The 116346-nt window shown below is 49.6% G+C and overlaps 44 protein-coding genes across 44 annotated transcripts; 27 read left to right on the plus strand and 17 right to left on the minus strand.

The window, feature by feature from the left end:
- Nucleotides 1–274: 274 nt before the first annotated feature.
- On the plus strand, nucleotides 275–718 carry CTRU02_214000 (uncharacterized protein; the record flags this gene model as incomplete). The annotated part of the gene is made up of 2 exons (XM_070206163.1): nucleotides 275–277; nucleotides 332–718. The coding sequence occupies 2 exons, from the start codon at nucleotides 275–277 to the stop codon at nucleotides 716–718; spliced, it is 390 nt and encodes a 129-aa protein (XP_070060195.1).
- A 4478-nt stretch (nucleotides 719–5196) lies between these two features.
- CTRU02_214001 (uncharacterized protein) lies at nucleotides 5197–6421 on the minus strand (the record flags this gene model as incomplete). The annotated part of the gene is made up of 5 exons (XM_036724557.2): nucleotides 5197–5346; nucleotides 5401–5500; nucleotides 5574–5650; nucleotides 5705–5999; nucleotides 6051–6421. The coding sequence occupies 5 exons, from the start codon at nucleotides 6419–6421 to the stop codon at nucleotides 5197–5199; spliced, it is 993 nt and encodes a 330-aa protein (XP_036583676.2).
- An 866-nt stretch (nucleotides 6422–7287) lies between these two features.
- On the plus strand, nucleotides 7288–7777 carry CTRU02_214002 (uncharacterized protein; the record flags this gene model as incomplete). Its single annotated transcript, XM_036724558.1, has 2 exons — nucleotides 7288–7538; nucleotides 7597–7777. The coding sequence occupies 2 exons, from the start codon at nucleotides 7288–7290 to the stop codon at nucleotides 7775–7777; spliced, it is 432 nt and encodes a 143-aa protein (XP_036583677.1).
- A 1154-nt stretch (nucleotides 7778–8931) lies between these two features.
- Nucleotides 8932–13990, plus strand: CTRU02_214003 (uncharacterized protein; the record flags this gene model as incomplete). Its single annotated transcript, XM_036724559.1, has 4 exons — nucleotides 8932–9326; nucleotides 9403–9620; nucleotides 9671–11968; nucleotides 12045–13990. The coding sequence occupies 4 exons, from the start codon at nucleotides 8932–8934 to the stop codon at nucleotides 13988–13990; spliced, it is 4857 nt and encodes a 1618-aa protein (XP_036583678.1).
- Nucleotides 13991–14213: 223 nt separating this feature from the next.
- On the minus strand, nucleotides 14214–16187 carry CTRU02_214004 (HET domain-containing protein; the record flags this gene model as incomplete). The annotated part of the gene is made up of 1 exon (XM_036724560.1): nucleotides 14214–16187. The coding sequence occupies one exon, from the start codon at nucleotides 16185–16187 to the stop codon at nucleotides 14214–14216; it is 1974 nt and encodes a 657-aa protein (XP_036583679.1).
- A 1099-nt stretch (nucleotides 16188–17286) lies between these two features.
- On the plus strand, nucleotides 17287–19358 carry CTRU02_214005 (GMC oxidoreductase; the record flags this gene model as incomplete). Its single annotated transcript, XM_036724561.1, has 4 exons — nucleotides 17287–18379; nucleotides 18443–19167; nucleotides 19217–19258; nucleotides 19320–19358. The coding sequence occupies 4 exons, from the start codon at nucleotides 17287–17289 to the stop codon at nucleotides 19356–19358; spliced, it is 1899 nt and encodes a 632-aa protein (XP_036583680.1).
- A 1196-nt stretch (nucleotides 19359–20554) lies between these two features.
- CTRU02_214006 (Dicarboxylic amino acid permease 3) lies at nucleotides 20555–22373 on the plus strand (the record flags this gene model as incomplete). The annotated part of the gene is made up of 3 exons (XM_036724562.1): nucleotides 20555–21968; nucleotides 22022–22133; nucleotides 22196–22373. The coding sequence occupies 3 exons, from the start codon at nucleotides 20555–20557 to the stop codon at nucleotides 22371–22373; spliced, it is 1704 nt and encodes a 567-aa protein (XP_036583681.1).
- Nucleotides 22374–23736: 1363 nt separating this feature from the next.
- On the plus strand, nucleotides 23737–25773 carry CTRU02_214007 (quinate permease; the record flags this gene model as incomplete). The annotated part of the gene is made up of 9 exons (XM_070206164.1): nucleotides 23737–23837; nucleotides 23892–24049; nucleotides 24098–24202; nucleotides 24261–24620; nucleotides 24678–24887; nucleotides 24944–25232; nucleotides 25285–25386; nucleotides 25444–25608; nucleotides 25668–25773. The coding sequence occupies 9 exons, from the start codon at nucleotides 23737–23739 to the stop codon at nucleotides 25771–25773; spliced, it is 1596 nt and encodes a 531-aa protein (XP_070060196.1).
- Nucleotides 25774–26755: 982 nt separating this feature from the next.
- On the plus strand, nucleotides 26756–28539 carry CTRU02_214008 (Catalase 2; the record flags this gene model as incomplete). Its single annotated transcript, XM_036724564.1, has 5 exons — nucleotides 26756–26764; nucleotides 26850–27019; nucleotides 27081–28078; nucleotides 28131–28355; nucleotides 28418–28539. 5 exons carry the CDS (start codon nucleotides 26756–26758, stop codon nucleotides 28537–28539), a joined length of 1524 nt encoding a protein of 507 aa, XP_036583683.1.
- Nucleotides 28540–28726: 187 nt separating this feature from the next.
- Nucleotides 28727–29794, minus strand: CTRU02_214009 (4-hydroxy-2-oxoglutarate aldolase, mitochondrial 5; the record flags this gene model as incomplete). Its single annotated transcript, XM_036724565.1, has 3 exons — nucleotides 28727–29278; nucleotides 29335–29600; nucleotides 29656–29794. 3 exons carry the CDS (start codon nucleotides 29792–29794, stop codon nucleotides 28727–28729), a joined length of 957 nt encoding a protein of 318 aa, XP_036583684.1.
- A 695-nt stretch (nucleotides 29795–30489) lies between these two features.
- Nucleotides 30490–32560, minus strand: CTRU02_214010 (C6 finger domain protein; the record flags this gene model as incomplete). Its single annotated transcript, XM_036724566.1, has 3 exons — nucleotides 30490–31917; nucleotides 31991–32315; nucleotides 32466–32560. 3 exons carry the CDS (start codon nucleotides 32558–32560, stop codon nucleotides 30490–30492), a joined length of 1848 nt encoding a protein of 615 aa, XP_036583685.1.
- Nucleotides 32561–36618: 4058 nt separating this feature from the next.
- CTRU02_214011 (uncharacterized protein) lies at nucleotides 36619–38637 on the plus strand (the record flags this gene model as incomplete). Its single annotated transcript, XM_036724568.1, has 5 exons — nucleotides 36619–36724; nucleotides 36964–37091; nucleotides 37143–38112; nucleotides 38165–38407; nucleotides 38459–38637. The coding sequence occupies 5 exons, from the start codon at nucleotides 36619–36621 to the stop codon at nucleotides 38635–38637; spliced, it is 1626 nt and encodes a 541-aa protein (XP_036583687.1).
- A 959-nt stretch (nucleotides 38638–39596) lies between these two features.
- On the minus strand, nucleotides 39597–40846 carry CTRU02_214012 (oxidoreductase C513.06c-like protein 1; the record flags this gene model as incomplete). The annotated part of the gene is made up of 2 exons (XM_036724569.1): nucleotides 39597–40720; nucleotides 40786–40846. The coding sequence occupies 2 exons, from the start codon at nucleotides 40844–40846 to the stop codon at nucleotides 39597–39599; spliced, it is 1185 nt and encodes a 394-aa protein (XP_036583688.1).
- A 408-nt stretch (nucleotides 40847–41254) lies between these two features.
- On the minus strand, nucleotides 41255–43033 carry CTRU02_214013 (sterol esterase precursor; the record flags this gene model as incomplete). Its single annotated transcript, XM_036724570.1, has 2 exons — nucleotides 41255–42505; nucleotides 42566–43033. 2 exons carry the CDS (start codon nucleotides 43031–43033, stop codon nucleotides 41255–41257), a joined length of 1719 nt encoding a protein of 572 aa, XP_036583689.1.
- A 3820-nt stretch (nucleotides 43034–46853) lies between these two features.
- CTRU02_214014 (uncharacterized protein) lies at nucleotides 46854–47684 on the plus strand (the record flags this gene model as incomplete). Its single annotated transcript, XM_036724571.1, has 1 exon — nucleotides 46854–47684. One exon carries the CDS (start codon nucleotides 46854–46856, stop codon nucleotides 47682–47684), a length of 831 nt encoding a protein of 276 aa, XP_036583690.1.
- A 597-nt stretch (nucleotides 47685–48281) lies between these two features.
- CTRU02_214015 (TAP domain-containing protein) lies at nucleotides 48282–50249 on the minus strand (the record flags this gene model as incomplete). The annotated part of the gene is made up of 5 exons (XM_070206165.1): nucleotides 48282–49161; nucleotides 49226–49337; nucleotides 49390–49661; nucleotides 49777–49818; nucleotides 49891–50249. The coding sequence occupies 5 exons, from the start codon at nucleotides 50247–50249 to the stop codon at nucleotides 48282–48284; spliced, it is 1665 nt and encodes a 554-aa protein (XP_070060197.1).
- A 2997-nt stretch (nucleotides 50250–53246) lies between these two features.
- CTRU02_214016 (uncharacterized protein) lies at nucleotides 53247–54395 on the minus strand (the record flags this gene model as incomplete). The annotated part of the gene is made up of 1 exon (XM_036724573.1): nucleotides 53247–54395. One exon carries the CDS (start codon nucleotides 54393–54395, stop codon nucleotides 53247–53249), a length of 1149 nt encoding a protein of 382 aa, XP_036583692.1.
- Nucleotides 54396–55321: 926 nt separating this feature from the next.
- Nucleotides 55322–55961, minus strand: CTRU02_214017 (cyanate hydratase; the record flags this gene model as incomplete). Its single annotated transcript, XM_036724574.1, has 3 exons — nucleotides 55322–55373; nucleotides 55446–55855; nucleotides 55929–55961. 3 exons carry the CDS (start codon nucleotides 55959–55961, stop codon nucleotides 55322–55324), a joined length of 495 nt encoding a protein of 164 aa, XP_036583693.1.
- Nucleotides 55962–57338: 1377 nt separating this feature from the next.
- CTRU02_214018 (Carbonic anhydrase 1) lies at nucleotides 57339–58004 on the minus strand (the record flags this gene model as incomplete). Its single annotated transcript, XM_036724575.1, has 1 exon — nucleotides 57339–58004. The coding sequence occupies one exon, from the start codon at nucleotides 58002–58004 to the stop codon at nucleotides 57339–57341; it is 666 nt and encodes a 221-aa protein (XP_036583694.1).
- A 973-nt stretch (nucleotides 58005–58977) lies between these two features.
- Nucleotides 58978–59567, plus strand: CTRU02_214019 (uncharacterized protein; the record flags this gene model as incomplete). Its single annotated transcript, XM_036724576.1, has 2 exons — nucleotides 58978–59081; nucleotides 59195–59567. The coding sequence occupies 2 exons, from the start codon at nucleotides 58978–58980 to the stop codon at nucleotides 59565–59567; spliced, it is 477 nt and encodes a 158-aa protein (XP_036583695.1).
- A 458-nt stretch (nucleotides 59568–60025) lies between these two features.
- CTRU02_214020 (Ferric/cupric reductase transmembrane component 2-like protein 3) lies at nucleotides 60026–61990 on the minus strand (the record flags this gene model as incomplete). The annotated part of the gene is made up of 4 exons (XM_036724577.1): nucleotides 60026–60450; nucleotides 60514–61388; nucleotides 61492–61653; nucleotides 61704–61990. 4 exons carry the CDS (start codon nucleotides 61988–61990, stop codon nucleotides 60026–60028), a joined length of 1749 nt encoding a protein of 582 aa, XP_036583696.1.
- Nucleotides 61991–63119: 1129 nt separating this feature from the next.
- CTRU02_214021 (transporter C1039.04-like protein 1) lies at nucleotides 63120–65075 on the minus strand (the record flags this gene model as incomplete). The annotated part of the gene is made up of 6 exons (XM_036724578.1): nucleotides 63120–63380; nucleotides 63447–63616; nucleotides 63685–64460; nucleotides 64584–64668; nucleotides 64730–64857; nucleotides 64936–65075. The coding sequence occupies 6 exons, from the start codon at nucleotides 65073–65075 to the stop codon at nucleotides 63120–63122; spliced, it is 1560 nt and encodes a 519-aa protein (XP_036583697.1).
- A 1324-nt stretch (nucleotides 65076–66399) lies between these two features.
- Nucleotides 66400–66900, minus strand: CTRU02_214022 (uncharacterized protein; the record flags this gene model as incomplete). The annotated part of the gene is made up of 1 exon (XM_036724579.1): nucleotides 66400–66900. One exon carries the CDS (start codon nucleotides 66898–66900, stop codon nucleotides 66400–66402), a length of 501 nt encoding a protein of 166 aa, XP_036583698.1.
- Nucleotides 66901–68527: 1627 nt separating this feature from the next.
- CTRU02_214023 (amidohydrolase 3) lies at nucleotides 68528–70607 on the plus strand (the record flags this gene model as incomplete). The annotated part of the gene is made up of 3 exons (XM_036724580.1): nucleotides 68528–69319; nucleotides 69365–70036; nucleotides 70098–70607. 3 exons carry the CDS (start codon nucleotides 68528–68530, stop codon nucleotides 70605–70607), a joined length of 1974 nt encoding a protein of 657 aa, XP_036583699.1.
- Nucleotides 70608–71726: 1119 nt separating this feature from the next.
- CTRU02_214024 (uncharacterized protein) lies at nucleotides 71727–71858 on the minus strand (the record flags this gene model as incomplete). Its single annotated transcript, XM_036724581.1, has 1 exon — nucleotides 71727–71858. The coding sequence occupies one exon, from the start codon at nucleotides 71856–71858 to the stop codon at nucleotides 71727–71729; it is 132 nt and encodes a 43-aa protein (XP_036583700.1).
- Nucleotides 71859–76356: 4498 nt separating this feature from the next.
- Nucleotides 76357–76725, plus strand: CTRU02_214025 (uncharacterized protein; the record flags this gene model as incomplete). The annotated part of the gene is made up of 1 exon (XM_036724582.1): nucleotides 76357–76725. The coding sequence occupies one exon, from the start codon at nucleotides 76357–76359 to the stop codon at nucleotides 76723–76725; it is 369 nt and encodes a 122-aa protein (XP_036583701.1).
- Nucleotides 76726–76788: 63 nt separating this feature from the next.
- CTRU02_214026 (uncharacterized protein) lies at nucleotides 76789–77408 on the plus strand (the record flags this gene model as incomplete). Its single annotated transcript, XM_036724583.1, has 2 exons — nucleotides 76789–77028; nucleotides 77346–77408. 2 exons carry the CDS (start codon nucleotides 76789–76791, stop codon nucleotides 77406–77408), a joined length of 303 nt encoding a protein of 100 aa, XP_036583702.1.
- A 1073-nt stretch (nucleotides 77409–78481) lies between these two features.
- Nucleotides 78482–79420, plus strand: CTRU02_214027 (nad dependent epimerase dehydratase; the record flags this gene model as incomplete). The annotated part of the gene is made up of 3 exons (XM_036724584.1): nucleotides 78482–78644; nucleotides 78736–79098; nucleotides 79152–79420. The coding sequence occupies 3 exons, from the start codon at nucleotides 78482–78484 to the stop codon at nucleotides 79418–79420; spliced, it is 795 nt and encodes a 264-aa protein (XP_036583703.1).
- Nucleotides 79421–80359: 939 nt separating this feature from the next.
- CTRU02_214028 (transposon I) lies at nucleotides 80360–80485 on the plus strand (the record flags this gene model as incomplete). Its single annotated transcript, XM_070206166.1, has 1 exon — nucleotides 80360–80485. One exon carries the CDS (start codon nucleotides 80360–80362, stop codon nucleotides 80483–80485), a length of 126 nt encoding a protein of 41 aa, XP_070060198.1.
- Nucleotides 80486–81375: 890 nt separating this feature from the next.
- On the plus strand, nucleotides 81376–81717 carry CTRU02_214029 (uncharacterized protein; the record flags this gene model as incomplete). The annotated part of the gene is made up of 1 exon (XM_036724585.1): nucleotides 81376–81717. The coding sequence occupies one exon, from the start codon at nucleotides 81376–81378 to the stop codon at nucleotides 81715–81717; it is 342 nt and encodes a 113-aa protein (XP_036583704.1).
- A 1765-nt stretch (nucleotides 81718–83482) lies between these two features.
- CTRU02_214030 (uncharacterized protein) lies at nucleotides 83483–83817 on the plus strand (the record flags this gene model as incomplete). The annotated part of the gene is made up of 2 exons (XM_036724586.1): nucleotides 83483–83543; nucleotides 83612–83817. The coding sequence occupies 2 exons, from the start codon at nucleotides 83483–83485 to the stop codon at nucleotides 83815–83817; spliced, it is 267 nt and encodes an 88-aa protein (XP_036583705.1).
- A 720-nt stretch (nucleotides 83818–84537) lies between these two features.
- Nucleotides 84538–86267, plus strand: CTRU02_214031 (C6 zinc finger protein; the record flags this gene model as incomplete). The annotated part of the gene is made up of 2 exons (XM_036724587.1): nucleotides 84538–84641; nucleotides 84725–86267. The coding sequence occupies 2 exons, from the start codon at nucleotides 84538–84540 to the stop codon at nucleotides 86265–86267; spliced, it is 1647 nt and encodes a 548-aa protein (XP_036583706.1).
- A 2063-nt stretch (nucleotides 86268–88330) lies between these two features.
- Nucleotides 88331–89195, plus strand: CTRU02_214032 (copper iron-regulated glutamine amidotransferase; the record flags this gene model as incomplete). Its single annotated transcript, XM_036724588.1, has 3 exons — nucleotides 88331–88720; nucleotides 88780–88842; nucleotides 88905–89195. The coding sequence occupies 3 exons, from the start codon at nucleotides 88331–88333 to the stop codon at nucleotides 89193–89195; spliced, it is 744 nt and encodes a 247-aa protein (XP_036583707.1).
- Nucleotides 89196–90893: 1698 nt separating this feature from the next.
- CTRU02_214033 (C6 zinc finger domain protein) lies at nucleotides 90894–92655 on the plus strand (the record flags this gene model as incomplete). The annotated part of the gene is made up of 2 exons (XM_070206167.1): nucleotides 90894–91015; nucleotides 91215–92655. The coding sequence occupies 2 exons, from the start codon at nucleotides 90894–90896 to the stop codon at nucleotides 92653–92655; spliced, it is 1563 nt and encodes a 520-aa protein (XP_070060199.1).
- Nucleotides 92656–93205: 550 nt separating this feature from the next.
- Nucleotides 93206–94665, plus strand: CTRU02_214034 (Mitochondrial distribution and morphology protein 10; the record flags this gene model as incomplete). The annotated part of the gene is made up of 2 exons (XM_036724589.2): nucleotides 93206–93302; nucleotides 93362–94665. 2 exons carry the CDS (start codon nucleotides 93206–93208, stop codon nucleotides 94663–94665), a joined length of 1401 nt encoding a protein of 466 aa, XP_036583708.2.
- A 2682-nt stretch (nucleotides 94666–97347) lies between these two features.
- CTRU02_214035 (ZIP zinc/iron transporter) lies at nucleotides 97348–98514 on the plus strand (the record flags this gene model as incomplete). Its single annotated transcript, XM_036724590.1, has 1 exon — nucleotides 97348–98514. One exon carries the CDS (start codon nucleotides 97348–97350, stop codon nucleotides 98512–98514), a length of 1167 nt encoding a protein of 388 aa, XP_036583709.1.
- A 1274-nt stretch (nucleotides 98515–99788) lies between these two features.
- On the plus strand, nucleotides 99789–100601 carry CTRU02_214036 (mutator-like element; the record flags this gene model as incomplete). The annotated part of the gene is made up of 1 exon (XM_070206168.1): nucleotides 99789–100601. The coding sequence occupies one exon, from the start codon at nucleotides 99789–99791 to the stop codon at nucleotides 100599–100601; it is 813 nt and encodes a 270-aa protein (XP_070060200.1).
- Nucleotides 100602–101507: 906 nt separating this feature from the next.
- CTRU02_214037 (mule transposase domain protein) lies at nucleotides 101508–101654 on the plus strand (the record flags this gene model as incomplete). The annotated part of the gene is made up of 1 exon (XM_070206169.1): nucleotides 101508–101654. One exon carries the CDS (start codon nucleotides 101508–101510, stop codon nucleotides 101652–101654), a length of 147 nt encoding a protein of 48 aa, XP_070060201.1.
- A 480-nt stretch (nucleotides 101655–102134) lies between these two features.
- On the plus strand, nucleotides 102135–103103 carry CTRU02_214038 (40S ribosomal protein eS19; the record flags this gene model as incomplete). Its single annotated transcript, XM_036724591.1, has 4 exons — nucleotides 102135–102167; nucleotides 102566–102629; nucleotides 102691–102996; nucleotides 103054–103103. The coding sequence occupies 4 exons, from the start codon at nucleotides 102135–102137 to the stop codon at nucleotides 103101–103103; spliced, it is 453 nt and encodes a 150-aa protein (XP_036583710.1).
- Nucleotides 103104–104172: 1069 nt separating this feature from the next.
- CTRU02_214039 (uncharacterized protein) lies at nucleotides 104173–105573 on the plus strand (the record flags this gene model as incomplete). The annotated part of the gene is made up of 1 exon (XM_036724592.1): nucleotides 104173–105573. The coding sequence occupies one exon, from the start codon at nucleotides 104173–104175 to the stop codon at nucleotides 105571–105573; it is 1401 nt and encodes a 466-aa protein (XP_036583711.1).
- A 616-nt stretch (nucleotides 105574–106189) lies between these two features.
- On the minus strand, nucleotides 106190–109285 carry CTRU02_214040 (beta-galactosidase/beta-glucuronidase; the record flags this gene model as incomplete). The annotated part of the gene is made up of 2 exons (XM_036724593.1): nucleotides 106190–107678; nucleotides 107736–109285. 2 exons carry the CDS (start codon nucleotides 109283–109285, stop codon nucleotides 106190–106192), a joined length of 3039 nt encoding a protein of 1012 aa, XP_036583712.1.
- Nucleotides 109286–110488: 1203 nt separating this feature from the next.
- Nucleotides 110489–111309, minus strand: CTRU02_214041 (uncharacterized protein; the record flags this gene model as incomplete). Its single annotated transcript, XM_036724594.1, has 4 exons — nucleotides 110489–110647; nucleotides 110700–110861; nucleotides 110910–111215; nucleotides 111268–111309. 4 exons carry the CDS (start codon nucleotides 111307–111309, stop codon nucleotides 110489–110491), a joined length of 669 nt encoding a protein of 222 aa, XP_036583713.1.
- Nucleotides 111310–112893: 1584 nt separating this feature from the next.
- CTRU02_214042 (uncharacterized protein) lies at nucleotides 112894–113679 on the minus strand (the record flags this gene model as incomplete). Its single annotated transcript, XM_036724595.1, has 3 exons — nucleotides 112894–113442; nucleotides 113505–113543; nucleotides 113623–113679. 3 exons carry the CDS (start codon nucleotides 113677–113679, stop codon nucleotides 112894–112896), a joined length of 645 nt encoding a protein of 214 aa, XP_036583714.1.
- A 949-nt stretch (nucleotides 113680–114628) lies between these two features.
- CTRU02_214043 (NPP1 domain-containing protein) lies at nucleotides 114629–115714 on the plus strand (the record flags this gene model as incomplete). The annotated part of the gene is made up of 2 exons (XM_036724596.1): nucleotides 114629–114879; nucleotides 114943–115714. 2 exons carry the CDS (start codon nucleotides 114629–114631, stop codon nucleotides 115712–115714), a joined length of 1023 nt encoding a protein of 340 aa, XP_036583715.1.
- Between the last annotated feature and the right edge of the window lie 632 nt (nucleotides 115715–116346).

The raw sequence follows: 116346 nt of genomic DNA on the forward strand, positions 1-116346 counted from the left end.
TTTGATTTTGCTGGCAAGCAACCAATCTGACGAGCCAGAGGTTGCAGATGCTGTGCGGAACTCCGCCGCTAGATAGGCTTGGTGGCAGAAGTACCTAGTTGTGGAGGAGGTATTAGCCAATAAATCTTTCGCAATACACACAAGCAATACCTGAGAACTAATCCTATATATTTCAGTATGAAATTTTGCGCTTCGAGCTTTTCCACTTCTAAATGTCACCATCCTACTAAAAGCCAGAACCTTACGCACCTTCCGCGCATACAAGCCTTTCACAATGGTAAGATCAACCATCAGAGTAAGAGTAGAAAAGAAAATACTGAAAACCCCACAGGTTCAAATCACTCAGACAATTCTTACCCTGGCGCTGGCTTTGTCCGCTCAAGCAGCAGCCACACCCGCTGCTGCAACGCTTCAGAAGCGCGATACCATTTCCCTCGGTGTCTTCCACGACGGCTCATGCAGAGGAGCATTCACAAACAACTTTGAAGTGTCCTCTGGTCGCTGCCAGAACTTCTCAGGCAATGTCTATGGTGCAGTTTTCAAGAACCAAGGCGGCAACGTTTGCAAGCTCAAGTTCTGGGCCAACGCTGGGTGCAGCGGCAAGGCGACAGTGGCTACTGTGAACCCTTACGAAGACCATGTCTGCGTGCCTGTCGCCAACAAAGACGGACAGTTTTATCTGGTTGATGGAGCTAGGTCTGTGTACATCACTTGCTAGTGTTTCAATACGTAACATATGGCAGTCGCCAACTTAAGCGCAGGCTTTAGTGTTTGATTATTTCCACACTTATTAGTTCGTGACCTTCATGAAGTCTCAATACAGTATTATCATAACCTTCCGATGTCTTATGGTTAGCAAATGCTCGCCAGTCACAGCTCCTGAGTAACGGAATGTAAGGCGATGTCATAATATCTGTAAATTTATCTAAGCGCCTCTAACTTTTATTTTAGCAGGCAGTGGAGGAGTAGTGCGCTAGAGAGTGCCGACTGTTGTGAATCTTCTTACATGGTCAAAAATGGCGCTTCGCATTTGCTGTTATGTAACACCCAGGAAAGCGTTTAGAGTTTCCATCAAGTCTTTCTCCTAAAGTTGTTGAAGTTGTCATCTTTTCCTCACTTGGCAATACTAACAATAAATGGGTGGTGGCAAACAGCGAACGAAAAGGATTCGTTACCACTAACGGAGTCATGATTTTACTTTTTTTTTTGAGAGACATTAACGTCCCGCACCCACATTTGGACACCCTAAAAGTATCAAGACTATTACAACCTTACTAGTCTATCTAATTAAAAATATTTAACTATAATCGTAGCATATATATAGGCAACCTTTAGAAAGATATTTCGTTGTGTCGCGACTTGCTATCGGTAGCTCTTGTCCACGAGAAACAATCGCAGCCTTACCTTGAAGCTCTCCTTCGATCCGTGCCAGAATCTGCCGTAGCTCGGGAGACAACTCATTGCTTGAGAAAGCCCCTTGGCTCGGTTACATGAGAAGTCTCGACGAAACATAGATCATACCTGTGCCATTCATGTGCGTGTCTGTCGCTCTTATTTCTGGTTGGTGTATCCGTCGTATATCTTGCAGGGCCTGTGGCGGCACGAGGTTATGCAATTCCTGGACTAGCTTCTCGAACAAATTGGCCTGCTCTGTGGGTTCTCCCTTACACCAGAAAACCCATGCCAATTTGCGTCTTCTTGGCTCGGATGACGGGCCGTGACGGGCCCACGAGTGGTAGGATCCCGGCAAGTTGTTGCCCAGCCCCGCAGTTTGGTTCGAGCGTCGTGGGGAAGCATAGCTATTGTCACAGATGAATTGACAATGAATTGTAGAAGTTCGCCCACAGCTGTAGATATGCCTTTGACGTCCAGCGTGGGATGATCATCGTCCAGCAGTCACCCTTGCACGATCCCCAAGCCATGTTGTTCAATTGCGAAAAATGTTCTTGTTCTATAGTGTTTTCCCAAGCTCATCACCCTGGAATGAGCCCGCATTCCAGTCAAACCGAACTAATTAACTACCTGCTTAGCCGGGCTGGGAACCCCCTTATTTTTATCTTGTCACTTTGGAAAGCCACAGCCAATATTTTGAGACATGAGACGAATGCTTCAACAACTCTACATTCCTCCATGCACATAACAATCACAGGAGTGAAGTCTACAGCCCTGGCATATTTACATAATCTTTACGGAAATCCTCTGCCTGGAAGGTTTGCCTGCTGTCTCTATGTCCGACCTTTTTTTCCCCCTTCACCTAGGCAGCTCTAAGTTTCTAATTGCTACAATGAGGCAAATCCCCTTTATATTGGCTTTCCTCAGCGACGTTACGTTAGGTGGCGGTGGTGGAGCTATCCCACGCGTAAACCCCGAAGAGGTGGTTCATTGTGTTACATACCTGTCGACTTATCTGGAGCAGTTGCCTATTGCGAAGACGACGAACCCGGGACTGGAGCCCTTGGCTTCCACTTCCGCCGTTCTTACGGTGCCTGGCGCAGTTCCCACTGGTCTTGGTGGACCACTGCTATCATCAACACTATCTGGGACATCAGCCCCAGGCAGTTTACTAGCAGGAAGTACTCTTTTCGGAGGCAGTCTTCCGGGCAGCACACTTTCAAGTGCTACGTCTTCCTCAAGATCATTCGCCTCGAGCCCGACGCCCTCGCCTAATGCGATAACTGGCCAAGCGGTAATTTTTCTCGTAACCCCCGCCACAGGCAACTCCAAGAGACAGGTGGAAAAGAGGGATTTGGGGGGTTTCATAAATGCTGAAGCAAGTGCAAACCCGCCAACTTGCGACCTCAGCACCGTTTTTACCCTCTCAGAGGGGCAACTGTTTGTTGGGAACCAGCCTCTCTACTACTCACCCGGGGAACCCTTCAGGCAGTTCCGCGCAGGGGGGTCTCCGCCGGCCGGTGCTATTCTCACGACCTTCACCGCCGTGGGGGGGAACTTGCAGTTTACAAATCCTTCGCTGCCTAATGGGCAGTCGGGATTTTGCCAGATTAGCGCTACGGGTCAAGTGTTTCTCACTTTCACATCAAGCCCTCCAGGCTGTGTCCCGGTCGCCATTGTAACCTACCGAGGTAAGTCGTATTATAACATGTCCAGTTGTTAAATGGTGAATTACCAGCTAACCTCTGCTAATAGCCGAGCAATGCCAAAACGGAAGAATCGTGTTAACCGGGACGTCTGAATCCAGTACCAGCTCGCCAACACAGCCCTCATTCAGCTCTGTTCTCTCCCAAACAAGCAGGCCATCTACTAGTCCTAGTAGCAATCGAGCCAGCCAACTATCTGCCGAAACATCAATCTCCACCAGTTCTACCATCGGCACAACTACAACTACAGCCACGGGGACTTCCCCTAAGCCAATTACCTCCACTTCTTCAGAGCCTCTAAGAACTAGTAGTTCCTCGGAGAGCACTAGCCAGTCATCATTACCTACATCATCCACATCATTAGATACCACCGTACCATCAACATCTTCATCCGTACCATCGGCATCCTTATCAAGTACTAGCGAGTCATTCTCATCTACATCTGCAACATCGCCGGGCTCTTCCACGAGCACTAGCGAGTCGTCAACAGAGTCCAGTTCAACCTCAATTACCACATCCACGTCTACCACACCCATGTCCACATCAACCACAACAAGTCCAACACCCTCGCCTGTTCCTAACTGTGTAGACAAGGCAGATCCCTTCACTACATTAAACGGACGCCAATTCAACAAGTACTGTAGCACGGTATATCGCGGATCACAATTGATGGGAAATAGTGGTGTTCCTAACAATTATGGAGCATGTGCCGAGGCATGCTCAGTAAATAGCCAATGCACCTCATTTCAATTTTATCAACCCTACGGAATATGTTATCAATACTCTGGGGCTCTTATTACTTCTTATTATAGTCAGTATGAGGATTCTGGTATTCTTGTCGGCGGTTAATGGAGAGAATCCTACCAATTGCATTGAGGTTTAACAAGAAGCAATGGGTAAAGCATTGCTACAATACTTACATTAGTACTAGCCTCATGAGACCCTTTTTGATAAGTTGGAGACATTCAAATTATGCGCTGAGATATGCTTGTAAGTGCTAGTCTGCACTTTAGTTGTGGCCGCCGGTACCTCGTAACGCTCATTGCATTCTTGGCCAGCCTCAGACATCGGATACAGCTGTCAACTTTACTCTGGCGCTCTCACTATAGGTTTCTTTGAGCAGCTTAAGGTTCGATGGTGTCTATTTCGGTTCTTGGTAGTAATTGAAAGTTTTGGTTTTGTCTGTTATTGACCTCAAAACGCATATGATCTGATACTAACTGCATCTGATTTCGGCACTGACTGCGAACAACTAACCAACTCGCTGCGCGACGGTCCATCTCAGAGAAAGCATTGCGGTAAACCGACGGGTATGAATATAGTCAACAACGACGAGGAGGACCAAAACATGTGGTTGTGCATGGTCTGGAACACAGTAATAAGTGTTTGAAGATATCATCCTGTGAGATTTTCACCGCTTGGAACTGGTAACACTTAGGGAAACATTTAGAGTTTCTGTTACGCTTTTCTCCTAACGGTTGGTCAAGGCACTGTCTTTTCTGATAAAATTGGCATTTGCAGATGAGGGTTAACAATAAACAGAGGGTCAAAATGGTAAGTTATCAGTAACGAAAGTTTTGTGCTATTTTTGCAGAGGCGTTGATAGCAATTTGTTTTATGAATCATAGTAGTAATTTGCTGGGATCACAAGGGTACCCGTAAACTGAGGCATCTCTTCTGAGAAAAAGTGGTGTCTGTTCTTGTATCTGATGCCTAAGGAGATGTTCCAGTAGAAGTACTGCCTGAAGTGATCGTGGAACTTATGGACGACTGTCTGGCTGCTCTGTTGGCGACGGAACCACTTCAACCCATGTTCCACTAATGCAAAATATTTACTAGTATTTACTAGCAGTATCTGCTTAATAGAGAAACAGCCTATAGTACGTTTTTTAATGACGTGCTAAAGACTAGAGCTACATTCAGTTGCTGTGGTGTAGAGCACAATTGCTGGCCGGCAATTGTGGATCCCTGTGACAGTTGCGAACTACTTTTAGTAGTTATTAGGACAACGGAGAAGAGTAGACGACGCGTCTACTCGGCGGCCACATCCGTGATTTCCCATTGAGTAGCAAATGCCATGAGCACCTGGGCAATTGAATTAGCTTGTTGTATTCAGGAAAGAAGTCCATGGCAAAATCGACGTACTGGCACCACCTGGGTCGCTGTTGTCATGCATGATATGAGCCTCGTAAGGAGTGACGGTAGGCGGGGAACAGGTTCTTCCTGAGTTGATGTCGATGTGCTCCGTCTACATAATTATCATTAGTGGTTGTCTGAGGTTAATCCCCCCTCTATTACTTACAACGATAACACCCTTGTCGACACGGAAATGGGGCCGCTCCCAAAGGAAACAGACGTTGAAAGGACCACAAGTGCCAGAGTAGGTAATGCCAGTAGTAACGCTAACATGTATTATTAGCCTTCGGAAAAAAAGAAAAAAAGTACTCCTCAGGGACGTTTAGTGATGCCACTTACGAGTTTGGAGAGTGTGAGACCGAAAGACTAAACGTGCTGAGGAATGTAGATATCGCTTTGGTCCATCCCTTGCCAAACTAGCGGATGAATTAGCAAAGATCTTGTCTGACGGAGAAGGAAAATGAGATTACCCCAGGAATATTCCCGGAACCACCGATCGTAACACCAGAAGTATGTGTCACTGACACTGTTTTACTAATGGAGCCGGATCCACATTGCGCATCCGATACATAATGGTAATATCCGTATACATTGTTGTTGCGTGTCTGTAGGACGCCGCGCGAAATGAGGTTGGTGCAATAGCTCGCGCATCGTGCGCTGTTGTCGTAGAAGCACGCATCGGGGAAATCCCGCTTAGCAACATGGGCGGGAGCTTGTATAATAGCATCGGGATTTCCTTCATGCGCAATAAGAGAAGCGCTATGCTCAGAAATTAGCAAACGTCTTATGACAGAAGCGTCTATAAAGTAACCATACCGGTATGCTTTAACCTCTTCGTCTGAAGGAACGAATTTGCCATCCGCATCAACGAACTGCGGAAGGCCCATGAAGTGCTCTTTGAATTGCTCTAGACTGAGGGCAGAGATGTTGAAATCTTGATAAGTCACTTGCTGGCCGTCCACTGTCATTTGCTTCTCCAGCATTGGGACATCTGCGTAAAGAGAACCATCGGGTGCCCATTGTTGATAATCAAAAGGATTGTAAGGCTCGAAACTTTCGTTACTGCCGTTAATGACTTTGAGAAACAGTGGAGTGCTGGCTTCTTGGGTAGCCTCTGAAGTTGCTGTCGGGAAGCCGTGCACTTGGCAAAGGGCCAAGGCCAAAGCCACAATGGAGAAGTAAACCATATCAAACAGATGATAGAGATGTGAAATTGAATTGCTTTCTTATTAAAAATCTCTATGAGAAAGATGTTCTGTATTTAACTAGATCTTTTACTACTATTCATTCAGTGGTATCTGTACTCGGCACGTCGTTGCCGTTGCGACTAAGGATTCGTCGGAACTTGGTTGCCGTTTATATTATCAACCGACCCGCTTGTAAGACTAATACAATCCTTAAAGGTGCCTTGACCAGCCTAACGCCCCTAACCAAAGTTTATCTCCTGTAACAGACTAGCCTTTACATTGCACCATAGTGAGAATACGACTAGGAGTACTCTTAATCTCAAAACCCCTCACATGAAAACTACGAGATAACGGACGGGGTCAAAAACTTGAATGACTCGAATCGTAGTCCAGCTGACCATAGCTCCTCACCCACCTAGGCATTATAAACATAACATTTACAAGCTTATTGGTAGATTCGTGGAGATAAAGAGAGCTATGATTAATTAAAGTGCATCATAAGCTGACTCGTCTCTATGTTGAGCAACATTAATAGCTCAATTTCTGGGATAACCAGTGGTGCCTGTCTACCAGGTCGGTGAATCTTCCACTGATTCATGTTATCCAGAGTTCGATAATTCGGAAATGAATGATTTCAGCAGGCAAATTACCTCGAGTTAGACATGATCCATCAGCTGACTCCCAACATCATTGTGTCAGTAAATTGTGTAAGATGACAGGCAACGGGGCTTACCTAGGTAGTTTGGGCGGCTATGTAAACTACAAATCTCCCACGAGGCTTTAAGTGCCAGAAACTAGACATAGCCATCAGACCCAAATCTATGCAAGACACTTCCAGACACAATCTTTCAAAATCTTCTCTCAGTATGGTTTCTCTCTCCTTTCTGGTGCCTAACTTCAAGGCTGCCTCCCGTTCAATCACCTTGGCCATCTTGCTTGGATTGGTTGATAGTGCTATTGCAGCTGTGCAATGTGATACGATCAACTGGGATACCTGTGGTGAGGCTGCACACCGCCACAAACTACCGACTAGTGTAGGGTCGACATATTACGTGGACGGCTTTCATGGTGGTGTTATGCATGCCAAATTTCAATCCATGACACAGTCTGTTTCCGGGTAGGTCTCTGGTTCTGCTGTTCTTTTAAGAATGATTTGTTGACCATCCATTTGCTAGCAACTCCGAATACCACGACATAACGTACAACTTTAATCTCGGCGATTATGATGGCACCTACTGGGTTATCCTCCCATCGCCTTTCGGAGACGCCAACACATGCTATGCGGTCTATAAAAATTGCGACGTCACCATCAAGTTCTGGAATCTGCCAGTTCCAACTTGGTACCAACTGGCATGATTGAATTACGTGTAAGTGAGTGTAGCTTGGTCGAAAGCAATCGTATATTGACTTTGCTCCTTTGCTCAGGTTCATTTTTACAACATGCATGTAACTTAAATACTCCCTTCTTCTTGTAGAGGGAATTCTAAGTTTGTAGCCTCTGCTAGATTACATACATCATTTGAGTTTCCATTAGTCATGGCAGTTAATAAAGAGACTTTCGAACGGTGTCTAGGTGCCCTGTATGCTTATGCAACCTTATTAAGAAGGTTAATAACTTAAGTGAAACTTATCTGGGCAAAACTGTAAATTCGAAAACCCTCAATCGCAAGTAGGAAAACACATTGGCGAAACGAACAAATGGTGAATGGCTGATTGCTTGGCGCTCATTATTCAATCAGACAGGCCCCACTGTTTTGGTGGTGCTGCTCTAATTTGACTTTGAAACCGACCATTGTTAGCTTATCATTAGGAGAGCTAAAATGATCTCGCGGTTTTTGAGGGGTGTCATCGCATGTCAGCGGTAGGAGAGGTGGAGGTGGCATTGATTTCGAAAATAACCAGGAATACTACCAACTCTCTCCCCGTTGAGGATCTGCAAGCGGTTGGAAACTTGTACTATATCAAAGTTTTTAGAACTCGCCATCTTCAAAATCGATGCAACAGATTCGACTCACACAACTAGCCTAGCGACGTTCCATGATAAAAACCAGTTCGTACTTGCGCTGGGAAATGGGAGAGTGTACGTGAAATTCAAAGGACTCAAATTGAAACCTGCTTCAGAGAAGGCACGGTTTTCTAGTTTAAAAGTTGCCATGTCTTCGCTGGTTCTGGACCAGGCTGAGGGGTCGTTTGTTGTTGGCGCTACCTTCGTAAATAACGTTTTAAGTTGTTCCGTGCCGAGGACCATACATCCCGCTGTGCTGACAGAGAGACATGGGTGCCTCCTCAGCTAGCGTGCCTTCAATGCAGGAGACTTTTGTTCGTGGCTTTGATTGGCCTAGGAACAACAAGCGGTGGCCTTTTGCTTGGGTGATGTCGGTGTCTCAGGTTACGCAGCATCTTGGCAGAGAGAGCCTTGTCTGCCTGGCACTCTATATAAGTATGGCTAGGTTCGCATCTCTCTCCGTCGGCGAGAAAATGTTAAAACTTCGCTGGATTCTCTCGATCACATGGCTAGATCTGTTGAAATGCAGCCGCTTCTTAGTGAACCCTCTGCCGGCTTCCGCCAGAACCAAGGCTTCATGGATGCGCCACGAGCAGACCGACGGCTGCAAGGCTGGGCTGGTCCGAACTTTCGAGATTTCACATCTGACGACATCGGTGCCTCAGTTGATTTTGGCAGGCAGAGGAGTGGCGTTCGACTCCCTTCCCAGAACTATCAACCCATAACCGAAATACCACACGCTGTGTCTGATGTCCCTGCAGCCACTCAACTCAGACGTCCAGAGACAGAACAGGACTGGGAGGACCAGCGAGCTCGGATCACCGAGCTCTATTGGGAACAAGACAAGGACTTGAACGATGTAATCGAAATAATGCAACAGCAGTATCGATTTCTTGCTACGTAGGCTCCCTTTGCTGCTCTCTTTCCAAGTGTTTTGAGATACTTGTGTGGACGTCGCGGCCTAACAGCTTGGCAGCCAGAAGCAGTACAAACTGAGGATCAAACGCTGGAAAATCGAAAAGAACATAAAGACATCAGAGTCGCAAGCCATGATACGAATCCAAAAGCAACGACAGGAACACGAGGGAAGATCCACAACCTTTATCCTGAGAAAGCGGAAAGTCCCACCAGAGAAAATTGACCGATTTGCCAAGAGACAAAAGCGATGTGAAGATGGAGCTTCGCCAGTTTCGGGTAAGAAATGCAGCTTTTAATATTGCCGCTCTGATCACTGACCCACCCAGTGCCAACTCCTGCCGACCTCACGTATCATACACCCCCCCAACTCGATGTCATGAAGAGCCCTTCGATAGGACTTTCACCTCACCCATTGGACGTCCCTGTGGCGCTTGATTCGTTCCCGCCGGTATCAAATGTTCCTACACCAGTCGCAAGCCCAGGTCGAGGATGGTACGACGCGACGGAATTCAATTTCCAAATTCCGAATGTCCACCCTGAGATTGTGTGGAAGCAGAGTATGAACTTATCTGTCAGAGCTTCTTCCCCTCCGCCGCACCTTGTACAACCTTGGATTTTACTCCCTGAACATATCAACGACACCAGCCACTTCGTTCAAAGCCCCACGTCTCACACCTTCGATCCGACAACGACTGGGGGTCTGCAATTGGTCCACCGGTCCCCACGGGTTGACCCGGAGTACATCAACGTTGAGCTTTCCGGTAAATTGAGCCATTCAAATCTATCAGAATCTTTCGAAACGGCTCCATACCACATCCCAATCTCGCAGTCATGGGTCGGATCCTCTCATGTCAATGCGGCCTTTACAGTGTCACGCCAAGAGTTTAGACCAAACAAGACTATAGCGAAGGGCACAGTAGGGGAGCTTCCGACAATTTATGAATCTCGACCAACTGACGTTATGAAGGCTTCTGGCCGCGGCTTACCAGAACCAATGTCTGCGGCAAAGCTAAGACAACACGCCAGTAATGACGACCACGACGAGCCTTCCCCAGCGGCAAAACCACACCTGGACAACGGCTCACTCACCATGTCCTTCAAACCATGTCACAAAATAGATGGCGGAGCTTCACTTCTTGAAATTCTAAGTCACGAGTCTCAGGCGAAATCCAGCATGGACATGGTAAAGGAATTATCAAACACCGTGGCGCAACCTGTAATTGCAACGTCACAACCCATCGTTTCCGAAGGGTCGGCACCGGAATCTGAGGCCACTGACCTCGTCGACATGCCAAAGGCTGTTTACAAGGACTCTGAGATGGATCCAGGGACGCCAACAGGACACGCGACGCCGCTACGCCAGGGGTTACATCCTGGGTCAAATAATTACGGGAGTAGTCATGACGACATCAATGAAATGGACGCGAGCAGAGCCATCGCAAACGACTCTCCCGCGTCTTCAAGAACAGGCTCCGACGTCTATGCCACACCCATGAGTTTCGCAGTCGAAGATTCCGCCACTGATTCGGAGCCAGAATCTGACGACTACGAAACCCCAATGAATATTATCATGGAAGACTCTTCCAACAGTTCCGAGCCAGACGTTGACAACTATAACACACCAATGGATTCTACTATCGTCGACAAAATCATCACTTCAGAGCCAGAGCTATACTCTGACGACCAACCTACACCAAAGAATATTGCCGTCGAGCATTCGTCTCCCTTTTCAGAGTCTGCATATGCGACACCAATGGAGATTGCAATTATCGACTCAGTTACTGTTTCAGATAAATTCTTCGATGATGAGATCCTCCCAATCGACGTCATAGAGTACCAACATTCAGTGAGACTTACCGCAACTGCTCGCATTCCGGGTGAGCCCATCGAAGCCATAGAAAGGCGGTTACGATTCGCGGCGAAGGTTGGCGACCTCAAGTCTGTGGAAGAGCTTCTGCATCGAGGGGCAAATATTGATGCACGGTCCAATACCGGAATGTCAGCTCTCCACCTAGCAGCGTACAACGGTCATCACGACGTGTTGGCATTTCTCTTGGATGAGGGAGCAAAGTTGAACACAGTAGACGCGGAAATGGAAATTCGCCTGACTGGCCGAAATGTGATGATTCCAAATCCTCATCCCATTCATCTCGCTGCTCTGAGAGGACACCGGCAATGCACCAACATTGTCTTGGAGAAAACGGTTTCTTGGGCGGTCCCTGATCTCGAGGGCCGTGATGATAATTTTGTGGACCTGTTGGAAATAGCTGTTGAAAGCAACCATGTACAACTTGCAGCATTCGTCATTCAATTACGAGGAGACAAGTGGTGGGAGGAGTTTGATCTTGACCCTGTCCGCACGGCTGCACACAACGGTTCATTGCCGTTGGTCTCACTTTTTCTGGATCGTGGAATGCCACCAAACATGGTTTTTGAAGAGGACATCAGTTCTCTCTGGATCGCATTAGCTAGGGGACATCGACCTATTGTCGATCATCTTCTTAAACATGATGCTGAAGTCAACCGTCGTGATCGTAATGGCGTGAGTCCGTTGGACGCCGCGATTGCGCAAGGTCATGGAGAAATTGCCAAAAGTCTACTCGACAAGGGTGCTTGGGTCAATGGTGAATTCCTGTTTTTGTTCCAGTCTCGATATCTCCGTGGAGAAGGGCGACTCCAGTATGGTTCAATTGCTACTAGCACACGGATCGAACCCCAATGTTAACGCGGAGGCTAACGGGGTGGACCGTCTCGAAGATTATACAGAATCTATCTTTGAATTACTCGACGCCCTACAAATCAAGATGGACGATAATTACCGGACCCCTTTACACTTGGCAGTTGGTAAAGGACGCGAGGATATTGTAAGCATCTTGCTCCAAAACGGCGCAAGTCCAGCTTTCGCCCGGGAGAAGGGTCTCATTTCGCCGATACAAATGGCTGCCAAACGAGGGCATGCGGGCATACTACAAACTTTTCTCAACTTTACTGCGGACGCATCTTGGACGCCATTGGAAGTTGCCACGTTCAAAGGTTGCGCTGCCACAGTAAAAGTCTTGCTTAGAAATGGGTCGGATCCAAATCTCTACGGAAATAGTCGCCAACCTCCTTTGCACACAGCCATCGACCATGATTTCTTGGACATCGCAGGGCTGCTTCTCGAAAACGGTGCTGATGTGAATGATCTCAGCTCATCTCATCAGACACCCTTAGAAATTGCCGTTTCTAATAAATCCTACAACACGGTCAAACTTTTGCTTCAAAAAGGGGCGGATCCAAGCGCTTTTGGAAACAATCGCCAAACCCCCTTGCACATAGCCATCGGCCACGATTCCTGGAACATCGCAGAACTGCTTCTCGAACACGGTGCTGATCCCAATCGTCTCGACTCGTCTGGTCATTCTCCGTTTCATAACGCTATCATGTTAGGCAACAGTATGATGGTAAACTTGCTGCTTGATGACAACGCCGACGTGAATGTACATACCGGAAAAGGGCTTTCAGTCCTCGACCTTGCCCTTGCTAAAGAATCATATTGCTCCTCGAAGATTATCCTCCCTATTCTACTCGACTATGATGCTGACCCTGCATTTTTATTGCCATGCACCGCTGCCATGGGTGTCAAAACGGCTGTCTTGGATAACCTGGTTGAATCTTTTGCGCTATGGGACTTGGGGCTATTGGAGTTGCAAAGTTGGCATCTTATGCATTTAGCATCTGGCGTAGGGAACGAACGCGTTCTGAAGTCATTGCTTCAATCTGCCAAGAGTAATCAATATCTGATACGCATCAAATCAACCACTCAAAGGAAAGAGACGCCACTTCACGTCGCCGCACGTGCCGGCCATTTAGGGGCCGTGAGGCTACTTGCCAACGCTGACAGACCGGTCACTCGCATTGTGGACGCGAATTTAGACACCGCTCTTCACGTTGCTGTAAAAAGCTCCCACCTAGACATCACAGAGGAGCTGTTTCGACTTGGAGGAATTGCCTACCAGTTCACGTATAAGAACCAGGAGTTGAAACTGCCAAATCATGTTTCCGCTATTATTCAATCATCTCCTCTAGCGAAAAATCTACTAGAACTTCTGTTCTCTAGTGCATTATACCTGAGGGATCATGGCCCAAGAAAAGACCAGACGGGAATCGGAATTCATGTCAAGAACCGCTCCGCTGCCATCTGGATTCTGTGTAAAAAGCATGATGACGGGGCTTTGGAGAATGAATGGCTGAGGCTACTGGAGATCTCGTTGAATGAAGGCGACGAAGCTTTGTTCAAAATGCTGGTAGAGATCTTGCCAGACATGGAAGCTGTTAAACACGGCCTAGATAAGCGGATGCTGTCTTGGTTTATGCCCATCTACGACGTTTCCGAGAATTCATGGCGCATGTGCAGAGCAGTCGAGGCTTTTGCGGAGAAGAAAGTTGATTTGTTCTGTCATACGGCGCGAAGTGGATGGAACATGTTGACGAGGGCGGCGTTTTGGGGAGACAAGGCAATGGTTGAATTGGGATTTAAGTTTGGAGCTCTCGTCGATAAGACTGACGGTGGTGGGCGGACAGCATACGATGTAGCAGTTGAGAGGAAGCACATGGGGGTGCAAGAGCTTCTTATTAAGGCCAGGGTAATGCCGCTCCGTGAATAAGCTGGAGTCTCTGAGTTGATCCACGGTGTTGGAAGCAACGTAAGCTCGGAGCTTGAATCGGATATGCATGTTCTTTGGCGTTTTTTTGAGATACCCATCACTCATGTTCTGATAGCAAAACATTGGTAACACTTTCTGACGATGAGTGTTACTAATTTACGAATGATGACCATGCCGACAAGATAAACTTCCTACATGGGTCTACTCTAGAACACCTTCCTCTCTACTCTAGAACGCCTTCCTCCCTACTCTTTGTACTCTTTGTATATACCGTAATTTTAACCTTCAGACGATTTCCATCTGCGCTTGCGACCGCACCAACAATCCTGGACCCCGACTGAATAATTGCAACCGGCCCTGATAAGTTAGACGACAAGCTCTGCAGAAATCCTTCCTGGCAGCCGAGCTGTGCATGCATTGTATCAATGGTCTCGGTTTTTGGTACTGGAACCAGGTCGCAGTGCCATCCCCTTAACTTTGTCCAATCTTCCATGGAAATTAGATGTGATCCATCGGGAGTCTGATATAGTCTGCCTGGCATCGTTTCCAACTCGATGCCAACTAGTAAAACAATACTTGGCAACGCGCCCAGTCCTTTTCTCTCACCAAATTCTATAATGAAAGCCCAAACGCAATCAAAACCGAGTGGCTGCAATAAATTGGAACCATTACCGGTAAAAGAAAAAGCGTAAGGTAGTTTTGCTCGCCATGATCCTTTAAAGGCTGAGCTGGGGTAGGCGCGTATGATTTTCTCAGGAACGTTTGTGCCAATATAGTCGAATTCTACCTCTCCCCTTCCATACCAAATATTCGATGCTGTTGGTATTGATTGACTACTATTGTTTTCGACGGTGGAGGGAGTCGCCCGAAGATATATAGAACTTGGTTCAAATTGTTGCAGCATGTTTTCTGGAACCAAGTAAAGCCATTGGGGCCGCATTCTAGCAGCTTTTGTGCCCTTTTCCAGAGCCTTGCCTTCCTTTTTCAGCCCTATGCAAATTCCGTAACTCAAATCGCCAAACCTAATATTTAAAGATGTCCAAGCAAGCCATTCGTGTTCATCAGATACCACGCTAGGAAGCATGTTAAGCAGCATTGTGATTAAGATGCCGCGAGCAGACATTATCGGAGAGTCAAAGGCGAAGATGTGAGTTCGTCCCTCGATGTCAGAATAGGTTGGGTTGTCGTCTTGGTAAATGTTGTCTTCTATCAGCTTTCGATTTGGTATCAGGATATTTTCCGGTTTGTCGAATAGCTTGAATGTATGCTGAAAAATGAGGCCTTTCGGAATATTTTCCACCTCCAATGTAGGGCAAAACCGGCGACTAAATCTCAAGTCCGTGAAATCCTTTGGCTCCGCAGCAAAAACTGATGTATCCCTTGCTCCTATGTTTGGAAAGAGGAATGAAGACCATAGCAACAAGCTGTAATCCTCCGTCTGGTTAAAGATTTCTTCCTGTAGGCGTTGAAAAGCACGGTTTCCTTCTCCGTAAAGCAACGGCATATTTATATCAAATATGCCAAGCAAACAGTAAGCCATGTCTTCGGTGCGAGTTGTAGTTCTTCCAGCCGCCCATTGCATCCTTGTCCGAACAGAAAAACCTTTCAACGAATTGCCCTCCAGGGCCAGTTGACTGATCTGGGTGACATCTTCCAGTAAGCTCGCAAGGTCATGTTTCGTACCTATCAGGGACCAGTCGGAGGCGTGAAATGATACTAGACGAGGGGCTAACAACTCCTGGAGTGTCCATCCTCGGGAGAACCAGCGACTGGACGTGAAAGAGCCCCATCCGTTCTTCAGGGCCGAAAACTCGTCCCCAGCAAACATTTTCGAAGTCATCATCTTTAAAAACGGTGCCTCGACAAAATATGGAACGTCCGCCAAGTATGCGAAGCAGATGCTAGCTTGCTGATACCATTGAAACATGGAGTTGATAGCCTCGGAAAGCTCTGCGCTTGAGGACTTGTCAATGCAACAGGTGTCAACCCACACCCAATCGAATCCATGGCTGAGAGCTAACTTGCAGCACCCTGCAATTTTCCTGTAACCCTCTTTGAGCTGAGTCTGAGGACTGTCGTGGACCATTTCTTGATACACTACCTCTTCCGAGCCCCATGTATGTGATAGAATAGCATAGGCAGGTGCATGAGAGGCAAACTCTTGTAGCTTCAGAGTTCTTGTGTTTAACAGACGCATCTTGAAGAATGGGGGCGTAGTCAGAGTTTAGCTGAGAGTTTGACATATCGCAACTCTCAGCGGTGTCTGAAATGGTTAGACTTGTTGAGCAGCGGGCCGTGGAAGATGTCGTGAGGGAATTCCAATCAGGCTGAGGCTCTTGCGGGCCACCACGTGATAAATCCGGGTTCTTTTCTGGGGTGGGTGGCTTGTCTTGTTATCTTTTCGCTTAAGCACTTGGCTGCCACATCATTCGCGAATGTGATTTGCTTGCATCGGCCGTTCGGCTTGTCACATTTCTGCCCAACTTGTTGGTTTATATCCGTCCACCTTTCAGCTCTCAAGGATGAAGGTAACACTGCATCTTAAAATGAGAGTGAGTAAGCGGCAGACTCTTGAATGAACGGTAAAGCACTTTTCAATACATGGATAATGGGGTTTAGGTCGCTCTTCGTGGCCATGAAATATTCGCCTCTCCACCCCACGAAGAGCAAGTGGTATGGGCATGATCTGATTATTCGCAGTCGAATTTAAAGTGTAGACTCCCCACTCGGGGATGAATTGAACGGAACCATTTGTTTAGAGGATTCTAGTACGGATAGGCCACTTCGGATTTTCACTGGCCGAGCTTTCTTCCGGTCCAATTCTCCAACCTGTTCCTGAGCTAATACTACCATCTTTGGCCCGGCCATTTCGTTAAAAACAGTTAGGCGAGGTGGCCAGAGTTGCATTTCCCCTCACTTATACTGCACCCCCAAGCAGTTTGTAAGCCCAGGTTGCATCGACCAGCCCGCAATCCAGACCGACATAGGTTTGACTCCCATGCACGATGCTCTCTTGGCCACACCAAAGTCATCTTCTTACTGGTCGCATTTATCGAAATATGGATTCAATCGTTGCTGGAAGTGAACCATGGTATGCACTTTGCAGGAGGAATGAAGTCTGGCGAATAGGCGCTGTGGCATGGTGAAATGGACCGGGATCCGATCAGAGCCTGCTTCGCGGAAACGGGAGGTCAATCGACTGACTATATATTGCAGGAGGAGAATGTCAATCTCCCGACCCTCCTAGGAAGGACGCAGCGGCATTGGCACCCATTGTCACTGACATTGCTTTCACCATGAGATCCCTGACTGTGACCGGTTGGCTCCAAGCTGGCCTTGCCGCATTGTCGATTGTGCCCACCTCTTTGGCCCATCCTGTTTCTTCAGGCGACATTCTTCGTCGCTCAGAGATTAGCAAGGACGAACTTCTTGACAGTTATGATTTTATCGTTGTCGGCGGCGGCCAGGCTGGCACCGTCATTGCCACCCGTCTCACCGAGAACCCGGACATTAGCGTCCTAGTCGTCGAGTTCGGCTACTTCAACAATGATCCTTCACATCTCGGTCCCAACGGTTTCGACTTTTCTAATATGGAGTTCCGTTATAATATCTCGTCGGCGCCACAGAAGGGCCTGAACGGCCGCTCCATTGGCATTTTCGCCGCCTGCTGCGTCGGCGGCGGCTCCACCATCAACGGCATGATGCTGAATCGCGGCTCTGCAGCCGACTACGACGCCTGGGAAGAGCTCGGCAACGATGGATGGGGCTGGGACGACTTGTACCCGTACTTTGTCAAGCACAGTCACTTTGACGCGCCGTCCGAGGCCGCCGTGAAGGAGTACGGCATGACATGGGGCGAGGAATCCTACGGCGACGGGCCCATTCACCAGAGCTTCTCTTCCTGGCAATGGCCCGGCACACTCATTCAGAGGAAAGGAATGATCGCAGCAGGTGCCGAACCTAACATTGACGGCTCCGGAGGTGATGCCCACGGCTTGATCTGGTATCCCACGGCATTGGACAATGCGACGGCGGCGCGATCGTACGCCGTAAACGGATATTATAAGCCAGCGGCTGGACGGTCTAACCTGCACGTTTTGACCGGCTGGCGCGTGGATGAGATCCAGATCGACGAGTACAAGAGGGCCACTGGCGTGAAGTTGACCAAGAGAGACAACCTCGATCAGTCCAAGCCCGAGACGGCAAAGGCGAGCTCCAAGAGAGAGATCATCGTCACCGCCGGCGCTGTTCACACCCCTCAAGTCCTCCAGCGCAGTGGAATCGGGCCAAAGTGGCTGCTGGATGAGGCCGGCATCGAGGTCTTGGTCGACCTCCCTGGCGTTGGTTCCAACCTTCAAGATCACGCGAACGTCCAATCAAACTTTGACTGTAAGTGAAGTAGATGCAGACCTCATTTTACAATGTGTGCCGGATAATAACCTTGCCGTACAGACAAAACCAATGTCCTTCCCAACCCGGCCGTGTCCCTTACGGATCCCGAGTTCGCCGAGTGGGCTAGAAAGGAGTTCGAGGAGCATCGCTCCGGCCCTCTCCGCATCGGCACCGGTAACACGGGCGGTCTGGTTCCGTTTCCAGTGGTTGACCCTGAGAACTTCGCGGCCATCACAGAGGAATACCTGGCACAGAACGCGGCCGAGTTTCTCCCAGAAACGTATTCTGCAGAGCAGTTGGCGGGGTATGAGGCGATGCGCAAGGTGCAGGCCAAGCAGCTGACGACACCCGACAACGCCTGGCTTGAGGTGCCCCTGACGGCCTCCACGTCGTTGTCGACGGTGCTGATGAAGTGCGTCAGCCGCGGGACCGTGTTGCTCAACACTACAGACATCTACGCTGCGCCCATCCTCAACTACAATACCCTTGTCAACCCCATCGACGTCAAGATCCTGACTAGCCATGTACGTTTTGTGCGCCGCATGCATGAGACGGAGGAGATGAAGCAGCTTGGTCCTGTGCCGGTTTCGCCTGGCCCCGACGTCAAGACCGACGAGCAGATTGAGACTTTCCTCCGCGCGTCAACTGGAAGCAGCATTGCGCATAATGTAGGCTCGGCGGTCATGATGCCTCGCGAGCTGGGCGGTGTCGTTGATGCGCAGCTCAAGGTCTACGGTGTCAGGGGTCTCAGCGTCGCTGATGCGTCCATCATGCCACTTGTGCCGGTAGGTGTCCCGAACAACACAAACATGTTGCTTGCTAATTTTTAAATAGGCTACACACACTTGCAGCACTGTCTACGCTATTGCTGAGAAGGTAAGCATCATCGTCAATGTGAACTGGCGGGATAAGAGAATGCTAATTCCGCGTGACACAGGCCGCAGATATCATCAAGAAGAGGCACTGCATAAGCTAGAGGAAATGTAATGCATGGGAGGTGGCATATTCTATAAGTTGTGCCTGCTTTCCAATGATGGTTGGAATAAACCAATCCGTAAACGTGAATAGCGACTACCTTACTTATATGAAGACACTGATGCCAACCTGAGTTCCATAGCCGTGTTGAGTCCATTTCATTATTTCCAAGAATTGGCCTGTTGCGACAGACACTGAACAGCATGGACTGTGAAGATATGTATTTGAGAGTCAGATTAAAGGTGAACTTGCATATAATTTCGGACATTTCTTGGATGGCATTGTGACTTTGTACCGCAAAAAGTAGCCTGTACATCTCGCCGTAGATAAGAACCGAATAGTTGGTTAAGGACTTGTTTTTGTTGCATGTGAATACAATATGTCTTACTGAGCTGTTTGAGTTCACTTATGCTGAGGCTGATTCTCGTCACTCCGAAAACGGTGATTAAGATTCAGCTCGGCTTCTCTCACCGAAGTTGCCATTCCGTTTAGCTTGTGTTACAAACAACGGTTTGTTTCTTATTCATTATGAAAGCTATACTGATAAATACCATTTTTGCAACATGAATTATAGAATTCCTTACAGATGAAATCATTATAGTTGATTCATCTAATTTCTCTCACATTTTACTGATGAGAACTGATAAGCCAAAGCCTATGGACCTGAGTCAGACACTGGTTTCAACGCCGATAACGTACGGTTTGTAACACGTACCACTGGACGATTGCGGTAACGGCCTGGACCGTAAGTGGACCAGAGCCCCGCTTAGCGCGATGGCATCATCAAATGAGAAATCTCACCTTCCAAAACGGAGTCTCGATAAGACAGCGAAATTTCTTTCTCTCCCACACTTCCGTTCGACGACTTCTTTTTTTGTGTGATTTCTTTACCAGCCAGCCATGGCCCAGAGCCGCATGAACCTGTGATCGACGTAGCATAATTACAGTCCTGCTTTGATGAAGTGAAATTCTAGTTGGATCTTCTCGTCGCTGCTCTTCTGTTTATCTACGCCCGCGATCTCATTACATAATCTGGTTCTGCTTGTCGCCGAAAAAAAAACAAAACCCTTGCATAAAGGCACAAGAACGGTTTATCGAGTCTTCTTATCTCGGTCAGCTTTGCTTCACCTCGCGTCTCGCTATTGATAAACACCGTGGTGGAGGCCACAGCAAAGTTCAAAGCCAAAGAAGAACACAATGAGTCCCAGCTCCGAGACCATTCCATTTCCCGGCGCCAAGTCGCCCGGCATCACCGATGTCACCCGGCACGCCTGGGTTACTTCGGACGACCTCGAGGCCGTCTCGAGTCCCCGTGGAGGTCCGTTTGAACCCCATGACGATCACAATGGCGACTTCGTTACCACCACCGAGAACCGCGACTTGAAGCGCGGCCTCGAGCAGCGCCATTTGTCCATGCTGGGTATCGCTGGTGCTATCGGAACCGGTCTCTTCCTCGGTCTCGGCGGGGCTATCCAGACTGGCGGTCCGCTCGGTGCCCTCCTTGGCTACGCCACCATCGGCCTGATCGTCTGCGCCGTGCAGTTCGCTCTCGGTGAGGTCTCCGCCTTGCTGCCCGTCACCGGTTCCTTCGTCAGACACTCCGAGTTCCTTGTCGATCCCGCCCTCGGCTTCGCCATTGGTTGGAACCTGGTCTACGGTAACATCCTGTCGATCCCCTCCGAGATCACCGCCATCTGCGTCCTCTTCCAGTTCTGGACCGACCTCAACCCGTCCGTCTTCATCGTCATCTTCATTGTTCTCACCTTCGTCGTCGGCATCGCCTTCGTCCGTGTTTTCGGTGAGGTCGAGTTCGTCTTCGCCCTCCTCAAGATTCTCCTCGTCATTTTCCTCATCATCCTGGGTCTCGTCATCGACCTCGGCGGTGTCCCCGGCACCCCGCGCATCGGCTTCAGGTACTGGCAGGACCCGGGCCCGTTCGTGGAGCACATCGCCACGGGTAACTGGGGCAAGTTCCTCGGCTACTGGGGTGTCATGACGAGCGCCGTCTTCTCCTTTGCCGGTGTCGAGTCGTTGGCCATGGCCGCCGCTGAGACGCAGAACCCTCGCCGCGCCATCCCCCGCGCTTGCAAGCGTGTCTTTGCGCGTATCGTCCTTTTCTACATGCTCGCTGTCCTGGTTGTCGGTATGCTCGTCGCCAGCAACGACCCCCGCCTCGACGACGCCTACGGCACCGCCGCGCAGAGCCCCTTCGTCATCGCCGCTTCCGCTGCCGGTATTCCCGCCATCCCCAGCGTCGTCAATGCTGTCGTCATCACCTCGGCATGGTCCGCGTCCAACCAGAGTCTGCTTGCCGGTACTCGTGTCCTGTTCGGTCTCGCTTTGAAGGGCCAGGCTCCCAAGATCTTCCTCCGCACGACAAGCTGGGGTACCCCGTACGTCTGCGTGCTTCTGTTCACGGCGTTCATGTTCCTCAGCTTTATGAGCTTGTCCAACGGTGCTCTGACCGTTTTCTGGTGGCTGGTGGACCTGACTGCGGCCGGCGTTCTGGTTTCTTGGTCGGCCATCCTGTTGAACCATATCCGCCTCAAGACGGCTATGAAGAAGCAGAACATTCCGACGAGCAGGTTGCCCTGGAACAACTCTTGGACTAGTAAGTGATGCCTTCAATCTTGAGCTCCTCAGTTTTACTAACACCCATTATAGTCTACAGCTCCAGCTTTGCACTTTTCATGTGCATCATCATCCTCCTCACCAGTGGCTTTGAGGTTTTTACCAAGGGTAACTGGAGCGCCAGTGGCTTCGTCTCTTCCTACCTGTAAGTTTCAACAGCCCTCGCCATAACTTGGCCCTTAGTGTGCATACTAACATGCCTCTCAGTGATATCCCCTTGGTTCTGGGTGCCTACCTCATTTACAAGTTCGTCAAGAAGACCAAGGTCGTCTCCCTGGATAGCATCCCGCTCCATGACGCCTTTGAGCAAGCCGATGCGTTCCCCGAGGAGCCCGAGGAGAAAAAGACCGGTCCCATTCGCTTTGTGAGCTGGATCTGGGAGTAACTCCAGCTGCTCAACCTGTGCTATTTTGATACCCGGCCAATTTAAGGCTTTTTAATTACTGTATACATACTTAACAATCCTGTACAATATACCATAGACACTCAACGTCACGGACATATAATATTAAACGTTCAACACGATCATACGTATCAGAATACCTGCTTATGGGATTGGCTGATAACAGCATAGTATTAGGACATTCAGTTTAACTTGTGGCAAGGTGACAGGTGCCAAAGCATCCTGGAGTTTAATACAGCTTGACTGCAATATTATAGTTGTGCCTACTCTTCTCCCAGCGAGTGTGTGTGGGTTGCCTCTATACAAGATTTACATACGTACGTCATTATGGATACTAAATCATCTATGACTACATTTACGTATACCAATACAGCCGTCGTGGAGAATCAGATTACCTTCGAAAGCCTCTTTAGAGCCTTGGAGACTTGGTTGTTGACCGACCCATCCCATTTCATCACATTGTACCTTAAGTCGCACGAGACCCTACTGATCAATAGTCGTGCCTCGGTTATTCAATTGCAATCCATGTGCCCTTTGACTGCCAGATTTGGTTCATCTGATTATCTAGACCAGCCCTAGCAATTCATTATACTACATATGGGCTGCATGCACCTCCGCACCCGGAAGCCCGGTTCAAGAACCACGGTCCATGTCTTTTCCACGTGTGAAGTGGATCAATCCTTGGACAGTTCACACGTCGGGTCGCATCTCGGCTCGCATGTCGGAAGCACTTAGAACATGATCAGTCCAAGGCAGTGGGCCCGGGCATAAACTGATTAATGTCGGGAAGATCGTCTGATAGGGTCCAGTAGGCATGTCGCATAGTACTGCCAGATGAAAGTTTCGTAGACTTACTGAGCCGTCGCTAACAGACGCTACTGGAGAATTTCAAGTTTTTTGTGTGTCAGTAGTGCCAAAAAGAAGATCCACTCGACCGGGTAAAACCTCTTGTGACAAACGCCAACGGACGACTTCCGAAGAGCAAATCCCCCCAAGCTTTTTGGTCCTCGCACTTGGTCAGGGCAGTGCGGACGCGAGTCAACCGGACAAGCATCCACCCCCTAATCCCGCCGACGACGCGACTGAGAAGAACTCCAAAACCCTCCATGTTTTCTCCACCACGTACCCCGTGGGGATAGAACCCGACTGGTTAGAAAATGTAGCAACAGGATAAATACTCTTTGACAGCCGACTCCCGGTGGGAAATATCATCTGTCGGTGTGTATGTGTGTGTGTGTTTTGTAGCTAAATAGCAGTTGGCCTCCACTCCAGCACCAGTCAACTTGGCTCTCGCCCTTGACATAAAACGCCTACCGCCCGGGATCGAAACGAAAGCGCCGCAACCATGGGAGGTTTCAAAGCCGTGGAGGATCGGCCGACGCCAAAGGAAGTCTACAACTGGCGTCTGTACATTGAGGCTTCCATCATCGCAACTGGATCTCTACTGTTCGTTTATACCTCACCACAACGGTCTTGGTAATTGGATGCTAACTGGTTTAGTTTCGGTTACGATTCCGCCTTCATTGGAACCACCATCGCCCGAAGTGGTTTCAAGAGAGATTTTGGCATCACCTCGGAGAACTCCAACAACATTTCAAGTAACATTACTTCGGCTTTCCAAGCTGGTGCTCTCGGCGGCGCACTTCTTTGCTTTTTCAGTAGGTTTCATGTTTGCAGTGCAGAGAAGGATTGGCTGACGTTTGTAGTTACCGAGCACATTGGCCGAAAATGGACTCTGCAAGCGAACGTGGTAATTTTCCTCGTTGGCGCCATTCTCATGGTCGCCACAACTAACGAATTATCTTACATCTGTATGCTCATCTTCACAACCTCTGGCTTTGACAACAGCAGCTGACAATTCTTCGACAGACGCGGGTCGCGCGTTGACCGGCATCGGGTGTGGCGGAATTACAGCCACAGTCCCCTCTTACATCGGAGAGCTATCGATTCCTTCAATCCGCGGTATCCTTACCGGTCTCTTTGAAGTCGCCTACCAAATTGGGTCTGTAATTGGCTTTTGGATCAACTATGGCATCACTCAGAACATCAATCCGAACTCGGCAATCAGCTGGAGAATACCGATGGCCTTCCAGCTTGTCCCGTCTGGCATTCTCTTCATCGGGTGCTTCTTCATTCATGAAAGTCCTCTTTGGTTGATGCGCAAGGGCAAGACAGAACAGGCACACAAGGTCCTCGAGTCGATCAGGCACCTCCCTATCGACCATAAATGTGGGTGCCTCAGATTATACATGCTAGAGACGTTGAAGGCTAATACCCGTATTATAGACATGCAAGAGGAGATCGACATGCTTCAGAAGAAGATGGACGAGGAAGCAGTCGTCGCCAGCGGATACGGAAACGGACAATGGGCGTACTTCCGTGGCGTCGTCAACATGCTTTGCCGCAAGGGCATGTGGAACCGATTGGTCCTCGTTTTCTGTGCTTTCGCTCTGAATAACCTCTCTGGTGCAGCTGCACTGAATTACTACTCACCAAGTTCGTCTACAAACCGAAAGTCTCGCTTTTCTTATGCTAACCGTCTTTTTCTCCAGCACTCTTCGCCTCAATCGGAATCACGGATGTTGCGCTCTACACCGGTATTTACGGCTTGATCAAAGCCATCGCATCGATTATTTACTTCGTTTTCCTCATCGATCTGCTCGGAAGACGTTGGCCTGCTATTACATCATCTTTCATCTGCTCACTCTGCCTCTGGGTGGTCGGCACATATGTCAAGATTGGGCATCCTGCCGACATCATTGCAGCTGGAAAAGAACTCTCACCATCTACTGCTGCAGGTGGTAAGGCCGCCACGGGCATGATTATGATCTATTCTATCTGGTGCGAGATATTCTTTTTTTCTTCGAATGCCGCGATCTAACATCAAATCCAGCTGGTCTTTTGGACTCAACGGTATCCCGTGGATTGTGTCTGCAGAGATATTCCCTGGTGCTCTCCGTAACTTTACCGGAACCTATGCTGCCCTCGTTGTCTGGTCAGTTCTCCTGAATCTGTTTCGCCAAGTTTCAAGCAGCGACTAATATCTCTACAGGGCTACCCAGTTCGCTATTACCAAGGCTCTTCCGTACATCTTTTCCGCCTTTGGCTACGGAACTTGGTACTTCTTCGCGGCTTGGATGATAGTTGCAACGTTATGGGCATACTTCTTTTTGCCCGAAACAAAAGGTCTCACAATGGACCAGATGGACGTTATCTTGTATGTCTCTCATCGCAAACAGTGCGCAGACCCTTTACAGATACTAACCTTACTTATAGCGGCTACGCCCATGACGCTCTTCCTGAGTCGTCCACGAAAGTCATCAATAACACGTTCGATGACATTGATAAGGCTAAGCGAAGCGAGCACACGGAGGATGTCTAAGTATGGCTGGGGAAGCTTTTACCCTCACTCTGCTCTCAGTACAGCATGGTAAAGCTGTAAAGAATCACTTAAATAATAATGCATTCGTTGAAAGAATATTTGATTACTTGGCCGCCGGCTCATTAAGCTTTTGCCATCTTGGCATGATCTGCATCCCAATGGACCTATTAATACACGTTCGGCAGTAAGCTAGTTAGTATTTTCCGAACACCTTGACCCAGACATAGTCGTTGGCCCTCGCCGCTGCATAAAGACCGTCAAGCCACGTGTTTCTGTAAGTACCGGCATATCGATAGCAGATTTGAGCTATTTACTCAATCGCCATGCCCTGGAATTACACAATCATTGGCGTCATTACTGTCATTTCGCCTTTTAAAAACGGGGTTTCCTTAATAATTATGTAGAAGCAGTACGTGGTCTGTGTCCCATCAGGGTTGTAGTGTACAGCATGTGGGGAGATGGCCAGGTAATAGTAGTGTAGGCAGATCGAGTCGGCACCAAGAAAAACGTTGTTAACTTTGGAGGTTTTGGTACATAATGATCCGATCCATTTTGTGGTTCTGCATATACATAGTAGCCCAATAGTACGGGATGATTTGACATCAGATTTGCCCCCCCACCTTTTTGTTGATTTCTTACATGCTCTAGAACGTCTCGATGTTCCCCGTCTTTTCTCAGCGCACATTCTTTATCGGCATTGAAGATGGCAAATGGGGCTTCACGTCATAGATATCCTTGCCGACTATCCCGTTTTGACCCACAGTTGACCATGATGAGTTACCAAAATTGCTGCTGCGGCGTCACCGTGCCATCAACACTCAACCCAATTGTGGCGGGTCATGGTGACCTCATCATGAATTTGGTGATGGTCGAGGCTGAATATAAAAGTGATAGCCTCTTGGCTGTTCCATTCGGGCGAATAAAAACCTAGTATTACAATTCCAGCTTGTGAACCAGGTTAGAATTATCAGTTAGCTAGAAAATGTCGGATGTAAGTGTCTGCCCCCATTTTGGGCTAGCCCATTGCCTTGTAAGGTTATTTCGACATGCTCAAAATGTTCTGACAACATCGCCAGTCTACACAACCACCTGTCTACACCCTTGCTGAGGGCAACCCTGTGCAAGACCCGACGTCGTCGGTCGTGCTGAGGGGATCAAAAGTTGCAGGAGGCGGTCTTGCGTTGCTCCAGGACACACAGCTGATTGAAACGCTTGCCCATTTTCCGAGAGAAAGAATCCCTGAGAGGTAAGTGACAAGATGCTCTGCCTCGATTGAAAGCTTGAAAACTGTGTACTGACAAAAACAGAGTTGTTCATGCAAAGGCAGCTGGCGCATGGGGTGAGTTCGAGTGCACGCACGATATCACCGATTGGTGTTCTGCGGCGCCTTTCAAGAAGGTCGGCAAGAAGACAGAAGTCTTGGCCCGTCTCTCAACGGTAGCGGGAGAAAGGGGTTCCTCTGACACTCTGCGCGACATCCGTGGCTTCGCACTGAAGTTCAAGACTGAGGAGGGTAACTGGGACTTTGTCGGCAATGACCTCCCCGTCTTTTTCATCCGCGACCCTACCAAATTTCCCTCCCTCAACAGATCTCACAAGCGCCACCCACAGACTGGAGTCGCGGACTCGAGTATGTTCTGGGACTTCCACAACAACAACCAGGAAGGCGCACACTGCTTGATGCAACTCTTCGGACCTCGCGGTGTTCCAGCATCTCTCCGCAACGTTAACGGCTTTGGAAACCACACGTTCAAGTTTGGAACGCCGGAGGACGGAACCTTCAAGTATGTGAAGATCCACTTCAAGCCGGACGATGGTATCAAGACGCTCTCACAGGAAGATGCTGTTCGTCTTGCTGGAGAGGAGCCCGATCATCACATCAAAGATATGTACAACGCAATTGAGAAGGGTGACTATCCTACCTGGACCATGATGCTCCAGGTTATGGACCCGAAGGAGGCGGAAACATACAAATGGAACATTTTCGACATCACCAAAATCTGGCCGCACAAGGATTACCCCTTGATCCCTGTCGGAAAGCTCAAGTTGAACAGAAACCCAGAGAACCATTTCCAGGACATTGAGCAGGCCGCCTTTTCGCCCTCAACTTTGATCCCTGGTATTGCACCGTCAGCGGATATCATGTTGCACGCTCGCATGTTCAGTTACCCCGACGCTGCCAGGTATCGCGTCGGACCAAACTACCAGCAACTGCCCCCTAACCGAGCGCTGCATGTCTACTCGCCTTATCAACGAGACGGTCCTATGCGTCTAGATGGCAACTACGGGTCCGACCCTGACTATGGTAGGTCACTGCAATTCATGAGTGTGAACCACTGAAGCTAACACGTTTGCAGTCCGATCATCTTTCCGCCAGGTCAGAAAGGGTCCCGCTGATTTGGAACATGAGGAATGGGTCGGAAAGGTTCAGTCTTACTCCTCTGATGTCACTGAAGAGGATTGGGAGCAACCCCGGATGCTCTGGAAACTTTTCAAAGAGAACGGTGATGACAAGGCCTTAATCCACAACTTGGCGGGACATGTTGGCAAAGCTATTCCAGAGGTCCAGAAGGAGACAATCAGTAAGTCAAGCCGATTTTGTACGCTTCCTTCTTTGATCCAGTTTACTGACGTATGTGAACAGAGAGTTGGGCCAATGTTGACAAGGAGATTGCCGAGAGGCTCGAGGAGGCATTGGGTAAGATGGAGAGTAACATCGATCACCTGCCACCCTCGCAAACAGTACTGGCAAGAAACAGAAAGTGAGCTGGTTTGACAAGTAGCATTCATAGATCATAGAAGTATTATAAGTTAGCCTGGATTTCAATCAATACGTACATTAATGCATATTTATTGTCTTTTAGCTACAAGAAAACATGAGAGTAACTTCATAATACCCACAACGCCAGTTTTATGCTTTATCCCCCCAAATCATTACTGCTTTTCAGCAAACTCAAGCACGGCTGTTCAGCTTGGCCTCTTCCTCGGCCAATGGCGCAACCAGACCTGAAATCCACGCCTGCTTCTTCTCGTCGGTGTACTGAGGGTAAGGTCGTCTGCAGTGGCAGCTGGTCAAGGGGTAGCCGTGCGACTTGGCCACTACCCACTTGGTACCGTTGATGCCACCCTTGCCGAAAGCCCACTCCATCTGCGCAAGCTTCAGCTGAGCTGCGGAAGCTTCCTGCAACTTGCCGCTGTTGTAGAGATCAAAGATTTCGATGCAGTACTTGGGGTACAAGTTGGCAACACCAGTGATGGTGCCGGTGCTTCCAACAGACATGGCAGGCACAAGCCAATCGCTCTGGCCAGCAAGGGCGAAGAACTCGGAGGGCTCGAATTCGGCGCGGACACGGGCGACCTTGGCAATGCCACCGCAGGTAAGCTTGACGCCGATAATGTTGGGGTGCTTGCCGAGGCGAGAGAGCATGTCCGAGTTGACGTCTAGTCCGGCGACGACACCAGGGAAGTTGTAAATGATGACTGGGATGGGACTGGCGTTGGCGAGCTATTAAACATTTAGCAACGTGAAAGAAAAGTTGTCATTAATCTTGGCCGACATACCTCCTCGAAGAAGCCGACAATAGCCTCCTCGTTCATAGCAAAGTGGAAGTAGCTGGGAACGAGGACGAGAGCGTAGTCGGCACCGGCCTCCTTGGCGAGCTTAGTCTCAGCGATTACATCGCGAGTGGACTGACCACCGCAGCCCATGGTGATGGCGATGTCAGGACGGCCAGCGGCGACTGCGACTTCACGTGTCGTCTTGACAAGCTTGGCCTTCTCATCGTTTGTCAGGGTAACGGCCTCACCGTTGGTTCCAGCGAGCACAACTGAGTAACCACATCGTCAGAATCTATATCTTTCTCTAATTTCGAAATCACTCACTTCCGTGCAGGCCAGATCTGACCAAGAAGTCGAGGTGCTTGGTTTGAACGTCCCAGTCAATCTCCTGGTTGGAGTCGTTGCCAAACCATGTCAAGCTGGGCACATGGATGCCAGGGGGGAATGACTTGGTAGAGACCATGGTGACGGACTTGGCAATGGAGATCTGAAAAGATGGGGAAGAGTCGGAAATAGGATGTTTGCAGAAAAAACAACCCGTGTTTGCAGTATGGGTAAGTCAAAGTCCAAGGTAGGAGGTTTAGGCCGGAAATGCTCGATTCAAGTACCTCTCAAGAGTTGTCACTCGGCCCCTCAAACCCCTCCAACCCCGCGAATGGATGCAACAATCGCGGGGCTTTTCCATACAATAACATGCATCCGACCAGAGTAAGCGAGTTGTGGGGCATGGGGACAATCAGGGACCAGAGACATTGCATGATGACTGTTTTGCCACCTTGTATGTCTACGTCTTCGCGGTTATTCCGTTGCCCAGCTTTGGAATGGTCCAATACATGGCATCGGATATGTTACCGACACGATGGACCCTGCACGAAGCCATTGTGGGCCACCCGATCGGCATCGGGTCGGGAAACGCCACTAGTGGATATGGCGTAGTCATGAACCACGTGGAGGGCATATTGGCTTCATGCTTGAGAAGAGCAACGGTGATTAACTTTTATGCTTTCATGTCATCCGGGAACCCAACAATGAGATGAAGTCAAATTTGTTTATAGGGTATCTAACGTAACTATTGAAGACCTAAACATTGCCTTCGGACAAGTGCTATTACTCCAAGGAATTCATGCGTGATGCAACGCTATAGATTCAGCTTGATTTTTAGACAATGGCAAAACACGAGTCAAATATGGCGTGCATGACGGATCGAATGTCTACCCGAGCCTTCTCAGCATCTTGCCGAGCCTGAACCTCCTCTAGTACCTGAGCTGTAATCTTGGCGTTTCCCGCTACTCTCTCCATTCGAAGAATTTGAGTCTTGATCCATAGCCTTTCTTGGGGGTCTTGTTCTTCCGAACCCAGCATAAGCAACGGCCACAGCATGTTGACTGGCAGTGAGTTATCGGCGTCGAGAGAGTCTACAAGTAGTCTCGCCAAGCGCCGTATCTGACTGAGTGCATCGGCCGCCTCCTTGGTCAGGGGAAAGGTCTTGTATGCCACCCTGTGCAGATGAACCTTACTGGCGTGGTAGTTGGCCAGGTATGTCCGGAATGCGCGAGTTATAACAAAAGCCAAGTGAGCTGAGACGTGAGGCTCAGTCAACTTGCCAGCCACGGCGTAGTCCATAAGTGGAGGCCGCTGCTCATACAACGTCCGCAGGTCTGCGGCAATGGCTGCGCCGATATTCATTACCTCTGTCTCGTCTTCAACAGTACCGCGAGAACGATGCCAGGGATCGATCTTCGAGATGCGGCCCATGAAGCTTTGGACCTTTTGAAAGAACACAATGCCGGGTTGATAGAGCACTTGAAACAAGACGTCTTCAATGTCCCCTTCAGCCAAGTCTTCCCTCGATGAATCGGCGACACCTCCGTCAAAGCTCGCCGGTGACGCCTCGACGAGAAGCAACTCATCGTCTTTCGATAGAAGCAGGCCTTGACCACCTGCAGAGACAGCACGCGCATCAAGAAGCCGCATCCACTGCAAGAACTGCTTCTCGGTAGCAGCGAAGCTGCCTTTGTCTCCCTGTTGGAAGACGCTATAGGCACGCTTCAAAAATGAATCTGCAGCTTTGATCTGTCCCCTCAAGATGTCGACGTAACTGAGAAAGAAGAGAGTCGCAAGTAGATGCTCTCTTCGAGAGCTGCGACTGTCTTCTCGAGGAGAAGAGTCTTCACCGTAAGCCGTCACCCCAGCAACAGCTCTCTGGTAATAGTCTTCTGAGCTAGCTAGCCAAGCTCCTTCACGACGAGATAGCATCAAGTTTGAGAAGGCGAGGACTGCCCACTTGACCATCTGAGATGCACGTGTCATGTCGACGACTACTTGTCGGATCGCCAGCCACTTCTTCTGAGTTTCTACTTCAGCAAGAATTGGCGGCACAACAACGCGACTGAAATAGTCCATCAACCTATCGTCCTCGGTCTGAACCTGCAGAGCCATGGCTTGTTCTGACTGACTGCTGGCGTCAGTCATACCTGATGGATTAGGTAGATCCTCTGCAACAGCCCGGCCAGGAAAGTTGAGGTTAGAGGGGCTCATGAAAGCTGTTGACTGACCCCCTATGGGCAAACTAGTATATTGAGGCCGCTGCGGCAAGTTAGAAACGCTGTCAAAATGGGGTTTAATGAGTCTTCATCTGAGACTATGGAAGTGATCTCACCAGTACCTGCCCGTCAAGGCTCATCTGCTGGCCTGAATCGGGACTAACCTGCTGCCAGGCATCACCAGCATCCCACATGAAGCTGGCATAGTCGAATATTTCATCGACTGCCTGCATGGGCTGGAACAAGGACGCTGCCGGAGACACGGAGGCATCGGTAGAGTGGGACCGCATGGCCGGGCTGCGATCAGCGCCGGCAGGAATCGCGGAGGCCAGCGTTGCGTGGGGAACCGTATTAGGTTGCGGTCGCCACTTGCATTCGAGGTTCAAACGCTCGCAGTGACTGCACCTAGGTCTTGACTCATCACATTTGACTTTGCGGCGTCTGGAGAAGTGGGTTCAAAGTTAGCCAGCTGCTATCAACATGCATGCTTATTTTCTACAAGTAACAGTAGTAGCGCCAGCTTGTCGCCTCAAGGGTTGCTCGATAACCAGATAGCGGACGGCACCCAACACTGGGAAGGTTTGTACTCACTTGCAAGTCAGGCATCCTTCCCTGGACCTAACTGATCTCCTCGACGGTCGGGAGTAACTTGGCAGAGCCGATGACGGCCCACTAGTCTCCTGCATGCTTAAGGTTGCGGTCGTCGCGTGCGGGCTCGTAAGGAGTGGCGGACATCCTCTTCTCTGTCCCCGTCGCCCGTTTGATCACTCTGATGTGCGAATCTCGGTCTGGATCGGTCTAAACTGGTACTCATTAACTGGGTGTGATTATGGGTGAGCAGCGAGCGCGTGTGTTTGCCAAAGCTGGGGGTGAGGAGTACCGACGAGCGGGCCACTCAATATCCCTTCCACCTTTCCCCCTCTCTATTCAACCCCACGATGTGGGGATTATTGCGGAGGGTGAAAATTTTCAGGGGAAAATGTTGCAGTGGTGGGCACTGACTCGTGTGTGGATTCGTTCTGCTGGAATGGGAGCCATTTCCCGGGCGCGTTTAGTAATGCCAATTTGGCTTGCTGTGGAGTGACAACCGCACTGAGTGGGCTTCACAGAATGCAGAATAGATCCTTTTGAGAACCTAGAAAGGCCATGGCCTTGCCTTGCATGGACGCAAGCCACAACAGGGAGAGAAGGCGTCGGATGGGTCGAGGTACAAACCCAGATAATATGATTCCATTACAGCGGATCTGACAGCGGCAACTTGTGGCGAAAGACAAGCGCAAGTTGTGCTAGCCCCCTGAGATGTGTCCTACTGGCCCGATGGCTTGTCACCTTGTCCATATAGCCATGTTTGAGCAGTCCAGCGCCGAGCTCTAATACAGTCGAGATCACATTGACTACTACTTTTGAGTACATTGATACCCATTTAAATCTTCATATCATGGCTAAAAACGGAAACAAATGTTTGGTCGTGAGTACCGATGTCACCCACATGGATGTATTTCTTGTATTTCCTATTTCCATTGTTACGGGAAGCGTGCTGAACAATGGGCAACCCAGTTTACGTCAACCATTAAATGTAATTCATCTTTAAAAACACATTACAGCATGGAATTTCAAAGTCGATACACCTTTTGGCTGATTCGTGACTAGACCAACAGGCGATAATGATAAAAGTTCATAATTCTTAGCGGCCGAGGTTGATGCGGGCATGGATTTGACCCAAGTCGTGAACCAGTCTCACGGTCTATGACCTCGGCGCGGAACATCTACCAAAGGCCAACCCCGCCCAATAGTCAATTCCTTGCGTCAAGCGTGCATAAATCCCATGCTGATTCTATCATCCATTTGAGAGTGTCTATTTTGAAGTTGACGCGGGTTAAGAAAGACGTGCCCGAGATGTATGCACTTCAAACATATGACCTGTTCGTTTGGTGCGGAGTAGAACCTTGGCGCCGAACCGAGACGCTAAATCGCGTTCTTTGGCTCTAGTGCTTGTAAGTTCTCACGGAAGTTGACCGACGGCCGTTGACCTTCGGCAAACATTCATGCATTCCTCCCGCAGATCAGCGTAGAATTAGAGACCTCGGCCATCTCATTTACGACAAGACAGTGGCCAACTATTGCCATTTGGAAAAGGGCCTTCACTGCCAGCATCGAATTAAACAGAGAATCCTCAATACTAAGGCCCCATTTCTCTGTTTCTCCAGGCGTAGTTGTATTACTTCCGGTTTGAGTTCAAGACCATACCTGCAGTAACAAAGTCACTGCAATCTGGACGCATCTTTCCCTTTCCGCCGGTCACGCGGCGGAGCGGCGGACATGTCCGGGGTGTGGCCCCACATTCCGGCGTAAATCTGGCTTCCGAAGAATTTCTGACCTCCGAAGCGGTCTCACAAGTAGGCCGGGATGGAAACCAAATTCGCGAAACGGGCACTCGAGTGGCACACAGAACCATGCATGTTCACACCATCACGGATACCTCGCTACGATGAATTTTCGATATCATGTCGTACAAGCTTACAGTCGTTCGATAGTCCGGATGATATCGGTTCAATAGGCATAATGCACTTCTTCTTGCGCTGCATGTTTTGCAAATCATGATGGCAATAGGCTGAAAATGTGTTCCGTAAATATGGTCTGGATCCGCGGAAAAGTGCCCCCACGCACCGCAACAAATCCGTGCCAAGCCCACCAATTCAAGCTTGAACAAGAAAGGGGACTGAACCCTAGGCCGGGGGTGGCTGAGCACACCTAAAACTGTGGAAAACAGTGGGAATATAGTGGTATCCGGCGGTTTGGCAGGAATAACCGATGCGACATAAGAACACCGGATGTCACGAATGACAACGTGAACGGTCAAATGATATATGTGATTGGGGTCCCACGCTAGAAGTGACCGGAGGAAGAGGAGGAAGTAATGGGGCAACGAGGAGGTTTGCACCCATGGCCCCCCGTGTCATGCTGGTTGTTGGCGGTTGGCAAATCAACAACGGAGATGATTCCTATCATGTTTGCTATTGGGCAGAACTTTGACATCTTCCCCCCCAGTTCATTGCGGCAACAACCAAGACTAGGAATCTGCATAGCTAGGCGAGCCAGATCTGAGGCGACATTGCAAGATACATACGAGATGGCAAGCAGCCAAGACAACACCAAGAGACACCATCACTAGTTTGGGCGCCGAGCCCGAACCCTTCGGAAGTTGTGATAGGTTACGGAGAGCCGCTTTCTTGTCAACGTAGGGGCTCGCGTGGTCTCGGAACTCAAACTTGACTACCGAGGAGGTTGGAGCAGATCTAGGCCGGGGCCGGTGTACAGATGAAATGCCAGACGAGGGTGCACCCCCGTCTCCCCCCCTTCCCATGCGGCTACGGCCAAGCCCATGCACCTTGATCCAACCTCAGCGCAGAACTGTCCAATTTCGCAACTCCAATCTGTATTCCGGCTCCTTGGGACCGTTTCAACGTCAATGAATTCACTTTCGGAACTCAGACTTCAGTTTTCAGCCGTGAGCTTGTTATATGAGCCCGAACGTACGTGATCCGGTCTTAAATCCGATTCTCTCCGGTGTTTTTTCGTCTGGGCAACTTGTCACTGTTAGCGCTGTCATCGTCCTGCATGCCACGGCCTCTCTTTTCGCTTCTCAGTCGTTGGATTTATATCGGCATCCGCCCCAAGAGTAAGCCACGTCCAAGTCTTGTTCTGTTTCCGTGATCAATTCCGTTGCACCGATATGTGAGAAGTGCAGCCGCGCCGGGTCATCGATGTCGTTCTCGTTGCTGACGTAGCCGGCATTGGAGGAGACGCAAGCGATGATGCTCCGAGGATATATAAATTTTTTTCACTGCGGCTTCAAATACAATTATCGACATATCCCCTTACCCATAGCGGCAAGGAAAAACTGATGTGTTGTTACCCCTCATTATGTGAGGCTCGTTGAAGTAGGCTGTGCAACCAGGTGTAACGGAAAAGAGACTTGGCGCTTCAAGTTCTGGTGTCAACGTACATGTAGTGTAGTCCACGGAGCAAAGTGACCAGCGACAGACAGTTCAGACGGTCCAAGCAAACCGCGCTTGGAACGAGAAAACAACCTTGTGTGCCTGGAGCTTAATGATTGCTTGCCCATTTGTTGTCTGCAGCGAACGTAAAAGTCTGCGTTCCCCCTCAGTAGTATCTTTCTTGGCTGATCCACACATCTGCTGACGCCAAGTCTGCGCAATGTGTCTGCTGCCCAATTGCGCAGGGGCAACAAATACTATCATGATCAACGTTTTTTGACTGGTTGGAGAAACGTTTCCTTGTTCGTTACTCGTTTTTTTTTTTTTTTGGTATTTTCCTTTTTGCCCCAGTCCGTGTGGTACATGATCCGGATAGGGTGAAAATTCGTTGCCCTACCAGAGGCAAGTTTTAACGATGACCACCCTTCTTTTTCCCCATGGGGGTCATCGCGGGGTAGACGTCGCCGATCCTCGACCGTTCCACGGCAATGTCCCAAAACAATGGCCTTCCATTCGGCGAAAAATACATCAAGCTTATTATGGGTGGGACGTCATGGGGTGGCCTAGATAAAGCTTGCCTCCTCCCCGCCGACCTTGTTCTTGGGTCTCTTCTGTCAAGTTGCGCGACCTCTAAGGCTTGCCGACTCTTCAATCTCCCCTTTTCAAGCGTTCTTCTATGTTCAAGCTCCCTCCAAGTCGCCCGCATACCGCTCAGAAGTTTTCCCTTTGCTTCTTGATTGCCTAGTATGGGTTTCTTCAGTACCCACGCGTCGGGGACGCTTGACCCCCCCGAGGTGCGAAACTGGCGCATCCACTTGATTGCGCTTGTCGCCAGCATGTCTGCCCTGGCTAGTACGTTGGATTTCTTTGAACTTTGAACTCAATAATATCATGTGTGGCGTTTTGTCTTGTGTGCATGATCAAACTTTGGCTTCCGCTCCTAGCTCTGGCCAAGGTTTGGGGCTTGCAGGCGGGTCGCACCGCCTCGTATTTGACAGCCACTCGGAGAAAAAATGGATAGCCGGGCCCGGAAGCCCGACTCGGCACGGCCCTGTTCGGTGCTCAAATTGATGGCTAACTCGACGTTTCAGTGGGTTATGACACGGCAGTTATCGGAGGAACCATGGCGTTGGACTCGTTCCGACGTGATTTCCACCTCGACGAAGTCAGCACGAATGTCAGGGATACAATCCAGGGCAATATTGTCTCTACCTTCCAAGTAAGCACTCTTATCAAAACACGACGAGCGAAACTTGACTGACCAGCATAGGCCGGTTGCTTCTTTGGTGCTTTGTTTACATTCCCTATCGCTGAGAAATTTGGTCGAAGGAAAACCGTCATGCTCGCTGGAACTGTCTTCCTTCTCGGTGGAACACTCATGACTGCTGCTCGCGGAAGCTTGAATATGATTTACGCCGGCCGTGCCATCGCTGGTCTAGGAATCGGAGCCTCTTCACTAACGGTACCCGTCTATATTGCCGAGACTGCGCCCCCTTCGATTCGTGGCCGTCTGGTTGGTATTTTCGAGATTGCTTCCCAGGGAGGCGGCATGTTGGGTTTCTGGATCAACTACGCCACTGACAGGACAATCGACGTGAAATCCGAGGCACAATGGATCATTCCGCTCGGTCTCCAACTCGTCCCCGGTTTGGGTCTTGCCATTGGCATGTTCTGGTGCCCCGAGTCTCCTCGTTGGCTTGCTCGCGGCGACCACTTCGAGGCTGCTGAAAAGATTCTCACTAAGATTCGTGGCTTGCCATCCGACCACGAGTACATCCGCCGTGAAATGAACGACATCCGCACCCAGGTCGAGCAGCGCACCAACAACCGCCTCACCAAGAAGCAGATGTTCCAGAAGCTTTTCCAGAAGGGCATCCGCAACCGCATGGGTCTCGGCATGGCTCTCATGTTCCTCCAGTCCTTCACCGGCGTCAACATCATCACCTACTACGCCCCGAGAATCTTTGAAACTCTTGGTATTTCTGGAACCTCCACCAAGCTTTTCTCCACGGGTTTCTACGGTATCGCAAAGACTTTCGGTATGGTTCTCTTTACCTTCTGGGTCGCCGAGCGTGTCGGTCGCCGTAAGGGTCTTATCTGGGGTTCTGCGCTCGGCTGCATCCCGATGTGGTACATCGGAGGTTACGTCATGAAGGCAGACCCCGCTGCTGCTGCTGCTGCAGGAACTGTCACCCGTGACGGCTGGGGCTATCTCGCCATGGCTTGTGTTTACATCAATGGTAAGTCATCTCGATTTTGAAATGTGAGCCCTTGAAACTAATTCATTATTAGGTGTCATTATCTGTGCTACATGGCAAGGTATTACTTGGCTCTATGCTTCGGAAGTCCAGACTCTTGAAATCAGAATGCTGGCTGTCTCCATCACCACCGCCACCACCTGGCTCGGTTCCTTCATCATCGCACGTTCCACCCCGTACATGATCTCGGATCTTGGATACGGCGCCTACTTCTTCTTCAGCAGCATCCTCATGCTTATGGGGATCTGGGCATTCTTCTTCGTTCCGGAGACAAAGGGTAGGTTTCTTTACAGGACTTTTGCTCCGAAACATGACTAATCTGCCGTAGGATTGACACTCGAGGACATGGACGCCCTGTTTATGAACCCCACGCACAAGACCGTGTGGGCTCAGATGAGAGGCAAGGACGTAATCTCTGCCGGACGTGCCAGGTCGCCATCCATCACCGACGAGAAGTTCGAGGCCAACATCGAAGCCGCTCAGGTCGAGGGACGCTACAAGTCATGAGACTTGTGAAGGCCTTGCTGCGGCCCGACAGTCGAAGCCAAGGCATACGTGACGCTTTAATTTTCTGTCAAACCCCAATTGTCCTGAAGGTTTCATACAGGTTTGCTGAGCAGGGTCTATCATACGTCGCTTGAGCCTTGCCTGGATGAGCAGAAACGAGATCGGTGTGGCCGGCTGGGAAGCGAGGGCGTATTTCTTTTACCCGCTGAAAAATATCACTGTGTATAGAGCATAAAGAGATTACTATGCGCTCTTAGACGGCCATAAGTCCTCGATGATGCTTGCCATCTTTTATTCTCCTTATCACATCGTGAGGATGGGCCCGCTAACGCAACATTGTGGGTCAAGTTTGCCTCTGCTCCAACAGCAGTGTATCCAATATCAAGTCATGAGGCTGCATATTATCTCTGCCAGAACGAGTGGCTGTAGTTTATGCATGTGCCCTTTAATAAACACTTGTCCAGTAATGTGAAGTATATCTGAAATATTAGTGAAATGAATTAGTCCGTTGACAAGTCCCAACTTGAAGGAAGGTAGCTCTTTCTGCAGAAGCACTAGGGCGAACTTAGATGGGCTTTTGGCCGGACTGTTGCCGTCAATCCAATAGAACTCTTGCATCCAGTGTGCGTTTTCATGAAGACTGTAGTACCCTCGTTTGTAACTCAGTTCTCCATATGGCCTGCCTTACTTGTGCAAGTGAAATAAGAGTAACATGAAGCGTTATCTTTTGCATGCTTTTAAATCCTTGGTTTCTTCATTAAAGGCCGCTAACTAAATCTATTTTCTTTTAGGGTGCGTACAATATCTAAGTCTCAGTTAACCTATCCAGGCAATTAAAAACTGCTCTAGTTCTTTACATATCCCTAAATACTTCACGTTCGTGCAACTGATAGTATGCATCTAAATACGGAGCCTTTTTTACTTCATTCTTTTTGAAAGGCACTTTAGGGCCATCAGACTCAGTTACCCGTATTCAAAGGACTAGACGGATCAAACTCGGCAGTAGCAATAAGATCCGGATAAACAATCCCCGCCTCTCTAAGCACCCGATCCATAGTTTCCATGACAAGTATACTCTCCTCCCAAGGCATCACGCTACTTTCCAGCTTTCCGCCCCTGATACACCTTGCGCTTTCATCAGCCTCCCAGAAGGTGCCGTTACCCCACTTTCGTTGTTCATCTTGAGGTTGAGGGCACTCGATAACCTCTTCGACAGGACCGTCGGCGCCATTCTTAATGATCTTGAAAGAAAGTGGTTTATACGCCGGGTGCTCTACCTGAATCTCCCCTGCCGAACCTTGGATCCGAATCGCCGGGTTTCCGCCATTCGGATCGGTTGCGACGCGCAGAGATGAAGTAGCGATTCCAGTCGTTCCGTGCCCAGGAAAATTCAATATGACGGCGGCCGACTCGTCGATACCTGTATGATATTTCTGCACGGCTGACAAGATCTCCGGCTTTTCCTTTTCTGCCTCGGGCTGCAGATGGTACAGGATCTGGAAAATCCACGTTAGGGAGTATATGCCCAGTCCAAGCAAGACGCCCCCAGCAAGGTCCGGATTGACCATGCGGTGAGAGTCCTCGTAGTTCAATCTCGTGCTGCCGGGCTCTTCGCTGTTATTCGCACGTGAGAGGTCCGCGGTTACCCTGTACACACGCCCGATAGCACCGCCGCTGACCAATTTACGAATTTTTACGCTCAGGGGGAAGAACCTCGTCCAGACGCCTTCCATGAAGAACAACTTCTTTCTCCGGGCTGTCTCTACAAGCTTGCGGGTTTGCTCCGCGGTAACTGTCAAGGCCTTCTCGCACAGAACGTGCTTCCCCGCGTCAAGAGCCAGCATTGCGTTCTGGAAGTGGTGACTGTGAGGCGTAGCGATGTAAATGATGACCACGTTAGCATCCTTCACTAGTGAGGCGTAGGACCCGTAGGTGTTGACGGTGGAGGGTGTAGGATGGTTGATGCGGGTTAAGAAGTGCTCTGCTATCTTGGGGTCCTTGGATGAAGAGACTGCGGTGATACTGTGACTGACGTCGCTGACCCCACGAGTTGATGGGTTCGTCAACAGGTCTTGGCAAAAGTCTTTTGGAATTAGTTTGGGCGTTTGAAGAGACAATATGCTAGGTGAAAATGCATGGACGACGTACATTCAGACATTGCACCCGTCGCCATTATTCCCCATCGGAGCAAGAACGGTTCCGCAGCCATTTTAGAGTCTCAGTCGCAGTTCACGAGCCAATTTTGCAGGTTGTCTGAGAAATTCGAGTTCTTCACGGTAAGACAAAGAGTCATCTGAGGTGCCTCACAGAGACTCGGTACTCGGGGTCCGGCCGATGGAGATCGGCACCGACTGCAAATTAAAGTTTCGGGGTTCCGGGCTAATACATACCGGGCTGCCCGATGCAGTCATCTTTTTTACTACGTACTTTGGGTTCCAAGAGTATGATGTCACCGAAAATTCACCAAATTACAGTGGCACATTCATAAAACAATTCATTTTAGGAAAATTATTTTTGGTTTCATTGCCCAAAATATTGGGGTATCACGTAAATCATTACCATGCCTCATACAACTATTCCCCTCCACTGCCATCCCAACTCAGCTTGAATATAGCAATCAGAAATACAAGCTGCCAGCATTGTTCAAAATCCAATCCGAGCTCGTTTTCCTGAAATCATCCTTGAGCAAGCTTGCCTTGTTCGCAAAGAACTGCATCAGGTTCTGTCCCTGGTCCCACCTCGGCCAGTTGGGGTACTGTCCGTTGGAGCCGACGTTGGGGTCGAGCGCGTACACAAAGTTGGTGTAGTACGTGCGGATGCTGCGCGCGGCGTAGTTGTCCTTGATGCCGTAGAACACCTGCAACAGGTCCGAGCCGTGGAAGGTTCCTAGAATAGGCGTGCCGTAGTTGTACGAGGCGAGGTACGACCAGGAGGGGACGCTGGGGTTGACTGCCGTGGCAAGGTTGAGAAAGACGCGGCGGGTGAGTGTGAAGACCAGGTCGCCGAGAACAGCACAGCGGCGCTTGAAGCCGGGGAAGATCTCGTTCAGGATTCCGGTACGGTGGGGGCTGCCGTTGATCAAAGCGTTGAGGCCGTCATCGTAGGTGTCGACGTAAGCCTTGATCTGGGCTTCAGTAGCAGTGGCAAAGTAGTAATCCTTGAGGTATCGAACCAGCTTTTCCGTGCTGGTGAGGTTGGGCTGGAAGATGCCGAAGATGGTGCCTTCGTCCTCCTGGTCTCCGATGATCATGGGCACGGCGGCATACTTGCCTTCCTTGGCGAGGACGTCAGGGCTCAAAGGCAAGGTCTTGCCATCGGGACGGGGTAGGTAAGACAGCGCGACTGAGCTGTACGACAGAATGCCGGGAACAGAGGTGACGGCGTTGAGGAAGGTGGTGTAGTCGACCTCACGGAGGCAGTTCAGTGTGTCTGCCTTGCCGGCGCAACCAGCCTTCTCGACAACCTTGTCGTAGACTGCTTGGCCCTTGGGGCAGTCGACGGGGTCCGTGGGGGTGATGCTGCCGGAGTTCATGATGGCGCCGCGGAAGAGCGGCTTGCCCTTGTACTTGTTGTCACCGCCGTAGAGGGCCATCTGGTCAAAAACGGAGATGGCACCAGCGGACTCGCCCCAGATAGTGACCTTGTCTGGGTCGCCGCCAAAGGCAGCGATGTTGTCGGCAACCCACTCGAGACCCATGCGCTGGTCGAGAAGGCCAAGGTTGGCAGATCCGTCGGCGAGAATCTCCTTGCCGGGCATGAATCCGAAGCCAGCGACGCGGTAGTTCACGGCGACGAAAATGAAAGGCTTGCTAATGTCGACACCGTGCTGGACGAGGCCGGTGCCGTCATACATGGAGGACCATCCGAGCTTTCGAATGTGTTAGTATGATGTTTTTTTTTTCTCTCCATGTAGGTGACAGCGACATACCTGGAAGCCACCTCCAAAGACCCAATAGAGCACAGGCAGCTTCGCATCCGCCTTGGTGCCCTCAGGGCGAGCTACTGTGATAGAAAGGCAGTCCTCGCTTTGTCCCGAAGCCTTCTGGACGAATGGCAAATTGGCAATATCTCCGAGGAGGTCGAAGAGGATGTTCTGGCTGTCTGAAGAGGAAATCATCTGCGGACAAGCACCGGCCGGGCCAGTGGCGTCGAACGTGCCGATGTTGTCCGTCAGCCGCACGGGGGGCTTCAGTCGCAAGGGACCGGTGGGCGGCTTCGCATAGGGGATACCACCAAAGGACTCGACCTTGTTCATAACGTTACCGACAACGGTAGCGGTGTCAAGGACGACAGTGGCAGTCTTCGCAGCCCTATCTTCCAAGGGCTGGGTGTGCTCTGAAACCGCCAAGGCGGCCCCTAGAAGGGACAGAGACGAGATGAAGGCGGGAAGCTGCATGTTGAGGCGGTTTGACAGCTGTCTTTTTAGGATCTGCAGTTATGAATCTGGAGGAGGGTGATGAGCTTGGGATGCACCCAGTTGATCTGGCTTGGCTGAAGACGATCCCGAAGAACTACCTCGAACACCTCAAGACAGAGGAGCTCTCCATCGTGGAGAACAGCCGCTCATGGGCTATTTAAGTCCACTTGGTCACTCTGCCAATGCCTCGACTCCCTTGTTCCCAGGCGCCCGTAAAAAAAAAAAAAATCAATCATTTTAGGGCCAGGCAGGGCGGATGGATCGGTGGGAACCAAGAACAACCCGCACCCACCACCCGTTCGAAGCGCCCCGGTAATGTGTGTGCGCACATGGTGGGCGTGATACGAGTGGACTGTCCACGGTGCTAATGAGAATCGGGGCACCTTTGAGTCGAGAGGAGCTCAGTCCCCGCCGAACCTGAGTCGTGATCTTCGCTCGTGAAGCAAGGGAGGGGTACTTTTTGTTCGTGCTAGACTTGGTCTAGCAGGGAGGCAGAAAAAGGCATTGAATGAGCTGGTAATGTAACCTTCCCCGTGGGGTACCAGGGCTTACTGCCGGGGGGGGTTGAGAGAAATGCATCTGGTGCTGCGTTCCCGGAAGAGGGCAGCCGAATGACCACGGCAGTTGAAAGGTTCAGCGAATTCTCGGGAGCATCGAGAATCCCGGGGCGGGACAGCCTTGTGACGTGCAACTTCACATGGGAATAAATGTAACAGTTCAACAGTGCATGGTTTCTTGTCCGCCTCGGTATGTCAAGCGACAGATGTGCTGCATTGTAAGCAGAAATGCAACAGTAAAAGTTGGGCAGGTCGGCACAAGACAAGGGACAAGGGAGAGAAATACGGTCAGAGACGGCGTAGAATCTTGGTTTCGTAGCGCATGTGACAGCGATACTATCCACCGGACGGACACCAGGAACCAGGAACTCCGTCCTGATCAGGAAGTGATGACCCTCGGATCCCTCTCAAGATACTAGTATTTGGTGTGAACGTGTGTCTTCTTTTGGGGGCAACGTCTGCCAATGTTGTCGTGGTGGTTGCAGACGGGCATAAGCGCCGGTGGCTTCTTAGCTGGCCGAACGAACAAACAAACATGCGCGCCATGCAGCCAACGGTTAGGCCAAGCTGTACATTCCCAATAGTGTCCGCATTACATAGTAGTAGACGCAAGGTTGCCGTAATGGGTGTGGAATGCGGGGTGACGGTTCAACCGGGCTGGAGGAGAAGCCCCCCCCCCCCATCTGAAAGCAGGTCGGCTGACGTCGATCGCCAACCCGGATCCCTGTCCCTACGTACCGGCACTAGGCTAGCCATCCACGATGCGCAATTCAATCGGATTTGGTATCCAACCACGGTAATGGGCTCCGAGTTAGTGGGGTTCTGGATCGAAATGACTACGAAACAATCGATCCTCTCCATTGCCAGTTTTTTACGAGTACGTGGACCGTCACCGCCCACATGTCTGGCTAACCCGGCCCGCTGAGGAATGAATTGGTCCCAAAAACCGTTGGGTTGCGGAATATTCCACCAGTATTTTAGTTCCAAACGAGCGTCCCTCGCAGAAAATACGAACAGGGGAATCCAAAAGTGGTCCTATACTAGCATCTCGGCGAGGGGCATTAGTGCCTAGTCGACACCCTTCGCGATTCGAGCTCACTGATTGGCAAATCAGAGGGATGGTGCCGAAAGCGAGGGACGAGCTCAAGATCTGCGAGGCACACATCTGTTCTACACTAGTGTATTAGTACAATGGTGATGAGTGACGACGGGGTTTTCCGTTCACTGCGGGCCACATTTGACCTACACCTCGCGATGGGTGTCAGTATTACCCGTCTATGTGTGTCCTCTGAATCGGGTTCTCAGCTCGTGCGGGAAGTTCAGCTGCCTGGACACCTCGGTCGAAAGGAAAGATTCGAATCATCTTGAAGTGAAGCATATGAAAATTCCGTACATGGTAAATGTCTTGATTAAAGCATGTGATTGTTTTATCTGAATCTCGAGGTCTAGCTCTCCACAGCTGTCAAAAGTCGACAGGAAAAAAAAAGTAAATATTTTGTGCATTTCTCTGCTTCATGCAAGCTTGTAAAGTGGGAATAGGAAACCATGTCATTTAGCCCACCCATTGTTTCTACATACTAGTAGTACGATGTATTCATTCCCACTTTCTCACACCGCTTCAAGTTGTTAATATAATTTTGCGGGGGTTTAGAAATATCGTTGTTTCTCAACACATGTGGAGGTAATCGCCTAGCTCGACCCATACTACGGCCCCCATCGGGCATTTCGCATCTCTTGCATCGAGCCACCCAGGCACTAACATGGGATTTGTAGGTCTCTTATCGGTGCGGGTATCCGTATTTCAAGCCATCTCGCCTCCTGAGTGGTTTCTACTGCCCTGGGTTCAAGGTCATGGGGGAGATTTGTATCCGCAATTGTTGAGAGGCTAAGGCCCTTGAATCCGGCTCCTGGAATTTAGGTGGGCTAACTGAAAAAACCGGGCAAATTTCCAGAACTTCTCGAAGGAAAATTTGCAGCTAGAATTGTATAGTGAACAACGACGACATTCACAATCTTTCTGCTGCAGTTGTGGAATCAAATCGGACCAATGCCACGTGCGCTTGCAGAAACGTTGGCCCTAGCTCCCGCCCGCTAGTTTAGAGTTCAGGATGGTGTTCAGGCTGATACTATGTACCGTGTCTGAGCATTGCGTCTTTGTCAAGATGGAAGCCACTTATTTTGGACGACGCGTCTGCGGGCCCTATGGAGAATTGACGGCGTCTGCCAAGATTAGATATGGAGTCTTTAATTAACCCCATTGAGGAATTATCGCGAGGCAAGTGTTCTGAGGGATGTTCTACTATGTACAGAGAGGTCAAATAACAGGGCCGAAAGAGTGAGTCAGGTAAATATCCTCATAAAATATACGAGGCCTAATAAAGCTAAGAAGCTGGGACGGTATTTTCTCTATATTATGACTTCCACCGAAGTCTATCATGGCTTATTGCCTACACCTGTGTGCCCTGACTCTTCGGTAACAGTTTTATTCCCATGGCATGTCGGGACAGCCAATAATACCAGATGCGACAGCGTTAGGACAACTATTAACCTATGTTTTATTGACCAACAAATGCAATGGTTCAATCGCAACCTCACACTTGTCGTATTCAAGATGGCCAGGTAGCCAGCGCATTGTTCTGTTCCCCAACTATTCAAGGGAACAAGAAGAAACGATATTGGGCAATAAAAAGGAAAAGGCAAACGGTTAGTTTCATGGAAAATGAATGCAATTAAACAGCAAGGCTTATCGGCCGAGTCGGAAATCGATCGGTCTTATCAATCCTTATCTCGCTTGACCGAAGCCCTCACCTTGTTTACCTTGCTTACCTCATCCACCACCAAAACAACACGCACGGACCCCCAGAGGACCCTTGGGGCCCCTTTTTAAGGTTTTTAATCTGATCACGAGCACGTGGCGGGTCTGATCCGACGAACCAGCGAATCCAAAGCCTCAATTAACCGAAATTAGATACTAGCGCCTGTAAATTCTGGGGGGTAAGGTGAGTCGCGCCTGAAATCGCGATCCAATTTTTTCCCCTTCTCTCTCTTTTACAACCCACACACCACACCACACCAGCAACAAGCTGCAGATCATCCATGACCTCATTCCTTTGACTTGCTTTATCGGCCGCAACGGCGGCTGGCCCATTCCTTGTCTCATATCATCAAAAACAAAAGTCACTCTTTAGAAATCCTTACTAAGGGGCTCTGGTTGAACCCAGTCCCTTGTCACTCTTTGAATAATGCGCAGCGCCTCTCTCTCATCGCTGTCGCGTCTTCTGCTACCACTGCTGCTGTTGACCTCGTCTCCGTCATCATGCGTCCTCGCCGATGGGACCGTGTGGGCAACACCTCATGATAGTTACTCATCCTCTGTCGGCGTGCTCGGCTGCAAGATCAACACTGACCGTGTTGCCTATTGGCCCGGCTCTGTCGATTGCAACAACATTTGCATATCGCTAAGCTACGAGGACCGCACCGTCAAACTGCTCCGCATCGACCAGTCGCAGGGCGCGTACGATGTTAGCTATGATGCCTGGAACTATCTTTACACCGGAAAATCCGCCAAAAAGGCCCCCGTTGCTGGTGGCCCGCTCGCTATGGAGTATAAGGAACTCCCCGCAGACGACTGCAAGGAGCTCATCAAGACCAAGAACAAGAAACTGCCGCTTAGCGCCTCAAACAGTATGAACTTCCTCGCGAGCTGCCTCGGCGAAAAGGGTAGCTGGGTGGGCAGCAACTTTGCCCTCTACAACATGCTCGATTCCATTTGTTCCTGGGGCTACGACGAGGAATGTGAAATCGACTGGCCCGCGGCGAACCAGCCTACCTGCAAGCATTCTCTGGGTATGCCCGTAGCGCTGAAGGATGCGCCAGTATACAACGTTCAGTACCCATCGGGAGAGGTGGTTGAGGCGTCCTCGGGACAGAAAGTTTCCAACCCTGACACCACGAGCGCGGCGGTGCCATCTCCGACAGGTCTCAAACAAAACGGCGCTCCAAGCCGCGGCGTGTTGACGATGTTGATGGCCAGTTCATTCTTGTGGACGTTTTTTATGCTAGGGTCGTGTTGATGGGTTAGGATGGGATGGGACGATGAGTTGATACCAAAGATACCACATATATTGATGTCACGAGTACGATAATGTCAAATACTATTACCACATCATTAAAAAAAGAGAAAAAAAGCCAATTCTCACGTGCAAGTATTGAGGTTGTGTTTATTTGAAAATATTCTAGTCTCAAATGTGATAAGATTTGACACGGACACAAGCATCTGTGTTTATCTGGCTGATTTGTCGGTATCATAGCTAGCAGCGTAACTAGGGCTTGGCTGTAAAGCATCATCTGTAGGTTGCTTACCGAGGGCCTGGGATATACTGCCTTCTGCGAATGGAAATCAAGGCACTAAACCTGGTTCGACACCGGCGGAAAGCGTCACTCGACTCAAAACTGCAAGAGAATGAACGGCAGTAGATATGACAAGACTATCAAGTTCGTTTGACAGTCTGTCGCGAAAATACATTTACTCAAAAGTAGCTCAAGAGATATTGATCTAGTTGTTAGACATGAATTTGCATACTACCGTACATAGCTAGCTGTAGCAAAGATAGTGACAAAAGAAACTAAAACTACAACTTGCAAATCACATCCGAGAAATGACCTTAACCCTAAGCAGCGGTGCTGTTTGAACCAGTGCCATTGGAAGGCCGAACGTAATCGAGCTCCTTGAACAAGGGGTCCCACTTGGTGTTCTCCCAAGGGTGCGCAGCCGGCTCGCAGACAGTACCGTCCTCCGGCAATTTCCCATTCTCAAAGTACTCGCGGACAATGTTTGCAGTGCACAACGACGGCTGGCTTTGGATGCCGTGCCCAAAGGTGTTGAACTTGACCACGGAGCTGCCGGGGAACGAGGCGCTCGCGTTGACGGCAGACACGTGGGGCGTGACAACGTCGTACTCGTTTCCGATGAGCAGCGGCGGCGTCTGGAGCTCGACGGGCTCGTGGAACCCGCGGGTGAAGCGCTCCTTGAGGGGCAGCTTCCATTGGGAGCAGAGGGCGACGCCGGTGTGCATCATGTCACCGATGAAGCGGCTGATCTCGATGTTCTTCTCGATGCGGGGGAGCGCGTCCTCGACGGTCTCGGCGCGGAACGTCGTGTCGGAGCAGGTGATGCCCATGGAAGAGTCGCCGTATTCGGTGACCGGGTTGGCCTCGTTATAGATGGGGATGAACTTTTCGAGGTCGCGGATCATCAGGAGGTGGACAAGAGCTGCGAGCGTGGGGTAGCCGGCGGCGTTGTAGAGGGGCCCGCGCATCATGCTCTTGACGAAGCCGTCGTCAATCATGTGCACGCCGGGAATCGAGTCGTCGAGGATGGGGATCGGGTTGAACTTGAGTTCCTCCATCATCTCGTAAATCTTCTCCGTCATATGCTCGGCAGTCGAGTTCGGGTTGGCGGCGGCCAGGGGGCACAGCTCGGGCTTCTCGAAGCAGGTCCTCACGAATCCGGCGAGGACCTTGTCGGAGTCTGTCTGCATCTCCCAGAATCTAGATCCCAATGTCAGTTGAGCTGTTCATCGAAGCCCACCTGCGAGGCTTGGGGGTAACTTACTCGCCCGCCCACCACTGGTGAATGTTTGAGACACCGTCAAGAACAAGCCGCTCAATTCTATCGGGGAACATGGCACCAAGAGTCGCACCGACAATAGTGCCGTAAGAGATTCCTACTGAAATGTGAGCCAGGATTCATGCGCCTTCTTTCAGCAGGTCACGTACCGTAAAATCTTACTCGACGGTCACCTCCGAGTGCGTCCACAATGGACATGACATCTCGAACCGTGTCGACGGTGCCGATCACGTCCATGCGTTTGCCTTCGTTGTTGTCGGCGCAGATTTGTGCATGTTTCTCGGCGAGAACCCAGCTTCTACCAAAGGCCAGTTTGTCTTCGGTGGTCAAGGCAGTAATACCACCCGTGTTCGCATTCCACAATTCTCTTTCTCTCGTGGTGTTGAAGCATGAGAGTTCCAGAGCTGTACCTTGGGTACCCCTTCAGTTTTGTCAGTATGAAAGCCTTTGGTCAGATTGTGTCTTTACATCGAGTCGTTCTGGTCCTCGACGAAGCCTCCAGCGACTCAAAGTAGAGATGATTGCGAGCTGCTCACCTTTGGTCCCAACTGACAAGGTCATATCCTTGGCCAGTAAGCCTAATAGAAAGTCAATAAAAACGATTCGTAGTTTCAACCTTCGTGTGAAACCACAAGGGTGGTTATGCTTACAAAAGCATCTGTTCGCCGAGCGTAACCAGCGTCGTAGTCTGAAGCGGCGCTGGGCCACCAAAGTGAACTATGATGCTACCTTTGGAAGGCTGCTTTAGAGCAGGCATTCGGATAAGTGGGAGTTCGAATGTGCCGTTATCGGGTTCAGAGTAGTCGATGGGAACAGTGAGGTTGCTGCATTCCACCGGAATCGGCGGGAACAGGCCGGTAGCAACCACTCTGCCGATGACTCCCTCGCACTTTTTCCATTGGATCTCGCTCTCAGCAGACTGCGTCGTCGCAGAGGCAAGTCCCGCCAGGGCACCACCTAGAAGTAGAGGCGACAGGCGCAAAACCTGTGGCAGGCCTTGGAAGTGCATCTTGGGACGAAAGTGCCGTGTAATCGATCGACCGGTGGCGTGGAAGTAGAACTCGAACTGTTGAGAATAGTCTGTGGAAAAGTAGTGTAGTGTTGTGATGTGGTTGTGAGAAGCTGAATATCGAAGCGTGCTTCGCTCCCAGTTTTTATATCTGGTCAACCATACCGTGATCTATTCTTGTGGCTATACATACTTGAGATTGCGGGTGCCTGTTGAGATGACATCTGCCAATTCAACCACAACACACCATACCTATTCACGGGCGGAGCCGCAGTTGAGGCGGAAAACCTCTAGTGCTCACCTTAGCATCTTGTAACCGAATTCAGCTATACGTTTAAACAACCAGTAAAAAGACGCAATCTCGACCAACGCGTGTCAGGGTCAGGGCCAAGAAGCGTGCAGGCCGGAGGATAAACAGGCTTGTGCTGAAGGCAGGGCGCAGCGGAAGCGAATTATGTGAGCAGATCGGAGGGTAAAGAACATAGTTAATTACACTGTAGACAACAATGCTGCGGCTATGAATGGCCGGTAGGGACAGCATGCAAGACAGCTGTGTAAGTAGTTTTTACTCTGCATTTCCTATTTAGGAAGTCAACAGGCCGCCAAGAGCCAACTAAGCATCCGCTGCGCCACCCCGGCATTGAGCGAATTGGGAAACGTTTATCTTGGTGCATGTCATAGAACTTGGCAGTAAGCAGATAATGTCTTAAATATATATCATTCCCATCTGTGCTTTGCGTAATGATTCCGTTTCTGTTGGTGGTTAAGAACTTCACGTAGGTAGCCCGACTTCTTATACTGATGCCTAGAAGTAGGGCGATGGCAGAGTTTTGATTCAGCTGTCTTTTTGTAATGAAAGGTACACATGCAATTGAATTCGCCTGCCCATTATTTGCGGTTCAGTCAGCAGTTACGCAAGTATTTAGGCAGCTGAAAAGTTATTAGTGGCTTTTGAAATGAAAGGAATCCGACTATACACGCTCAGCGCGTTATTGGCTGAATTGAATACGAAGCAAAACACTAAATGCGCGTAGGCGAGGTTCAGGTCCGCGGGTCGAAATAGGATCAAGCCGCAAGGAGGGTACCGAATAGTCTCTGGAGAGGCCAGTGTTTAGATTAAAGTACCTCACATAATTCATTTTTTCATGGCTTGGCTAATTCCAGTCACACTAGGTCTTGGTCGCTTTTAGTCCATAGCTATGCTGAGGTAATTGTGCAGGGAAACTGGAGAATAGAAGCGTTGCTGCATAACGTAGTACTTGCTTCGGCGAGCAAAGGCGTTAACTAACCAATCACCATTTGTCTATTTGCCCCCAATGTCACGTTCACTGCCAGTGTGTGTCTTTGGGATAGCGGGGGCCTGCGTGTCGCATCAGGATGTGACAGCACTTGTTATCAGGGCCGATGTAAACTGCATCAGTCCGTAACATCAAATACTCTTTAGCTGAAGAATTCTGCTCTCCGACCTTCTTAGTGCTCACCTGCACAAGAATGAGACTTCAACAATGATACTTTATGATTATTTAACTCAAGGTAGGGCAGAAATGATGTCCTTGAGTAAGAAGTCTAGCAGTGAGCAATTTGATATCTGCTAGTAATCCACCTCTCTGAAGCTTACTGTAAGAGGTGTGAACTATATTTGACAACTCCCAGCTATACCTTATTGTTTGACATTTAACCGCAATTGTAATGAAGAAAGTTAGAATGCAGCTACGTTCGAACGCGCAATGTAGGCGTCTCGCTCTTTGTCTTCAAGTTAAATTGTATACATTCAGAGAAGCCTGAAGTATGGCTACAACGTCGAAAGCGTTCGAATAATAAATGCCATGATTTGGTGCATTGCTATTTTTGAGTCCCTTCGGGCAGCTATACTTAGTATTTTGCTTAGAGAAACATGAAACCACATGTGCTTTGTCTCATAATTGTAGCCCAGTCGAACCTGAGGGGAAATAAGGCATAGTGTTGACCTGTCTGTCTACCTATTCATGACTGTGCTCGTGCTAATTCACACTACATTTGTCAGGTATACTCAAAGAAAAAGTAAACAAAAAAGCGGAAAGCAGAAGGAGAAGTTTGCAGGCCCGTATGTCTAGTACTCAGAAAACCTCTGACAATACCGTACGAAATTGGCAAGGAAAACTGGGCGAATTTTCCAAACAGGAGGCCTCAATTGTGGGTTATTAATACTTATTCTTTGTTTCCAGGGACTAATACCTGGTAAAAAGATAATTACGTTCTATTGAGGTACTTAGCTATCATATCTGGCGAAATCCACGGCATCCCAAAAGTGCTTACTCGTCTTACAAGACCAATGATTTCATGCTTGCCAGACTCGGCCAGCTTGTGGGTGACCTCAAGTCCAAGCTCTGTAGAAGATATTAATTACTGATGAGAAGACAAGTACTTAAGAAGTGACCCATGAGGATAATTAGGAAGTTCTGTCATTTAGTCCACCACTTACTTCCAGATGCGCCCGCTATGGCAATTTTGACCATGGTTGTTCGATGGTGGGTTAGTAGGTTCGCTGAGGTCAAGAACGAGGGGACGGAGTTGAACGCTGGTTGACAGTGTTTGAAATGCTGGATATGAGTAACGATTAGAGTGGCACTCTTCGAGGCAATGGCGTTTATTTGTACCAAAGAGTTCCCCAAGAGAAAGTTGACTTCTTCCGTCAATCTTCCGCTACATCTGCACCCCAGTCTTAACTTTGTCTGATCTAGACTTTTATTGAAAGCCCACCCACGCATGAGGTTATTTTGATGTGGGAATCTCGGTGTACAAGGTAACTATTCCGTTCCGCATCTTAAACCGAAGCTCTTGGTCGGGGCCGGCTTAAGACGTCGGAAAGTAGACCAATGGGCTTCGAAGCTCGCACTAAACATTGCCCCGAACCATAGATGCATGCAGCCAATTCTTTGCCTTGCCCAGGATTCGTGTTAAGTTTAGATCCGCCATATCGCAATCGCGATCAGAATATCAAAGTCAAGCATGACCGATTTACACATTCTCGATGTCAAGCGAGTATGAAAGCGATGCTAGCGTCCATTCAATAGGATAAAAATTGATCGTCAGCTCTGATGGATCAGCAATTATTGGACCAACAAACTGGATGTTTGGTTTGGTTCCGTTATTGTACGTCGGGATAATGGTATATGTCACGGACTGGAAATCATAACCCTGGATGTTGTTTGAAGACTCTGTCCACCATCGTTGCATGCCAATAGGCGAGCCCTGCCAGCTGATGGTCACCGGGTATCCTGATTGTCGATTGATGATGTTCGCTGGGCCAACAGTCGGATCGGAAGCAAATCTCCATTGGTAGTTGAAATCGTTGGGATCGGGTGGCGGATTGCACGCCAGAGCTGTGCCAGTGTTGCATATGTACCATCCAGTGACTGAGTGCGGGTCAGTGGAGAAGGTTCTAAGACGAAACCATTTGTTTGGATCCAAGGTGAATGCAGGCGCGGTGTATGAAGGCTGCCAAAGCTTAACTGCAGGTGGAAAGGCGCAGTATGCTGCGTTCTGGATGTTGGTGAGATTTTGGCTCCATTCCTGAGCCATGTTTTGAGCTTCCACTGGGTCGGTGGTCGTGGTACATAAAAGCACGATTGCATTCTGAAGGATTGTGAAGATGGCGAGCAGCTTTGTGTCAACAGCTTCTTCAAAGGCCGCAGTCGTGAAGCTACTACCAGCGGTGACCTGTGCCTGATAAGTATTGCTCACCCAGATCTGGACCGTCCCTCCCCCAAAGTCTGCAAATTCTGCATCTCCCAGCAATGCATCGTACAGCGTCGACATTTGATAGCCGATACCATCATTTGCATTGCTCAGATCTTTTAAGAAGCTTTCTAGGTCCGCAGTGTCGCCGTCACTTGCGCTTTGCAGACACTGCTTCATCCGTTTGGTATAATATTGGAGATGAGTGATTGGACCCCACATCTTGTCCATTTGGTCTTGTTTCTGGAGTGTTGAGAGCGCATTGGCGACTTCCTGGTTCAAGGCGGTGAGTTGGGCTGAGACAGCGTGGACCTGGTTTTCAAGAATCGTGATTTGATCTACAGCCTTGCCAAAAATATGATCTTTAACGTATGAGAGGATATATGGAGCTGCTTGCTTGGCTACCCAGCCTATGACCTGAGTCGTCATTGTGTTATCCGTTAAGCTCGTCAATAACTGAATTTTCTGGACTGAAGTCGATTAGGAATCGAAAGACTATGGGAGGCTCTCTTGTCATGGATCGATTGTGGTGGACAGGCAGGCGCACTGCTGCACAGCGAATTAAGTAATTTTTGCCATCAAGAAAATGCAATGAGTTAATTAATGCCGAAAACGTAACAAGTTAGCTAGCACTGGAAATGTAACGAGTTACTTGGCACCGAAAACATATTGACTTCAGCAGAACTGAAAACATAACAAGTTAGTTAGCACCTAAAACATGATGAGTTAAGCTAGAACTGCAGACTAATCGGCTACTGTTTGGCTCACAGCCGTCTGCACTAAATCAGGGCATATAAGGTTTGGCAGTAGAGAACTCAGAGGGCGACAGAGGGCTTACTAATGCGGAGGTCAGCGCTGGCAGTTCCGCGTGGTTTGTTCGCTGTCGGGGGGGGCCCAGCCCACGCTAACTTTCGGGCATAGCCCGTTACAGGGGCATGGACATCACTTGTCGGGCTTTGGCCCTGGCACACCAGACCCACTTATGAGCTCTAGTTACCTTGGACATGTATAATACAGCGATATTTTGGTTTCACATGTTTGAAAACAGGGACGCGTTGTGATGAACAGAGAATGAAATCCGTCCAGTGTAGCCAGAACACAGGATTAGAGTCCCCAGTTACTAGTGAGTGAGCACGCATCGCTTTCGTAGGTTTCAGCCGAATCTTTGTTGGCCTTGAAGCGATTCCATCCCAGGTTCCATATCTACCTAGGCACAAAATACTAGACACACGACGACGACGAGAAGTTTTGTAATCTGAGTAAACTTTATTTTAGGTAGATTATCACATAGCCTACTCATAGCTATGTTCCCCCGAGACTTCTAAATCTTTTGAATCCAGAAACACAAGTGCAACTTAAAAGCGGCTGTAAGTCAACCACTTGCCACGCAGTGTGATGTTAACCCATCTGTTTTATATGTTAGTTTGACATTCTCATCGTTCATAACACAATGGCATGTTAGCTCGTAAGGGTACTTACGTGACTCCATCTTGGTCAATCTCCTTGTCCACCTTGGACGAGAAGGCAATGCCGCTCATAATGCCGTCGCCAAACTTTTCGTTGATAACGGCCTTGAACGCGTACCCATAGTTCTGCACAATCTCGTAAAGCCGGTAGATGAGCGGTTCCACGGGGGGCATTGGCCCGGCCCGGCCGCGGTCAGGCACGCCCGCCATTGAGGCCGCGAGCGTCGCAGCGGGAATGTCAAGCACCGACGCCAGCTTTTCGATGTCTTCGGCCGATGCACGTGCCTGCCCGTAGAACAGGGCGGCCACGGCGACCTCGCCGCGGCCCAGCTCCTTTGCAATCTGTTCAAAGGTGAGCTTGCCCTTGGCCTTGGCCTCGAACAGGGGCTGGCAGTAAGCAGGCACTCGGTTGACAATAGTCGACTAGAAAGGTATCAGTAAATATGTGAGAACTTGGATTGACTCAGTTACGAAGTTCCGCTTATAGGACACTTACATCGAGCGTCACAATGTTGGTTGAGTCAGTCATTTTGACGGTTTACAAAGTGTGGAACGTGCTTTGTGTGTAGGTAGAGGGTTTTGTGGTGATGGGATATGGGCAGGGAGTAGCGCTGGAGAAGACGGATAGACTGAGGAAAAAGAGAATAATATCAAAACCACCGGTTGGGGATTCTTGAAATTTATTAATTGAGCGAGGAGTATGCTTGCAAGAGAAAACTCTTCGTCTTGATGATAGGAACCCATGCACCCTTCACGTGAGGCTAAACTCACTCATCCTTAATCATAGCACAAAGCCCGTCTTAAGCTTGCGCCCGGGATCCCATGAGATGACGGAGAAAACCCGGCTTCTTGGTAGATACCGCATTTGATCATACTTCAACACGTCAAATGCTATCCTCAAGCTGGCGTTGTCCGTTGTCCCTCACCCAAATGCCGGGATGATCCGTCTGCAAATCCCGAGGAGAAGTGAAATGAATCCATGCCCTGCATTACACGCGGCCATAATTATATCTCAGTAAGTCACTTGCATGCTGCATGGTCTTCGCTCAGGATAGAGAAGATGAACATGGCAGGGCACAGTCGTGGTTTATTACCAGAGCCTTAGTCATGGTCAGCTTCCAGTCGGTACAATCGGAGAAGCCCGGAGATTTCTGCCTCCAACAGAATAGCCTTTTGACTGTTTCACTAACACAAAATAGTAACAAGTGCTTGTTAGGGGTACTCCAATATGCAATATACAGTGAAACTTCTCCAGGCAGATGCACGTGAAATACCTGCGACGCCAATGGCCACTCGGAGGAGAGGGAGCCGAGGTGTAAACCTGCGCGGCTGCTGGCAACTTCACATTACAATTTCGAGGAATTATTGCATCCGTTCTAATGGAAATAGAAGCTGGGTTAGGTGTCATTTTAGTTGTCCTGGGGTGCCGTGGATTGTTGTTGGAGCGTTTGGGTCGAGTCTGTCTCTTCCGTGGTTTCTGCTGCTGGAGAGTTCTAGGTTTGTCGCATTTTCTCCATGGATCGAGCGTTAATTTTGGTGTTTCTCTTAGTTCTCCAAGTCTTTAGTTCATATCGTCGTGCTGTGTTTTGACCGACTTCAAAGTCTTATAAGGAAGCATGCGAAAACGGCTGTTGATGCGCCCTGGGATAAAAGGGACTAGACTCAGCAATAGGCGGTCATGTCGCCGTGCGGGCTTCTGATTATGTTCTATTGAGAATACGCTGCTTGTTCTCTCTCTCTTTAGTGCAAATCACAACACCGCTTCCTGCCGCAATTCCCTCACGCCCAACTGCCATTCCCCCGCTCATGACCCAATTGGCCACGATAATCACCAGATACACAGCTAAACCCAAATGCTCTGTTCTCTTCCTTCCCTGTTCCAACACTTCGTAATAACCTTGTAGCTTCAATCAACGAGGTTATAAATCTTCTGGATGCTATGCAAGACACCCTCAAAGTCAATCTCGAGGTCCTTGATAAGGCCCGTCTCGAAGTCAAAGACCCAGCCGTGAACAATGGGGAATTTCTTTTCAGCGAAGGACTGCTGGACGGCGGCCGTTTTGATAACGTTGCGGCACTGCTCGAGTACAGAGAGCTCGACGAGGCGATTGTAACGCTTCGACTCGTCAGTGATTTGATCGAGCTCGTCCTCGTAAAGTCGGTAAACGTCACGGATGTTGCGTAGCCAAGGGTTGAGCAGGCCCAGGTCCTTGGGCATTATAGCAGCCTTGACGCCGCCGCAGCCGTAATGGCCGCAAACGATAATGTGCTTGACTTCGAGATGGCGAACGGCGTAATTGATGACGGACATGGCGTTAAGATCCGTAGCAACGACGAGGTTGGCAATGTTGCGGTGAATGAAGGCTTCTCCGGGCTGGAAACCCGAGATCTGTTCAAAGGGTACGCGCGAGTCACTGCAGCCAATGCAAAGGTACTCTGGTTTCTGGCCAGCCGAGAGCTTGGAGAAGTACTCCGGGTCTTCCTTGGCCTTCTGCTCGGCCCATTGTTTGTTGAACTCAAACACCTTGTTGTGGGAGTGCTTAAGATACTTGTTAATAGCCTCGTCCGACATGCTGGGCGACTTTGTGGGGTAAGGTAGCTGGGGAAGACGGAGAAGAGGATGAGCGATGTCTGAGGGCACGGAAGTCGATGAAGTTCAGAGCTGGTGGTAAGGCGAGAGATACCGATACTTGAGTGTTTTTGTACTTTTTTGTTTGATTGATTATATCTGTATCCCAAATGCACACCTCTGTCAGGATTTTTAATCGCTCGATTAAGCCACGAAATTTGAACCGGTATCCGCTATACAGCAGGTTTTGCGTAACGGTACTTTTGAACAATTTATTTGTATGAATAATTCAATTCAGGAAATCGCTTGGTCCCTTATATCGCAATATTCGCTTTATGGCGATGTAAAAACGGTTCGCTATACGATAGTATCAGATCTATTGTACCCGCGGGTGGTGGTGTAGGTCTCTGTCTTTTCTTCCACCTGCAAGTACACACTGCCTTGCAGCCTCCATGATGTGCTCTGATAAGAAACTGACTAAGCCTGCGGTTCTGTGACTCTGATTGTGAGTACTGCATTCCAAATATACCGGGCTTTGAACCACATCCCTAGTGCCCTTCAGCGCCCGCGATGTGCAGTAAGACCTGACTAAGCCCACAGTCCTGTGACTCTGTGTGGGTACTGTGCACTAAACACCGGGCTTTGAACCGCATCTTCAGCGCCTTGCAGCCTCCGTAATGTGCTCTGGTTAGAACCTGACTAAGACCACCATGTCTGTGACTCTGATCGTCTGAAGAAGGCTACACACAGAAGCGTTGGCATACTCTTCTCAGAACGAAATACTACAAATACTTCCTCGGCCTCGCACCTGAGCTCAAAAGTCTCTTGGATACAAACACATTGTGAAAACACACCCTGAGCCGAACTAGTACTACTCTGCACACCTCTTTTTATCAAATTACAACCTTGTCGTAAGTCTTCACAGAGATACGACACTTTAAGCAGTAGTCTCATTGACAAAGAGGCAAAGTTCATCATGGCATCCTCCCAAACTCAAGAAGGAAGACCTCCCTACCCGCCTTTTACGGAGGAGACGGCTCGAATTAAGGTCAAGGCAGCACAGGACGCCTGGAACACAAGGTAAGCCAACTGCCAGTGTCGCTTTGCTTCAAGAGATGCATTCTCTGCTCGCAATGATTGACAAGAGTGTCTTCACTGTGCCGTAAATATGCTAACCAATGAAAAAACATCAGAGACCCTCACAAGGTCAAGCTCGCCTATACCCCAGACAGCATCTGGCGTAACCGCTCCACGTTTCTCCAGGGTCGCGACGAGATCGCCAAGTTCCTGACGGAGAAGTGGAGCGTCGAGGACGGGTACCAGCTGCGAAAGGAGCTGTTCGCCTTTACGGACAACAAGATCGCCGTGCAGTTCTGGTACGAGTGGTTTGACAAGTCGGGACAGTGGTGGAGGACCTACGGCCTCGAGGACTGGACCTATGCTGAAAACGGCCTGATGCGCAAGCGCCATATGAGTGGTAACGACGTCAAGATCTCGGAAGAGGAGCGATGGTTCAAAGACGGGGTCGACGTCAACACTGTCGATATCTCGGAGAAGCACTGGTAGAGGATACGACTGTTTAACCTTCTCTCCCCTCTGTAGAAAGACGCTTTGCATATAACCACGGATAGAAAGAAAAAAGAGTTATGATAAGATAATCGAGTGTTTTTTGTTGAAAAATTCAATGCTGCAGCTAGCAACGCGGTAGTCCAAGCCACAACCGCTGGGATGGAAGGTTGCATTGGTGTAGATCAAATCCACCATCACAAGCTACTTCTGAGATTCGACAAGCCTGGATGCTCTCAAACCCTGGCCTGGCACCAAAATTCTATTGACCCAAGGGCTCCTCGTTCTTGCATGTAAGAGCCATGGGATCTCTAGACCCTAAGTCCGCGGCAACGCCTCTGTAAGCAATCTCCAGAAACATACGAGATGCACGCAGTAAGCGTCAGGGAGCGCTGAAGGAGGGTATCGTGATAATCAATTGTAGCTAACCTAAACTATTTCTTCCAAAAGAAAAGCGCTTACCACCCAAATTGCTCGCAATGGAGATCCACAGAGGGCCCTGTGGCGCGGATTTCCCTAGCGACATTGTTTCTCAACTCCTGCATTAGTCTCTGGGGGCCGCAACCCATAACAATAACTCGCTGAGTTGGAGTCGATTCTTCGACCGCATGACGAATCACGGCTGCAACATCCGGACGCCCGTAGTTAAGCGACGGGCTAAAAGTGTTTTGCACATCTGACTCCTTAAACCGAAGCGCCTCGGTATCGGAATCGCTGAGCCTTGAAGAACGGCGTCCTTCAGTTGAGCCAGGTTGGCCCTCGTCTTGCGTGTGTGGCCTGTCGCGGCTGGATGACAAAGGTTCATCGGTGATAAAGAGGGATACGGAGAAGTTAGGGTGTTGTAGGAGCCTCTGTAAGTGGGTAGAGAACCAGCTAAGAACGGCTGTTCTCAAATCAGCCATGTTTCGTTTGCAGGGTTTTGGGACAGGTCAGGAATCGCTCTTACCGGATTTCTTTACTGCCCACACCATGACTACCTTCTGTTCGGATCCCGATCTCATTCTTGCGAGGATATTCAATGCGACGCCCACCGTGAAACTAGCTCCGCTACCGCCTGCTATCAACACGATGCGGTTGTAGCTTGTTAGATCGGGCAAATATCCGTACGGCCCCTGTACTGAGGCCGACAGATCTGCACCGGGATTCTTTGAGGCAAACTCGTGTAGGTCGCGGGTGAATCCATCATGCGCTGATACCACAAACTCTAGAGGCTCGACCGCGGATATGGTGAAAGGGTGCGTTTCCAAGAGTCGAATGCGAGGAATCCAGAGATACGCATGCTCTCCAGAGCGGGCAGTAGAGGGGCATTTCTTGAAAACGATCTTTGTCGCGCCGTTCGGTAACGGATAAACAGTCGCTGTGTTGTTGACGCTATTGACACCGAGACGAGTAAGGCGAACGGCGTGGTCGAGAACCCACATGCCACCGGCCACGGCAACTGCATATGCCACGTTTTCGGCGACATCGGGGTGATGGAGGCCAATAAAGATCAGTGAAAGTATGAAGAACAAGACATGGAGGATATAGAATAGCTCGTAATGTTTCCGGCTGAGTATTACAGCAACGATGACCATGCTGAGAAGCATGAAACCGGCGACAATGCCATAAATCTCGTCCAATACCTGGAGGCGAATTGCGTTGTTCTGCTGGATGAAAAAGGATGAGTAGCAAGCGCCATGTATGATGGTGTGTACCACGATTGTGATTCCGGCGATACCGTGAAGGAACTTTAGCCTTTCATATGACCAGGCTGTAAGGTATGCGAGAGGGGTGTTCCGGAGACTAAGAAAGACGGTGAAGCATATATTTGCCAGAGCAAGCCTGAAAATCAATCAATTAGCACAAAATCTGATAGCCCAGAAACGTGGAAGAAACACTTGGAGGAATTCAACCGGATGGGTCAAAAGGAGTAAGGTAGCCTTACCATCCTGTTCGAGCTGCGATCACGGACTGCATCGGCATGGCATCGTAATCCGAATGAATGAATATGAACAAGATATTCAAAGCCAGATATCCGGCGCTAATTAAAGCGTGGCCTACGGAGGTCATTTTCGGTCCGGTCCGGATAAGATATCTCTTGAAAAATCTGTAATGGTGTCAGCTGATAGCCCCAACATTCCGGAAATCGAGTCGAACCTGATCGGAATGGCGCATAGATTCACCAGCCTCGTCGGCAGGAATTTGCGAGATAAGTTTGCCATATAGAATATGACAAACAGGGCCATGACCCCGGCTAACGCTGCTGCGTAATAAGACATGGCCTCGTGGTCAGCCCTGGCGCGGGCCGCAAATAACATCATCAACTGGGCTGGGGAGGGCTGAGTGGGCGGCACATTATCACCAGGCAAACCTGTCGGCTGGGGAACAGCTGTTGTGGTGCTGGTGAGAGCCGTCGATGTAGTGTAAACAACCCGGGAATACATCGTAGGCAGGGGGAGGTTTTGGTGATGGAGAGGATTCGTTCAAAGCGTTAGCGAAGGGTATGAGGAGTGCGCGTATGTGAAGTGTCTTTAGCTTGCTCGATAAAATCAGTTTAGAAGCAGGAAGCAAACAGACAGAAAATGAAGGGGTATCAAGCAACTGATTGTGGCAGCGTGTCTTATTCGTTGTCGACTCGGTGTTCTGGAACGAGGACTTTGGGGAGGTCTTTAAGTGACAGCATCTTCAAGATGTTTATCAATAGTTGATATGATTACTGAACTAATTAATATCAAGGTTTCTTTGAATTGGAACGCGAACATGAATCGTTTTCAAGGCACAATTTCACGATACTTTCTTGGTCACTATAGGGTTTACGACTTTACTGTGGCTTATCATGTACCCTAGCGAAAGCACGTCTTGGAACATAGCCAGGGTCCTGTTGCGCAAGATCCTTAGAACTCGATTGAACGCGTACGCGTGCTGATCCCTCCACTTGTGATTGCCATGAGACAGCTGCGGGTACAACGCAACTTTAGTTATCCTTCTCAAGCTTTTTACATCCGAGTTCCGATGCCGCGCGCGTTAACTGACTAAGCTCTGGTTTTACACTGGGCTGGTTTTCTTGGCCTGTAACCACATTTCCTGTAATTCGGTCTTGGCGTCACATCAATCTGTCCGTCAAAGCTTAGGTCAATGTGCGCACCATATGCTCTAGTAAATCATCTTCCTGGTGAGCAGGGATCTCCTGGCATGACTAACAAAATAAGATTATGTTAGGGCAGAATCTAGCAGATTCTTAAAAGATTTACCTGTCATCTAAGGCAAGATATCTCATACCCACCGACTTTTTCTTGGTACATAGTTGAGATAGTCAATTAAATTAGCGTTTGGCTATGGGCAGTGTTGCTCAGGCGGCCTCTTCCACTCCACGCAAATGGTTTGTCCCTATCTCAGTGCGCTAACCCTACAAGTCTGCCTTGTTTTGTTTAATTTTTTTTTAATTCTTCACCAGAAAAAAAAACAGTAGAGTAAAATAATAGACTGCGTGGATTCGTCAGGCCACAACGTTCACAGTGGTTCATCACCAATGTTGTATCAGCAAACTAAACACTATGTAACATACACCAATTATCATGTCCTCCAGCGGAAACCGGGGTGCTTCCAGTCAAGGTCAGATATTTCCTTCGCACTGAGACCTGCTAACTCAGCATCAATGTCGCGCTGATCCCTCTTTTTATTATCCCACTTCATCCAAAACCAGCCGCCAAGTGATATGAGAAGCATCATGCAAGCGGCACCAAGATTTAACCCATTGCCAATCTTGAAATCTGGCGCATCTGATGAAATATAGCTCCAGGTAGACACGAGTCCACCCACGTTGCCCAACATAACCTAGATCTCCATTTTTAGGCCTGCGGCTCCAAGAAACCCCCCAATAGAGCAGGAGAGATGACTCACGTTTAAGCCTATGGCACTGCTCCGTGCTGTATCGCTAACCACATTGGCGCTGATCTGCGCGTTAGACATTGTGCCCAGAACCATGGCAGTGCTGGCAATGAGGAAGGTTGCAGCGTATCGAACTCTGGCTATGCCTGAGACCAGGAACATGATGTAACCGATTATCATTACTAGCGACAGTCCGTCAGTCTCAAACATGGAAAATCTTTCTGCAACACCTTTGTAACGAGAGACATACATGGAGCGCTCAACGCGATAAGTACCTGTCTGCGATCAAGATACCAGCTCAGTGCTGGAAACCCCAGTACAAACAAGGCTCCTACTGCGTAAGGAGGCACGCTGTAAAGCTGCTGTTGAACAATGCTGTAGCTCGGGTAGATTGAGCGCACAATCATTGGCAGAAAGAACGCGAGCCCTTGTACGCTGATATTGTTGAACAGGAAAATGACGGCAATTTGAATGGTGACAGGGCTCGTCATACCGCGTACGAGCTTAGTGCGGTCCATGCCGTCGAGGATCTCCGTGGCTCCCACACGCTCTGACTTTAGACGAGCAGTACAGAGTTCCTTCTCCTCCTGCGTTAGCCAGCGCGCCGTTTCTGGACGATCCGTCAGCGTGAAAAATGAGATGGCAGCTAGGCCTATAGTAATTATGCCCTCTACAGCAAATATCATTCTCCATTCACGGAGGGAGCCGAAACTATCCATGGTAAGGATGGCTGAGGCGAGAAGTCCGCCGAGGGCGCCAGCCAGAGGGGCTGCAACCAAGCAGAGTGAAAGGCGGAATGTGAGCTCGGCACGCTGATACCACCTTGACAGGTAGTACGAGATCCCAGGCAACACCCCGGCTTCGAAAATCCCCAAAAGAAATCGCACACCTCGCATAGCAGCCTGAGTCTGGACTAGAGCGGTGGCAACAGAGGCAATGCCAAAGATAAGAGATGTGAGGGGAAGGAACCAGCCAGGTCCCATCCACTTGCAACATATGTTTGCAGGTATCTCGAAAATGATGTACCTGGAATGTGTCAGGTTGGACAAGGTCAATGTCTAAGTTGGTAGTGTTCTCGAAAATATAACGAATGGAGGGGGGAAGGGTTTTGGGTTATGTCAGTGAGGATTCCAGTGTAGGCATACATACGAGATGTAAAAGAAAGAAAGAATGATATTGTAGTCGTAACCTTGAAGCCCTAGGTCTTCTTCCAAGCCGGCAATTCGAGCATTGCCTTGTGAATTGTCAGTACAGGACCCAAGAAGGAATCATGCGAGGGTTTCGATACAACATACCAATGTTCGCTCGGTCAATGAAACAGAAAAGATAAAGAAGAGCAACAGTTGGAATTATGTAGAGATCGAGCTTCCATCTGAGCTTGCGAACGGCTTCCTTGTCGAACTCGACAATAGCGTTGCCATAGCTGTGGGCATGTCAGCAGTTTCTTTCTTCCTGCTGTAAACATTTTAGGTCTGTGTTGTTTGCAAAACTTTTTACTTACGTATCAGTAGCCAACTGACTCTCACCGGCCGCATTGTGAATGTTACCTATAGATCCTTTCCCATCCACATGATCGGATGTCGCCACACTGTTCTCGACTTCCATGCTAGTTGGAGCAGCTTTGTCGCCTATGTCGTACATATTGACGGCCTCTGGGGTTATGAAGCACTGGCCGTAAATAATTGATGATCAAGAAAATGTTTACATGTTTACCCCGTTGAGATTGTGCATATGTGCGCATTTGTAGTCAGGACGTCGGAGATTACGGAAGACGCTGCCAAGAGGACTCAAGCTAGGCAGATACCGATGCACTGCTTCCGAGTGCATGAAAACAATAGTAGAGACGCAACTCTTCCGAGGGAAAGGGATACAAAAAAGCATTCCGAAACTCAATGTAGAATACGCTGGTTACACAAATCGGGGCCCCGGGCGGAATGTCCTGACGGGCCGCTGACTAAAGTGAGCATTGGGCAGAGTTCCCTAAGCCAAGGTCTTGATCTATCTCTGTAGAATTTGATCCTTGAGCATATGACCGCCTGACTGCACCTTACTTAGATTCGTAATCCATCCTTTTTCTTTCGCAAATGAGTCGTGGCACAGGCCCGCGCCCCTGTAATGTGTCGTCCCATCAAGGTTTAACGACAGGCATTCCCTTAGAGTTTTCGACTTTACCGATCGAGCTATACTACCCGCCGCTAAGCTATTTCAGCTGAAGTAGGCCTCTTTGATACAGGTCTATAAACTCTTGCCTCACAGCCGTGTTCCGGCAATCCGGTCTCCGATTTCCGCCAGTATCAGCAACTGAGGCAAGGTCCTTCAAGGTCGGCTCTCCGAGTTCCGTTAGCCAGGGCGGGCTTCTGGCAGAGTCGAAGACGTCGACGCAGCCCCTAATTTCAGATTACAGAGACCTAGCACCTTGTCTGCTGAAGTGTCTTTGTAGATACGTCCAACCCATTGGATAATTCGTGTTGCTTTCCTCTCCCTGGAACCCTAGATTCCGATATCATTCTGCGGTGAGGCAAGAGACACGCGATATTGGGCGTGAACTTCCAAAGTGGTTAAATTTGCCATAGCAATGCACCTGACCTCTCATACGGTTATTTTCACACGTCACAACGTTCGCGAGACAGATGACATCTCAAGCATTTAGCTGACTCCCTACTTTATTTGATTTCTTTCCGGAGAAACGTAGAACGCTTTGAAGCCGCATTAGGTGACCGAATTAAGAGATTGGAGGCCGTGGTAGCTTGTATTGGCTGTTTTCATTTCACATTTCAAACTGCATTAAAGAACCGTTACATGGTGGTTTATTGAAGAGCTGCCAAGTATCCTTAATCATCCGATCTAAAAATTGTCTATTTACAAATCATGACTATCTTCATGGAGCTTATCGTTTGCGTTTGATGAGTTGTGCTGGCGGTAGGACTTGCTCCCAAACCCCTGACGGCGGTCTTGTGGATCAAGCTCAAATCAGCTCCAGAGGGTTGGTCCTGTTGGCAGGCGGCGCAACTTGCAGAGCATCCCAATGCTCGGCGATGCAGCTTCCCTCAAAACGCCATATATCAACCGCTACAGTGTAACGTCCCATGTTCGGTCCCTCGACCTTGACATGGCTCCAACCCACATTGTCCGCGAAGCCGGTGTTTGTGATGGTGACGTTCCATTCAGCGATGCGTGGCGCAACCCACTCCAAGCTAGCTTCGCGGTCACCATTCACGTTCGGGTTGTGATTGATGGCGTTCAAGAGGATATGCTCTCTTCCAGCGCGGAAGACGTCCTTTTCGATGTAAAACTTGCGTAGGAAGTTGTTGAAGATTATGGACTGCTCGGCAGAGGAGACAGGGTACCCAGGGTTGCAAGTGAAGGATGGGACAGTCGTAGAGCCAGCAGTGTCGTTCTGAGCGAAGACAGCCGGCGCTGAAAGAATGTTCAGGGCAGCGAGCGCGGAGAGCTTGGAGAACTGCATGTTGGCAAGGGATTGGTGTGTACCTGAGTATTTTCTGAGAAAACGAAGGTTATATGTAACAACAAGATGAGGATTGAATGATGGAAGGCGTTTAAGTAAAATATCTCTGATGGAAGGAGGTAGGATTGAGTATTTATCTTCTAGCCCGTCAAGTCTAATTTCGGTGTTGATCGAAAGTGTCTCTCCTCTGCGCCTCACGTCCAGTGTCTTATCAGTCATCTCGTTCACTGGTTTGTAAGAATCAGCCATGGATTATTAGGAAGCTTGATAATCAAGAAATTTTTGATTGCTGTTGTCATGCGATCTCAGAGTGAAGCAGTTAGGTTTTGATTGTTCATGTCCTAGGGAGCCTAGCCAGCGTATCGACAATCTGGCCTAGCGGTGCTAACGAACAGTTTAGGTCTAACAAGATGTATATTATCTAATCTACCGTTCTTTCCATGACTTGTAAAGCCCTCCTACGCTGCCTGAATGAACAAATGACCGAAAGATGGTGGCATCACCGGAGTTGACTCGCGAGAACCCCAGCCCTACTTGCTGTCAACAAGCCCCTAAATGCGTTTAGAAAGCAGCATCCACCTAAATGGGTGATTAAAGTTTGTATGTGGATGCCACCTATCTATCAAATCTATGTTCAGACTAGGATCGTTGCAACTATTGTTCTCTCATGTTGCCCCTTGTTATCCAGACTAAGCTAGACCTTCTAGATACACAACATAGCCTAGCTTCTTTATCGACCGGAGATGACACATTCGATCCCAAAGGTAACGGCGAGTCCGGTCCGTTCGGAGCGGCGCAGCGATAATCGTACTGGCTGTGCAATGCATACGTGGGCAGAGTACAGATAGGTTTAGGTTTATACTCTATTTAAGGCCAGAGTGGGGCATTCTGTTGACTACAGACCAAGGCTAACAATCCCTATCCTCTTCAATCTCCACTCTTCCCACTACACAAGCCGATTTCCCAAGTATCTGATTCGACAACCATCTCTGGGCATTTTCAGGTGATGAAGCCTACTGTGGGCGCAGTCCCATTTAGCGTCAGTGTGTACCGGTGGGATACCGCGCGGAAGTGTTCCCGTGGTGATTACAGGTAAGCACATTTATTTCTTGGTTGCAATGCTTGCATATTGAATGTTCAATTCATTTCCGGTCCCATGTGAAGTAGCAAGTTGATGTAGTGCTTCACAACCTTGCACTTGCTCGTAGTCGACTTACATTCATCTCCTCGCTTTTGAAATTACCCCCTTACAAATTGATAAACTGGTGTTTATTTGATGACTTGAAATAAGTGCCGCGCGGTTGATGTACATAATGTTGAATTTATTTAAAGTTTTCTCCTTTCAGCGATGGTCTCAAATCATCTGATACAACGACTTAGCGTACCTAGACGAGCTGAACGGAACTCGGAACGATTTGTCGCTTGCACCTGACTCCAGTCATCATTGTGCGAATGTAAGACACCCTGTCGTACGTTTCTTACATTGGCTTCACGATTAAAGAGTTAAAACCAGACATCTTACTCAAACTTTTATTCTAAACCACCTATCCCTATCACCGGACATCAAGTAAAGTCGTCTTCATTCTTTATCAAGCTTTCTACCGTCATTCTTACGAAACCCTACTCAATGGCGCCGTATTCTCTGCTTTTCAGAGCCAAGGTAGTGATCTTTGCTTTGGTGCCGTCTGTCTTGTCTGCTTCCGTACCTCCCGGTAGCGTGGCCGATTTTGTGTTTCAAAATGGGTCCATCTACACTCTCGACGAACATTCGAACCGAGTCAGTACTCTTGCTGTCAAAGATGGAATAATCATTTATGCCGGCAATGATACAGCCCCCAAGGACCTCATCGGTAACTCAACCCAAGTCTTGGACTTGGGTGGTCGCATGGCAATGCCTGGCTTGGTCGACACTCACTTGCACGCCCTCCAAGCTGGGCAAAACATGCTCAGATGCAACTTCAACTACCAGCGCCTGAACAAACAGCAAGTCCTGGATCATCTGCAAACCTGCCTCGACAGTGACCCGAGCGCTGCACCAGATGCCTGGCTCGATGCCGTCAACCTCAATTATATGGCTTTGACTGCTGGCGGGGAAAGTCTCAGCAAGTTGGACCTGGACCCTTTGAGTGCCACCCGCCCCATTTCACTTCGGTCCAACGATTTCCATACCTTCGTCCTGAACACCCCCGCGCTTGCATTTTCCAACATCACGAGCACGACTCCCTTTCCACCTGGCGGAACCATCGAATACCTTCCCGGAACTCGAGAACCGTCCGGAATCCTTCTGGACGGTGCCAATATCCTGATCGGCGGCCCCCCGCGGCCAACTGACGAAGAGAATGCTGAAGCTGCCCGGGCCGCACTCCAAGTTCTCCGCGAAAACGGCATTACGACCTGGCAAGATGCCTTGGCGACCGAAGTGAATTGGGGGCCTTTCTACGAACCATGACGGATTGTACAACAGTCCGGTGGTTTGAGCTCGCGTGGTTACTTTGATTACCGAATCCAGCCTCCGGCCAACCTCGAAGCAGTCGACGCTTTGGTTTCCGAGACTGTAGCACTTCTTGCATCTAGAAACGACAACTCCACCATCACTCGTGTGCCGACGCTGAAGTGGCAGGCAATTAAAGCTCTTGTCGATGGTGTCCCCGTCTTCTCTGCAAGAACTGCCGCCCTCACGGAACCGTACTTGATTCCTGTCGCAAATGGTACCAACGGTACCCAGGTATGGGGTCCGGATCCCGGTCCGTTGCCTGCGCCGTACTGGAACGCTGAGGTTCTCGCCAAAACGCTAGAAGGCTTTTTCTTGAACGATGTGGATGCCCAGTTGCACGTCACCGGCGACCATGCCGTGCACATCAGCTTGGATGCAGCAGAGGCCCACCTTAGAGCCCACCCCAACCGACGTGAGATCCGCCTCGCCCTCGCTCACTGCACCCTGACGTTGGAGGAGGACTGGCCTCGTTTCGCCCAACTGGGTGTTGACGGCGTGTTCAGCCATCAATGGTCTCAGCCCTCTCCCATGTGGCTCCCGGACACCTTCAACAGCTTCGGCCCGGATCGGTTGGATAATGTCGACGCGTATGCTGAAATCCAGGACGCCGGACGCCCTGCAGTTTATGGAAGTGACTGGCCTGTAAGCTTACATACGAAACCCCGGTCTACTTTTCCCTTTCCAAGAAACTAAACATGACTAGGTTGATCCTCTTGACGTCTGGCTTGCTTTGAAAGCAGGTGTCACCCGAAGTGGCGACCCCGAGAACATCAACTCGCCCGCGTCTATTGGAGAAGCCTTTAGGGGTACATTCCCAGGCCGTGGGATCTCCCGCGAAGCCGCGCTCCGTGCTCACACGATCAATGGAGCCAGATTCCTGCGCGCCGATAGCCATTTCGGTTCCTTGGAGGTAGGCAAGTTGGCAGACATCATCGTAATCGAGAACAACTTCTTCGAGGTCCCCGACGAGACTTTGGGGCGGAACCGGGTGCTGTTCACCATGGTCGGTGGCGAAGTCGTCTATGTCGAGGACGGGGCTCAGCGCAGCTTTGCGGCTGGCATCACCCCCAAGTTCCCTAATAACAACACGGTTGCTCTGAAAATGGCGCGCAGAAACTTGGGTGGTGACTTGAGGCATTTGGATGCTGCAGGACGCGCTGATGTCGCCAAGCTGAGAAAGAGGGGAGATTGTGGATCTGGCCATGCCCACTGAGACCGAACCAAGGAAACAGAGACAGTAAATAGTCTAGCACTGCAGATTTAATGATCTTTTCTAGCAGGTCCCAGAACTTTGAGAAAAGCTTGTAAATACTTTGAGCTCGGCCGGATATCATTAATCAAATCTTTGCTTGCGGCATACAATGGGATGACTACAAATCTCGTCGTCAAATAACAACTAGCACATCTGTATATTGGAATTAGAGCAAACGCATGATGAGACTTGGAGAGGCTGTACCAAACAAGGGGAAATAAGTGAGAAAGCTGTTAAAGGTTGTTTCTTCTAGTACGTGCAAAAGGCTTACATTATTAACGTATGTGTTCGCGTCCTGGGTGCTATTTTTGGGTAGCCTAAGCACCTTCAACCTACGTCGCCGCAATTGCCACAAGAGTGATCGCCGATTATGGTGCCGGTTGGCATGGTAGCCCTGGCAGCCGGGGTCGTGCCGGAAGAGGATCCCCTTTGTTTTTATTTTCTCAATGACTTGTGATCTGCTGCTTTGGTTGAACAGTCTGAAGGGCGTAACCTCCACTACGAACGAGATTACCCAAGAGACTTCGTTTATGACGGAGTTCGGCCCCAGCCGGGACTTTCTGGCGCGGATAGGGCTCTGTCCTGTTTGGGCAAGTATCTCGTCTTCGATTGGCGTGGCGGGGTCTAGGATATCCCTTACCTATACTACGAAGTTTTGTCGGACAACGGGGCACGACGCGGTGAACCCTTTTGAAGGGGTCTCCGCCTTGTAGGCCCCCAGGTAATCCGCTAGTGCCTGCTTGTCTACGAGGAGGTGCTGCTGGACCTGATTGTTGCGTAGGCTTTAGGGAAAATCATGTGCTGGCGTGGTAGATGTCGGAGACACCCGCCAGCTCTATGCCGAAGGTCTGGCAGACCGTGCGGCTTACAGCGAACGGAGCAATCCTTCGGGCGGTTGAAGGAGTGTCGACTGTGGCTGAGGCCGCAATGGTAGCCTAGCTCCGGGCTTCGGTTGAGCCTGTTTCGGACTTGATGAGTGTCCTGAGGGCTTGGATCTTACGCAGCTAGTGGCTTCTTTCGCAATCTGTTTTCTATGGCCGTTGAAGCTATCGACGACGCTGTTAACAGGCTGGGCGATGGTCAGAAAGACTTCTTCTCGCGCCTCATACTTTCTGGCTTCTTCGTCAAGAGCTGACAAGACGGATCCTGTGGCGGGCCCCCTCGCAGCTGTGTGGGAGAACGTAGGCCTCTCTGCCGTCGGAGGGACGTCATTAGCGGCGTCAGCAGGCTGACTTCCCACGAGACTGGGCCGAGTTGGCTGTGTTTCGGTGTTGCGGCGGCGTACAGCCCTTGGAGTAGGAGTTGGCCCTGGAGGTAGCTAAGATCTCTGGTCAGGGCCGGCGGTGGCTGTCAAGTCATCACGAAAGGGCTCCTGAGACGGGAGGTGAAAGGTTTTGAGCTGTCAAGGTTTATAGTGAGAGACAACCTGTTTCACTAACAGGAGATGTCCAGAAAATTTAGGCTAGAGGGAAGTTCGCAACTGATCACCGTGTGAGCTTGGACGGGTCGATTATACCAGCAAGACCAACATAGCCCACCAGCAAGATTCACTTAACGTCCAACCACAACTTCTGTTAGCAGATATCTCACTGCCAGAGGGCTGGACGTGACAAATAAAGGCTAGAGGGGCACTGAAATTTGTGACACTAGTAAAATAAGTGGACAAATTTGGTCTATTCATATATGTATGATAAACACGCTTATTGAATCCACATATTGTGAATGTTCACTCATACGACGTATACGACAGTACTACGTCCTGCTTGCCTAGTTGCAGCTGCCGGGCTGGCCACTCATAACTTGTCCGGAGCAGACTCGTTGCCCACCGCAGCCCTATAATAGTAAGGTTTAAGTATGTAAAGTAGAATTCAGGGTGTAGATCAGAGTGTAGACCAACACTAGTACAATCGCAATACTGGAATGAATTAGTCACTTTGTAATTATTGAAAATTGAAATACTTACACAGCCAAGATTACTGGTAGAACAACATGACCGAGGAGCAGCTTGACGGGGCGTTGGGGGTTCACGTAAGGCGCGTGAGCCGACGTCAGGGGCAGCCAAAACGGGCGCTAAACAGAGAAAAAGATAAAAAAACCGCATTGTACTGGAATTTTATACTGTACTTTGGTACCAGACAAGATTGGGTTAAAGAAGGGAATCGAGGATTTTATAAAAAACACCGATTTTTGTTGGCATAGTCTAATCATAGAAATGGGTACAGATTGTAAGTTTCTTGTTAGTAATCATAGATGGATGTCAAATATGAATAAAGTTTTTTGCTCATTACTGTAAGTAGTTTTAGATTGATACCTTGATATAACTGAGTTAAATTAAAACTGTGCGATCAGTAATCCAACTTTTACAACGACAATAAACTTTGAACCAGAACAGATATCCAGACTCTTAAGACCCGTAATGGATTACTAATATGCTGATCATATATCAGAAAAGAACATGTGTAACTGGGGAATGGCAAAGTGTATTGGAAGGTGCGGCAAATTGATAGTGACGACGTAGCACTAGACATGTTATTCATAGAGCCAGTTTTGCTTGGCAGAAGCAAGGCTAATAAAACGTAGTCTCATTACGACGCCAGGTCTGACTTCTTCCTAGAGAAATTATTCAAATCCTAAAGCATAAGACTTTGCAATTCCATAGGTCATTTTCAGGGGTCGGTCATGTAGTAGCTTGGAGTTCGGTCTTCCGGACGAACATTGTGCCTTTTGGCCCGTTAGCTCAACGGTAGTGCCACAGAGATTCAGGATTCAAACAGATCACTAAGAGCATAGCGCATGTAAATGAAATAATATTTTGCGATATGAGCTGTCGTTATAATCATATAGCCCACAGTAACTAACTGGTAACTGTGGGTCCGCTATTATCACCACATAAAGCTTTGTATACTACTAATAAGGTATGACTGCGCAAATTATCTCTCTCCACTTAGAATTATTCTTCTGGACCGCTTGTTAGGACTCCCCTATTACTCTTGTTGTCAACGGCATGCGCTCCTCCAGGGTAATTTAGACCAATGAGCAATACTTCGTAGAGGCATTGAAGACACAATCGGCTATCAGCAACAATGATGGTTTGTATATATTAAGAGCGTCGCATGTTCAGTCTTGGTAAACTTCAGACAAAGTATAATTACAGTAATCTAGAGCCAAGGGTACCAGTGTCATCAAATGCTTAACAGGAAGAGCCACTTTTTGGCTCACCACAGACATTACTCATAGTGGTGACGGGTGTCAAAAAACCAGGACCCTAAGAAACCCCCATTTCTTCCTTCTCCTTCCTCAGTTCTCTCTTCCTCTCGCTGCTTAATAGGGCGGCTTAACAACATATTTACGTAGTAAGTTGTTTGGTTGTTCGTCTGCTTCACGTGCTGTGCAAGTGCATTTTGTAAGGCAAGTCGAGACGAGTGTCCTTTATCTATTGGGCTCTGGGAAAATTTCTCCATAGTCTCTCTTCTTCCTATTCCTTTTAGATTGTCTTACTTACCTTCTAACTTCTCTACTGCTACTGGAACCAGGTGACTTTACGTACTTTGCTCTACGTGCACTTCATCTAGTCTCCTATTTTAGCTTGTGTCTACCTGACTGCTTTAACCTATAGCGTTCCTGGAGAATGAGAACGCGCGTGCTCCTAAGACCGAGAAAAAAACATAATTATCTTGGATGTTATGACAAACCCATGCGGACTTCGGTAGTCGAACGTGGTCTGTTCTCATCTGCGTTTCAGGTATGATCACTAATCGTATTGATGGGCAGCGGATGACAGGGCCATAATAGGGCATGGCATAAAGCGACTATTGCTGTACCGAATGTACTGGGACAGGCCTGACACATGTCACTTCCTGATACCCATACTAGACGTCACCATACCACTTTGACTTAACAGCCTTCTAAGAAAGCGCAAAAGCTTAATGTGATAACATTCTCATGAATAGAGCATCTAAAATCAGAGTGAGGTAGGTAAGTCAGGCCTCCCGACGTATTAATTGTAATGGATTCGAGGTCTAGCTTTTACGGCCTAACAAATGTAATACATACGAGGAACCGTTCCGACACCCCGTATTCAGATCGGTCTTAAAACTTTCTTACGTAAATGAACTTTCGGCTGTAGACCGCCCTCTGTACGTAGGCCTGCCCTATTTGATCCGATTGGCGGATAGCACAGAAGACAATGTAGTCTGACACCAGTCCAACCCAAAAAGGAGAGGCACCATGGTGCCGATAACTACCTTTCACCAATCACAACGTATCATACTCTCTTGAAGCGCAATAATTGTCTTCTAGGAATCATTGTCTACCCGATGTTCAATCAAGAAATTTTGGGTCCAGCATCAGTAACATTTAGATCAGAGTTTCTGAAGTCCTTGCACAAACTTTGTGTTACGACCCGTAAACAAGGATAACAGCTGAAAGACCCACTTGGACGTCGGGCGGCTGTAACATGATTGATTGATTGATTGATTCCTACACGGTTATGAAGCCGCTCTTATGCTAGCAGCTATGCCCGGAAAGCGGGGTTTGGCAGACAGCCGAAGCATCGACGATAAACCGCGACGCCCCACTTCGCCCTGTTGTTGGATCAGGACCAGCTGTCCCCAAGCTCCCACTATGCTATCTATTCTTGTGTGTTTATGCCCTCTGTTGAAGATTGTTGTCCTCCTGCCTGCTCTCTCGCTTGGTGTTGCCTTCTAGAATCCTTCTTTCGCGTCCTCCTACTTCGGTTCTGTTGGTGCTAGGCACCATGTCTGGTTCTGTATACCTATAGTCTCCCCCCAGCCCTCAGCTTCGTCTCTTTATCTTGTCCGCATCCTCTCAGACTCGCATGTGCTATATCTCAGTTGAATCTGTAAATCTTTTTGTTGCCTCATGCTGGGTTCCTATGTGGCTCTATGTTTCCATCTTTCGACCACCACCTCCATCCACCGCCTGGAGTCGGACTCAATCCGCAAAACACAATGCTCCAACCGCTTCGATTCGTCCGATTACTAAGTATGAGAGCTCGTACACAGATTCCGCAGACATTGTCATACGTTGAAGGGGCGACAATCCTTCTTCGCGGAGGGGGCGACAGGGGACCAATCTGTCTGCAAACTGTAGTATTTTGTGGCATCGATCGTAGCATGCCTGGTGTCTGGTGCTTTCTCTATGCAGGAGGTGATACCGTTCTGTCGGGCTTGTCGTCGTTGTTGTCGCGGGACGTTGCAAACTTTGTCGGGGGTGATAGGCGACCCATAACCTATCGGTGGCTTGATTGATTGATTGATTGATTCCTACACGGTTATGAAGCCGCTCTTATGCTAGCAGCTATGCCCGGAAAGCGGGGTTTGGCAGACAGCCGAAGCATCGACGATAAACCGCGACGCCCCACTTCGCCCTGTTGTTGGATCAGGACCAGCTGTCCCCAAGCTCCCACTATGCTATCTATTCTTGTGTGTTTATGCCCTCTGTTGAAGATTGTTGTCCTCCTGCCTGCTCTCTCGCTTGGTGTTGCCTTCTAGAATCCTTCTTTCGCGTCCTCCTACTTCGGTTCTGTTGGTGCTAGGCACCATGTCTGGTTCTGTATACCTATAGTCTCCCCCCAGCCCTCAGCTTCGTCTCTTTATCTTGTCCGCATCCTCTCAGACTCGCATGTGCTATATCTCAGTTGAATCTGTAAATCTTTTTGTTGCCTCATGCTGGGTTCCTATGTGGCTCTATGTTTCCATCTTTCGACCACCACCTCCATCCACCGCCTGGAGTCGGACTCAATCCGCAAAACACAATGCTCCAACCGCTTCGATTCGTCCGATTACTAAGTATGAGAGCTCGTACACAGATTCCGCAGACATTGTCATACGTTGAAGGGGCGACAATCCTTCTTCGCGGAGGGGGCGACAGGGGACCAATCTGTCTGCAAACTGTAGTATTTTGTGGCATCGATCGTAGCATGCCTGGTGTCTGGTGCTTTCTCTATGCAGGAGGTGATACCGTTCTGTCGGGCTTGTCGTCGTTGTTGTCGCGGGACGTTGCAAACTTTGTCGGGGGTGATAGGCGACCCATAACCTATCGGTGGCTGTGGTGTTGATGTTTGTTTGGGCTTGGTCGTTGTGCTCACGTGATAGCCCGTGACTCAACCGCGGTGGTGTCGATGGTGTTGTCTATTGACGTGTCATACTTTGTGGCTTGCTCTCGAATTTTTCGTGGTCAGAGCCCGCCCGCGGCCACGAGCAGGCTCTTTGGGAGCAGAATCAATGCCGAGGATGACATTATGCCCAAAGTGACCTCTGAGAGCGCGAGCGGGCGTGGTTTGATCAATTTGATGCTGTTTTCAAAAATTTCGTTCTCGCTGTTGTTGATGTTTTTTTTTCAACCTATCGGTGGCTGTGGTGTTGATGTTTGTTTGGGCTTGGTCGTTGTGCTCACGTGATAGCCCGTGACTCAACCGCGGTGGTGTCGATGGTGTTGTCTATTGACGTGTCATACTTTGTGGCTTGCTCTCGAATTTTTCGTGGTCAGAGCCCGCCCGCGGCCACGAGCAGGCTCTTTGGGAGCAGAATCAATGCCGAGGATGACATTATGCCCAAAGTGACCTCTGAGAGCGCGAGCGGGCGTGGTTTGATCAATTTGATGCTGTTTTCAAAAATTTCGTTCTCGCTGTTGTTGATTGGGCGGCTGTAACAGGACATTTGTACTGCAGAATCACAGGAACAACAGGGATTCACTCGGAAACGGAAGAACTATGGTGCAAGTCACGTGACGATAAGATAAGAGATTAGATCCGTACGCCAAGAATACGGAGTCCGTCCTTGGCACATACGGGATCCGTATGAACGAGGAACGGACCCCGTCAGGATCAGGAACGGTAAAACAAACAAAGGGTACTGTTCGGACTTGTATATAGTATGACCTGAGCTCGACTCATAGTCAGACTTCCATAGCTCTTCAGCAATCAACTTTGTATTCATCCTCAGGATACTTTCAGCTTACCTTCACTGCGAATACTTGTTGAGCCTAAGATTGATCACCTTAGCCTCTGACTACCGATCTACGACACAGCCTACGACCTACGAACCAGACTTACGACACGACAATACTGTTTACTAGCGTCAATCCCCAACTTCTGTTAGCAGACCCTACTGTCGGATAGCTGACCGTAACACTTTGCTTCTGGGATGCCAAGCAAGTTTATGACTCTGATCAAGCCATCATAAAAATTCCATTTGCTGAAGCTTTATAGCAGAACTTTGCCTTTCCAGTAATTAGCTTTAAAAGCCTCCGCTTTGGTGGGTACGGCCCGTATGCTTTGCGGCGGGCGAATTTCCGAAAGCGACGGATTTGGCATTTTACCTCCGCTGGTTTTGATGCAATTCAATGACATTGATCGAAAGGTGGTCTACTCTGGTTGTTTGCTCCAAATGTCGTTGCATCTTGAACGGCATTATGGGAGCAATAGAGTCCATGAGTGGCTACTTGTGAAAAGTCCATACCAAGGTCTGCCATGCGCCTTACACGAGTAAGTAATCCCAAGTCTGATGTTCCCCTTCGCACATGTTTTGTTGGTAACTCTCTTGAGTCAAGATTGCACGATAGACGCCTTTGAGAGCCGTCACAGTTTGCATAGATAGAAGAACCGTTGCCTGTACATCTCACCTAAAATGAATGTCTCTATTTGTTCTACTGACCCTCGATATTCTCGTCTGCCAGATAAATCCAGCTGTGTTCGTATCCGTTATGTCTATCTCTACCAAGAGTGCGAAGTACCTATTTTAGCCGGCTTTGAGAGACCACGCAACCGCAGAAAGCCGCCAAGTTTGCGAACGAGATTGCCAAGAGAAGAGATAATGGGCGGAGCACCATCTATTCCCACAGATCCGTCGCGGAGGATCCAGGTCATTGGGGCTGGCTACTCGCGGACAGGGACCGTTTCCCTGCAACTTGCTCTAGAGAAACTCCTCAACGGCCCTGTGATGCATGGAGGAACACAGATACTGCGCCGAGAAGATGGTAAGTATAGCCAAGATGAAGTGTTTTTTTTTTTTTTTCCATTCCTAGAAAACCTGCTGATTAATCGTCATCTGACTCTATTCTGTACCAGCATACGTAAAGAAGCTGGTCCAAGCATACAGAGCCAGACATGAACGAAATCATACAAGGCTTCGCAATCTTTTAGACGAGGTTTTCACTGGTTTCGTGGGTTGTACTGATATTCCGCCGATTGACTTCATTCCTGAGTTGATGGAGCTGTACCCCGACGCAAAAGTTGTGTTGATCACGCGTGACCCAAAAAGGTGGGCAGCGAGCATCGAATGCGTGCGGAAGGAAGTATCAAAATGGTGGATACCATATTTGATGTGGCCCATTCCGGGCTGGCGATTTTTTCCAACCTTGCTTAAAGAGTTCGAAAAAACGGCCATTCGCATCATAGGGGCCTATCACGAGCACTCTGACCCCTCCCTGGGTAAGCTTCAAGCCTACGAAGTTTTGAAATGTCCATTAACAAATTTGAGACAGCGTTGCTTCATAATTGGAATCGTTCTGTGCAGGAACTGGTTCCGAAAGAAAAGCTTCTAATCTTTCGACTCGAAGAGGGATGGGATCCGCTTTGCAAATTCTTGAACGTAGACGTCCCGAATGAGCCTTTTCCGAACGCAAACGATTCCGCTGCATTGGAAAGGACGGCGCAAGAGATTACTACCAAAGTCCTGGTATTTTGGGGTATGGCTGTAGGGGCCACAAGCGCTGTCTCTTTCATCTTGTGGAATTTCTGGACGGCTAGATAAAGTATCTGATGGTATATCTCGGTTCATTCGAGGTATTTGGAACTTAAAGAACCAAGTACTAGGGATCAAGTCATCAAATCAATCTTAGGAACCGGACGACACTCAGAACACCTCACACGTGATTCAAAATCCAGCTTCCGCACGGATCGGGGATCATGACATGGAAGTTGCGAGAAACCGACAAAATAGCCTGTTTGTACTCGAGATCTGCGGAGACGACACGGTAGCTCGAGAGGACGGAGGCGCATGTCGGTCGGCTTGGAGACGGGATTGCCGTTGCGGCCGGCGTAAGGTGCAAACTCGGACGACGCGACGGTATGGCCCGTCCCGGATACGGGGTGGCACCGTTTTGGCTTTACCTGGGGCCGAGACACTTATGTGGGAAGGTTGGCAATGACGAGGGAATGAGGAGGGCCCGTCACACTTTTGCTCTTAATTCCCAAAAGTCATTGATATCCTAACTCCTCCAGACATCATGGGTACAGAAGAGACCGACTTGATTGCCTATTGGCCAAAGCCTGAGCCAAAACTGCCTTCGCCGTGAATTCTACCCCTTACGATGTCCGTAAACCCTTTGTTTGATTCAGCGAGGTATTGCTCATCGAGAACGGCACAGGATGTGGGCTGGATGGCCGGCTCGGTTCGACAAGAGCGGCCGTGACGCGTCAAGATCTCATGGCCTCAACGTGAACCTTATCGCTTATTTCAACACGTTATAGTATATAGTTAACTAGTATACTGTAGGTGTGACTGTTACGAGATGCGAGCTCACATTGAATCTTGAAGGATTGAGTGGCTTCAGGTCTTGAGGAGACGCTCTCCGTCATTACTGTATTGACGTAGTGCTCTTACACGTCTGTGATTTCGGGCGTACGGCAGAGACAGTTGAGCACTTCCTCTTCCGATGCACAAAATGGAAAACGCTCAGGGGCGAGCCAGATGATCCAATGCGCAGAGACACAGAGAAGCAACATGTCCCTCTATCTAGGAGGCAAGAGCCTATCAAACGACGATAAATGGGCGCCAAACATGCAGGCGGTTCGAGCGAAAGCAGAGTTTCTTTAGTTCCTGTTACTTTCTTCTGGAGGAGGATTGGACCTCTAGCACCTGACTCGAAGGTGGCTCGTTCAGAAGTGGTTAAATATTAACCATGCCATCGATCACTAATCACGCGGATGATCTCTGAGATCTTATCACAAGAGAATCAAACTATATTTAATAAACTTTCAATCACATACTAGGATGTTTATTTTGTTCAAGGCTTCCCGTGACACTCCCGTATTTACCTTGCACAGTGTCCCCGGAGTCAGTTGCTTACTCCCGTGATCCCTTCGTGCGAGATAGACATGCTCGCTTGTAGGACAACCTATACAAGAACATTCTCCCTAGTTTTCCCTTACGATTCTGCTGAATCTACCTTGAGCCCTTTTGTCAGAAGTTGAAAAGAGTTGATTGAGTTAGGGTACTCTCGCTAGCTACAGGAACATAGTTGTTCAATGACCAAGGAATACGTACACGTATGCAGCAGTAAGAATTCATATCCACTGACCTACTAATGTTCAACAACTCATGAAAGATAGGCTCCAGTGGGACAAATGTTCGGACGGAGGAGTTTAGGGGTAATTTAACCCGGCTGCCTATTAGATAAGGCGTGATTAAATGAGTGATCGCCCAGCTTAAAGCCGTGTATTCTCTGGGCAAACCATGGTTCAGAAAAAAATGCGCGTCAATCACAAACGCCGCACGTTGTCGGCCACTCCGCTAGGAAATTAGAGGCTTTGACGATCAGCGATCAGCGCTGGGTCGCGGCAGTCAATGAAAAGATCATGTCTAGTTATTGGTCAGAATAAACAATGTAAAGAAATCAGAATTCATCAATAAAGCATGGTATCCACCCGAGCGACTTTTGGTTTCAGCCCTCTAAATCTTTCCATTCGCTAGTAGGACCGTTCACAATGAGATACACAACTCTATTCCCATCCGTTTTGGCGCTTTCGTCATCAATTTCAGCTTGGTCACTGACCTTTTACGACAGTGACGCTTGCGCTGGTGGCAGGACGTTCCATTATGGCGGGACGCCGGTTGGGCGAAATCACATCGGCAAGTGCTTTACTATGCCAAGTATTGATGCATCCTTTTCTACATACGATGCAAAGAGCGTGCAAATCAATAACGGGGGTTGTTCATTCAACATCTTCACCGATCTCACTAGCTCCAGTTCACTTGGCGCATGCACCTCCTCAGGCAAAGGCCAAAACTATTTCCCGGTCCGTACCGAAGGAATCTGTGTTCAGTAAGTTAATGGAGTTGGAAATAGAAACAATGCTAATTTCGATCAAGGCTACCTAAAGACAAAATAGGGAAATGGCAAGCATGGTCTGTCGCCTGTTAGTTGCGAATAATAGGAGTTAGACGAAGAAGTCGGGAAATGGCGAGCAGTGACAGTTTTGTCAAGTGAAATCAAGGCCACGACAAAGGGTTAACATTGTTGGACGACGCAGTGTAACCAGGCTTGCATAATTCTTGAAGACAATCAGCTTGGCGCGAGAAAATTCAAGAGGGGATGTGTGATTATCAAATAGTGCCCATTATGCATGCCCCTGACAAACGTACTGGGTTCCTCGGTGAACAACCTAAAGTGTATAGAGCATCTGGAGGGTACCTTATTCAAGATTAGTCTTTATCCCTTGATCATCCAAGCACGAAGGCTGATGACTCGCTGTTTGCTATGTACCGTGTAATAGAAACTAAACTGGGAACAAGAAACTTTAACACAGATTTCTTTTCTCATGATATGGCTCGTTAAGCATAACTAGAAAATAAAGGCGCTCTGCAGGCACCTGGCGGCTGCAAGACAGGCTATGTGCAGAACTTACAGGAGCATGTAGGGTCTTCAGGAATAGCAGAAGGTATAGCATCTATGCTCTAAGCACAACTGCCCTCGTCGGAAATCTTGATGGTATGGCTGTTGAAATTCATATCGTATCATCGAGGCTGGCAAAGCTTTTAAGGTCAAGCTTTGGCACGCAGCTGGCGAACCAGGCCCCTCAGATGACACCTTAAAAACGGCATGAGCTACATATTTGCCAAATACAAGACGAACAAGGGGTTCATAAAATCTCAACAAGCAGAATAAACGAGAGCACAGTAGCCAATACTGGATGACCGCTGCCAGAGTTCAAACGAGGTGACACCGTTTCAGATCACAGGAGGCACCGTGGATGCTGAAACAAGTTGACACGAGCTAGCGGCCATTAAGTCTGCATATCTGCTCACCAATAATCGGAGTAAAGCGATTAAATCACTGAGTCAGTAGATCATCGTCTACAGATTCTTGAAACGTTTTACAGAGGTCGTAGTCTCGACTAGCCACCAGTGCAATGCGAGAGAATAACCGCATAATCTATCAAGTTGCACGGATCAACTACTACCCCTTTCTGCTACTTCAGGCGCAACAGGGATGGCGCCTAGCGCATTATCTCAGTGCATTCACCGTTCAATGTTAACTGATAAAAGACATTATCAGTGGCTACTGAGAGCTGAAGCTGGACTGGCTGCAGACCAAGGCGTGCAATGTTTTAGAGACGAACACATAGAAGGTGGTCTGACATGAGACCTAAAGACGAAAATCTTCTAGATATTCGGACAAGAATCGGAATAGGCCGAAACCGAAACCGACCGCGGTCATCCTCAGACTCCAATAACAGCGTATGTTATTGAGAGTCCGCTGATACCCACTGTAACGATGTCAAGCGTCTCGAGCTCGTTTGAAGCCCCTCGACTAGAACGTCTGGATTACTCTATATCAACGTTAAAATAAAGCTTATCAAAACAACAATTATAGGGTAGCAATAGGGAGGCGATGGATAAAGGCTTGAATATAAAAGCTTCCAGTGCCATCACCATAAAGTCTACCTCGTCAGTCAACCTCATTTGTACTTCTGTAAAGACGTTATAAATCCTTACCCATAAACTAAAACTCCAAGTGCCTGGCGCATACCCTCCTACACCAACCTACCTTACGTTAATTACTTCTTCAACTTATCACTTAACCGAGTCAACATGCAGATCACCGCCGCATTTGTCGCTTTTGCCGCCTTCTGCGTAGGCCAGACTGCCGCAGGTACGTACCAACACCTCTCCTCTGTCAAACGAGAAAGGAAATCCAGCTAACGAGCCGCGACGACACAGCAACGATGCCTCGCAACTTTATCGATGGAAAGGGCAGCGCGCTCTTTGGAAACGCCGGCAAGGCGTGCAGCGTAGGCAGTCAAGATGGCGAATGCGACCGGTTCGGCCGCTGTGTGCAGCAGATCCCGCCCAACGAGCAGTCCATCCTCAACCAGGGCAAAAACGTCGCTGCTTGCACCGCTGGCGGGCAAACGGGAACTCTTTAAGTGTCTTTCCTTGCCTTGAAGTTGCCGAAGCAAGTCTAGAATGGAAGGTCGAATAAACCCGAGAATTCTAAAAATGAAAAGTCTCGCCGTGCACCCCCTGTGTTGGACCAAAAGTTCCAGCGTCTGTGAAGTGTGCGATGCGAAGTGTCTAATTGGATGCTAGACTTGACTTCTCCACGCACGTGTGAGATGATTCCTGAAGGATTACCTATCTGATCGTTGCCTTGTCTGTTCAATGTACAATTGCTCGTGGCCACTTTTCAATCCTAGCAAGAATGGCGAGAGTCCATTGGCAGAAGTGCGACGCCTGTAAACAACATCACCACAACAGGAACATTTCCACGCACAGAGGGTGGCATTATAGGGCTCCGCAAGCCTTCAACAGCCCTATAAAGCCCTGGTTCAGGGTGTTTCAACGCTCCGGCCGATGGAACTGGAAGGGCTGCTAGTGCTTACGCCAAGGACGGGTCCTTCAGCAAGAGAGCCAACAGGAACGCGACATTCAGATGGATGCTACAGACAATAGTGCTTTGCATGCTCTCGGCCAATTGAGTTCGGGACGTTGTCAAGCTCCGTCGTAGGCTTCATTATAGCGAATTGAAATATAACCTGATTCCCCCTGGTGGCAACACACCGCCACGATAACTTCACCACATCCACGGCGGTTCACTTCAGCTAGAAAACGACTTCGGAATCTTGAGAAGCCTCGCGTCGTAAAGAATGGAACCTCCCGCCGCCTCAATCATCACATTTCCCACCGACAAGAGAGCGCAATTCACAAGAGCCAGCAAACCCAAAACTAGGACGGGATGCATCACCTGCAGGTGGGGGCCAAGAGAGTCTTGAACAGATAGAAAACACGACATATGTCCTAACGCTCAGTCGCTGATTGCTCCCCCGTATCTAGGCGTCGGCACAAGAAGTGCGATGAGGCAAAACCAGCCTGCTTGACATGTCTGAAATACAAAGGCTTTTGTGAGGGATATAAGAGCACGGCTGTCAAACCATCATCGCAGCAGCGGCAGCAGCAGCAGCAGCGTGTGCTTCAACCTAAGCCCGCAACAGAGCCAAAAGGCAATGACATGCTAGTCGAGCCGAACTACGTGTCCCTCATTTTTTCCAGCCAGTTGGAGAAGGAAAGCTTCGATTATTGGATGGCCTTTTCAAAAACCACGACGCTGTTCCACTCTGAGCTGATCACGAATCTCATCCCTCAAATATCATGGAATGACCCGGCAATAAGGCATGCGGCGTTGGCCGTCGGCGCCGCTGCCCTAGGCAGTACGACCCGCGAGCAACGCCTCCTTGGCAAAGGAAAGTTCTATGCAGACTCCCTACAGCACTATGGCAAGTCGCTCAACCTCTTATACTCGACGCCGCTATCCCAAGAGCGGTCCCTTCTCGCTTGCCTGCTGTTCATCGCTTTCGAGACTCTACAAGGGAACCGATCGGCTGGTCTCAGCCACATGAACCACGGTTCCCGGATACTAGACCAGTACTACCCCAAGCACGGCGCCCCTAGCATGTTGCTGGAAGAGGTCATGTCCAGCTTCCAGCATTTCGGGCTGCAAGCTTGGAGCCACAGCGTGGCGCACCCTCGAGAGACGAAATCTCGAGTACCCTGGTGCTGCAGGGGGCGGAAGGCGAAGTATGCCGTCGATGAGATGCCCGCTTCCTTTAAGAATCTAGACGTCGCTCGTCGCTGGTGGGATATCACGAGACACTACGTCAAGTACCACGCGCCGCTCAAGACGAGCTTCGAAGTCGCCAAGGTGACCTCCCAGCCGATCGACTTTGCACAACTTGCCGACTACGGGTCTCCAAAGTCCCAGCGGCGCATCCGTAGTTTTATGCGTTACCTCGACGCCTGGCACGTCGGTTTTGCGCCCCTGGCGGTGAAATCAGAACGTCAAAAGCACAAGAACCCCCAGGACTTCAATCGTGCGCTTGCCCTGCGGATAGACTACCTCAACGTCTGGAGCGGTGTCCGAAGCGGAGGTTGGACGGACGTGGAGGACATTGGCCGCATGGAGCCGGCGTTCCGCGACATTGTCAAACTCAGCAGGCAATACCTCGAACTCCAGGGACAGCCGTCGGACGGCCAAGAGAGATTCACGTTGGAGGACAGTCCGACGTGGGCTCTTTCGATGTCGTTCGTCATGTGTAATGCCCCCGACCTGAGGGACGAGGTCATCTCGCTCTTCGAGCAGTACCCCAGGCGCGATGGCCTCTGGGATACCCGGGTTTTCGTGGCGCTCTTGCAATGGATGGCCAAAATGACGGCTGGCAATTTTTACCCCGAGGGCGAGCGGCACATCCTCGGCAGCAAGGTCGTGATTTACGATCACTCATCTTTTGTGATTGAGTTGACGCGGTGGGATCCCGTGAGCTCGACTGCAAAGACTTGGAACGTTAATTTCGATATATCCACGGACTCGACGGAGGAGTAGACAGCGTCGAATGTATTCATCACAATGCAACAATCTTGGTTTACTGTAGAATAACCTCACCCTTATAATGTACACGAAGAATAGCATTCAAAAATGGAAAAAACACAACAAATACGAAAAGAATGATTTCAAGACCAAAAAGACAAAAATCAACTGTCCCTGGCAAGGCTCGAACTTGCGACCTTTGGATGTCCCTATCTCAAGACAGAGTCATAGATGTGTACTATGAGACCAACGCTCTTCCAACTGAGCCACAGAGACGATTTGATTGGTTGCTACGGATCAGAAGCCGTACAAGTTCAATAGAGCGCGACATCCCCATCTTTTCCGTAAGATGAGAAGCCAATGACGGGTGCTTCTATTAACGGCGAAGTGGGTCAAAAGGACCGATAGAACGGGTCCCCTAATTACAAGAGTTTTGGTGTAAAGGCCCCCCCCCTTTACGCTGAGGAACCTTGGAAGACTCTGGACACTCAAGGTTGCACGTGCATGGGTTTCGACCCAGTTGACGAGTTGTTGTGTTGTCATTTCTCAAAAAAAGACAATGCAACTCAGAGCTGCATGGTCCAGGGAGACTATTGAGAGTGAAAAAAAAAAAAAAAAAAAAAAACACCACATGCGGCGTTTCGTCACATTCAGTTGGAGGAGTGGTTGGGCGCTGGGGCGAGAGCGAAGTTGGAGATCATCGGAAACATACGGAAGAGTCATAAATTAAAGGGACAACGTGAGAAGAAGAAAGAAAAAATTTCTCATGGCAGTCGTAATCCGTTTTCCGGTGTTGTGGACGGGTTTGAAGCATCAGGTGGCCTTGTTCGGCGGCTTTTTCGCTGTTTGAGCTGGAAGCTGTTAGGTAAAATGGGGGTAACAGAATAACCAGCGAGCCGCTCGGTGCCCCCTCGCCCACACAGTGCTGGAGGGGCTAACGGCATGTTTTTAAGTCGAAGGGTGGGAAAAAAAACGCTCAGATGGGGGAGATCCATCATCCAGCCGTTAAATTACGAATGCGAGAGAAAGAAAATTCTGACATTCCTCGTGATCCAAGGACACAATGGCAACATCCAGAGACCACTTACACGCACGTGTTGGAGTTGACTCCATGGTGTCTTGGAGGTGCCTTCGAGGCCCCCGGGGGGTTCTAGGCACGCCCTTCCTATTTAGGAAATAAGACCCTACTACAGTAGTACACGTGTAAAAAGGAGGGGGGGTGCTTCAGGCTTTTGTTTGGCTGATGGGTGCTGTACTCTCAGCTAAAGCGGCTGATTTTAGGGACTTTATCGGCCGAGTCTTATCGGAGCACGGGCCGTGATTCGTCCTTCTTAGGGCCCGTCTATCTCTATAAAATCCGGGGAAGCAAGTCCACTACTAATAGAGACTCGCAACTCCGTAGTGAAAAGATAAGATAACGATCTCTCACCTTCCGCTTTGCCCTCTCGCAGGACCTTGTTCTCATGCAGGGCGTGGTTGACGGACTTGGTGCCCAACCTAGAAGGGGAAGCCAAGATTCAGGGCAGACAGAGAAAAAGAGACGGTCAGCATGACCATGCATTCACGTGGAAGGGTCGGGGACGGCAGCACTAGAGGGTCCTCCTCCCTCCCCCCCGCCCCTCCGAAATCGCCCAGGGCATTTATACGGAGAATGCGGGCTGGGGGACAACTTTCCGCAACACTTTGAATTTCATTAGTAATATTTCCATGGGGTACGATGTCCCGGGGGCCCTCATGACTAGCTACAACATGAGTGACCGATGCACGGAGATAATATGGACGCCCCGATGTTAGCCGGAATGGTGGTTCCGGGCTTTGCGGAGACGTTCTTAGCTTATCTGGCACCCCCGAGACCCCCGTCACCCCGAGGGGCATAAGAGACGACTCTCTCGCATGATTTTCATCTCGACTGCTTTGCTCGTCTTTCTTCATCTTTCCAACCAGTCTCGACTTTACTGTCCTTTACCATACAAACACAACTCCAGATACACTCAGCCACACGCTCTCTCTCTCTCTCTCTCTCTCTCTCTCACACACACACACACACACACACCCCAACTTATACCACACACTTCACAATGGGTTCCATGCCGACTCCGTTGCGGGTGGCCGTCGTCAAGGCCTACGAGATTGAGGAGCCTAAGCACAGGGGAATGGTCCAGTCGTTCCGTGAAAACATCCAGCGCTACGTCCCTGATGCTATTATCGACGCCTACCGTCCCATGTTTGAGATCGGACACCTTCCCGACCCTTCAAAGTACGACCTTATTATCATCACCGGTGGACTGAGCAACCTGTGCCAGGCACCTTCATGCTTTGAGCCTTGGGTCAACGTCGTCCTCGAGTGGATTAGACAGGTTGTGGCTACGCAACACGTTACAAGAACTAAGCTTATGGGCGTCTGCTGGGGCCATCAAGCAATTGCCACGGCTCTGTCTGGATCTATTGGAAGCTTTGAGTTCCCTAGGGTAAGTTGTTTAATCCTCGCTCTATCAAAGTCTCGCGTAGGCTAACCATGTTTGCACAGGTGGGAGTAGAGGAATTGTCTCTCAACAAGGACGGACAGCAACTTTTCGGAAAGGACAAGATTGTAAGGCCCCTCCACATTGAAAAAGAAGATGGAAACCCCGATCTAACACCACTTTTTTGTAGAAAATTACAAAGTTCCACAAGCGCTTCGTCAAGGACGTACCGCAGGGCTTCAGGGCACTGGCCCCCGACAACGAGATCCTGTTCGCCGACTCCGGCCTTGTTCTCTCCATGCAGGGCCACCCCGAAATCCACGGCGAGCTCGCGAGACAACTCTTTGATCACGATGTCGAGTACTACAGCCAGACCTTGCCGACGGAAGAGGCTCTCCAGCGCTACTTCTCGGAGATGTCGGACAGCAAGGAGGACGGCGAGTTGATTTTCAAGAAGGTCACGGCCTGGGCTGCTTCATGAGGGCCAAATAAAAGTAAATTAAATTCGATTCTAGTCTATAATTATTAAATACCATTTAGTCATATATTTTCTGATGAGGTCGTTTTGGTCGTGATTGTCAAATAACTGCGAGAATCGACCAGTTGAGTAGTTTGACATTTTTGCTGTTTAAAAGTGAATTATTCAGGACCACACAAAAGCACCCTTGACTGAACCCTACCCCACGAAGGGCTACAGCCATCATTGCACCTGGTTTTCCACGTTCAATATGCCCAGTAGTGCCTGGATTTGATGGAGTTGGACCAAGTTTGCTAGGGTTGGTGACCTGTGCGATGTTAGCAAATTCAACTCTCTCTTACCTGCCAGATTCCTTCCTCTCATCGACTGCCACAAGAGGCCATTATTACCAAGTCTAGAAATCTCCATTTAATAGTCACTTTTACTCCGCATTACATCTGATACGTAGACAATATGTCGTTTCCCTCATACTCCGTACGAATTTAATACTTCAACTTGGCGTTATGTACCGATAGGGATCGCAAGTACCTCAAACATGAGCTAATTGTTAGGGAAATAAATGTACACTAAATTGAGATACATTAGTTAACAAGACTAGTAGACACAAGCGTCCCGATTCGCTTTACTACTCCGTCGGCAAAACGCGTCTTGAGGCTGTCGACGGGATAGAGACTGAGCCAACTTTCTTTATTTTGAAATTGTCCTCTTCAAAATGAACAATCCTCATTCTTAGCGTCCTATTCGTCCTCTTTTTTTTCCCCAATTTCTTCCTTTTTTTTTCTTTTTTTCTTTGGTGGGTTGGGATTGTGAGCAATGCTGCAGAAGTTATTTGACCAACTAACTGTCTGCACTCTCAGGCCGAGTGCGAATGTTCTTGCCAACCCCTTCAAAGCACCACTCAATTCTGTAAAAACCTCTTAACGTACCTTATTCCTTATATCTTTAATCCAAAGTATAACAATTCAAGTAGCCGCTGTTTAGCACCGGCTAGAACTGCCAGATTGTAGTCGGATTCCCAGCCAGGCGGAACTATTGCATGTGGAAATATACTCCCCACATACTATCCAACGCACCAAGACCTGCATATTGAAAACATTTATGTGTCCGGTCCGGCGGATACACCACAAGGGTATTACGGATACACCCAGCTTCAGCTTGGCGAGCAGTACCAATCAGGACACCATGATACTGAGATCCCCTTGGTAAAAAAACCCTCATCCAGTTACCTCTGCATTAGATACACCACATACTATAAAAAAGCTTATCTTCCGTGTCCTAAAACAACGGACCAGCACCACAAAATCCCGAGAAAAAATACCAACGGCCGCTCCACATCAAAAATGAAACCAATAGTAGCAATGCTCAACTGAAAGTGGACCAACATAAAATCACGGAAAAACACTCACGATTGGCTCCCATTCGGTGTGGAGAAGCTATCTTGGCCCCTCCCCCTTGCTTAGGGGGGGAAACCATCCCATTATCCAGGTTCTCGTCCCCGTCATTCTTCTCTCTCTCCCCCTTACATTTTTAAGAGCATATCGCTCTACAGTCTTGTCTTCTTCCGCGTACAATTTGTGGGACCTCTGTCACATTTTCAGGTCGCCCGCCCCCCCATTCTTTCGTTTTCTTTTGACAGAATTTATTCCATGTGTGGGTTCATGTTTCACTGCACGGCCCTCCCCCGCGCGAGCACCGGCTACCATGGCCAACAGTCCAGCGACTAGTCCCGACCACGAAGAACGTGACGTCCAACTACTCAGCAACGGCGCCGTGCGGAAGAGGAAAGGCACCACCCGCTCTAGAGAGGGTTGCCTGGTCTGTCGGTAAGCCGAATCCCAAAAGAAGAATTAAATAAAAGACCGGAAGGGGCGCGGTTCTTTTCTCGGGCACTGCGGGTTCATTGGACGCGGGGCGGCCGTGGAACCGTCCTCTCACTCTCAAATTTTTGCTCTCTCTCTCTCTCTCTCTCTCTCTCTCTCAAAGGATGGAAAAGCTAACTTGCAGTCTTTTGTGAATAAAAAGAAAGAGACGTGTCAAGTGCGATGAGACTCATCCATGCTGCAAGAGATGCCTCGTGACGCGGCGTCCGTGTGTGTGGCCGGATCCTTCCCGCCGCGGTAATAGGGCGGTAGTGCTTGCGCCGGCCGAACCGCTGCGGCCGGCTTTGAATGATGCCGCCGCGCGACCGAACACGGCCGGCGCCCGCGCGTTGAGTTATTTCCAGTACAAATCCGCGCAGGAGTTTGCGGGTTACTTTGACGGCCAGTTCTGGGGCGTCACCGTCCTCCAGATGGGCCACAGGGAGCCGTGCGTCAACCAGCTCCTCGTCGCTCTCGGCGCCCTCCACGAGGGGTTCCGTAACGAACCCGTCTTGAGACCGGACCCGGACGCCGTCATGCTCCGTCATCGCGCCAATGAGGAGTACACCAAGGCCATCCGGCTGTTCATCCAGCACATCGAGGAGCGGGAGTGGACCAGCCTCGACGTCACCCTCACCTGCGCCGCCCTCTGCATCGCGTTCGAATGGCTGCGGGGCACCGCGCACGACGCCAATCACCATCTCAAAGAGAGCCTCAACACGATGGCCCAATGGCTGAACGGCGACGCGCCGGACTCCAACAGCACCAAGATCAAATCGCCCCAGGGCGAGTTCATCCGGACGCAGCTCAAGCCCATCTTCGTCACCATGGCCCTGCACACGCGAACGCTGAACGAGCCTCCCAAAATCCCGCTCCCGGTCATCGAATCGGAGCACATCGACCTGGAGCGCTTCTCCAACGTCCACCAGGCCCGCGACTCTCTCGTCTTCCTCCTGGCCAAGAGCTTCCCGGAGGCCGTGTCCCATTACACCGTCGACCCGGACACCGCGTCGCCGGGCGACATCTACCTGCAGCTCGAGAAGTGGGGTCACTGTCTCGACAAGTTCATCGCCGAGCACGAGGGCATGGATCGCGACCCACGCGTGGCCATCCTCAGGCTGTGGCATATCGGCGCCAAGCTGCTCTACTACGGCGAGAACGGCGACAGCGAGCTGTTCTACGACAAGTTCAGCTCGGACTTTGAGAGCCAAGTCGACCTGGCCGAGTGGCTTGTCTCCGAGTCCATGATACCCCGGTGCCGCTTCTCCATCGACATGGGCGCCTTGCCCACTTTATATTACACCGCTGTCAAGTGCCGCCACCCCGGGACGCGACGGCGGGCGATCGATCTCATGAAAGCGTGGCCTAGGCGCGAGGCCGTATACGATAGTCTCGCGTGCGCGGCTCTCGCGGCGGAGATTGTCAAGATTGAGGAAGGGGACGATTTTGTGACGTGCGAGACTGACGTCCCGAAGAGTTCTCGCATCAGCGGGAAGATCAGATCCGAGTTTGAGGTGTCTGATATCGGCGAGAGGGTGAACAAGCTGTGGATTAAGCGGGAGGGTGAGAAGGAGTGGACCGATTATAGAGAGGTACGGTGGTGAGTGCGTCTGTAATAGCTGTAAAATTAGATTTTAGATCTTTTAGAGTGTTCTTTTCTTCCGCCGGGAAGATTTTTCAAGTTAATCATAAAGAAGCATCAATATTCTCACAATATCTGAGTCGGTGTCCTAAATTATATTTGTTTTTTAAGATGAGAATTAAATGCGCGTTAAAAATGCTGGACCTTTAACAACTTTTGAAAAGTCATCGAAAAACATCTAAATCATAAACATATACCTCCAAGATACACATGAACAATTTTCGGTTCATAATATTACGTATTGCTCGCATACTGCCCGTATCATCTCAAATTTAGTCCATCCAGAGTCGTCAATCAAAGTCCTCAGTAAATCTGCTTACATAATACAAAATACCGTCATACTGCTCCACCCGCAGCCGCGAGACATTTGGCAAAGTCAAACCAATCGAGCCTCTCCCGCCAACGACTACGCACAACCGATCGATGTACGCCTAGTCTTTCAGCAAATGTCCACCCAGCAATAGTAACCAAGAGCACGTTGCTCAGCGAAGCAACCCGGACGTCCGCCCACCATGCGCGAGTTCATGAGCTACGTCCAAGGCGCATTCTACGAGGCCACCGGCTGGAACCGCGACAACTCGTACTCGTCGCTCAACGCGACCGCCGATGGTGCGTCCCTAGCTTAACCATTCTCTACAACTCCAACGAGACTAACTGGTCCTCTGCAGCGCTCCTCAACTTCCCGACGCCCCAGGGCCTTCGCCTGACCCTCTCGTCCCTCGCGACCCCCCACTTCGCGACCTCGTACCAGCTCGGCTCCGTAGGCGTCGTCGACGGCTCCATCTCCTACCTCTACTCCTCCGTCCCCCTCCGCGCGAACCTCACCCCAAAGTCCGAGGCCATCCCGCTACCGGCGCTCCTGCGCTCATACCGCCCACTCGGCGACCTGCCGCGCCGTGCCGATAGCACGCCTTACCCGCTCCTTAGCCCGCGAGCCGCCTCGCTGCTCTACGGCCGCCTTTACCTCCCCGAATCCCTCCTCGAAGGTCTCATCGTCAAGCGCATATCCCCGGCGCTCCAGCTCCAGCTCAGCGCCGTGTCTGGCAAATTCTTACGCAATGGCGGCACGCTTCTGGGTCTGGCCCAGTACGACGTGGGGAGATACGCAGTGGAAGGACTCGCCTCTTCAGACGGCGGCCTACTGGGTTTCAGGGGAGTGTACAATTTTGGCGGAGACGCAGCGGACATACCGCCGCCGCCGCCGCGGGCCGTCGTCGGGCGCGTGAACGGAAAGCCAAACGGCCAAGGCGAGGACGTCAGGGAGCGCATCTACGGCCGCTTCAGCGCCGGCGGCGAGATATACTACGGCACCCTGAACAAGTCGGGCGGCGTCAGCTTCGGGGCGCGGTTTGCAACGTTGCCGGAACACCGCGGCACGCCCTTGACTGCGACGCTGACGCTGAACCCGCTCATGGGCAACATCAGCACCAGTTACGCCGTCGTCGCCGGCCCGCACTGTAGCCTTGCGACGCGGATGGACTTCAACGTGTACAGCTACGAGAGTGACTGGTCGGTGGGGATGGAGCTGTGGCGCAAGAACATTCTCAGGAACAACCTCGATCAGGCGCTGTCGGCTGAGAGTTTTGTCAAGAAGGAACGGAGCTTCCAGGAGAAGCTCGAGTGGAGACGGGATGAGCCCGAGCCCGAGCCTCAGCCTGTTGTCGAAGGAAAGCAGAAGGATAAGCCGAGGGAACGCAGCTTTCAGGCCAAGATGGAGTGGAGATTGGACGATCCCGCGGCGGCGGCGGCGGACGTGGTGGACGAAGGTGGGACGAAGCCGGAAACGGGTGCCGTGGTGGACGACGAATACGGCAGCGTCATCAAGGCTCGCCTGGACCAGAACATGAAGATTGGCGTGCTGTGGGAGGGGCGAGTCAAGTCGCTACTGTTCAGCCTCGGTAGCGCCATCGACTTGCGCAAGCCCGACTCGCCGTTTAGGACCCTGGGCGTGGAAATCCAGTTTTCTTCATGAGGGGGACCTTTCTCCGTCATGCATGTTGGTTTTTTGATTGCTACGCAGATGAGCGTTTTGTCTTACCCGATACGACATGAGCTCCGAAACTCTGGCTCAACGTGATGGGGGTATTACGGTACCAGCTGCACGTTGACTAGTTGGGACCCCCCGGCGTCGTGGGGTTCCGGAAATCTGCGAGCGCAAATGGATGCTGCTTGCCGCTGCGGCAGCCTGCATGAAGTGGAATTGAAAGGATACGACCTCGCTCACGCCGTGGCCCCCTTTTAGAGGATAATTACGCCGAGAACAAGGTGGGCAAAAGTTCCCTGGATAACTACCGGTTAAGTGTAGACGCCCGAAATATCGAGACCATCTCGCGATGTTCCTGGGCGTCGAGGGGGGCCCGCATCGGGTGTGCTAGTAGACGGCCGGCTTGGCTAAAGCTTGATCCTTTGATGGATGCGTCGGCCAAGCTTCCTTGGCGATGGGGGTTACGGGGGGATTCGAGACGTCAACCCGCCCCCCATGATGAAGGACTGGGACGTCCGGGGATCTCAAAATATTACAGAATAAGTTGTTGTAAAGCTGAGATTCGGCCTGTAATAACATGTAACACGTGGCAGTCAAAATGCCCATATCAGTTGATAGCAAGTAAATAACTCATTGTAAGACTAGTAAATAGAAGCTATTCAAAGTACCTAGTATATTGTAAGAACAGTTGGAAAAAAAGACCGGTGCAATGATAGTGTGGCGCTACGTTAACTATATCGTCAACCAACCAATGTAGTGCCATCAAGGCAGTCAGTCACCTCGAGAGACACCAGTCAGTCATTCAGCTGGTCAGTCATGGGTCGTGTAAGCAGTCGTGGTAGTATTGGGAGGGAGGTCAGAAGTTGGCCAACTCATGGCGCAAGAATTATGAGAATGAGGACCTTGATGGTTAAGCTAGTGCGGAGAACCTTGATGGCCAGCTTCGCAGCCAATAAGAGCCGTCATATTCTGGGGTTAAAAAAATAAAAATAAGAGGGATAAAAACTGATGGCGGGACTAGCGCGTCTGAGCAGGGATGGAGCCAGTCTCAGGCTCTCTCAGCTTACCGTTCTTGCGGATACTATGTATACTACATGGAAATTCTATCTTTTTTTGTACCATGTGAACCATTATATGTACCATCATGTGTATGTGGGAGATGGTCATGTCACAGGGAATGTGAATGCGCTCATAGAAGGGGAAGAAACTAGGGGGAAAATACTAAAATGAGGAGTCTTTATTGGTATCATAAAATGAATTGGTTCTTAAACAGGTTACAAAGCCGTCATTTACATTTTGTGTGGGAATCAATACCAAATGTTTGCAGTACGGACATGGGATGGAGTATGAGTATGGAGACATGAAGAGATACATACAGAAACTGCGCTGCCTTCATCCAGGTTGGTGTCATTAATACGAAAGGTGCAGGGGAAAGTGGTTCGTAGTCGCAGCTTCTTGATAAGGAAAGCGTGTGAGGTAAGAACAAGGTGCTAAAGTGGACCATAAACGTCGAGGTGGCCATCCGGGTTCTCATTTTGGTTTTTTTGAGCATCCGCCTGTGCCTGCCTCTGCCAGCCCATGCCTATGCCCATGCCTATGCCCATGCCTATGCCCATGCATATGCTGCCGCCATAGCATCAGCATCCGCTTTGCGCTTGGGTCAAACCAAATTCCCAGCTCTCTGGTCTCTGTTTTCTCCCTCTTTGACCCTGGCCACGAGTCCGACATCAAACCGCCGAAACTCTATCTTGAGACCATTCTCTTGATCCATTTCTACCGAGACATCTGTGTTACTGGAAAGCTCGGCTCCTCCTTCCCGGTAGACATTACTTTTACGCTCTGTTCCTCTTTTGGTTCGACAATACAGATACCTTATCGTCTTTCTCTCCTAGCCGCCAATCGACCTTGTAAAAAGTCAATAATCACAAGATAGACAGACGACAACGACGAAATAAGATCCTACTCCTCGTCTGCAAGGTGCCGGGTTTCCCGACTTTTGTGGTTCTCCAAGTTTCCTCGTCGAGTCCCACGTCCCGTTAGCGGGTGGTTACTCCGTCCTCTTATGTTCATCTAACTGACCACCCCCCCACGACTGACGACCATCCGGGTTCTCGACATCTCCTCCCATCAACGGTGCCGCACAACCATCCATCCCCCCTCGAAGTTTGAATACTTTTTTCTTTCTGGCCCCCCCCCCCTGCTCTTGGCGCAATTTATATACTGTCTTTACACCACCCACGGAGCCTCATTCCCTCCATCTACCAAGACGCCAAGCTGCGAGCCAAGACCTGCCAAGATCCGTCATCCAACACGATCTTCCTGTCCCTTGCCGCCTCTCCCCTGCGCGCCCAGCCAGCCCGCTTCAGCTCCGACCATTTCGGTATCTCTGTGTCATCAAGGGACCTCAGACGCCACCCGGCCGGCCCTTGAATCGTCGCTTCCGGAGTCCCAAAGCTTCTGAGCCCCTCCGTGGCCCGGCATACCGTCCAATCCTCATCCGTACCGCCTTAACGCCGTCCTCAGAACCTGTGTAGTCATCTGCACACTGCAGTCACCTGCCTCGCCCTCAGGGTACCCGTCCATTCACGAAGGTTGGACAAGTTGTTTGAATAGAAGAACAGCAGTCTTCGCCGATATTTCTTCTCTGCACTTGCTCAAACATCAGCCAAAATGAACCCTTTGGAGTTTTCAGCAGCAAAGCTCCTCGCTCTCCGCCAGGCGGAGGGAGCCGGAGCCACAGATGAAGTCACCAACGAGTGCGGCGCTGCCGCCGTCGACGTGAGCAACATGCCCTTGCGCATTGCCTCCATCTTCATCATCCTCGTTGCCTCGCTGCTTGGTGGTTTCCTGCCCATCTTCCTGGCCAGGACCACCAGGATGCATGTCCCCAAGATGACCTTCTTCGTCTTCAAGTATATTGGTACCGGTGTCATTATTGCGACCGCCTGGATGCATCTCCTCGCCCCCGGTGTCGAAGCCCTGCACAACGAGTGCTTGGCCCCCATGCTTGGCGAGTACGACTGGGCCTTCGCCATCGGCCTGATGACCGTCATGGTAATGTTCCTGATCGAGATGATTGCTTCCAACGTGAGCTCTGGCGCTTTCTCTCACAGCCACGGTGGCCACGAGATGAACGGTACTGGCCACCCTGTTGACTCCAAGACCAAGGATCATGGTACCGATGGGACTAGCGCTAGTGAGGTTTGCCCACATGATAACGGTGATGCTGAGAGGGGTGTCGGCTTCGTCGACCCCAACAAGGTGCCCGGACTTCCGGACGACGTTAGCTACCCCCCTGGCGGACGTGACCACCTCGGCCATGCTCGCGACCACGTCGAGGGAGACAGCCACAACAGCCTGAGCGGCCAGCTGACGGCCATCTTCATCTTGGAATTCGGCGTCGTGTTCCACTCTATCTTCATCGGTCTCGTCCTCGCCACTAGCGACGAGCTCGTTGTTCTCCTGATCGTCCTTACCTTCCACCAGTTCTTTGAGGGCCTCGGTTTGGGCTCCCGTCTCGCCGTCGCTCACTGGCCTTCTCACGGACGCTGGTGGCCGCACATCCTCGCTGGCCTGTACGGTCTTTCGACCCCTGTCGCCATTGCAGTTGGTATCGCCGCCAAGCCAAGCAGCGCCCAGACGCAGACCCTTGTCAACGGTATCTTTGACTCTATCAGCGCCGGTATCCTCATGTACACGGGTCTGGTCGAGTTGCTGGCTCACGAGTTCATGTTCAACCCGCAGATGCGCAACTCCCCGCTCAAGATCCAGCTGTTCGCCTTTGGCTGCGTCGCCCTAGGCGCCGGCGTCATGGCTGTCCTGGCCAACTGGGCCTAGGTGGTGTAAGATGGATGCGGTGGTTGTTGTGGAAACTGAGCTAGACTTTGAAATGATGGATATGGTATTTGGTATATATGGGTTTAAAATGATACCTGGGTCTTGTGAGCCTGCCTTTAGTGCATGGTTTGAGGGATTCTCCTTGTAGGCATTTTTGGATATTTTTGCATAGGAGGAGTTCACTACTATGCCTTCCGGCATGTAATAATGATTATTGATAGAATTGATGCGATTCAAGCACTTGTCTAAACGTATACCACTGTGAGACCGGTTTGTGTTAGCTAGGGATGCGGTAAGTGGGCGATGAAGCGCAAAGATCTGCTGTCAAGCAGGAATTCTTGACAGTTGAATTGCCGCTGCTGATGACAGTTAGCTCGAAGATTTCGTTTTCTCCGGGTTATGCATTCTGAGCTTCTCTTAACGCTGAATGTACAGATCCATGGCGATTCAAGGACTGTGAGAAACCCCACCTGATGAACAACCTCGTGATTATCTAATCGAGATTGGATTGGGCTCCCAATAGGTTCACGGGTACCCGTGCGTGTAAAATTTCACGGGTACCCGTGGAAATGACTAAGCAACCTGCCCACGTCAATGAACGCGTCTTGTGTCATACACCTTTCACGCGTTATTTGCATCCAGCACTTCAGTCATATATTCTTAAAAATGGAAATAGCTCTCAAAGACTCAATACTCACATTCCCAGACGACAGTCTCCCCCCTGAAAGCGATCATAAATCTCGCGATGAGCTTTTTATGTCAATCAACAACTGGGCGGCGACAAAGGGATACGCATTCACTACCGGGAGATCAACAAAGGAGAAAAGCGGACGACGGACGATTACATATTCATGCGATAGGTCGTGTCATCCGCCAAGCACATCAATAGCGCGGCAAAGGCAAACTACTAGTAGGGGGACTGGTTGTCAATTTTCCGTCCTTGCTAAGGAATCTTTGGATAAGAGCACATGGAGCTTGAGACACCGGCCCGATAAGCGTTTTTCTTCTCATAATCATCCCCAAGCCAACATCCGTCTGCTCACCCAACGCATCGCAAGCTATCTGAGGAGGATCAAGCCAAGGTGGCCGGTCTTTCAAACGCTGGCGTCGCACCCAGGGACATCAGAACATACATACGACAAACGACAGACTCTATAGCGACCCAGCAGGATATCTACAATCATATTGCAGCCGCTAAACGAGATGTTCGTGAAGGGCAGACCTCGATCCATGCACTTGCCAATCAACTTGATGAGGAAGGCTTCTAGAGTCGCATGCAGTTTGCACCAGATGGCCGAGTTACGGCTGTCTTGTTCGCTCATCCAGATTCCTTAGCCCTTCTCCAAGCCTACCCAGACATCATGTTACTAGACTATACCTATAAGACTAATAAGTATGGTATGCCACTTCTTGATATAGTTGGCGTCGATGCTTGCCAACGGTCGTTCTGTATTGCGTTTGCATTTCTTAGCGGCGAGGCAGAAGATGACTATACCTGGGCTTTGGAGCGGGTCAAATCCTTGTATAGTCAGTGCAACGCTAGCCTACCTGCGGTTATCCTCACAGATCGCTGCTTAGCATGCATTAACGCTGTTGCAACCATCTTCCCCTCTTCTGCATCTTTGCTTTGCCTCTGGCATGCGAACAAGGCCGTTCTTCAACATTGTAATCCAGCTTTTGACTCTACTAAGCCAAAGACAGTCAACAATCCTGCAGCGCTCAAACCTTCAACTCAGAGCTGGGAAGAATTCTATAACTCCTGGCATTCGATCATCAGCTCGCTATCTGAGGTGGTTTTTGAGGAGCGCGTTTCCCAGTTTGAGGAACGCTATCTTCTGGACCATCTCGAAGAAGTCGGCTATGTTACGTCCGTTTGGTTGAAACCATACAAGGAGAAGCTAGTGAAAGCCTGGGTCGATCAGCATACCTATTTTGGCAATGTGGCTACTTCGCGAGTTGAGGGTATTCATGCACTACTTAAATCGCACTTGAAACGATCCACATTAGACCTTTTTGAAGCTTGGCGAGCAATGAAGCATGCTTTACTAAATCAGCTATCGGATCTAAAGTCAAATCAAGTTAAATAGCAAATACGGATACCAGTTGAGCTTTCAGGGTCAATGTACGGCGCAGTGCTTGGCTGGGTATCGCATGAAGCCTTGCGCAAAGTAGAAGAGCAACGGAAGCTGCTCACGAAGAAAGACACAAATCCTTCCACAGCCTGTACGGGGACGTTTTCTCGAGTATATGGTCTCCCATGCTTACACAAATTGAAGACTTTACAAGAACAGAATCTTGTTCTTCTACGTGAGCACTTCCATGCACATTGGCATTTGAGGCGTGATGGAGCGCCGCAGCTATTGCTGGAGCCTTGCCAGCGCATAGAGCCCAGGTTGCAATTAGAGAATCCCAGTATTCCCAAATCAAGCACTAGACGAGAGCCTAGCGGGTTCGAAGTTGTTGAAGTTGCTTCACGGGCCCCAAGCAAATGCAGTAGGTGTCATACAGTTGGCCATACTATGACTTCAAAGGCGTGCCCTCTGCGATACACGCATTTATTGCCTGAACCGACACCTACTCCAGATCCAGCTACAGTATCAACTGCGATATTTACCGGGATGACGACAGATACACAAGAACCTCCTTCAAACGCCGTGCAGGACGTACCAGAGTTGGTTCAACCGACTATTGCTATAGTGGTAGAGACCAGTATATCACCACCTCGGGTATTATCACCATTTGCGCATTCGCATTCACCTTCGCTGCCAGGATACGATTTACCTCAGGCGATATACGGACGGTACTGTGCAGCAAGAAGCGCCTGGTACGGTGCTTAACCTCGTGGGAGTGTCAAAACAAACCAGGAGTATCGAAGGGTAATAGGACTTCCGCTACGTTATGACAAAAAGTGTTATGAGTGGTGTCTTGACTATAAGCAGATGAAAGGACGCTGCACTACCTTACACGGGTCAAGGGATTGGACGAAGGAGGAGATGATGGCTTATCTGGACTGGGATAGGGCTGAATATAAACGGGTCGATGAGCTGATTATTGCGGAAGATGGACAAAACCCCTTTAAAAACAGTGAGAGAGGTATGAGCGAAGTCTGGAAACGAGTTGAGCAAGATAAGGCAGAGTAGGAGGCGTTATACGCTGGTAGTAAGCCTGAAGAGTGTATCGTAGTAAAGTCGTAAACTTTCCGGATAAGTTTGATGCAGGCCGTGCCTCTCATTGGCTCATGAGCCCCATATCAGAGTTGCTTAGTCATTTCCACGGGTACCCGTGAAATTTTATACGCACGGGTACCCGTGAACCTATTGGGAGCCATTGGATTGGCCCACCTTACCTAAGCACTGTTGTTTCTTCAGCCTTTTTGGGCCCACCAAGAAAGCCCCACGGTTGACAGATTTCTCACACCTCAACCACGTGATGTGATGCACGGACCCAGGGCTTTCTGCCCTCCCCGCCAAGATTGCCCGCAACTTTCCAAACCACCAAAAATTTCCAATCGCGAAGTCTGATTCCCGTTGACCGACCGACCTCATCGCCAAATTCCCAACCGCCCAGCGCCGCACCCAAGTCCACCCTCTTTCCCCCCCAATCCAATCAATACCGCAAAAATGGCCGGTGGCGTCAGTGTCCGCGATGTCGATGTAGGTTAACACCCCAGAGTGACAAAAGACTCTATTCTATACCTCCAGCCGAGCAAACCTCTTTTCGACCTCTCGAAATCATTCCGAAAATGTCTGATGACACCGCGCGCACTGCCCCTTCATAAAGAGAAGACCCTTCGACCACATTGATCTCTCATCGACCTGAGATACGGCAAATGCTATCCATTTCATCCATGATCTTGGAGTCGCGACGGTGACGAAGAGAAGTGTGTGTGAAGAGAGAGGCTTTTCGAAGGGGCAGTCCGAACGGCGAGGAACACGGAAGGAAGAAGGATTATATATACCAATACATGAGGAACAAAAACGGAGCAGGCGCGAGGGAGTCGAAAGACTTCTGATGACGGAATCATGCTAATTGGTGATTTTCTTCCTGGTAGGCGCAAAAGTTCATCAACGCGTATGCCGCTTTCTTGAAGCGTCAGGGCAAGCTGCCCATTCCCGGTATGTCAACACAGCTCACCATTACCCCTGCGCGTAATATCTAAATACTAATTTACCATAGGTTGGGTCGACATCGTCAAGACCGGTCCCGCCAAGGAGCTCCCTCCCCAGAACATTGACTGGTTCTACGTCCGCGCCGCCTCCGTCGCCCGCCACATCTACCTCCGCAAGACCGTCGGTGTCGGCCGTCTCCGCAAGGTTCACGGCTCCGCCAAGAACCGCGGTGTCCGCCCCTCCCACCACGTTGACGCCTCCGGCTCCGTCGACCGCAAGATCGTCCAGGCCCTCGAGAAGATTGGTGTCCTTGAGCAGGATGAGGAGAAGGGTGGCCGCCGCATCACCCAGTCCGGCCAGCGTGATTTGGACCGTACGTTGTTGTCCGCTTTGCATATCGACTTGTACAATGTGCTAACTTAACTCTCAGGTATCGCCCAGACCACCGCTGAGGCCGAGGAGGAGGAGGATGACGAGTAAATCTGTCCCTCTTCACCAATCGACCAGCAAAATTATATGCTTGTGGTAAAATGAGGTTTCCGGTTCATGGCTACGGCAAATAAAAAGGGGCATTCCGGGGTTTAGGCGTCTGAAAATGGATCAACGGTTTCACGATTGAAAGAAAGCAATTTGATGGAATCCCCCAAGCATCCCAAATTCAAGTTCCGTCTTCACCCTGGTGTTTTGCGTCTCTCTTCTCAGAGTTATGACACGTAGTGCCCTCTGTGGCTTATGATCACGCCTGGGTTTTATCCATTATTCATGTTGCTGTGATGTGACGTGCCTAGTGATTCACCGTTTTTTGTGTCGTACGCTGCGCGTTATTGAGTGTCTTAATTTCTTAAATCTTGGAATGATGTTGGCATACAACACAGCTGCCGCTCAACCTGAGTCAACTAGTTCTCAACTCCTGCGTTTCTTCTGCGCTCCTTCCTAAAACATCCTATCTATCAAACTAGTCACTTATTATCCAACATCGCGACCTCTAACCAACACTCTTCGCCGCCCACAATCGTCTTTTTTCCACATGAACTAGTAGTTCCTTCTTTCCTCCGTTACTTCAACAACTTCTTCACGACGCGCGCTCAGAGTCGTGACTACCTCAACATATATCAACACGCGGTTGAAAATAACCTCTAATACCTCTTTTCCCATCGCCTTCCCTTCTTTCAACTTCTTATTTCTCTTACATCTCTCCAGCAAGAGACAGACTTTTCTCGTTCCTACTCCAAGTCACAATATCCATTCTTTCCTCACTACATCGCCAACTCATCAACTCAAGCAGAGTCAACGAGAGCGTGACCCAAGTTAAGAGGTTATCTTTTGACCGTCTTTCACTGCCTCAAGCTTCTCATTCGTCTTCCGTCGTTCTTCCTTATTATAACTATTTGCGGCAGAGTGCCTGTTATTACTGGACGAGCATTTACAACTCAGCTTCGCTCCTGCTGTTATTGGTACTCAGTTATCTAAACAGACGTATCGCAGCTCTACTTCGAACCCCCTCCGATCACAATCTTTCACAAGCATACGTTGATTCAAGAACTCGAAGATGTCGATGCCCTCTACTTCATCAACGGGCACCCTTGCCCGAGGCGACCGTCCGATTATTCCCCTTGAACGGATGAGTTGTGACCTGCCATATCCAACCACCGAGCATGTCATCAAAGAGGAGCCTCTCGACGAAGCTATCTCTCAGTTCAAGAATGTCATGTCCCTCAGCCACCCGAGGGAGAAAGTTTTCTTCTTAAAGAGAATTGTGGATAAAAATCCCCGATTCGATATCCTGTTTCAGATTGGGGGAGGTACACAACGCCCCAGATTCAACGACTCCGACGCCTCATCGGACACTGCCCGCACGATATCAGACGCAGGTCAGAACATTTTCGTCGTCAAAGAAGGACCAAACATCAAGCTCCTTCAGTCAGTAGCGTCTGCCGCTTACACGGCAGACAGACCTGAAGCAAACACTAGAATCATGTTCGCTTTAAAGACCTGCGGCTTCATAAGTACGAGGGATTGCAAAGGCCAACTGCATGTTCTGAAAGTTGCGGCCAGCGGTATATCTTTCAAGCCCCTCGGAGACTCTGATCGCCGAGGCTTGCTATACAACAGCAAATGGATTGACCGGGTAAAAAGGATTGCGAGGATTCTCAATATCAACATGGGAAGTTTTTATGACGGCTGTGGCCGGACTGCTACACCGGAACAAGTCGGAAGATGGGCAGCCGGACACGTTGAAAAAAAGCTCGCGACGCACATTGTCTTTGTACACCTGAAGAAGTTGGGCATTCAAGCTACGAATATCACGATCGAGGAGCTCAAACGTCTTAGAACGTGCCTTGCAGAGCAGGGCTACAGGCCTCAGTACGAGATCCATCTAACCCGAGGACCTTGTGGCGTCCCTCGACGTTCGGGCAAGTGTGTCCCGTTCGTCTCTCGGCTGGGAAGACTCACAGGGATTCGATTCAAAATCTGGTCGTGGGAGAAGAATGTCATACTAGACGGCCTTGAGCCACGCAAGCCGAGAGTATACATATCGAAGAAGGAAATGCTGGAACGATTTGGGCATCGAGAAGTCCCCCTGGACAACGAGGTGGAACAGGTCGAGCATGAATTTGAGGAAGATGACTGGAGAGATATCGTTGGCGAGGGTGATGATGACGGTGGCGACCAAGGGACCGAAGAGAGTGACAATGAAGGAATCGACGAGGACATCCCATGTGGCGATGGAGGCGACGGTCAAAACTCCGACAACGGAACTAACCTTGCTTCTGGAATGGTCGACGTATCAACCTCTTCGGAACAGCAACCGAAAGCACATCAGCCAGGCGCCTCGAAAACGATCGAGAAGAGACTTCGTTTGCCAGACATTATCCCCAAGCCGCTGCCACCAACCCCGACCACGTCCGTCCCGTCAACGCAAACTCGTCCTGTTTCCGTCGAGCCCTAGGAGCGCCGTCGCGAGAAACCCTCCCAGAGCCGAGCTACGAAGAGAGCAAAGCTGCGGAAGATGAAGAAGACGTTTCATGCGCACAGATACATGGCCAACAACACCGCAGTTACGCAAGGTATGTTAAGCAAGTCGAAGTTTGCTACTAGGATGATGGCTAACGTCTTACGGTATAGGGGCATCTGTTCTTGCCAGTCGACTGGGCACTCTTCGGAACAAGACGCGCAAATTAGGCTAAGGCATAAGCTGAGGAAGACTTTTGAATGCGGAGTGTAGGATATTGTATGTTGGAAGTGGCTGGACTAGACCTATCGGTTTCTTTGTCTGTTGGCAATTTTCACTCAAAATTTTTGGGAGTTGGAACCTTCTTTTTATCAGATGGCTCTGCTTTTGAGTCTGATTATAATAGGAAAGTCGGTTTGGAGGTGAGGTTTGTTACCTCTTGGTATGGTATGGTTATGAATTGCAATCAATTCGTCAATCACCTATTCGTTTGCAAAGTAAACACGAGCTGACTCTCCATTAATCTTTTTTGACTTCTTATGTCATTCAAGCATTATTTCATAACCATAAGACTACCGAAGTAGACCCTATTCTTGATACCTGCTCGCTAAGCCTACTTCGCAATGCTCAAATCAAAGGTAAAGTCAAACGCCTCCGCATAGCACCTATACTGCTCAAAGGGTCTTGGCCCAACAGTCGCCGATCCAATACCATTGTTGTCGTAATCAAGATGCAAAACCGTCATGTTCAAGGGCTTCAGATCGTAAGGGTGCTTCGCGTCGTCCAGGTCGTAGGGCAAGTATCTCTGGGCCGTAAAGCTAAACGGCTCAGCCTCAGACCTCCTGGCATCAAGTGTCACGCCGCCGGCCCCGTTGCTGATTTGCAGCCATCTAAGGTCCTCCCGGTTGCCGTTCTCCTGGGGATAGTCGTAATAGGTGAACAGGTCTTCAACACTAGACTTGTACTGTCCAATGCGGCAACCCTCCTTCGTGTCCTTGTAGTTCTCGCCCGGTCCACGACCGAACCACGAGACTTCGTTGAAATCGGTGGGCAACACGGCCATCAGACCGATACGAGGAACCACTTCGGGCTTGGTCTTCCCCTCGAAATCGCCACGAGCGTGGACAGTGAGAGAATCGGACGAGACGGTGTACGTCAGGTCAGCCTCCACGCCCCATTCAAGAGCCTTCGGCGCCACGCGGACCTTGTAGTTGACTGTAAGCCCACCGTCACTTTCTTGCCATCGCACGTCGCGGACTTGGGTGTGCATGCTGTTGACTCTGGCCTTCACCCAAATAGGACCGTCGCCCTCTTCCGACTCATCGTTTTGCGTCTGAGCACGGTAAAAGAAGAGCTCCGGTCCGCGCTGGAAGACGTCGACCCCGTTGATGTTCCAGGTAACGTTTCCTTGAAGTAGATCAAAGTCAAACGAAGACTCGCCATTCTCAACCTTGAGGTGCGTCCTGTCTTGCTTGACCGTGAGGTTACCCGACTGCCTTGCTCTGACGGAAACATCCCGCCTGGTTCGGTTGCCTGTAGCTGGGGCGTTGAGGTGAAGTTGGTCCCAGGCCACGACGTGTCCCTTCTCTGCCCATACCGTGTCGTTCTTCAGAGCGAACTCGACAGTGACCCACGACTCACCAGCAAAGCTAGAATTTCCAGTAGGCAAGTTGACCGTTCGCTGCTCACCGGCTGGAATGCTGGGGAGATTCAAGGGCTGACGAGACGTAGGCTCTTGCCCGTCCTGAATTATGTGCCATGACGCAGAGAAATCATTAACATCGTGGAAGTCGAAGTGGTTGGTGACGACCATCTGATGTCCATCACCTGTCAGGTTCACCGTGATGGCCTGGATAGCCTTGGCATACTCATTGAGCGAAGGCATGGGTGTGTGGTCGGATAGAGTGAGGCCGTCCATGATGAAATCGGCGTCGTTGGGGTAATCGCCAAAGTCTCCGCCATAGGCGTAGTACTCAATATCACCTTCTTTCTTCAAGAGACCGTGGTTGCTCCATTCCCACACAAGCCCACCCTGAATCAAAGGCTCGGTTCTGAAGAGCTCAATGTACTCTTTCAGACCGCCCGGGCCGTTGCCCATAGCACTAAATACAATATCAGCATAATCCAGAGGTTAGAGCGATGAAAGACTGGCGACATACTGTGCATATTCACACAAAATGAACGGCTTGTCTGTGTGGTTACCAATGAATTCAAGGATGCTCGTAGGCGATTCGTACATCTGGCTGTACATATCGACCGACGTGGCGTTGCGGTCCGGCTCGTAGTGAATGATGCGACTCGGATCACGCTGTCTGATCCATCGGGCCATGGTATCCAAATTCTGGCCATAGAAGCATTCGTTTCCAAGGGACCAGATGATGACCGACGCGTGGTTCTTGAATCTCTCAACAACCTGGTGAGCTCTGTCGACGTAGGCAGCTTCCCAGTCAAGGTTATCCGAGGTCCACTTTCCAGCTTCCTCTTTCGTTTTCTCAGCTTTACCAAAGCCGTGACACTCAAGATCCGCCTCGGAGATGACGTAGAAACCGATTTCGTCCGCTACGTCGAAGAAGTCTGGATGAGGGGGTTGATGAGCGGTGCGGATGGTGTTGATGTTTGAGCGCTTCATCAGAATGAGATCGGCTCTCATGTTTTCGTAAGCAACGGTTCGGCCGGTGATGTGGTGGTGCTCATGTCTGTTGACGCCATAGATGGTGATGGCTTTTCCGTTGACGTAAAAGTTGCTACCGATAATCTCTACGCGACGAAGACCGATTCTTTGGCTGATGGTCCGGTTGTTGAACGTGACTAGTATCGTGTAGAGAGTTGGCGTTTCAGCAGACCATAGATGAAAGTCTTCGCCCTCGATTCTGTGCTCATAAATATCCGAAGACGGCCCGGTCCACTCATCGAGGGTGTCGCCGCTGGGAGAGAGAAGCTTTACCGACATATCACCCGGGTCGCCTTGTATGGTTGCGTTGAGCCTGAGCGTGCCGCTTTCAAACGAGTCATCGATTTCAGTATTGACAAAATAGTCCACGATTGCTGAGCGAGGGAAAGGAATGAGGTAGACATCCCTGAAGATGCCTGACATCCACCACTGGTCTTGATCCTCGATATACGAGCCATCAGACCATTGGTAGACGCGAGCAGCAAGCGAGTTGGCTTTTCCTGGTGTAAGATAATCGGTGATATCAAATTCATGCGCGTTGCGGCTTCCCTGGCTATAACCAACTTCTTCACCGTTGACCCAGACGTGAAAGGCGCTATCAACGCCCTCGAAACGAAGACGAATTTGCTGGTCCTCTTCCCAGTTGTCTGGAACTTCAAACTCCCGCCAATATGATCCCGTAGGATTGATGTAAGAGACATTAGGAGGAGTGATAGGGAACGGGTAGTTGATGTTGGTGTAATGGGGAATACCGTATCCCTGCCGCTGCCACATCCCTGGGACCTCAATGTCTGCCCATGAGGTCACGTTTGCCGTCTCCCAGATGGGTGCTTCGAAAGGGCTCTGATCATAATGAAACTTCCAGGTGCCATTGAGGCTGAGGAACTCGCTCTGTCTACGATCGAATGACAAGGCGGCCTCCTCGCTGGCGTACGAGTAGAAGTGAGCTCGGGGAGCCAATGTGTTGCGGTGAAGAACATTCAGATTCGTCCAATCGGGCAAAGCTCCTGGGAAACCCAGGCCCGAAATGAGGTCCATGATGTTTCTACTTGGCTGAGACTACCTGATCGGATATTCCGCGACTCTCAACTCGAGACCTTGCCATCGCAAACATCGCAACGCCGCTGATATAGAAGGCTCACGGCCTCGGAAACTCCTCGGTACTTTACATTTCCGGCTCGGCGCATGTCACGATCGTATAGCTGCACTGAGAGAAGGATTTCTCAAGGCCCCTCTTTCATGTAACCATAACTGGGCTCATTTGTGGCCGGTTCCTCAATCGCGGGGCTCACGTGGTCGGCCATGACGACTCTGAGTTGCATCGGCGATGCAAAATCATCGTATGTGCCGCTGATGCTTGGAACTAGGAAGCTGGGCAGCGGGGACGGAAATATAAAAGACTTGAAAAGTCGATGCACATCTGCGATTTCCCCGCAATGACTGGATCCACGGGCAGCGTCCGGCCCCGACAACCCCGCGATCGACATTGAAGCGGGGAACAAGCGAGTGAGGAGATGAATGTAGTACGATGTTCACCGCTTGGTTCAATGAAGCTCCAGCGTATGAAACCACTGTACTTTGAAATTAAAGGATTTGTCAAGAAAATGAAAGAGAGCAATGGCACTGCATGTTACATTCGGTATATCTGGTCGCGAGCTGCTTGTGTGGATAGACATGGCGAGCTTGAATTGATGTATTTGTATCGCTCGGTTAAGGTTGTCAGCGATGCGTAAATAAGCTAAATGGGGCGTATATGTCAGGAGTGGGTTCTGACGTAGTTGACACCATCGTATCATGCCAGAGGAGTGTGAGAATGTGGTCTGAGATTTGAGCTTGTCAGTATTTGTTCCTCAACACGGTGGCCAACTTATTCCCTGAGAAGATAAACTTGGAAAAACTCACTCTCAAGTGAAGTTGAAGTCGGTTGTAATCACCTAGCATTAGTGGATTCGTATTGCTATGTGGCTTGCATTGGATGCATGATAGAGGACTTGCGCCTGAGCGAATCAAAAGGTTGATTGACGAAGGGGCTTTGTGGTCGAGTTGAATTGACAATCCACTCTTGAATTCAAATTTCTTAGGAGTCTTATTTATCTTCGACATGGAAGATCCTATGAAGAAGAAAGCTTTGCTCATCGTGGCATAGCAGAGGGACTTGAGCAGGCCCTTGGTTGTCTTCCCCTCTCAAGAGACATCCGCAGCATCTTTAATATCAGACCCTGCAATGGCGGGCATATGGTCTTAGCAAGCCTGCTGTGAGAGTGCAACGTAATGGTTGTCAAAAACCTTGCGTCCTCTCGCACGAGTATCTCCATTGCCGTTATCCGAACCGCAGCGAAGGACAATGGTACCCATATCTCCCGCAATATCCCAGCACTGCACGTCGACCTTGTCGGTGTGCTACACCAATCGTTAAGAGAGTTCATATCGTCGGAAGATAACCAAAACATACCGTGTTGCAAAGGTACATCGAGCAGCTGCTGGAGCAGCTAACACGAGCACAAGCGCCCTTGGGAGCACTGCACGTAGAAGAGCCGAGAAGAAGAAGCTGGTTGAGAGCTACAGCACACTGAGAATAGTAGCCGTTGATCCAGTTGCCATAGCTACAGTCATACTAAAGAGCTGTTAGAGTGGACTTGAAATTTAAGAGATTGTAGCTCACGTTGCTCTGTCTGGACACTAAACTTCCCTCAATCGGGGAGTTGGGGGATCTTTGGGTAAGATCATTCTTGGTGAATCCGCGCGAAGTCAGACCTTCTGCGTATTCTGGGAACGCCCACGGATCATAAGCGGGATTGAGCTCCAAAATCTGCTGGTAGATTGCGTCCGCAGTGCCGTGAAGTGTTACGTTCGGGCCACCGACTGTGACGGGTCCGGTGAAGGATAGCTCAGCCACAGGAAGGTTGTCGTCATTGACATCTTCAGCAGAGCGATAGTAAACTGTGTTCTTGCCGGGAAGGGCAAAGGCCTTGTTGGGGAGTCAGTTGACAAACCAAACAAATTTGCTACACAATACCTACAATGGAAGCCAGGAACACAAGTCCTGTAACCGCGGTCTTCATTTTGACAATAACAGAGATACAGCGAGAATTCAAGGGCTACGAATGCAACGAGCTACTAGGAAATGGGACTGCGTTGAAATGTTGATGGAAAAGGTAAGTGGCCCTTTTATAATACTCCCTATCGACCCCTTTTGCAAAAGCCCGTAAAGCACTATAATGGATACTATAAGAACACCTGCTGTATGTATCATAGGTTGCCATTGTTGCCCCTTGCTGCGAAATCTGGTGCATGCAGAATATGCAAGGCTAACATGCCCCGGAGCCATATAAGAACAACAAAGATGCTGACTGCATGAAGGATCACAGGAATAGGGCCAGAGATTGGTCGTTAGTAACTTGGAACCACGAAGCTAGGAGGAAACAGCTCGGATTCCATTCATGTAGGTGTTGAGCCAACCATCGCCAAGGCGCTGTGTGATTGGTTGGCTCGGAAAGCTGCACTTGGTCGGGGCTTTCCTGCAAAACAATTATATCTAGCGGAGTTTATACGATTGTAATCCTTGGCCTCGCCTGCAGAGTTGCATCGTATGGCGCGATTAGGTGGCCTGATCTTGTTGTAGTATAGTAGCCTCTCATTCAGGGCAAACACGATTGGCACCAAAACGAAAAGAACACTTGAGGCTAACAGGGTTGAGCTGCCCGTTGACCATTCAAGACCTTTCTAACTTCAAAGAGGCAGGACGTCTATGGTGGACTTCCCTAGGGTTCCGTAGGATTGAAAGAATCCACACAGGACGTAACGTGGCTTATTGATTGCCAACCTCACGTTTATCAACACCATTTCTGGGGATATCACAACCGCTTTGAGGGAAATTGATCGTTACAAGACTTCAACATACCTTACCGCTGGTACATATACTAGTTAATTGATGAAATCATCAACACCCCAATTAATTTTGGCTATATTTATAGGTCTGTCGAGAAAGGAAAGACGGCTTGCAGACCTGCGTTGCGGTGGATGGCAGTTTGCTAATTCAATGGTGCAAGTTTGATGATAGTGCATCTATGGCACCGGATGACATTTAGTTCAATACCTTGAAGAGCGGCAAAGAGTATACGAGTATTTTAAATGTCGTTTTGAAAGCGCGTTTGGCAGAATTTGGCACTGACTCCCACAAACTCGAGCATGCCTGACCTTATGAATTCCCTTACTAATTGATCATGAATCTTTTAGCCCTACGTTCATGTTAGTCGATAATGTTCGGTACGCGCCAATCAACTTGACTGGGGCTACGCAAAGAATCGGCTAACTGCCCAGGAACTTGTCTGAAGCATTCGGTTCTAACTATTAACAGCTCAGATACAGGAATTAAAGACGTTGAAAATAATGATGAAGCTCAGAGTAAGTAGAAGTTTAACGTGTTCCCATGTCATGCAGCACCACTGTCTGGATATCCTTAAAATTTATACACTTTATCTCCATTTCTTAGTCTGAAACATTGAGCTATCGATGCTCTGAATTTTCGTCGCGCGGATGCCGTCACAAAGTCATTATTCCTTTGCAGTCGATGTGTATCGATCTGCCCAAGTCGTATTTGGAACGGAAGTTTTCTCCTTCGAATCAAGTTACAATGTCTTACGGGCTTACGAGAACTGGTAGTAGATGAAGTCCCAAGCGCCCGTATTATCACTGTCGTAATCCACCTCGATCTGAATGAGCTCTTTGTTGAGGTCAAAATCCGCGATAGCGCCACGAATAGATTTTGAGAAGATGGTGTTTCCGAGTGCATCCCAACAACTCTTTTTGGCCTCGTCCGTATCTGTGCTGGATACCTTGAAAGAAGCGTCGAACTTGATGCCGATTAGGGTGCGGCAGTCGGTAAGGGCGGTCTGCATGTTTTCGTTTTCGATCTTGTAGCCCAATACCTCCTTGAGTTCTGACGGCTCCAGGCCTGCCATGGTCCAGCACTCTTTGAGAACCTGCCGCATTTTTAAATGCGGCTTTGTTGGATCGAGACCATTCATGGCTTGGACAACAGTCAGGCGCTTTGAAACTTTGTTGACCATGACGGTGTCAACGGGCTGGAGTTTGCCTTCTTTGTCTTTTTTGACGTAGCCATCTGCCCAGACCTTGAAAAGCCATTTGTTGCCAGTTTCGTCTACTTCGGTTTCCACTGCGTACGCATTGTTATTCTGCATTGCCGTCAGCCAATCAGCCCCCCAAAAAAATATCAAGTTTTACCAAGGCGACTTACGGCAAATGGCCGGACTGGTTGGGCTGGCTGAGCAGAAATCTAGGTCAGAGATTAGCGAAACTTATCACAATCAAGTACATCCCTCATCGGTGCAAGCAATTGGGTTGCTGCGACTAACAGTGCTAATAATGGGACTTAATGCCAAAAGAATGACGGAAAAGTAATGTGAAATCATTTTGACAAACGATGGAATGCTCGGGGAACGAATGGCAGCTGCGCGATGGCTGGCGAAGTAAAGAGTGATGTAAGTTGGATAGCTGATAGCCCTATGCCTCTACAGGAAAACTGAACAGGCCGACATGATATACAGCGTCGCTTGTTACAATTCTTAGGGCAATAAGAGACGGGAAGTGGTTGAGCTAGATTCAAGGGGTTGACTGAATCGTGTTTCTATTCATAGGGGTGGACCAAGTCTCGGCGAGCCGGATCACGACCGCTCCGCTCACAACCAATGGAAAGATGTCGGACTGTATTGTGGGAGAGACGGGTCCACTGATACAACTCCAGAGGATTGTTGCAAGCCGTCGAAATTTCGAAATCTCCAAGCTGCTCGATATTTAGATCATGAAAATGCTGAAATCGGCCGACTTCGGCAACAAAATCCGCGGCGCACTGACTCAGGTCGGTAGAAATTCTGCATAGTGTTAAGATGGTGATGTCGATCTGTGGCAGGTAGAGTTGGGACGAACGCTGCAGAAAGTTATTAATACCCTGCCAATGTGCCTGTGCTGCGGTACATGACTTGCAGTATGCCGATCATCAAAGGAAAATAAAGTATGTTTGTCGACCTAATAAAAAAATGTGGTATTCTTTAATAGTAGAAAACTGGATTAAGATGTCGATCTTTCATGCTCCAATGTCCGTACGCAGTTAACTAAAAACAAACCCTATATCCTTCATGTTATACTCCAATTCAGTCATCTGATGTTTGGCGCTTGGCATTGCAATTTGGCTACCCGCAATGCTCAGCCTTTCGGGAACAGAGGAGTCCAGGCTCCAGTAGAACGTATATATACTCTTTAGAGAAACTCAGACTTGCCTATCCATTCTTTAACCTTCCACCTTCTTTTAAATTGGCTCGTTCACTCCTACTGGCTGTATTCTTTCGTTTATGTACTGCAGTCATGTTGCGTCATTCGTTAACCTCACTGCTTTTGCTCGGTTTGGCCACGTTTACATCTGGCCGTGCTCTTTCTCCTCGTGACGGAGATGTAGCAATAGGCGATAAATTTAAAGATCACGACGATATTAAAGCTTTTGAACAGGCAGCATCCGATGGTACACCTGGTGAACTAGAACTGCGCTTTAAGCCTGGGCTCAATGATGCCAGCGGATGTTTTCCATATGCAGCCGTCGATAAGGATGGTTACCATGGGTAAGTGGTCAATTTGGATTATCGTATGAGACTGAGTTTCGACTGACGTTAATGATTTACAAGTGCTGGATTGAAACCTACCGGAAAAAGCGGTGGAAAGTGCCGAGACCCTGCCCTTGGTCAGGTCTACTCAAGAGTGGGAGTCTCCAACGGACGCACTGCTGTCTTGTACTCCTGGTACATACCCAAGATCATGACCGACAGCGACAACCACAAACACTGGTATTTGAGCGTCGTAGTCTGGCTTCATACGGACAAGTGCGGCGCCATGGCTGCCGACTATTCCATCGCCGGCGTCAGCTACTCCAATGGCAAGGAGACCTTTGATACGACAATGAGTTCGTCTACCATCTACAGCTCTGGAGACAGTAACACGGGGGCTGTCAACACGCATCCTATTGTAGGCTATGACGGCCAAGTGGGCGTGTTTCCATCGGATGACAGTGCTATCTATGCGCTCACCCCTCCAATGATTAGCTGGGACAAGCTGTCGACTGCGGCTAGAGAACAGTTCAACGGAATTCAATACGAGCATGCACGATGCCCCTTCACGGATAACAATTTCCAGTACACTCTGGACGCTTCTTACAACGCAAACTTCTATGACAAGGTGCCAGCTGAGCCTGCTGCTGATTGCGGGGCGACCCCTACGACTTCGACAGCCGATCCCGGCTCAACTGATCCGACCTCGAGTGGCACGCCAACAGAACCCTTGACATACCCATCAGCGACGACCACCGATGATGTAGAGCCTATAGAGGATGGCCCGGAAATCAACCCTTCCAGTATGCCGGCCGACCCGACTTACACGCCAACCCCGGGTGATGGGCAGTAGTGAGCCCTAGGAAAGCAGCCGACTGATTCTAAAGTTGGACGAACTGTAATTTAATCAAAGATAGCACAAGGAGAGATCTACAATACAAGGCGTGCATTGCGCTCTATTACCCAATGCTATTCTGTACGAAGATACAAACACTAGACGGCTCTGCATAGTAATCCTTAGCATTCTTGTTGTACTTGGCGCCGCCGTGGTATTGGCTACCGGGCTGGGTCATTGACGTCAATAGCCTAGAGCCAGTTCTTTTTCCTGAATTATCATGATGGCTATAGTGCACAATGTGTTGCATTTCTTGAGGACAGCCTATTCCTTGCTGCACCCAAGAAACTTCGACTGATGATCCCATGCCGATCGTATTGAAAAAGCCTTACTATTTTTTTTTAAAGGTGATTAAAAGTAATGAAAATTAAAGATTTGTGAGGGCAAGAGGATCGGTTAGTAGATCTCATCTTTCTCATACACCCAGATGCAGCCAGAAGGAAGCAATGAGATGGACATGAATGCATATCGGCTAGAACTCTCTCACTGAGACCAGCTACCTGACCAGCCAATTCATGGCCTACTAGCGGGTATCAGATAAATACATTTCATGAGTTTGTGCTGTAGATATAAATGTGAACATTATTCTA

The sequence above is a fragment of the Colletotrichum truncatum genome (genome assembly GCF_014235925.2).
Source record: "Colletotrichum truncatum strain CMES1059 chromosome Unknown Contig_0010, whole genome shotgun sequence".
Taxonomy (NCBI): domain Eukaryota; kingdom Fungi; phylum Ascomycota; class Sordariomycetes; order Glomerellales; family Glomerellaceae; genus Colletotrichum; species Colletotrichum truncatum.